The 121,052-nt window shown below is 37.8% G+C and overlaps 1 long non-coding RNA gene across 1 annotated transcript; it reads right to left on the bottom strand.

Annotated features, from left to right (window-relative positions):
- Positions 1–52,249: 52,249 nt before the first annotated feature.
- On the bottom strand, positions 52,250–120,741 carry LOC130541199 (uncharacterized). The gene is made up of 5 exons (XR_008955245.1): positions 120,583–120,741; positions 119,251–119,369; positions 63,675–63,738; positions 54,405–54,527; positions 52,250–52,327 (listed from the first exon to the last, which is right to left on the bottom strand). It is a non-coding gene; the product is annotated as an uncharacterized LOC130541199 (long non-coding RNA).
- Positions 120,742–121,052: the final 311 nt, after the last annotated feature.

The following is a 121,052-nucleotide window of genomic DNA, read 5'->3' as shown; positions in this document are numbered from 1 at the left end:
TCTATTTAATTTTCTTAATTTTTTTTCTATATTTATTCCTTAGACTTAATAGGTTCAGTTTCTCATCTTCAAGTTTACTGATTTGTCTTCTGCTTGTTTTAAACTGCTATTGAACTCCTGTAGTAAATTTTTTGTTGCACTTATTACAGTTTATAGATTTATAATTCCTTTTAGTTTCTTTTTACAATTTTGGTATCTATTGATATTTTCATTTTGTCATATATACAGAAATATGACTCTATATGGTCATATATATATATATATATATATAAAGCTGCTTTTACTTTATTGTCCATGTTGCCCTTAAACCCTTTGTGTATATTTAAAACAATTGTTCTAAAGCCTTTATCTAGTAAGTCCAATGTTTCCACTTCTTCAAGGACAATTTCTATTTATTTTGCTCCTTTGAATGAGCCATGATATCTTGTTTCTTTGCATGCCTTGTGACTTTTGGTTGGAAATTAGGCATTTTATGATTAGAATGCGATAACTCCAGAAATTAAATTTTCCCCCTCCACCCAAGGTTTGCTGTTTATTTTGATTATTAAAATTTGTAGTAGCCAAATTTCTAAGGCTTTTCCAAATTATTTTGCAAAGATTATTTCTTATTACATGTAACCACCAAAGTCTCCATGCCTTTAGCTCATCAGCTAGTACTTTGACAGAGGTTTATTTGAGTGACAAAATAGCAGGGAGGTAGGGAATATTCACCAGATTGTCTCTGTGCTGGTGTACTTCTTCACCACTTAGCTTTATCTACTCTGAGTCTGGCGATTATCCCTAAGTGAAAGTGTAAGGCCTTTGCAGAACGTTTATAAAAGCGTGTCTGTTTTTATCTTTGATGTTTCTGTGGGGAAATATGAACTTAGTGATTCCTAGTTCACAATTTCACTAATGTCATTCCTCAGTGTCTCATCAGTTATGGGATTCTGTGATTTTAGTTTTATTAGTCTCTAAATATTTTATAATTTACCTTGTGATTTCTTCTTTGATACATGTTTACTTATAAATGTGTTTAATTTTCACATATTTGGGTTTTTAAAAAGTTTTGTTCTGTTATTGATTTCTTTTTTTATTTCATTGTGATTAAAAATATATTTTGTGTGATTTCAATATTTAAAAGTTTAAGACTTATTTTGTGGCATGAAATATGTTCTATTCTGGGTAATGTTCCATGTGCACTTGAGAACTATGTGTATTCTGCTTTTGTTGGGTGAAAGTTCTGTATATGTCCATTTGGTTTAATTGTTGTACAGTGGTGTTGGAGTTCTGTTTCCTTGTTAATCTGGCTATTATATTTATTACTAAAGTGAGTTATTATTATTATAAATAATAATCTGCAATTATTATTTAGAACTGTCTATTTCTCCTTTTAATATTTTCAGTGTTTGCTTCCTTTATATATTTTGGGGCTTTGTTGTTTGGCACATGTAGGCTTACAACTGTTGTATATCCTTGGATAATTGAGTCTTTAAGTATATAATAATCTTTTTTGACTCTTATAGCAGTTACTGACTTGAAGTCTATTTTGTCTGATACTATAAACTCTCCATCTCTCTTTTGGTTACAATTTGTATGAAATGTCTTCCATCATTTTTGATTTATTGGTGTCTTTGTATCTAAATTGAATCTGTCATAAATAGCATACTGTCAGCTCATGTTTAAATTTACCAATCTCTTTATTTTATATGGTTTAATCTATTTATATTTAAACTAACCAGTAATATAGAATACTTACCTTTGCCATTTTGCTATTTGTTTCCCATTTGTTTAAGTCTTGTCTATTCCTCATTTTTTCCATTCTTCCCTTCATTTTGTTTATTTTTTTCTTATTTCCCTTTATGTACCTATTTTTAGTTTTCTTCTTAGTAGCTACACTGGGAATTACAATTAACATTCTAAATTTCTAATTATCTAGCTCAGGGGTGTCCGAGGGAGAGAACAGTCATGGGATCTTAGTTTCTATTTCTGGTTGGGCCAGTAAAGCCCCTTCCTCATTTCTCTTATCTGCTTATCACTAGAGACAGAAAGTAAAAATCATGGCTTTAGGCTGTTAAAAGGCTAAAACAAAACAACAACAAAATAAGACAGATCGAACAAGTTTGATCTAGTTCAAATTGATAAAACTTAGCTTTAATAACATGCAAAGACTCTGTTCCAATATAGTGTTTTCCCTGCCCCATATATTGTCATTGTCACAAATTTCATCTTCACACATTGTAACATGGATGTGTAATCATTTTCATGAATTTGTGTTTTAAATCCTATAGAAAATAAAAAATGGAGTTACAAACAAATCAAAGTTACTTTATCTTGGTACAACATCCACCTGTTTGCTATAAACCTTTGTTTTATAGAGTTCTGGCAGTTTTTTCTGTTTCTGCTTGTTTTTGAAATGTTTTTTGGAGTGACAGGATTTTGGAGATGTCTACTATACCATTTTGCTGATGTCCTTTATTTCTCTCCGCTCCACTCTGTCACAAGCAGACAGTTAATATGGATGAATTCATACTGCAATCTCTGTCTTCCCTGTGGAGGGAGGCAACTCTAATCTTAGCTTAGTTCTTTTGGCTTTTGATGGTCTTTTTGGAGTCTGCCTTATGCATGTGTGTTTCAGAAGTAATCATCTACAGATGTTGATGGAGTTTGTACACAATATGTAAGGCTCCCCATTTCCTCTTTTCCAGGATTTTCTGTCTCACTTTCCAGCAGGTGTGGTTGTCTGAACTTTGTGTTCTGATTTCTTAAAAGCAGAAATAAAGATGGTAGGTTTTTCTACTGTAGTATTTACTGCCTTGAATAGTATAAAATGGAACCTACCTTCAATCTTAAAGCCATAATAAATGAAACACTTGTCCTGTGCCATTTTTTCCTTTTAATTATTAACTTTTCTTCATACCTGCCTAGGTTTGATTTTTCTTCAGTACCTTCATTTACTTTTATTTTTTTGCCCAGAATTTATAGTTATCTGTGGGAGGATGTGTCTGATCCGAGTTTACTTGGCTAAAACAGAGGAAGAACCTGAGAAGTGTTTTGAACACCATCGTGATACCTTCTGCCATACACATGATCTTTCCACCACTTGCATGTTCTTATTTTCACTTTTCCACAGTGGGTCAAGAAGAGGACGCCAAGTTCTGGCTCTTTTTTCCCCCAGAATATAACACAGTCACCTTGCAAATGGTGAAATATAAGTGAGGCTTCTTTCTACAAGAAACCTTTCGCATTATGGCGTGACTGTCCAATATGTTTGTGGGAGCTCTGAGCAGAAGAAAAAACTACCATATTTCCTGAGTTATATTCCAACTCCCTAGGCTTTGACACATACCAAGGAGACATGATGCGTTTTGAATTGTCTGATCTGAAATCGCATTTGAGTTATATTAACATGAGCCACCATGGGAGGAATTACTCAGTAATAAATGTCTGGCCAAAGTTCTTAGAATAGTCAAGAGTGATCCAAAAAAATAAAATATAAATGCCAAATCTAAGGGAAGGACTGAAAAACAGGATAAAGTTTATCTCTCATGTGAGGAACAAGGTGAAATAAAACTGAAATGTGTTTTGGTCAGATCAGAAATGTTAAAAAGGCATGATCTGGGTAGCTAAAGAATAGGTGACCCTGACTTAAAGATGCAGGAAGTGCACTAAAATATGTAATTTCAATGTTCTAGAATTTTCTTTGTATTTTTTTGTTGAGAATAGATGAGATATTAGGCATGGGTAACCTGATCAACATAGAAATGTATGCTTCATAGGAAAATAGAAGCCAAATCACACATTTCCCCTCTCTTTGCTCCATTATTAACATCAATACTATATACTCAATTGCTTTTGGTATAAAGCATGACTGTTAGTGAACTATATTTAAAAAGAAATAATACATTAATTACATAGGATTATGCATCATACAGACCTTTTGTTTTCAAATCATTTTAACACTATTTGAGGTTTAGTTTGAGTCATGAAAATAGCTATTATATTTTGTTTTGACATTTTGCATTTCTATCAAATTTCTTACAGAATTTTATGTGGTAAGGAGACTTTTCTGTGAGCTTATTTTCAAGCAACAAATTAAAATTTACTCCCAGTTTCATGTTTGTTTTCCTTTAGGAAATAGTGACTACAATATTTTCCAAGAGAAAGCTGCCAAATGAAAGTGTATACAAGAGAGTGGGTTTTTACTAGAAGCAGAAGTTTAGGTTACTGTTAATCCCAGAAATCAATGTTGTCAATCTTTTATGTCTCTTTCATTTTGATGACTACTTATTGAGCTTCCAATTATAATAATGCCAAAATGTAATTTTAGACCTTTTTTGATCTCTCCCCCTACATATCCATGAGAAGTATATTATAATTAATGTATGCCTTTCATATTCTGGTCAATAGATGCATTGTAAAAGCTCATCACATTTTTGTATACATTTTGCCATTGGAAATGAATGTTAAATTACTTATGGATATAGATAAACCTAAGTAAACAAAATTCAAAAAGGATACAATTGTCTCATATGCAATTCATCATAAAACTGGAAATTTTATCTGCCATTAGTTATTCTTGAAAGCTTCTGGATTTAATACTGTATAAACTGGGCAGCAATATAGATAAGGCTCATTTAGTGGGCATACTAAAGCTCCAGGTGACACCCTTAGAATTATATAAGAAAATCTATTGAGAATGTTTAATAATCCCAGACAGATTGCTGTGATAAAATAGATTGCAAGAAAATCTGTTTTAATTCCATTAGAGAATCATTTTCTTTTTTTTTTCTTTTATTATTATACTTTAAGTTTTAGGGTACATGTGCACATTGTGCAGGTTAGTTACATATGTATACATGTGCCATGCTGGCGCGCTGCACCCACTAACTCGTCATCTAGCATTAGGTATATCTCCCAATGCTATCCCTCCCCCCTTCCCCCACCCCACAACAGGCCCCAGAGTGTGATGTTCCCCTTCCTGTGTCCATGTGATCTCATTGTTCAATTCCCACCTATGAGTGAGAACATGCGGTGTTTGGTTTTTTGTTCTTGCGATAGTTTACTGAGAATGATGATTTCCAATTTCATCCATGTCCCTACAAAGGACATGAACTCATCATTTTTTATGGCTGCATAGTATTCCATGGTGTATATGTGCCACATTTTCTTAATCCAGTCTATCATTGTTGGACATTTGGGTTGGTTCCAAGTCTTTGCTATTGTGAATAATGCTGCAATAAACATACGTGTGCATGTGTCTTTATAGCAGCATGATTTATAGTCCTTTGGGTATGTACCCAGTAATGGGATGGCTGGGTCAAATGGTATTTCTAGTTCTAGATCCCTGAGGAATTGCCACACTGACTTCCACAATGGTTGAACTACTTTACAGTCCCACCAACAGTGTAAAAGTGTTCCTATTTCTCCACATCCTCTCCAGCACCTGTTGTTTCCTGACTTTTTAATGAGAGCCATTCTAACTGGTGTGAGATGGTATCTCATTGTGGTTTTGATTTGCATTTCTCTGATGGCCAGTGATGGTGAGCATTTTTTCATGTGTTGTTTGGCTGCATAAATGTCTTCTTTTGAGAGGTGTCTGTTCATGTCCTTTGCCCACTTTTTGATGGGGTTGTTTGTTTTTTTCTTGTAAATTTGTTTGTGTTCATTGTAGATTCGGGATATTAGCCCTTTGTCAGATGAGTAGGTTGCAAAAATTTTCTCCCATTTTGTAGGTTGCCTGTTCACTCTGATGGTAGTTTCTTTTGCTGTACAGAAGCTCTTTAGTTTAATTAGATCCCATTTGTCAATTTTGTCTTTTGTTGCCATTGCTTTTGGTGTTTTAGACATGAAGTCCTTGCCCATGCCTATGTCCTGAATGGTATTGCCTAGGTTTTCTTCTAAGGTTTTTATGGTTTTAGGTCTAACGTTTAAGTCTTTAATCCATCTTGAATTGATTTTTGTATAAGGTGTAAGGAAGGGATCCAGTTTCAGTTTTCTACATATGGCTAGCCAGTTTTCCCAGCACCATTTATTAAATAGGGAATCCTTTCCCCATTGCTTGTTTTTCTCAGGTTTGTCAAAGATCAGATAGTTGTAGATATGCGGCGCTATTTCTGAGGGCTCTGTTCTGTTCCATTGATCTATATCTCTGTTTTGGTACCAGTACCATGCTGTTTTGGTTACTGCAGTCTTGTAGTATAGTTTGAAGTCAGGTAGTGTGATGCCTCCAGCTTTGTTCTTTTGGCTTAGGATTGACTTGATGATGTGGGCTCTTTTTTGGTTCCATATGAACTTTAAAGTAGTTTTTTCCAATTCTGTGAAGAAAGTCATTGGTAGCTTGATGGGGATGGCATTGAATCCGTAAATTACCTTGGGCAATATGGCCATTTTCATGATATTGATTCTTCCTACCCATGAGCTTGGAACATTCTTCCATTTGTTTGTATCCTCTTTTATTTCATTGAGCAGTGGTTTGTAGTTCTCCTTGAAGAGGTCCTTCACATCCCTTGTAAGTTGGATTCCTAGGTATTTTATTCTCTTTGAAGCAATTGTGAATGGGAGTTCACTCATGATTTGGCTCTCTGTTTGTCTGTTGTTGGTGTATAAGAATGCTTGTGATTTTTGTACATTGATTTTGTATCCTGAGACTTTGCTGAAGTTGCTTATCAGCTTAAGGAGATTTTGGGCTGAGACAATGGGTTTTCTAGATATACAATCATGTCGTCTGCAAAGAGGGACAATTTGACTTCCTCTTTTCCTAATTGAATACCCTTTATTTCCTTCTCCTGCCTGATTGCCCTGGCCAGAACTTCCAACACTATGTTGAATAGGAGTGGTGAGAGAGGGCATCCCTGTCTTGTGCCAGTTTTCAAAGGGAATGCTTCCAGTTTTTGCCCATTCAGTATGATATTGGCTGTGGGTTTGTCATAGATAGCTCTTATTATTTTGAGATACGTCCCATCAATACCTAATTTACTGAGAGTTTTTAGCATGAAGCATTGTTGAATTTTGTCAAAGGCCTTTTCTGCATCTATTGAGATAATCATGTGGTTTTTGTCTTTGGTTCTGTTTATATGCTGGATTACATTCCATGCTCATGGGTAGGAAGAATCAATATCATGAAAATGGTCATACTGCCCAAGGTAATTTAGAGATTCAATGCCATCTCCATCAAGCTACCAATGACTTTCTTCACAGAATTGGAAAAAACTACTTTAAAGTTCATATGGAACCAAAAAAGAGCCCACATCGCCAAGTCAATCCTAAGCCAAAAGAACAAAGCTGGAGGCATCACGCTACCTGACTTCAAATTATACTACAAGGCTACAGTAACCAAAACAGCATGGTACTGGTACCAAAACAGAGATATAGATCAATGGAACAGAGCAGAGCCCTCAGAAATAACGCTGCATATCTACAACTATCTGATCTTTGACAAACCTGAGAAAAACAAGCAATGGGGAAAGGATTCCCTATTTAATAAATGGTGCTGGGAAAACTGGCTAGCCATGTGTAGAAAGCTGAAAATAGATCCCTTCCTTACACCTTATACAAAGATTAATTCAAGATGAATTAAAGACTTAAACGTTAGACCTAAAACCATAAAAACCCTAGAAGAAAACCTAGGTATTACCATTCAGGACATAGGCATGGGCAAGGACTTCATGTCTAAAACACCAAAAGCAATGGCAACAAAAGACAAAATTGACAAATGGGATCTAATTAAACTAAAGAGCTTCTGCACAGCAAAAGAAACTACCATCAGAGTGAACAGGCAACCTACAAAATGGGAGAAAATTTCGCAACCTACTCATCTGACAAAGGGCTAATATCCAGAATCTATAATGAACTCAGACAAATTTACAAGAAAAAAACAAACAACTCCATCAAAAAGTGGGCAAAGGACATGAACAGACACTTCTCAAAAGAAGACATTTATGCAGCCAAACAACACATGAAAAAATGCTCATCATCACTGGCCATCAGAGAAATGCAAATCAAAACCACAATGAGATACCATCTCACACCAGTTAGAATGGCTCTCTTTAAAAAGTCAGGAAACAACAGGTGCTGGAGAGGATGTGGAGAAATAGGAACACTTTTACACTGTTGGTGGGACTGCAAACTAGTTCAACCATTGTGGAAGTCAGTGTGGCAATTCCTCAGGGATCTAGAACTAGAAATACCATTTGACCCAGCCATCCCATTACTGTGTATATACCCAAAGGACTATAAATCATGCTGCTATAAAGTCACATGCACATGTATGTTTCTTGTGGCACTATTCACAATAGCAAAGACTTGGAACCAATCGAAATGTCCAAAAAGGTTAGACTGGATTAAGAAAATGTGGCACATATACACCATGGAATACTATGCAGCCATAAAAAGCGATGAGTTCATGTCCTTTGTAGGGACATGGATGAAATTGGAAATCATCATTCTCAGTAAACTATCGCAAGGAGAAAAAAACCAAACACCGCATATTCTCACTCATAGGTGGGAATTGAACAATGAGGACACATGGACACAGGAAGGGGAACATCACACTCTGGGGCCTGTTGTGGGGTGGGGGGAGGGGGGAGGGATAGCATTAGGAGATATACCTTATGCTAAATGATGAGTTAATGGGTGCAGCACACCAGCATGGCACATGTATACATATGTAACAAACTTGCACAATGTGCACATGTACCCTAAAACTTAGAGTATAATAAAAAAAAAAAAAAAAAATTGGTCCATGTTATCTAGCTTATCAAATGTATGGTCATATAGTTATTTATAGCATTCCTTCATGATCATATTATGTCCATGGGATCTGTAGTGATGCCCACTCTGTCATTTCTGATATTTGTAATTTGTGTCCTTTCCCATTTTTGTTTGTTAACCTGCTTAAAGGCTTATTAATTTTATCGACCTTTTAAAGGAACCAGCTCTAATTTTGTTGATTTTTTCTATTGATTTTCTATTTTTGATTTTATTGTTTTTTGCTCTAACCTTCATCATTTCTTTTCTTCTACTTACTTTTTGGATTAAAATTGTTAACTTTTTCCATTTCCTAAGGTGAATGCTTAAATAATTAATTTTATTTTTAAAAATTTTCTAATATATGTGTTCAATTCTATAAATTTCTTTCTAAGCACTTCCTTTGCAATACCCCACAAATATCATTGTTATGCTTTTATTTTTATTTTGTTGAAAATATTTTCAAATCTCTCTTGAAATTTCTTCCAACACATGTGTTACTTGGAAGTGTGTTGTTTAATCTCCAACATTCATATTTTATTCAGATTTTCTTAGTTTTCATGTAATATGTTTTTGTGTGTGTGTGTGTACCAGGATCCCACTCAGGATAATAACATCGAGTCATCATATCACGTCAGTTTCCTCTGTACTATGAGGTGAATCAGATTTCCTTGTTGTTACTTTTTAATTATTTTGGATAGACATTAGTTGTTCATTAAGAGTAATCATCAGATATTTTGTTGACTGTACCTGAATTTTTGTGTGTTTAATATTTTTCTCATGATTAGGCTGTGGTCATGGGTTTGGGGGAAGAGAAATGGCTTACCACAGAGGTAAAATGCCATTCTTATCACATCATAGTAAGGGCACATGCCATCATATGATAAATTATATGACTTATCACTATTAATGTTGACATTGACCACCTGGCTGAAGTGGTATTTTTCAGGCTTTTCTATCATAAAATTATTTTCCCCACACTTCTTTCCACACTGTGCTCTTTGGAAGGAAGTCACTATTTGCAGCCAACATTAGGGGGTGAAGGATTATGTTCTACCTTCTTGGGAAGGGTTATTTATATAAATTACTTGAAATTCTTTTGTGTAGATACTTTGTCTATTCTTTCTTATTGTTTATGTGTTCATTCATTTACTCATATTCGTTTTATCTCATGGATATTTATTTTATACTCTGAGTTACAATCCAATACTACATTATTTACTTTGTTAACTAATTATTCCAGCTTAGGAATTAAGAGATTTTACAGTGGCTATTTGTGTCCCTTTCACCATTGTTGCGGGGGTGTTTTTGTTTAATTTTAGCATTTTCTTACCTCCTACCAGCACAATATGTTCTAAGTTCATCTTGTATATTTCCTGCTCCTGTTGTAGAGTAAGGCACTTTGCCAAGAAATCCTATTTCCTTTTTTGGAGAATAGGAGGAAGAAGTAAGACATGGGTTTTGGGTATTCTCATTGTTACTGGGATATCATTGCTTCTAGTTCCTTTCAGAAAAAAAGTTTGGAAATATGTGTGAATAATAACTACTATTTACACACACACATAGATACACTGTTAAGTCAACAGCTACTTCTTTAACTAATGAAATCCTCCAACACATACATATACACTTACATACACAAGTGTGCATTTATTTAAAAAAATATTTAAGTGTACTACAGGTACAAACTTAAATACATATGGGGTTCAGACGACAACCTAATAAGTGAGATGGGAATGGTAAAACAATTGCCCCCTTCTGCCTATCTTTTAATATATGTGTGTATATGTATATATGAAAAGATAGGGAGAATATATACATATATATGTGTGTGTGTATATATATATCCTTCTATACCTATTTTAAGCCAAAAATGGGTTCATACTGTTGTCTACAACTCTAATCCAGTATTACATGAATTATTCTAGCCTTCCCTCCTTGCTCATCTGTAACTCCCTACTCTAACAGTGAGAAACCTGGCTTCTACCATGTGCCATCTATTTACTTAATTATTCAATTTCAATATATTTGTATAGTGGTTTCAGGATTTAAACATCATATTTTTATGATGAAATCTTTTTATCCAAAGTCATTCTTGATTTCTGGATGTTTTTCTATGTACAATAGGTAAAGGGCTCTGTACCAAGTTCTCATAAGAAACATTTTATTCACTTAAGGAAATTAAAAATCCAATTAAGATAAATATTTGAGAGTAAACCTTAATTTTTTCCTCCTATTCAGATGAATTATTATTAGTATTTGTTACTTAAAAGTGAAGAGGTAATTAGAGAAAAATATGTAAATCACTTTTTTATCCAACAATCTTGTGGTCAGGAACAAATAAGGCTTTAGTTTACTGTTAGGTAAATTTAATATTGCAATGAAGAGGCTCAGCTTTAATCCAGCAGACATGAAGACTTTCTCCATAACTATGGAAGACAGTTATTTCATTCTCAGCCTTATCAACCAGTCTCAATATCATCCCATCTTCAGATATTATTTAGGATTATTATCTTTAAAATCATATAATCCTAAACTTTCAGAGCATGAGAATAATAAAAACTGAAGCTAACAGTATACCTGTTTTCTTTATTTTTCTATCAATTATCTTGATGTTTTAAAGATGAATAAGTCTATAAGCATTAACACTACATTTAATTCAATTTTATAGAAATACTGTCAATGTGAATCTAATGGGCCATTTGGTAAGTCTTCTCTAATCCATAGCAGTAGAGACATTAATCATTCCTTAGTCACATTGAGAATCATCTGGACTGGGCATCATGTGCTGCATACCGTAAATGATTATTGTCATCTGTTTAGTCTGTTCATGTAGAATGTAAATACATTCTACTAGTAAATGTTTTTGACATTAAACACTGCTGCTCACTAAGGAAGAGAATTGAAATAAATCTTATCTTTACCATTATTTAACCAGTGCTTCAAAACCTAAATAGGTGTAGATATACAGAAGATATTTGAAATAAAAATTAACAGAAATTAATACTAAAGCCATTTATACTGTGAATTAATTCCTTAAAATAAATCAATTTACTACAGGGTTTTCAAATTTTCTTAAAGACAAACATACTATATTCCTAATGCAAAATAGTTTTAGAGATATCCTACATTAATAAACATAAATTTATTTCATATGCAAAGGGTTCAACTTTGATCCAAATAGTACAGCTATTTGACCTAGAGTTTTTATTTGTTTTCAGTTATTTTAATCTTTCTATTCAGATTGATTTCTTTTAGCTGCAATAAGTCTATAATTAATGGCTTCTAGATGGTCATACAGATCCAAATATATGTTTGTATAATTTTAGTTATAGATGTCTTAGGCAAATATATAATCTTTTGTTGAACCTAGTAAGATAATCCAGTCAATATTTCAACAAAATATATACTGAGTGCTTACTATATCCCAGGCCTACATATGTAATCTTTTCTGTATTTGTTTTGCATTTGCCATGAAAGTTGAACAATAAAAGTAAAACTTTATTTAATGATATATGTAATTACACAATTGTGATCCTCTGGGAATAAGCACTTTTTCATTTTGTGCTGGTATTATGAGTAAGCAAAACGAAATAAACATTATTGTTTCTCTTACTATTTTCTTGCTGAACCAGAACACCTTACACCTTTATATATTGCAATATATACATATTTATTGCATATATATATATATATGCAGCCACATTAACTTCTTAATTCTTGGTTGAATACTTTTAACTGCAGTCTTTTAATTTACCTACTTAAGAAAGTACTTAAAATAAAAGTAAACACAGCATTATTATAGAAAGAGCAGTCTTTTATTTTGAAAAAATAAATAATTCAGTAACTCTGTCACTTACTATGTGTTGTTGGGCTGTGACCAAGGCAGTGTGAGCCTCAATTTTGGCCCATTTGTCTGTTCTCTTTTCTCCACATCTCTAAGGTATTATATCTTGGGAATATAATCCTGGGTGGAAGGATATCATTTTATTTTTATCTTAATAATTTATGCTAATTATGTGAGTGTAAATCTCTATTACAAATTAGAAAAATACACTATGATTTATCCTTGTTAGTATTGTTGGTAATGTACTTTGAGTGAGGCTTCAAATCCTATTTACTCGGTCCTCTGGCATTACCCAGATTTGAGATTGCTCTCTTGGCAGTAAAGTGATGTTTCATGAGACAGATTCCATCAGCAGCTCTGTTTTCTTTGAGTAACCGAGTTTTGGCATATATAAACATCTTAAAGTCAGATTTTACATAATCGTTCAGATTTCTCATGAAAGTTGAAAAGCTGGCCTATATGTTTATTGGTTTCCACAGGAGAATAATTGGAGGGGTTGAATAATCACTTGCTCCCTTTCAATGTGGAACCATAGACCTTATGATCTGTTCTCATTTTCCTGAGACTGACGGCAAGTATCACGGTCACTTTGCATTTACCTCAGATCTTTTTACTTTGCTTTTCTTAAAATAAGGGTTTGGAGAAAAGGAAAATTTTAATTGAATTAGTGTCTCATTCAAAAGTGGGAAAATAAAAGATGAGCAGACAGGGGCAATTGTTTTACCATTCCCATCTCACTTATTATTTTGTCTGCCTGAACCCCGTACATATTTAAGTTTGTGATCTCCAGTACACTTAACTATTTTTTGAAACAAATATGCACGTGTGTATGTATGTGTTATGTGTTAGGGGATTTCATTAGTTAAATTCAGAGAAGTGATCATTGACTTAACAAGGGGTAATGACTGTGTAACATGTGTTAGGAACTGAAGATAGAGAAATGAAGATAGAGAAATTCAGGAGACGTAATATTGTTATTATGGGGTGCATGGTCTAGGTAACTATAATGGAAGTCCCTAATAATTGTTTTCTAGTTCATTTTACATTTTTAAAAACATACTTGTTTTTATTATGTGCGTCATGATAATCCCTTTAATCCGAGCTGACTTCCCCATCTCATTAATTGGTAGTACAAAGATATACTAATTTTTTGATGTAGGCAAAAATTAAAACTTACAAATTCGAAGGTTTTAAGTCTAAGAAACAAATTTTCCAGTACTTTTATGTTTTTATTGATGAAGCAGTAGGAACATATGCAGTGCTTTTTAATACTGTACATTAAAAAATACCTTGATCACTGATGTGTTAAAGAGGATAAGATGATTTCTGTTTATGAAAAGGTAATTCTTGGTAAGAATTATACAGTTATACCTAGAGAAAAGGAAAAATTTTATCCAAGAAAAATAGATCTATTTCATTGTAGTTACTTCAATGTCACTCATAGTCCATAAGTTTTAGCATTGATAGATTTACAATACTGTTTGAAAGAGAAAATAAAAAAGATATGCAAACATCTATCATTTCAGGCAGGTTTTACCATCACTGACTTTCAACAGTTTCACTATACACACTGGAGATTCGCAAAATGATGGGTTTCTATTTCTTAATCCATCCACCTGAAGGAGCACGCAGGAGAGAAGTCAACTCATAAGTCACAATGGCAGCAGCTTTAGCTGTGGCTGTTACAATTTAAAGCCAGAAGTGATTGCTCCGTTGAGAGCTGGTAATCCTCGAGGTGAGTGTGGATTGGTTGATGTACTATTAAAGATGAGGCCAGAGACTCTCCATTACGAAAAAGAAGAATGGAGCTAGAGGAAAATTCCGTGGCTTAATTTGGAGGCTGTTAGGTAACAATAATGGAAGTTAGGAAAAGAAATTCTTCGGAAAGTTATCAGAAATTTGCCTTCTCTATAACACAGCTGTATTATTCTCTTTTCTTCTTTTCTCTTAAAGCTACTCTGGCTTGAAAATGATCAAAGAAAAACAACTGTGATAATTTAGGATCATATGAATAAAGCAAACATTTAATCTGATGTCTGTTGTGCCTCTGGAATTGAAATGAGACCTGTGATTCAATGCTTTTTCCTGCTGATAGCCTTTTTCTCTTTAGAATGCAAAATATGTTAATACTTTTTAAGATAGTATGTCTGAAATATCTCTTGTGTCAAAATTGGTAAATATTAAGAATCTCGTAAGATCTCATAATTTAGTGTATAAAACATATCCCCTGTATTGCCTCTAACTACACTGGGAAATGATTTCTTTGTACTGCTTTAAGAAAATGATCTTTGTAAGTTATTTCATTTATATTTCACTCATCTGTAAACTATCTTCATTTAATAGTAACATTAATAAAGTTATTATAGTTATGGGTAATGAGCTAAAAGTATCACCTGAATAAAGTGTTATATTAAAGGCTGAATGAGTAACTGCAATCAGAGATAATATTCCTTAATAAATTTACTCTATTCTCCCTGAGTAATATTACAAAACCCATTTAAGAGCAAATATCTTCTTGAGTATCTTTGTATTCCTTTTTGTAATCAGTGCTACTGGATTGGACAATGGTCTAATTGCCCAAAGGATATGAGGTAGCATATGTATTGAACTTTTTGCTATTGTTCAGTGCTCTGCATGACTAGGACAAAAGAGGAGGAAGGAATGAGAAGAAAGAAATGTATTATGTATCAAATGCTTTATATTCATTAATTTTTTTACCTTTCCAAATATTGAGTGATATGGTTTCGACCTGTGTGCATGCCCAAATCTCACGTCGAACTGTAATCCCCAAAGACGGAGGTGGGGTCTGGTGGGTGGGAGGTGATTGGATCACGGGAGCATTTTTCTCATGAATGGTTTAGCACCAGTGCTGTTCTCTTGATGGTGTGTGAGTTCTCATGAGATGTGTTTGTTTAAAAGTGTGTAGCACTTCCCACTTCTCTCTCTTGTTCCTTCTCTTGCTATGTAAGCTGCCTGCTCCTGCTCTGCCTTTGGCTATGAGTAAAAGCTCCCTGAGGCCAACCCGTAAGCAGATGCTGCCATACTTCTTGTACAACCTGCAGAAACTGTGAGCCAATTAAACCTCTTTTCTTTATAAATTGCCCAGTCTCAGGTATTTCTTTATAGGAATGCGAGAACAGCCTATTACAATGAGGTAGTGTCATTATTCTTATTCTACAGATAAGACAACAAAATTCCTCGTGAAATAAAATAATTTGCCTGAAACCATACCGCTGGTAAGCAAGCAGTGCAACTGGAATGCAATTCAAATGCAATTATCCATGACTCCAAAGTTCATGCTCTGTCTCTGTTCCTATAGTGCCTCTGAATGCACAGCATGGATCCTTTTCTCTTCCTTTCTTAGATCAGACTCAACTCCTCTGTAGATCCCTTCTCATTCACTAAAACAGGTTCTGGGTACCTGGGTGGCTACCACTAGCTATCTGGCCACCGTGTGGACGTCATATTCATGCCATTAGTCACATCCACAGGACGGAATCTTCCGTACAGCCTTAGTGGTGACAACCTTATACAATTTCTTCTAGGATAGGCATATCATGTAGAATACAATCATAACTGAACACACTAATAAAGCATCATTAATGAATAATAAATACAAGGACAGCAAAAAAGATAGTAACGGAGTTTTATTGATTTCTATTTGTTGAAGCCTGAGAATGAGAAGAAAATAAGGCTTATGCCAGTTTTCCTCAAATTGATCTGTATTATGATGAAAAAATAAAATTGTCCTATGGCTACTTCAGTTTGGAAGATGCAGGTCTAGGCATGAGTACATTTCTTTAAGGAAGAATATCAGAGAATCTTTGGTTAGCTAATATGACTGATTTTGAGGAAGCATTTCCTAAAATAGTTGACCATGTAACCTCAGGTTTTAATTTTTTCTTGAGAAAATTTTGAGAAACTGGTGCTCTCCAGTTACTCTTTGGTTTAAGCTAACGAAAAAAGAAACCATAAATGTTGTCCATCTTTTCCTTTGGTACGACATAATGTAGTTATTGAAAATGACATATTCCCCCTACTACTATCTTCCATTGGATTCCTATACACTTCATGACTCTGTTCTGAAACTCGTTCACTACTTCTTCTCACCAGAAGAAAGACCCTGGTGAGCCTCAACAAAAATCTTCCTAAATGAATAGGCTTTTGACTAATTGTAGAAGTTTTCATTTATTGGAGAGGCCCCAAAGGCTGGCAATGAAGCTGCTATTCTTCATATAGACTCTAATCATTGGCATCCCTCCTCTAATGACTGCTATAATCTTATGTGGATCAAATATGATCCAGGCTTATGTGAGGTGATAGAATATTTTTATTTGTTTAGTAAGGACTATTAGTGGCATAATGCCATTGAAATTAAGCTATTGAGGAAGCTGAAAAGCCTTCTCAGTATCATTTCACAATCTGTCCAATAGACCTCTGTGAAAATGGGTAGAAGCGTTTTTTTACTGATGAGAATAGATTTCTATATAAGAAACTCTGTCAACGTTAGAGACAGTTACAGTCAATACAAACTCTTCATTTATATTTTTTCCAAAAGGCTACACAGTAGGTTGAAAGATTTATCAGCATGTTTCAAGATACTTGATATTGCTTAGAAAAGAGGAATTTCCTTTGTTTCTGTAACTTAAATAAATAAATAAAATAAAATGCTACAGCATTAGTTGTATTACTACTATGATATTTGAATATACCTATTGGAATGCTTTAGAATTGTGATGAGGACATAAATGAGTCATAAAGCCATTTTTTCTCTGAAGGTTTTTTGTCATATGTATTTTACCCATAAGGATCACCTCCAATCATCAGTGTCTGAATAAGTAAGCATCATGGAAATGACTGTCTTTATAATTTATTCACATTACTACCTAAAGGGAGTCTCATATCAGAAATACAGGACAATAATCTTTCAATAGATGGACACTAGATTTTTGAAATACCTAATTGGAATTAGGAACTAAAGAGGCTTTATTTTCCCCTGCACTTCTACCCTAGGGGTGCTAGAAATATAATACAGTGTTGCTGTGAGCACTGGCTGACCACAAAATAGTGGAGATACATGCAAAGCCTCCAGCAACAAGAGGGATATTTAGAAACTGTCTCTGGGCTTCCCTATTAGTGGGGGTTATGCACGCCCTTTTGGTCTTTCTGCAGGTTCATATCAAATTAAGCAAACTACCAAAAAGTCTATTGAATAAAGATGGAATTAGTGAAGTAGCACAGATTATCCTGCTCCTTAAGAAAAACACTTTCTGTGTGAATTCTTAGATTTCCAGGGAAAGGGGTATAAACACTCAGAAGGCATCCTCATATCCCTATCTCTGTCTCAAGGGAATTGCGTGATTCAGGCCTTAGCAGTGTGATGTGCCTCTCTTTTAATCTAATTCCTCTATATGTAACTGCATACATACATGATCAAGGTGAAGATACCATAATAGTGCTGTTCTGGTTCAAGTGAGGGGGAAGAGTGTGGAGAGAGAGGGCATTGCTGAGTCCCAGTAGTTGGTTCTCTACCTTACCACCCCACCTTGGCTCACTCTCCATGACCCTGAATACTGAAACAAGATAGTTTCAAAACCCTGCAGCAAGGCTTTCCTCTAAGTATATTGTTGAGATTTTTCCAGGATTATACTCATATGTTTTGAAGTCTCCTCATGTCTAATGACTAATTGAAGGAATATGGAAAATATTCATAGAGTTTAATTTACAATGTTGAAGCCAATAGTGCATATTTTTAATTGTATATTTAGTCCTAAAAGTTTTAAATAAAAAATCCATTACCACCAACTTCTGAGAAAGCCAATTTCTCAATTGTCTTTGTCAACACTTGTAACGTCTGTCTTTTTGGTTATAGCCATTCTAGAGTGTGTGTAGTTGTATCTTACTGTGGTTTTAATTTTTATTTCTCTAATGACTAATGATGCTGAGAATCTTTTCATGTGTCTATCTGTCATTTCTATACCTTCTTTGGTCAAGAGCAGAACTCTTTTGCATGTTTTTTTTTAAGCTGCTCTTTGTCTTATTATTGAATTGCAAGAGTTATTTGCATATTCTGGATACAAGTCTTTAAACAGACATATGGTTTGCAAATATTTTCCTTCAGTCTATGCCTTGTCTTTTCTTTTTTTCTTTTTTTTTTAAAGAGAGGACTTTTTATCTGTTTTTAATTTTGATGAAGTCCAATGTATCATTTCTTTCTGTTATGAATTGTGCTTTTGGTGTCATATCTTTGTTTAACCCGAGGATGCAAAAATGTCTTCTATATTTTTTCTAGAAGATTTACAGTTTTCATTTTTACATTTAGGTCTATGATTCATTTGCATTAATTTTTGCGTGTGGTGTGAGGTGAAACTTACATTCATTATTTTGCTTGTGAAAATTCATTTGACCCAGAACCATTTGTTGAAAAGACTATCCTTTCCCCATTGACTTATAATGGGAGATTTGTTAGAAATTAGGTGACCAGAAATGTAAGGGTTTGTTTCTGGACTCTCAGGCCAATTCCATTGATCTATATGCCTGCTCTTATGCCAGTATCACACGGTGTAGATTATTGTACCTTTATGTTTTAATGTTGTGTAGTATGTGTATTTGAACATTGTTCTTCTCTTAAAAGTTGCTTTTGCTATTCAGGGCTTGCACTACCAAAAAAAGTTCAAATGCTAGCTTCAGTATTGATAAAGACTGTATTTAATCAATAGTTCAAATCAAAAAGAATTGGCATCTGGAATACCTTAAGTGTTCTAATGCATAAACACAGAACATCTCTCCATTTAGTTCATCTTTTTAATTCTCTCAGAAATGTTTTGTAGTTTTCTCTCAGTAATGTTTTATAGTAATGTTTTGTGTGCAAGTATACCTCTTTTGTTAAATTTGTTTTTAAATATTTTATTTCTTTTGGTGCTATTGAGAGTGAATTTTCTTAATTTTATTTCTGGATCTCTATTGATGAGTCATTTTTCTCTTGCCTTTGTCAAGATTTTTGCATAGTGTTTGATTTTTAAACGTTTCACTATGATATATCTAGGTTTGATTTTCTATGCAATTATCTAATAAGAGGATTATTGAACATTTTGGATGTGTAGATTGTTTTAATAAAATTAATGAATTATTTGGAAACTTTAGGACATTCTTTATTCAAATATATTTTTCTCCACCTTCTCTATTTGTCTCCGCCAAGGACTTTTATTACACATATATTGGTATGTTTAATATGGTCCTATGAATCTCTAAACTTCTTTAATTTTTCTTTTACCCTCTATTCTTTACTTGAGTATTCCTATTAATCTATCTTTAAATGACTATTTTTCTGCCATCCTTAATTTCCTATTGAGTTCTTCTAGTGAAGTTTTTTATTATAGTTATTATATGTTTCAACTCCAGAATTTCCATTTGATTCTTTTTATAATTTCTATTTCTTTATTGAGATAATTTATTTATTGAGACATTATTGTTACACTTTCCTTTAATTCTTTAAACATACTTTCCTTTTGGTATTTACACATATGTATAAACAGCTGCTTTGCAGTATTTTTTTCTGTTAAGTACAACATCTGAGCCACTCAAAGACTATATCAAGTGACTGTTTTTGTTTTCCAGAGTATGGCCCACATTTTCCTGTTCTTTGCATATCCTGCAATGTTTTATTGAAAGTTGAATATTTCAGATAATATACCATAGCAACTCTTGACTCCCTTTTTCTTCAATTTTGTTTTTCTTTTTTAATTTTTAAAAAAATAACCTGCCTAAATCACATCCTCTGTAGTGTCTCTACAGAGTAACTTCTTAAAATTCTTGTTTTTATTTTTAAGCCTGGCTTCTCAGGGTTTACCCTTGTAACTGCATGGCTTATTGGTCAGTCAGCGATTAGACATCTCAAGTCTAAAAATGTTACCCTCTGCAGCTGGAACTGTGTGTGATTTGGAGGGCTCATAAAGTTCAGGCAGTGTCTTGCATCTCTTTTTTGTGTGAACACAGCTCCATGTTCCCCAAAGGTATGTGGTTAGCTTGCATCTCATCTGTTCTCTCCTGCATGTGCACACAATCTTCCAGAAAGTCTGATATAAATGGACAGCTTATAAAGGCCTTCCATGCCTATCTCATTCTCTGGATCACCCAGTTAAATGTGTGGCTTATTTGCTGGTGTGTTTCTGCACTGACCTCAGGCTTACTGAGATGCTGACCATCCCTATTTGTTGGACATGGAGGTTACTGCTGTTACTAACAACATTGTTGGATGTGGTCATTTTTGTGTTGTGTGCCAAATCAATTGAGCCCTGTTTGGCTGCAAAACTTCTGGTGTCCGTGTCTTGTATCTCCTCATTAGAGCTAACACTCTGACTATTCTAGGGGATAGAAGGGAATAATGGGAGCAGTCTCAGGAAAGAACATCAAAGATTCCCTCTGTTCTTACCCAGTTTTATAACTGTTCATAATTAAAGACTGCTCACTTTAATGTATGACTTTGGCTGATTTCCAGAGCACTGCCAGAGGTTGTTTTGGGGGCCAATTTGGGTGTAGAAATAAATTTACTTTCTCTGGCATAACAGTAGTTCTGCATCTGTATTTTTAACATCTTTATGAAATATAATTTATATATCATACAACTTACAGTGTACTATTCAATAGTTTTTAGAAGATTGACATAATTATACAACCATCACGATAGTCAAATTTAGAGCATTTTTGTCACCTCAAAAATCCCCCAAAAGAAAACCTATACCCTTTAGCTATCACCCTCCTGCCCCACCACTACAGCCCCAGCCTCAACCCCCTTCCTCATCCCTAAGTAACCACTAGTCTTTCTGTCTCCATAGATTTCCCTATTCTGAATTTTCATATGAATGGAATCATATAGCACCTGGCTTTTTGTGACTGACTTCTTTCACTTAGCATGTTGTTGTAAGGGTTTATCCATGTTGTAGCATATGTATATATCAGTACATCATCCCTTTTTATGGCCAAATAGTATAACATTGTATGGACATGGCACGTTTTGTTTACCCATTCATCCATTCAGGGACACTTGAGTTTCCATATTTTGGCTGTAATGAATAATGCTACTATAAACGTTTGTGTACAAGTATTTGGGTTTGAGTTTCCCTACCTTATGCCTGTTCCTTAGGCCCTGTTGATCTCTCTTGTATAGCTATTGGTCTCAGTGGTTTCCAATAACAAACTCATAGGGATTGCAACTGCTCCCTGTTCTTGCTAGTACTGAGGGTGCTTTACCAAGTTTTGTTCGTTTCCCTTATCCCTGTTCACAAATTTGTAACTAGTCTTTTTATTAAACCTTCTTCAATTTTTCTATTTAAGTATACCATAAGTATGTTTTCTAGCTGACATATTCCTTTCTTATGATTGGAGGAAAGGGAACAAGCAATAACTACTTCTCGTTTTGGAAGACATTGTGATTTGAGGTGCTCAACTGCTTTTTCCAAAATACTTCTCAACCGATTTTCTCTTCCAAATCCTCACTCTCTTGACCTTTAATAATTCTTTTGTTGTTGTTGTTGTTGAGCTATCTGGGAAGAGATTTTATTTAACTATTATTTATTTAACTTTAAGTTTACTTCTATGATTTGGCTGTTATTGCACTCATGTGTCTTTTGTCCCTAGTTTTATTGAGGTATGATTGACAAAGATTGCACATATTTAGGTTATACTGTGTGATGTTTTGATATATGTGTACATTATGAAATAATTACCAAAGTGAAGCTAATTAATATATTGATATTACCCCACGCAGTTACCTCTGTGTGTGTGTTTATGTATGTGAGGTGAGAGCATTTAAGATCTACTCTTTTGACAAATTTCAAGTATGCAATTTTACATTATTATTAATACTGCATTATTACTGACTATAGACACCGTACTGCACTTTAGGTTTTCAGTACTCATTCATTTTATAGTTGAAAGTTTGTACTCTTTGACCCATATATATATGACCCATAAATATATAATATATATATTTGTATGTATTAACCATTATCTGGTTGAATATGTTAATTTAATAGGACAATAGTCTTGTTTTTGTATCCTTGATTAGTATTAAAGTTGATTTTAAAATAAATGTATTGTTCAATTTAAATTCTTCTTTTATGATTGGTCTTTTTATAACATTAGTTAACATATTATTGGTACCTTATATTTTCCTTCTGATTTGCTTAAAAATCTATCTGTATATGAAACATATCAACCATTTTTTTGTTTTATTTATGTCAAAATACTTTTTCCAGTTTTTTGTTGCATTATAATATTTTCACTTTAATTTCTTCTATTGTATTTATGATTGGAAAGCTGTTCTTCATGAGACTGATTAGATAAAAATTAAATGACTTTTTAGTTAAGATTTTAGTTTTTTACTATTATTTTTATTATTTAACTACTTAATCTAACAGAATGTGTAAAGTCTAAGAGTTGAAGAAAGTGGAAAGAAACACAAAAAGTGGCTCAACCATCAAAGACAGTTTTATTTTGGAGAATAAACCCAAGAGGGGCTTCTGGCCAATTTCAGTCAGGAGCGCTCTCTCTTACTGATTAAGAGTATTTATTGGTTTCAGGGTGAGAGAGCTTATCGCAGGCTTGGAATGTTTCTGTGTCAGGGAGAAGTTTATGGCGGGGTTGGAATGTCTCTGGTCGGAGGGGAGGTTATCTTGGGGCTGACATGTGTCTGGCTGGAGGGAAGGTTATCTCAGGGCTGGCACATCTCTGGTCAGGGAGGAGTTTGTCTGATGGTTGGAATGTTGCTGGTCAGAGATGTCATTTGTGATTTATGATCAAGCTGACGTCAGCCGTTAGGCTGATGCCCTTTGGATTTAGGCGGTTTTTGATCAAGGGGAACTGTAGAATGGTGGTGCTTGTCCAAGATGGCGATACTCCTACTCTGTCATGAAGGTATATAATATCAGGCAAACATTAGAAAATAACTTTATTTGCCAAATATCTGGCAATTTTTTTCACTGACATTGAGTAATCCATTCCTTTCTCATTTGATTTTTGGTGCTATTTGTGAATATATATTCCTCCCATTACCCTCTACCCTTCAACCTAGTGTTTGTTTCTGCCTCATATGCAGTGTTTTATTCACCTGTGTGTCTACTGTTTTTTATTGTCAAATACAGCCAACACCTTTTCATTATTGCTCCCTACCCAATTTTTCTTGACTATTCTTTATTTATTCTTTCAGATAAATCTTGAATTAAAATTTAATTTAAAATTAAAATTGTGAATTTGTGTAAGATTTTGCTAACCAAATTAAAGAAATATTGAAATCTCTACTATTTCTTCTCTTCCCTATTTTCATATATATATATATATATATATAGTAGAAAAATATATATAGAGAAAGAGAGACTATATATATATGTATATATTCTCACAGGTCTATTACTAGTACTTATAAGTTTTACTTATGAATAGAACTTTTTTATCTTCTAATTCAATGTTATGGCATTGTTAACATATAGAAAAGTTGCTACAATTTATAAAGTCCTATCCATACCATTTCAGTGGAAACACCAATATTTTAATAATATAGTGGCCCTTAGAAAGAAATATGTTCTCTTTCCAGGTATCTAAGGTTAGAATGAGTATTGAAACTGGAGGGGGGAATACATACCTGCTATTTATCTTTGTATCACTTACTAGATTGTAGAGCAGAAGTTCTTTATGTGCCACAAATTGGTTTTTAACCAATTGTGATAAATCTATCTTTAAGATTTATTAGTTATTTCTTCCTTTTACATACTTTCTATATCTGTCACACTATTTATTAATTAATTAATTTTTATTTGTATAAATTTATGGGGTATAAGTGTAATTTTGTTACATGGATATATTGCATAGTTCTGAAGTCAGAGATTTTACTGTATCCATCACTGGAATAACATACATTGTACCCATTAAGTAATTTCTCATCATCAAGACCCTGTTATCCACACATCCTTCTGAGTCTCCATGGTCTATTATTCCACATTCTACCTCCAGGTGTACACATTATTTAACTATCACTTATAAGTGAGAACGTGCAGCACTTGTCTTTCTGTCTCTGAGTTGTGTTCCTTAAGATAATGGCCTTTGGTTCTATCTATGTTGCAGCAAAACACAGGATTACATTATTTTTTAAGGTGGAATAGTATTCTATTGTGTATATATAACACATTGTCTTTAGCAAGTTGTCCATTGATGGACACTAGGTTGATTCCATATATTTGCTATTGTGTATAGTGCAGCAATAAACATGGGAGTGCAAGTATCTTCTTGATATAATTATTTCTTTTCGTTTTGGTAAATACCCAGTAGTGGGATTGCTAGATCAAAGAGTAGTTTTATTTTTAGTTCTTCAGTCTTCATATTGTCTTCCATAAAAATTGTCCTACTTTATATTCCCACCAATAGTGTATAAGCATTCCCTTTTCTCTGTATCCTCACAAATATCTCTTATTTTTTGTTTTTAAAGTGTCCTTTATCATCTTCCAAAATTTCATAAGAGGTTATTTTGAAATGAAGTGAAGATGTATGTTCTGTTGAATGAAATTTAATATCTGTTTCGTATCTGATATTTTATTTTCTCTCCAAGCTGCACTTTGGTTTCTAAAGAGATGAGTCAATTTTACGCCTCAATCTTAAATTACTCAGATGTTTGCCAAGATTCAAACATTTCCATATTTTATGTTCACATTTTGTAAGCTCTTACATTTTGAAAATAGGTATTTGCTAGCTATTAAAATGTAGGTAAAATAGGTAAACATATCTCCAGTGTCAAACATTGGTAAATGAAAGTGCTGAATAATAACAAATTTATCTTGTTAATACTTTAACAAAAGATTCTCATTCCATTTAATACAAAAGATAGAACATGATTTTTATAGCTGCTCAAAGAGAGAATATTGTACTTTTATCTCTGGCTTAAAATAAGCCTTTGCTATTCCTTTTGTTGTTTGTTTTCTTTTACTCCCTTTTGTTACTGAATATCTTACCAAAGTCTTTGTTCTGGGGAGCTAAGTAATATGAATAAGAGGTTAACCTTTTCAGGATGCTCCTTGAAAAGACTTAAGGCCAATCATTTTTCATCCTTGTGCCAGTTCATTAAAATTATAAAACCTCTGAATAGAGGTTCTAATTGATCTTGCTGGGCTCAAGCACCCATACCTGGGTAGAAAAAGGCAGGATATCATAATGGATGGGAGTTATACCAAAGCAGAATGAGATCATTCTCCATGGAAAATAGGGTATTCAAGTAACAAAAGAAAGGGGAAAGTTATAGCCTGAATATATGAATGTGTCTTCCCTTTCTTTCATATGTTGAAACTTAATTACTAAAGTGATAGTACTAACAGGTAGGGCCTTTAAGAGATGATTGGATCATGAGGGCTCCAAGCTTAGAAATGAGATTAGTCTCTTTATAAAAGAAGTTGAAGGGAGCTGTGTTGTTCTTCACCATGTGAGCACATAGCCTTCGCCTCTTACACGGTGTGAGACTGTGGCAAGATGCATTGTCTATAAAGCAGAGAGCAGCTCTCACCAGCCACAGAATCTGACAGTACCTTGACTTTAGACTTTCCAGCCTCCAGATCTGTGAGAAATAAATTTCTAAGATATTTTGTTATAACAGAACAAATTGACTATGATAGGGAAGGAATGCTGAATTACAAAGAAAAGTCACTACACTTCCAGTACTCAATGACTTTTGACTCATATTATAGATACATTGATGTTTTACCTCCTATTTTATTTATTTTTAGATCCTTACCAGACTAAGCACATCACACACACACACACACACACACACACAGTTGCTTAATGAATACAAAGATATATACATGTGACTTTTTTCTAGAAGACAGAGAAAAACTGAAAGAATGTCCTAAACAAATATTTCCAGTAACATGTGAAGTACAAAGTTAGACGAATTCCCCACCATGCTATGATATGAATGTTTGTGTCACCCCCAAATTCATATGTTGAAACCTAATCCCCTATTATGATGGTATTAGGAAGCAGAGTATTTGGAAAGTGATTAGGTCAGGAGAGGCAAGCCCTCCTTAATGGGATAATTGCCTTTATAAAAGAAGTGCTAGAGAGTGGCTTGGCTCTTTCCATCACATGAGGACACAGAGAGAAGGCATCAACTATGAAACAGGAAATGAGCTCTCACCAGACACAAAACCTGCTGTTGCCTTGGACTTCCCAGCCACCACATCTGTGAGAAATAAACTTCTGTTGCTTATAAGCGACCCAGTGTATGGTATGTTGTTGTAACAGCCTGAATGGACTAAGACACACCTTCACTTATATTCATATTACTCATTTCTTAAAATATTTTCATTTTTTGATTCTTCATCTTTATATTTATAGCTCTCAGTTCCTAGTGTGCATTTTTTTCTGTTCACAAAACACTTTTCTTCTTTAGGACTTACTTGAGGTTAAAAAGGAGCAGAGATCTTCCCCAGTATAAATATTTTATCCTCATTCTCCCATAGGCTGTGATGAATTGTTGGGAACAGGCCCCCAAATCTGGCTATAAACTGGCCCCAAAACTGGCCATAAACAAAATTTCTGCAGTACTGTGACATGTGCGTGATGGCCATGACGCCCACGCTGGAAGGTTATCAGTTTACTGGAATGAGTGGAAGGAACATCTGGCCCACCCAGAGTGGAAAACCACTTAAGGTGTTCTTAAACCACAAACAATAGCATGAGTGTTCTGTGCCTTAAGAACATGTTCCTGCTGCAGATAACTAGCCAGAACCCATCCCTTTGTTTTGGCCCATCCCTTTGTTTCCCATAAGGAATGCTTTTAGTTAATCTATAATCTATAGAAACAATGCTTATCACTGGCTTGCTGTCAATAAATATGTGGGTAAAACTCCATTTGTGGCTCTCAGCTCTGAAGGCTGTCAGCCTCCTGACTTTCCACTCCACACTCTATATTTCTGTGCGTATGTGTCTTTAATTCCTCTAGTGCCGCTGGGTTAGGGTCTCCATGACTGAGCTGGTCTCAGCAATAAATGACAATAAATTGGAAGAAAAGACTTATAACTTTTCGTTTAGATAATATATTTAGTGACTTTTGCCTCTGAAAAAAATGAGTTTATTCATTTGAAAAATTTTATTCATTCAGTGATTTTTAAAAAAACAATTAGTAAGCATTGCCTGTTAAAAAAAATTGAAGAACTTGAGTGGAAGGGCAAACTCCTTGCCTTCACTGAGCTTGCTGTCTGATAGAGAGCCAAATATCACATCAGGGCAAGAATTTCCATACCAAATTGGGAGGACTGTCTTTCAGGCAGGTACAAGGTACTGTGAGAGTGGATGGGCAGGCATATCAACCCAAACTAGGAATACGGAACAGGGGGGTGTCTTGAAGTTGTAGGTCAACATCAAGTAGAATCCTGAGGGTCATAAAGGTGTTCAAGTACAAGAGGAGAGAAAATTATAGGAAAAAAGGAGTTACATGGGCAAAAACAAGGGAACAGAAGAGAGCATGATATATTTAGAGAATTGCATATATCTGTTTTTGTTTTATCTTTATTTTATTTTGTTAACTTATATAGAACTACTGTGTATCTGGCTCTGTTCTGTGTTTTATAAGTTTTAATTCATCTAAGGTCATTTAATGTATATTTAGAACTGGAGTTGGCAAACTACTAGTGTACAGATCAAATCCAGCCCCCTGCATATGTTTGCAAATACAGTTTTACTGAAAACAGTGATGCTCATTTGTTTATGTATTACCTATAGCTGCTTTGATGTTACAACTGCAAAGGTGAGAAATTGCAACAGAGATCTATGGCCCACCAAGTCTAAGATATTTGCTATCTGATTCTTAACCTAAAAAATTTGCCAATCGGTAAAGTACAACTTAGCTTTAGAAGAGATACATGAGGCTTGAGGAAAGAAGGGGCAAGATTACAGAGGATGTCAGTTTAAGAAATGGAGCTTATTTACTTGTGCGTTCCAATAGTAAGGCAATTGCTCTTGAGTATAACTGTACCCAGCAACTCACATAATTAATAGTGGCCCATAAAGACTGCTCAGGGAGGGCTATTAATGTTTCCGTCAGACTACGGCAATATTGCGTAGTCTACCCAATTTCACAGAAAGTAAGCTACTTCACAGAAGATATGTGTTCATACCTACAACAGAGGTTTTTGTTGACTTCTGAGCTGAAGCAATAATGTCTGCCTTCACAATCTAATTTTACAATAGATAAAATGATGTTGAGACTGTAGGTATGTGTCTTCTTAACAAGAAGACAAATCTTAGATATGTCTCTAGCATCAATGATATTTAGTATCTTGTACATAGGTCCTATTCCCACTGACCAATGCCTTAACCTAGGGTACATTATTTAGTCTCTTTCAACCCCAGTTTCATCATCTTACTTCAAAATAATGTTTTGAAGATTGAATTAGATAGTAAACATATAGTCCTTAGTACAGAGGATGCTATGCAGTGGGAACTGAATGAATTATGTTTGTTATTATAGAAACCACAAAGCTTTAGAGACCTCTGTACACATCTTTTTAAAGCTGTTTTCTTGCAACCCAGTATTTTTTATTAAAGGAAAGCTTATAGTTGGAAGTCAAAAACGTCACACAATCAAAATGCTCAATGGAGTAAAGAGCTTGATTGGAGACACATTAAAAGCGCAAAAAATAACATTTAATGGATTTTTTTTCAAAATTTCTGGGCACAGGTCAGAAATCTCTCTGAGAAGAGGTCTGATTTCAATGAAGTTTGGGAATAGCATCAGGAAAAATTGATATGTTGTTTTTGTTTTCAATTTTCCAGATGCAATAAAAATGGTGAAGAATAGGGGTGTATGTGACCATCTTAATGCAGATAAAGACAAGAATCAAGGTGCCACAAAATACACCCCTCAGCCTCTCTCTTATTTTTCCCTCATCATAGTCTCCATGTGAGTTCCCAAGCAACCCACAGTGTGGCACATTCTCTGGGTCTCCAAGCTTACTCGTGTTTTCTTCCTGTGAGTCAACTGTCAAAATATTGGGAATTAGCCTTAGAAACCAAACATCAGAATTTAAAAAAGGTGTATTAAAGTTTCCATCCCTGATAATGAACAATTAGAATATGACACTAGCAGTGAGGGTACAAGACTGCTGGAAAAGAAGGAGGAGAATGCCACAACAGAGAATGCCACTGGCTCCTGCACTCTACACCGTGATCCAAATGTTGTAGCAAAAGCTCACTCATATCTAGAGTATGGGAAAGTCTTGGGAATTTTTCTCTTTCATGCTGTCATCTGCTTCTTAAAAATACTCAGAGAGTATATATATATCCCAGAGGCCTGGGAACCCGGGAAATGGCTGTGTCATATGCTTTTAACTGAGAAATATGAACCCAGTGGTTAATTCCATGGAGCTTTAACTGCAATTTTTTTTCTTCTTGTCTTTAACAGTACCTGACAAGATATTTGATGGTTCAAGAGCATGAGGTTCAAGAGCATCATACACTTATGCTGCTCCCAGGTCTCTGGGCTGAAGTTTGTACAGGGGTTCTTATAGTTTATTCATGGGAAAAGCTGCCCATACCTGTTGGTTGTGAATTAGGGTGAACTGCACTAAAACTTGACTGCAAGTCTACAGATGACTTGGTAAGGTTGTCTGGGGGTATCATTTGTTCATTCAACTTTCTCTGATGGCTGAAGCTGAAAGGACAATGGAGATCCTGAATAATGATGGGCAGGGTCTTACGAATCTCTTTTGTCACTTTCTCTGTAAAATTTGTCACTACATTCACAGAATACTCCTGATATAAGAAATCTGAAGCTAGAGAAGACAATTTACATTTGACAGAGAAACATGTCTAGCCCCACCAGGAAATAAATAGACAGTAGAAAAAATGTATTCACAATTTGAATAGAGCAACATAAAATCCATCTGCAAATGTTTAAATAGAACTTCAAGCTTTAGTTTTTACTGTGTCCCACCTGTAAAGTTTTGTGAGGATTATGAGTTTTGCATATAAGGCATGCACCAGAAACATCCTTATACGTTTAGAAATGCTGGCTTAAAATTATTAATATAACCATTTTTTTTCTCTGCTATAGTGATAAAATTGAATAGTTCTGGCTAATGAATTATGTTAGCTAGCATTGTCGGAATGGAAGTAAGTGGACTCTTATCTTGAAGAATAGCATACAACTATTTATAAGGATGTGATCAATAAAAACCCTCTGCCTAAGAACAACCTATAAATAAAGGGACTAGCAAAAACTATCCAGGGCCTTTTTGTTTATATCACGAAGTTCTCGTCATTGTCCCTGACCAATTTCGGTATTGAAATTGATAAATATCACTTTGTAGACAATTATTATACCCATCTTTATGCTTGAACACAAATGAATTTATTTAAACATGAAAAGCCCAATATATCACAAACCTACAAAGACTGAATTTCTGTTTTGGCCTGTCATGACTTTTTTTGCATCTTAATTTTGGTGAACAAAGAGTTTAAAAAAAACTTTAATTTATGTGTGTGTAACAAATAGATTTTTTTTTTTTTTTGGGACGGAGGCTCACTCAGCCGCCCACGCTCGGGTGCAGTGGCACCATCTTGGCTATGGCAACCGCCATCTCCTGGGTTCAATAGATTCTCCCTTCTCAGCCTCTCGAGTTGCTGGGATTACAGGCACCTGCCATCATGCCCAGCTAATTTTTGTGTTTTAGTAGAGACAGGGTTTCACCATGTTGGCCAGGGTGGTCTTGAACTCCTGACCTCAGATGATCCACCCGCCTCGGCCTCCCAAAGTGCTGGGATTATAGGCGTGACCCACTGCACCCGGCCACAAATAGATTTTTTTTTTTCTGGAATTGTACCTTAGTTCTATTTGAAGTCCCTTTTGCCTGCAGTGACAATAGCTTAACAATGAGAGGCCCTGCCCCATCCCCAGGGCTGTGTCGAAGCTGGGGAGATTTCTGAAGTGCCAAGATGAAGAGAAGAGGGAGATGTCAATCCCTTGCATCACTGGTCTCCACAGACATTCTGAGACGTTCTTTGTTCACTCTGGTGTTTGGGTTTCTGTCTTTTGTTTTTAGGCTTGAAGTTTGGGATATGTGTGGCTTCACTCACATGCCATATTGTAGAAATCTCTGTGAGGGGGCTTTTTTGCCTGGACATATTTGAAACATCACCTCAGAACTTGTTAGGAATGCAAATTCTAGGGCCTCCCCACCAACCTCCTAAATCAGAAATACTGACTAAAACACAATCAGCAGCAGACTGCAAATTCTCGAAGCCTCCATGCTGCAAAGGCTCTGCCCAGGAAGAGTGGGCAGGCACTACCAGTCTCTCCCTCCCTTGGAGGGAGAAGGAGGATATAGGAATCTCATTCTAGTTCCTCCTTTCTCTGTAGAGCAGTACTGGGTTTACAGAAAAATTAAGCAGATTGTAGAGAGCATTCCCATTTTCCCCTGTTATTAACTTGCCTTAGTGTGGTACATTTGTCTGAATTAATAAACTGATATTAATACATTATTAACTAAAGTCTACAAGTCACCTTAGGGTTTACTCTTTTTGTTGTACAGTTTTATGGGTTTTAGCGAAGGCATAATGTTAAATATCCATCAACACAACATCATATAGAACATAAAACTTTAATTAAAATTTGAAGACCACAACGTTTCCCTAAATAAAATAAATTAGACATATGAAGTTGTTAATCACCATTAAATGCCTTGAGAAACAAAATAGAGTTCAGGAAGTAAGATCATTTACAGATTTACAATAGTTTACTCTTCAAAGAGACAATACGAATACACACTGCATTCAAAAAGTTCAAATTTACCAATTAAACGTAGGCTGGAAGCAGATAAAATTTATGTAACTAATTTTCTTTGACCAAATATCAAACAAAATAATAGTCTTGGGTCTTCCAGCTTGATTGAAGATGAAACTCCCAGTTTTAGTCTGTGAAAAAAAAATCAGATCCTTTTCAAAAACAAGCTTTTTAATGTTAATTGTGAAACATTATGTGTAAGAATTTTCACATTAAATAATATGACCTTGCCATGCTAGCTCGAGTTTGTTAACTCACACAGTAGAAACATTCATGGAAACAGCTTCAAATTCCTACCAGCTCTCAGCAAGTCCTCCAGATCACCCAGTCTCATATCCTTACCCCAAAGAATGAACAAGTATACTCTGCTGACATTAAGAGAATCCCTAATTGCTCCTATGAATAGTGAATTATCAATAGGATGTAATCAAGGGGATTCTGATTTTCTAGCCACTTGTTTTAAATTGTTTGTTGCGGGGTGGGGGGCAAAAAAGAAAAAAGGTATCAGGGCGCCCTCTGCTGGTGAATCCGCATAATTAATGAAAACAGGTTAAGATTTGGGAAGGATAAAATATTTTACTACTGTTTACTAAATCAAAGGTCCTGGGTGGTTCCACTTAATTATGTGAAGATAAGTTTAAATCTTGACATAATTTTATTATATTCATTTTAAATTTTATTGCTTAGCTTTTGTATAGTCTATTTTTAATGAAAGCAAGGCCATCACAAACAACTACCCCAGGTTGGCATCGTTGGGTGTATAAAGGAAAAGAAGGTTTTTCCCATTCTGTCTCAGATCATGTGATCTGGCTTTGTAGATCAGCAAAGTCTTGAGCACTACTTAAAATTGACTTGAGAGACTCAGAGGTATGAAGAAAATACTTCAGCATCAACTGTCAGATAAGGCCACAAGCTCTCTTAGTAACAGCAACACAGTATGATTTTAGCAAATCACTTATTGTCTCTTGGTCTGTATTTTCTCATTTATAAAAAATGAGTTAGAAGGCCTAGCAGATCTCTAGGTTTTAAAAGATTGTAAATCCATAGTTTTTTATTTTATTTTATTTTTTTTGAGACGGAGTCTCGCTCTGTCGCCCAGGCTGGAGTGCAGTGGCGTGATCTCGGCTCACTGCAAGCTCCACCTCCCGGGTTCACACCATTCTCCTGCCTCAGCCTCCCGAGTAGCTGGGACTACAGGCGCCCGCCACCACGCCCGGCTACTTTTCTGTATTTTTAGTAGAAACGGGGTTTCACCGTGGTCTGGATCTCCTGACCTCATGATCCTCCCGCCTCGGCCTCCAAAAGTGCTGGGATTATAGGCATGAGCCACCGCACCTGGCCCATCGTTTTCTATTTTTAAAATTTTAAGTATACATTTAATGAAAAGCGTAAGCTCCCCCCCCACTTTTTTTTTTTTTTTTGGACGGAGTCTCGCTTTGTCACCAGGCTGGAGTGCAGTGGTGCGATCTCGACTCACCGCAACCTCTGCATCTCGGGCTCAAGAGATTTTCCTGCCTCAGCCTCCCGAGCAGCTGGGATTACAGGCGTGCACCACCACGCTCAGCTAATTTTCTTTTTTTTTTTCAGTAGAGATGGGATTTCACCATGTTAGCCAGGATGGTCTCGATCTCCTGGACCTCGTGATCAGCCCTCCTTGGCCTCCCAAAGTGCTGGGATTACAAGCATGACACACCGCGCCTGGCCAGCCCTCTCTTTTAAAGAACTGTTTCCCCTTTGCTCAGCCCCACTTGGAAACAGGTGGAGCAGCGTGTTCCCTTCATAAGCCACCAAGAAGACCGCAAGCTCAGACTCAGGGAGAGCAGAAGGAGGCCCATCCCGTGCTCTGGGAACAAACAGTGCTGTCAGAGGGTGGGTCCCATAGAATTTTGTGAATTTGCTGGTCTCTCCCCGGTCCTGTACAGACACATTTCCTTGTGTTACCAAATTGGCCTATAAGAAGCTGCCCACCTTCCTCATGTCAAACTTTAACTCTCTAATCATCCCTTTTGAATCAATTTTCAAAAAAAATACCAAAGGTCAGTAAAAGACACCACTATCCCTCCAGGTTATCTCCCAAATACCCAGGAATCAACTGAGAATTATTCTGTCTCTCATATCTGCACCATATTGCTCTTCTGTGACCTCACTTTCTCCATCTCTGTCATCTCTCTAGTCTAAGCCACCATTGTCTTTAGCCGGAGCTCCCAAGCGGCCTCAGATCCGGTCTCTGCTTTCACTCTTGCCCTCTCCTCCGACTGTCCATTCTCCACTTATCACCAGCCAGTGTGGCTGTCTTCAGAGGTAAATCAGGCTTTGTCGTCTCCTACTTATTAACTTCCTTCAGTCACTTCCACTGCACTTAAAATACACCCCAAACTCCTTATCGCCCTCTGGCCCTGCTTACTTTTCCAATCCCTCCTGATGCACCTCCCCACAATCCATGCATTCCACCCACTGACCTTCCTTCTCTCCTTCAGGCTCAGTACTTGTCCTGGCCATACCTTTTGCAGGGGATGCCTCCCGTCCCACCTCAGCTTTTTACTTGCCTGCTCCTTCTTCATGTTCAGTTCTGAACTCACGTATCAGTGCCTCAAAGAAGCTGTCTGTGACCAGCTTCTGAATGCTCCCCTCACCCTGTCCCTTTCACCTTTTAACATGTCGCCCTATTTTCTAGGGCTTATTGTAAGCCAAACTCCCTGGTCAGTAAGCCACTAGTTTGTTCCCTGTCTCCCAGCTGGAAGCTCCCGGAGGGTAATAACCTTGACTCTCCAGTTTTCCTGCTGTGTTCAAGAGACCTAAAATAGTTAAAAAAAAAAAAAAAAGTGCTCCGTGTAAGCACTCAATGAGATTTTACTTGATAAAGGAATGCAGAAACAATGGAAGATACTGATCTTAGCATCCTGTGAGATTCAGAACTATTGAACTTATAATTATTGCATTCTTGGAGGTTGACTTGGAGACTAGTCTACAAAGTCTCACTCATGTCTTCAGGTCTTTCCTGGGCACCTTAGGCAGATGGGTAGCTCATGTGTCCCTCATCTAGGGAAACTCCCTGTGTTTTTCCCCACTGTTCCCTCTCCACCTGTGTTTTCTCTTCTGTGTGTTTTCATATCCACTGTGTTTACTTTTTATCTTCTATCTTATTACATAGTATTGCTATTAATGAATTATATTTGTGACTTCTCTGCTAGACTGAATGTCTTGGTAGTAAAGGTCACTTCTAATTTGTTTCTGAAGGCTTAGGAAAGCCTCTGTACAATATATATGACAGATAAATGGTGCGTAAGTAAATGTGAAAGTGTACTAAAAATCAGAATCACGGTGTTTCTCAATGACAGTATGGCAGGACGTATAACATGGAATGCCCTTGAATAATTTGAAGACTATCACAGTTTATAAACAAAGTTAATGTGTAAAGCCATGGCATACGATAACTGTAATTAAATAACACTGAAATATTATTTGATGCTATCAGCCTCTCTACCCCTCGCAAGCTTTTCCGTCTCGTTTTGCTGGAGATCTCCAACCTTATCTCCATGATGCCACTGTAATCTCTGATTCTGTGCTGGGAAACCCATCCTTTTAAGGTGCTTATAATTGGGAGCTTGTAAACATGTCTTTAGCGAAGGCTTCCTAGTGTTATTTAAAGTGGACATTTTCACCCGTCCTCTCACTCACACACTTCACATGTAATATGAGTGCATAATGCAAGTGCTTTTCTGTTCCATTTTTCCTTTCTGTCAACTTGTAGCTCAGACATTTGATAGGAACTTGTTGAATGTGATTGGCATGTAGTGTAGCTTCTTCTGTTCTTGTAAGATTTGTCCTTATCTTGAGGAGCTTGGCAGAAAGCAGGGGCCACGATTTCCTGACATTGTATCGTCTCTTCTCTGCGTTCCCTTGATCTTTTAGAGGGGCATAGGCATCACGTTTCCTGCATTCCTAGGAAAAACCACCCAGTTCTGAAGAGCCAGCTCTGTCTCCGAAAAGCTTGACCAGTGCTGATCATAGTTGCTCTACTGTCGTATCTTGACTGGATATTCCCAATTTATTCTACACTACTTCTAAAGATCTCATTATTGGTATTCTAAAAAAAAAATGCACAAAACAGAAGATAAAGATAATGCCCAAACTAAGAGAAATATAGGATTGACGAGCAAGTTACCTTGCCATTTAGGGTGAGGATCCTAGAGTTCCCTGTTTTTTTTTCTTCTTCCAATTTAAACTTTTAGCCAAACCAGTTACTTGGGTTTCTTCTGCTTTGCTGCATTTGAATCAGTAGAGGGAGGCAGAGGAAAAGGTTTCAAAGAAACTAAGACAGAAATTACACAGAAAACTCAATATCTGTGTAGGTTAGTATTCTGTACCTTTTAAAAGACAACTTGAGCCCAAATGTCAAATCTAATGGTGAAGCAAATTAGAATGCTTGTTTTTCTAGACCCTCATCTTGAGGATAAATGTATTATGGATAATTTAGTAAATGCATTCATTGGCTAGGAGTTGATTGCTGATTGAATTTGATGTCTTCTGTTTTTGTGTCAATTAAAGACATTCACAAATAATTATTTTGTTTCTTCTCGTCTCCCTTCAACTGAGTTTTCACTGGAAATATCCCGAGAAAATCAATTCCTTACTGGTCTCCCAAATTTCCTCTTATGGACTGTAGAATAGCATTTTTAAAGTTTTGAAGTTGGCATTAAGCCATGAATATTGCTAGGAATCAAAGCATATCGTTCTGTTCATCTACCATATGAGCTAATGTGGCAATGTGCCAATTACATAGCCAAATCCTCCCCCTTATCCCTTTTAGGGAGTGGATGACTCAATCTTTATATTTTAAAAAGAAAGAGATCTTAATGCTTCTGGCCACAGAGTTGTGCCTGAGATTTGAGTTCCCTTCTGTTATTTCGCTGAGCCTGCCCATTCAACAGTCCCTACACCTCTGTCTCTCTGAAAAGGAATCTGAAAATGGTAGGGTGGCTCTGTTTCTCAAAAAATAAACAAATAAATAGCAATGACTGTACTTACTCTGAATGTAGTGACATGGTTGACTTTAGGCAAGATTCTGAGAAGGTGATATTTCTCTTCAATGTATCTCCTTTCTTTTCCTCTCCTAGGTACCCACAGAGAGAAATATCTCTCCCTCTCTCTCTCTCTCTCTCTCATCCTAATAGCTCTAGGTTTGCCCTCTGCAATCCAATATTCCAGTCTGCATTACTCTTGAATCATTTAGACATATTTATTTGATAGCCTGCATTGTAACAGGAAGGCCATTATGTATGAAATAAACGTATATTGAGTTGGTTCTAAAGTTTTACTCTGTGACCCCTTCAATCAGAGCTCCTTCCACCCCACATTCCTAGGGCCTGTGTCCCCAGTACGGATCTGTAAGTACTGGGATACCAGCCAATATATACTGTGATCACTGATTGTTCTTTTTGGAGTATTATTCCTTGCCCTGGATCTGTGTAAGTTTTCCCAGAAAGACTCATCTGTTCTGTAGCTCATTTCTCCTAAAACACAGCAAGCAGCCTTATATTAATACATGTCAAGGTATAAATGATTCATCAAGCCTTGACATATGACTTTTTAGGGGTTTTGTAGGTTTGTGGGATCTTTCTGGCTACATAGGCATTTTTACCCAGAGGGCTACATGTTGGACAGTTAAATTCTGAGCATGAGCAAGCCACAAAGCAATGTTCCTTGTTCTTTGCTTTGTTTCTCAGGCTTCTCCCTGTGCATCTCTTCCCTCTGTGTTCAAACTCAGGCAAAATGCATGATCTCAGTGTGTCTCTCTCTATGCGAATACAGAAATGAGTAGTCTGGATGAAATGTGCTCTTCTTTCTTTTCACACCCCGGCACTGCAAAGCCTTGCCCAGTTCTGTCTCAGATATAGGACAAAGCCTTCTACGAAAGTATACAAAACTGGCCCATAGATTAAAAAGTCCTCTGGGCCTCTTCTTTAATCTCCCTGGGGTAGTGAGGCAAACACATCTGGAATGGGCTTTAAATATCTGCAGAGAGGTCTGTTTAAAGAAAGACTGTGAGCAAGCGAACACGGTTCCTGCCCTCTGCCTCTCAGCTTTAAGAGGAAATGGAAAGAACTGAGGCAGAAGAAAATGGCAGGCCTCTCCCTCAGGCAAGAGTCACCACCTGGAAGCTGAATTGTGAAAAGCAAACCTGGTGTTTTCTCCTTTCCCTTTAATTACAGAACAACCAGCATTTCATTTCAGTGTGCAATGGAATACTGTTCCTCTTTCATTAAATATGTACGTTCCATCAAATATGGATAAGCAATGGGCCTTGCTAGGGAACAGTGAGTTACAGTTTTCCAGTCTGGCCTAAATTATTTATGTTGGTTTTATGATCTAGAAAGCAAATGCATGCATTCCTAATACTCTTTCTAGATGTTTTACATTTTCCAAGTAATATGTAACAAATCCTTTCATTTCAACCATGAAAAGCCTTAAGCCTATTTAGTACATTGCAGAAATGAGTAAGCCATTACTATAAATCAGAACCCATAGCCAGATCCACACAACTGTCCTCCATGTATCCCTTCATGTTTGACCCATTCTGGTTTGAATTTTCTGTTGACTCTACCACTGTGGCTTATTGGTTTGATATACTGTTATCTTTCTTAGGCACAGGAGGTGGAGTTCACTTAAAATACAAGTAAACTAATTGTGGCTTCTGTGCAGAAATGATAGATAGAAACTTTAAAACGTGTAGTCTTTAGTGAGAAAAAAAAGCAAGCAAAGAGAAACAGTAATTCATATAATCATAAAATGTGATTAAATCTAGCACTGTGAGTTAATTTAAAATACTACCCAGTGTAATCAATATTTTATTTTTATGATCTCATAGCGGAAAATGTGTTTTCTTTGCTAGAAGCTTTGTAGTTTTATTGGCTATGTCTAGGTTTATAAAAATGTGAAACGTATTTGAAAAAAAACCCTTTCCCCCATCCTAATAATCTAAAACTGAAATTTAAAATGTAGATGATTAAACATACTATCTCCTATATGGAATCATACCAAATCAAAAGTCATGTATCATTTCTGGGGTTACGGATGAGGAGGAATACTAGGGCATAGATTTCATTGCTTTTATTAAACTAATGAATATTTTATTCCTCAGAGTATTTACATTACACGTAGGATACATAATCTCTGCAGATGTATTTAGGTTATTCAATATTTAACAACATTCTTCTTTTTATGACTCCCTTCATGTGTATGTGTAACTAACATTTATATAAAGCTTTACATTTGTAAGACAGTTTCAAAATGCATTATCTCATTTCGTCTTTAGCATAGCTTTGAGGTAGGAATCACTAGCCACATTTTACAGATGAGGAAGCAGGGACTTGGAGAGATTAAATTTCCTTGCTAAGCTTACACAGGGTAGAAAGTGGCAGAGTGGGACACGAATCACAAATTCAGGTCCAAGTTTTGAGTCTGGTGCACTTCGGCCCCTGCAAATGCCATTGCCTTTTGAAGCTTTCTCATCTCAAGGATGATATGCAGATTTACAGGTAGCCCATGTATTCTTACTTTTTCCTCACTTCTATATCTAAAATTACCTATTTGTTATTGGGGCAAAATGTAAAATGAGTACAAAATTTCCATTTAAAAATTTTACCAAACTAGTTCCACACTCAGCCCACATTCTGCTCTTATTGAGATGGCTTTGCATCTGCTTGTCTCCTCTGCTGGCATGTGAATTCCTAGAATGCAGATGTATTATTATCTTAATCCTTGCTATGAGATCAGTGCTTCATATATGTATAGTTGATGTTCAAAAATGTTTGTCATTGATAATGCAGAAAAAGCTAAGATAAAGCTAATGTTCTCTGGATGCTAAGCTATATCTAGCTTACTTCCATTTGTTGAGTTGAAAATTTTATGCCAAACATACAAACAATTTGAAACCAATTAAACTAATTATTAAAACTAGACTCTTTTTTACTGTATCTTGGATTTAATAAAAATTTAAATGTTGATGAAATTACAGTTGAAAGAGGTCTTAAAGATCCATTTTGCTGATCTGTTTTCTGAGATTATTAGAAATTTGGATGTCTATATTTACAGAAGGGTTTACTAAACAGCAATCAATCACTACTGCACATAGCATCAGCCTGCTGCTTGCTATCTCCCTGGCTCTTTGAGATTTGGGAAACAATAAGGTGTTCTCGCCAGTCCACCCCTAGGGCAAGTTGGGCATTTTCTGAGAGTGAGTTTTGTGGAGTTTGCCCTTGTAAAGCTTGGATAGGAAATCTCTATTTAAGACACATTCTGTGTCCAGGAAAACTGGTGTTTAGGTTTGAACCGTTGCTCAGTAGTAACTGATAATTTGAAGACTGCACTTAAAAATTTCCCAAGTGGCTTATAATTATTAACCTGAATAAGGCTTATGTTTTCCAGGACTCATCAGTGACTGTTCCTGTGCCTCTTCCTAAATCTTAAATCTCTCTTTTTCTGTTATGAGTCCACAAACCAGTGACCCATGCTAAACATTTTAAAAACTCTTCCTTCAATCCTGTTGCCACCTCAGGCAACTACTCTAATTGCAGTCATTCCTGCACTTCCAGACTTTCTACAGGAATAGACTGCCTTCTTGGTCCTCACCTCCTCCCCAGCGTGTTCCTTCCATCCAGTGTGACCTGAGATGTGTGCCTACTACTACTGCAGAGAGACGTTTAATAAGGTAGCTAAGCTCTTTTAATTGCCCAACTTAATCAGGAGCTGAATTTTCTCACTTTAAATTTCTACTAAATTTTAATAACGACACATTGCATATTTCTAGACACATAGGAAGTACAGGAAGCATGCAACATAATATATCCACAAGTGAACCATCCAGAGTATAACTTGTGTGAATATTTTATCATATTTTCTTCAGTAATCCTCCGCTTAAGGAATAAAATGGTTCAGTACATCTAAATGCTGACCATGTGTTCCTTACTTTCAGTATCTTTCCTATTACACTTTCTGCAGTGTGTGCTGATGATCGATTCTCTCTTTAGAACATGCAGCTTCTCCTCAACGCTGCCATGTCTCCTGTATTCTCTTTCCGTACTTTCTAGCTGTTACTTTTCATTTGTGTTTGTTTGTTCTTCCTTCCTCACTTGCTCCTTAACAGTTGGGATCCTCATATGTTTTATCTTGGCTCTGATGTCTTGTTGCTTTACCATAATCTAGAGATGTGGTCCACCTGTCCCACTTTATTTCTGTGTGCCTCACATTTCCTCAATGTATGTTTCTAGCTTTGACTATTTTATTTGAGCACCATTTTCATGTGGCCACTAGACAGATTTCTGGGTATGGTACAGCCTCATCTAAATCTGACCTGCTAGTTTTTCATGACTTCATGTATTGTACCTTTTCCGTGGACCAAATATTTGTGTACCCCCAGATTTACATGGCGAAACCTAATCTCCAAGTTGATGGTATTAGGAGGTTGGGCCTTTGGGAGGTAATTAAATTATGGGGTCAGAGCCTTCAGAATAGGATCAGTGCCTTATAAAGGAGGCCCAGGTAGTTTGCTTATTTTCTCCGCCTTGTGAGGCTATGGGGAGAAGATGGCTTCCTGTGACCAGAAGGAAGGCCCTCCCCAGATATATAACCTGTTCGTGCCTTGATCCTGGACTTCTCAGCCTCCAGAACTTGAGAAATAAATTTATGTTGTTTATAAGCCACCCATTGTATGATATTCTTTGATAGCAGTCTGCATGGACTAAGACACCTGCTAAACGGCAACTTCAGTATCCTCCCAAGCTCTATTTTTCCTCATTCTTCATTAGTGACCAAATACTGCAAGTCTACCTCAGGAACTTTTCCTAAATTTAGCCTGCTATCCATTATAACTACTACTGCATTAATGATCTTCCTTATCATATAATCTCAGTTTAACCTACCATCTGCCTTCTAATTTGTTTTTCTCACTAGATGTTTTACACTCCTTATCATCAATTATCTTACAGACTGCCAGAATATCTTCAAAAATAATTCTGGCCATGCACTGCTAATACTTAAAAATTTCCACTGACCTCTGGTCCTACAAAGAAACAAAGGCATGAATTTTTTGTTGCCATGTGAAGACCTTCACACCTGCTTATTTTCCCTCTCACCGTCCCTGCTCTGCCTGTCTCACTCTTCGTGCACCTGGTCTCAATCTGCACTGAGGGCACCCTTCCCCACCAGGCAAAGTGGTGCTGGCCAGAGTCTCTGAGTCAACATGCCAGACTCGATTCTTGTGCAACACTGGCCTCCCACCTCCATTCTAAACATAGAGACGAGCTGCATAATTTATGACAGCAAAAAGTAATAAGCAAAATAAAAGCAAAATAAGAAGCATAGCTGAGCTGGAAGATAAGAAAAGAAAATCCCCAGGTGCCAGAAATTACCCATTACCTAAAAAAGACACTGGAATTTGACTTATGTCTTGAGGTGGAGTTTTCATATTCACTCTGTAGAAGAGTTAAGGCTGTATTCCCCGGATTCTAAATTAAATGTAACTGAGGCCCCTGAGTAAGAGGCAGCTGGAAAGAGGAGTCGTGGCCATGAAAGGAGGACTAAAACAAAACTGTTTTCACCAGTCCAGAGGTGCCATATGTAGCATGCTGCCAGCTTTGGACCACAGGTTTGGAAAGAGTGCCAACGGCAACAAAACCCAGACACTCAAATTTGTGTTCTGCATGATCTTAGGATTTAGTCTTTAATTTTGTACGGGGTGAGAGCACCATAAGCTGAGAAATTAACCTTAAATACTTGATTATTAAAACTGATTCAACTCACAGTGCCCAGTGAGAGGCAAAGCTTCCCTACTCAAATATCTTCATCACCAGACCCTAGCAAGACTCTGCAAAAAATAATTCACATGGAAGATAAGCTCAGAGTCAAAAATTAAAAGCAAAAATGCAACACCATCTGAATTCCTAACCAGTGAGCTCTAACTTCATAGCGATCTAAAAGCAATTTTAAAGAAATGTGCTTGAATTATTCAAAATGCTGAAAGTGGCGCTGGACTCTATAAGGAAAGACCAAAGCATTAAGAAGTAAATATCGCAGATAAACTGAAAGGGAACTTAAATATGCGAGAACTGCTGCTTAGGGCTTTGGGTTGGAATATTCCTTAGGGAAATGGAGAACTTAAGTATCCACAACATGCATGGGGAAAGAAAAACACACACACACAAACAAACAACAAAAACAATCTGTTCTGCCTCAAAAGGAAAAGCACAAATCTGCCCCTTAAGATTAAAGCTCACAATCTCATCACTACAAGAAGATCCCTGCTAGATCACCCACTGTGTAACCGTATCATCTGTACTGGCCCTGCAAATGAGAATATGCTCCCATTGTGCTTTCAGGTCAGACCACTCTTCCCACTGAAATTAAAACGGCAGTGCAGACGAAGTTCTACTGGGGAACACCTATAGAACAGTGGCTCTCCACTGGGGCAATATGCACAGGGACACTGGGCAGTGCCTGGAGATGTGCTTGGTTGTCACAGCTGGGAGGGTCCCTGAGCAGGGGCTAGGGACACTGCAAAATATCCTACAATGCACAACGCAGTCCCTGACAACAAATAATTATATGGTCCAAAATGCCAATAGTATTGAGGTGGAGAAACCCTCCTACCAATAAAATAAGACTTTGAATATTATTTTAGTAATGTTACATTATGCTTTTCATGCCTTGTTCTTGTGATTTTTCACTATATCCAAGTTGCAGCATCTGCCATATTGGTCTGATAGATTCTATTCACTTTCATGGCCTCTCTGGAGTAGAAGCAATGCTGTAGTTGACAGAAGAAAGCGAGAAAAGTAAAAGGACTTATGGTAGGAAAGAGTTGGAGAAGTGATTGTGAACAAACTTACTCAAAGATCAAGGATTCTGCCTAAATTTGATAAAACTCAAAAAATAAAAGTAAAAACTTTTCAATTTAGAAGATCAAATTATAATGATATAATAACAATTTTAAAAATGAGAAAAAATTGGGGGGAGGAGGTAATATAGGTATGCCAAACTACCACATGGTTAATTTTAGGTACCATCTTGACTGATGAAGAGATATGCAGACAGCTGGTAAAGCATTAGTTCCGGGTGTGTCTGCAAGGGGGCTTCTAGAAGTGACTGGCATATGAATCAGTGGACTAAGTACAGAAGACCCACCCTCACATCCGATCAGCTGAGGCTTGAATAGAACAGAAAGATAGAATAATGGCAAATTTGCTCTCTGTCTTTTCTATACCTGGAATACCCTTCTTTTCCTGCCCTTAAATATCAAAACTGGCCTTTGGACTCTGGAATTTGCTCCAGTGGGCTTCTCAGTTTCTTGGGCCTTCAACCTTGGACTGAGAGTTACACTATTGGCTTCCCTGGTTCCGAGGCCTTCAGAACTGTCCTGAGCCACACTACGAGCTTCCCTGATTTTCCACCTTGCAGACAGCCTGTTGTGCAACTTCTCAGTCTGACAATCAGGTAAGCCATTTCTCTAATAAATTGTCTCTCCTCTATCTATCTATCTATCTATCATCTATCCACCTATCTATGTATCTATCTCCCTTATCTATACATCTTATTGGTTCTGTATCTCTGGAGAATTCAACCGTGACTAATTCAGCTACTTTACTTATTTTATAGCACAGACATTAATAAAGACAATTGAAATTGAAATTTGATAAATCAGGAAATGGAGTTAAAAACATGTTACATAGATTTACAGTGTTAATCAGCAGATGCACTGAAAGCAGAATTTATCAAAATAATGGGACTCTAAATCAAATAATGGGACTCTAAATTTCTTAATCATATGCATATATTATTTCTAAATTTAAAATAAAATAATTCTAATACTAAGTGTTAGCAGGGGTGGGATTATAAATATAAATGGAACCATCTTTCTAGAGGGCATTTTGGCAATATGTATGAAAAGACCTAAAACATTTTAGATCATCTTACCCGGTAATTCTGTTTTGAATTATATATCCTAAGGAAATAGTTAGAGACACAAAACAAGATTTATATTCAAGAATATTTATTGACGTTATTTTATGCATTTATAGTAGTTGAAATTGTAATACTTAAGGTGTCATAGTAGAGATTAGCCAAATAAATTATGAAACATTAGACAAAGGAATACAAGCTGCCATTAAAATCCGTGTCATCAAATATCATCCAGAGACAGATACAAAGAATGATCACAATATAATGTTGCCTAACGGGGAGTCTATATCAAGAGTATCCTCCCATTTATCTTAAGTATATATGATTGTCAGGCAGACATTTCTACATCGTCTTCAACCCAACTACACTTTTCCCTAAGAGCAGAATAAGTTTAAGTATCAGATTCCTGGATATGAATTTTGCTTTAGGAAGAATTAGCATGGGAACTATGTTGATACTCCTAAAAGGCTTTACAGAACAGTGTTAAATAAAGAAAAATTAAATTATCCAAGAATATGTGGATTTTGGTAACTATGTGGAAAAAAAAACAAGTCCATTGCTTAAACAAAGCAAATTAGATCATGTAGGGAAAAATACATTTATCTGTAAAAAAAATACTTTAAAATACTAATGGAATATACCTCTGGGAATTGGGGGAGTAGATACTATTATGTTTCTTTCTTATTTGCATTCTAAATCTTTCATAGAAGAAAAAATAATGTATGAGCATCTGTTTCTTTTTCGTACCACCACCAATTCATTTGCTCACTTTCTGGTAACCATGCCTTTATTTTCCTGTGGAGAGCTACCCTGCTCGCCATTTTCAGACCGTGTGGCTTTAGTGAAGTCTCTAAGCCAAGAATCTAAGGGTGGAGCATGTGACATAGGACATTACATTTCCCTAGCCATAAAGATTAAGCCTGAGAGAGGTAATGAGACGACCACTGCCAAAGAGTTATAGGTTTTTGAAGAACACACTTTTTTGCTATCAGATATGAACTTAGGAAGATGTTAGTTCTAGAACTGCTGTTCAGAACCCGCAACTGCAGAAGGAGAAACCGTGAGACTGTGGAGCCAACCCACAGAGAAAGCAGAACATGAGACTTGCCCAAAGACTGTGCTACTCTGGACCTTACAGTTACTTGAGCTAAAACATACCCTTTATGCTTAAGCTAGTTGGGGCAGGGTTTTCAGTCATTCACAACCAAAATGATCACGATAGTTTTTACAAGTTATGATTTCACTTTATTTATGCATTTGATAGTAGTCTGTCATGACATTCATGGTCTTTTGTCATGAATCTCTGAAAAGAATCGTAAAAATTCATTTTGGATAATGATTTATTATATTAGAACAATTTCCTCCTTTAATTTGCATAGAAATCAAGATACTCCTTCATTCTTCTTATTATAAAATCCTTAAACTTGTGATGATTCATTATGTCTCTGTAGTACCCCCAAAATATATATTAATTGAGAAAACAAATGCACCATAAAAGCATTTTTTTTTCTCTCTCATTTAGTTCCAGGTCTTCACTCTCAAAGCAGTAGAAGAATGATGTGATTTTTCAATTAATTCAGGCAGAAAAAATGGTTAAGGCCATTTTTGAACACAAGTTTTTTTTTCCTTTAGGCTTTATGACAAAAAATGACAAAATAAACCAGGGAAATCTCTAGAACTACTACATCAAAAATTGACTTTCAGCCTAGGCAGGAGGATTGCTTAAGGCCAGGAGTTCCTTACCATCATAAGCAACATAGCAAGACCCCATCGCTACATGAAAATAAATAAATAAATAAATAAATAAATAAATAAATAAATAACCTTAACCAGGCTCCCCTGTAGTGCTAGCTTCTTGGTAGACTCAGGCAGGAGGATCACTTAAGCCAGAGAGTTCAAGGCTGCAGTGAGCTATGAGTGCACCACTGCACTCCAGCCTGGGTGATAGAGCAAGACCTCATTTTGTTTGTTTCTTTTGTTTTTTAAATAAGAACATTGACTTTCAGTAGTTTTTGTCAGGAAACAATGATGAAGGCTTTTGCTTCCTTAGGCCACAATATAGGACATTTGTCCTTCCATTCTTTTCTACATTCACATGGACAGAAGACAGGACCCCTGGTTAAGTCAGTGCGAGTCTGACAATTACATCAAGCTTAGCCAAGGTACAGTCAACTACAACACTGGTACCAATAAATGATCTCTTTTAGCATGAATTCTGAGGCCATCGGCCTGGTATAGTTGCATGAGGTTAATTAATGAGAGAAAGGCAGGAGGAACCAGTTCAAAAAAGTAGAGATCAGTTAGCTCTGCTATTTATCTATTTCCGACAATTCCAGAGGGTGATTTCCTGATGCCCCATCATTGTGGGTTTTGCTTTTTATGATTTTAATGAAAGAGGTTTTGATCCCCTGGAAACTTTACTTGCTTAATATCATCAGGATTCTCCAAGGTTAGTTAGTAAAGGTCATGTGACCCAGTATCTAGATTCCCTGTGCCTTTTCCTAGGGCAGCTCAGATCTTTCAAAGTGAATGAGCATTTTGTACATCAGCATGGTAAATGAGAGTACAGAGGGGTAGAATAAGAATTAGGCCTACTGAGTCTTCCTTGACTGGGCTGAGCTAGAATCTGAACCTGCTTTTAAAAAGAAGTTGGTCCTTTAGAACCTAATGGTCTTTCTTTTCATGCCTGAACAATATAGCTTGAAGGTTGGCTCCTTGGTGCAATGTGAAAGTGAGCGCCAGCTTTTAGCTGGTTCCAGATGTGTTTGTCCTTCACTTGATTTTTACCTCATGCCACATCATCACTCTTACTGATGGAACTATATTTTTCTTTCTTTCTGTTCAGTTTTAATGGTACCATATGTGATAATGCCAATTAGCAAGACTTCATCTCAAAAAAAAACAACCTAGGACATGATACATACAAATAAATAAAAATTAAGCCAAACTTGGCTCAGTCCCCAGAAAAATCAGGCACAATCACTTGTAACCAACATATATATGTGTGTGTATGTGTATATACATATAATAACTCAGAAAATATGTGTAATATTTTGTAATGTTTTAAAAAAATTAAAAACGTCACTGACCGTATGGAATTTTAGGCACTTTTGACAATGTAAGCACAACTGGTTGTATACACAATACCTAGCATGGGGCTGGCAGCAGCCGCTTTGCGTCCTGAATGTCATGACAGTGATGATAACAGTAATGATGATAACAGCAATGATGAAGTCTCACATTTAAAATTTTCAAGTCACTCATCACATCCCAAGTCACTCCCTTCATTACCTTTTATTTATACTGGAGTCATCCTGTGTGCCTCAGTCAGACCATTTTGTATGTACAATGACTGTAAGTAGATCAACCAAACTTTTTGGATGATGTCAACTATTTAAGGCTTTTTAAAAATATAAGATACTTGAGAATTCATTTTTTCCCCAGCTGGTGTAAGAGATAAATAATTTGAACTTGTCAGAACATCATATCATTTGAATAGGAGGCTTAAATTTTTAAAGGCCAGAAAAATGCTAATGAGATTAGACATGATCTATTTTTTTCTAGACACTGGCACCTTTTGCACTTCAATTAGATATCCAGACACGCCCATAACTTAGCAGTCATAGGTAATGTTGTCGGAAAAAGAGTATGAGGTGGGTTGGTTGTACAAGAAGAACAGGTTAGAATTTGCTTTCTTCTGAGCTTAGCTACTAAAGTAAAAAGCAGGTAGATTCATCATCAGGAAGAATGTAGGCAGCTAATCTGAGAAGTAAAAGACTATAAAAATAAGAGAAACAAATGAAAATTTAGCTTTAACTGGGAGCTGATGAACTTAGGAGACTCAACATTGCTTTGCTAAATAGTGATATTAAAATATTGCTAGACAAATTTTTCTTATGTGTAGGATTTAATTTGGAACGGAGTAGGAGCGATACTACAATATGACGTCATCAGTATTTGCCCTAATCCGTACCACAAAATGATGACTGTAAAGGAAGAACTCTTGAAATAACTGCCTGGCCCTGCAGTAATGCTTCCCTTTCAAATCGGTAACTTCCTCCGCCATGCATTACTTGGAAGATGCAGTAATTTTAATTACTGAAAGGACCATCTCAAATCATCTTTAGTCACAACAAACTGTAAACATTTATAGAGCAATATATTTGTAAAATGTATTTTATATTCGGGAAGTATGATACAATATAGAAATAATCATTGAAAGCAAGATACCATGACCAAGCAATTAACCATCAATTATTCAATTTTAATTTAATATATAATAGATCTGAGGCACTGCCTATAAAGTGGAAGATATAATTATAATACTACAGACGTCATTCCAGCTTTCCAGTTGCTTATGGTCCAGCAGGCAGGATGCACATGGGAAAAATAATGATAACTAATGACAAATGTGATGAGTCTTAACAAAGAAGAAGAGCATATTGCAAGGGAATGTAATTCACTCCAGGGTTAGTAAAGACATTATTAGGGAAATAATGTTTAAACAGAGACTTATGAGTGAGTATCACCCAATCAAAAATAAAAGACAGCTTTCTAGGCCAAGAACACAACATGTGAAAGGTTGTTGATAATGCAAGAGCACATGTGAAGCACAGAAAACATTCTGTGTGGCTAGAGAATAGAGAAGGCAGAGAAGTGCAGAGCAAAATGAGGCTGGAGAGGTGGGCTTTGAATTTGAGATTTTATCAGATTAACAAGGAACCACTGAAAGATTTTAAGCAAGGTTAGATTTAAGCATAGTTACATTAGCCTTTTTAAAAAATCTGGTTTTAGTTCAAATTCTGCAACAAATTTCCTCTGTCTATTTCAATGTATCCATTAGGACAATGAGATTTAACATGCAGTTTGCAGATCCTCCCTTCTCCGGGTCACCTGAAAATAAGCCACAAACAAAGGAATGAAATTGTTGATGAAAAGGGAAGAGGCAAGACTCCATATGAAGAATACCACTGACTCACCTGTCTGTACATGCCTCTCTGTGTGTGTTTTATATTGGTGCTGGTGAAGATAGTTCTTTATGCTGATGCTTAATAAGGTGAAATGTGTCTATTTTCTTCCATTGGCCCAGGCACAGATGCGATTATAATTGCTAAGATTATTTGCATATTGACTTTTAATGATGCATTTAAAAATATTCATCCCATTTACTGACTTATGCAGACAATGTACTTTTGTAAATGTGGGCCAGCATCATGCTTAAATTCCCAAACCACTATTTATTTAAAACTCATCACTTCAGTTTTTATACCCTTTCTCCCCCATAAGGGAAAAAATATGATTCTGACTGTGTAAGCACCAACTAAACAGAACACAAAACATGGCAGACGATAAAAACATATTTTCACAAATGAGACATGTCATTTTACCATCGAGGAGAGAAACAAAATAAGCTGGTTTTCAAGTTCCATATCTTGTGTGCTCCTTTCAGCTAAATGCCCTTACATCTGTAAGCCCTTGGGACAGGTTAAGGCTTTTATTATTATTTTAAAGTCTTCAGAACTACAACCTAGCATCCAAAGTGAAACAGATGCTATTGGATATGAGTAGCATATGCAATGGAAATATTGACATTGCCTTCCCGACAGTCATGAGGGATAGACCATAGGCTTTTTGGTAACCTATATTTTCTAGGCCCAAAGCAGGGAATGAGATGGCAGGGAAATTCAGGGTAAACTCCAAATTTACATAAAGTTATAGAAGAATATAGACCATGAGTAGTGGCTAGCACCTTCCTGACTTCCAGAAAATGGTGGTGCCGATACTGAACAACAGTTTGGAGAAAATGTAAAATGTTTACATTTACATTTACAGTTTAGTCTTTGAACAACAGTTTGGAGAAAATGTAAAATGAAAATTTGTTAACGAACTTGTTTTTAAAAAGCACCTAGACTCCATATAAGAGTACTTGTCCTATGTTATTTTCATAAACTACATTTGTGATTGTTTTGGTGAGTCTTTTACTTTGAATCCCATTTGCATAAATTTGTTAATAGGGAGATCATAGAATCACTGATTAATTGCATCATACAGAGTTGTATGATGTGGATTAGATTTTGCCTAATCTAACCTCTCTATCTTAGAGATGGAGGGGGGTGGAGTGGGAGTTGGCAACAGGTGGTTATAGAGCCTTCAAATTCCTTGATGAGTAGCTCCTGCTGTCTGAAATCTCCTTCTGGTCAAGGGGACAACTGATGTTCTATTTGGGTGACAGGATTTCTGAGTCTGAAGCTGAGAATGATCCAATGGATGCCACTTCAGGGCAAAACAAGTATCAATAACCAGGAAGATAATAAAACTAAAGAAGCAACCCAATGGCTTCTTCAGAGGCTGGCCCAGGTAAAGCATACAGGATGAAATATTAGGCTGTCAGAATAGACTGGGTGTGGAAGGCAGGGCTTGGCCCTTCTCTTCCTGGGGTAGAACTGTAACTAGCTCCAGGCACTATAATGGCAAGTCTGCATACTCAGCCCGAAGTGCAGAAAGAGCCTGGGTGGTTCAGAGTCCAACATAGACAACTGCAGAACAAATACAGGTCAGTGGGGCTGGAGGTAGCTTTGTGGAGTTCCGCAATAATGGATATTCAGAAGAGTCTATAGTATTGTAAAACTTGTGCTTCTTGGTAGAGCCAGCTACTCTGAATCTATTCTGAATCTATAAGAATCCTCCATTCCCATTCTCCACCATTTCCAACATCCACGGATACAGGAAGATTTAATAATCACTTGCACCAAGACTTACAGAGGCTTTTCTTGAACAGAGTTCTAACAATAATTTCGGCTTTGACCTTAGTTTATCCAGCAGGGTCTCTCCTTCATGCTTTCTCTAAGAACGTGATGTCATAAAAGAGACACTGCTGCTGGCTTTGGCTATTCTTTGGCAATCAGAGTCAATTATCTATATTTCCTTGGATTTCAAATGAGAAGGCTGTCAGAACAAGCTTCTGGGTAAGCAGGTATCTGCATAGTTCCAAGTGCCATGTTGTATAAAGTAGAAAAAAAAAAACCCAAAAAAAACAAAAAAAACCCAAAGCAATGATCAGATTTGGGAGAATTCCTGATGACCCAAAATCTAAGAATTCCTAAAGATATTTTGGTAAGATATTCACTAACAAAAGGGAGTAAAAGAAAACAAACCTAAAAGGAATAGCAAAGGCTTATTTTAAGCCAGAAATAAAAGTACAATATTCTCTCTTTGAGCAGCTATAACAGTCATGTTCTATCTTTTGTATTAAATGGAATGAGAATCTTTTGTTTAAGTATTAATAAGATAAATTTGTTATTCAGCCCTTTCCTTTACCAATTTTTGACGCTGGAGATATGTTTACCTATTTTACCTATATTTTAATAGCTAGCAAATACCTATTTTCACAATGTAAGAGCTTACAAAATGTGAACATAAAATATGGAAATGTTTGAATCTTTGCAAACATCTGAGTAATTTAAGATTGAGGCATAAAATGGACTCATCTCTTTAGAAACCAAAGTGCAGCTTGGAGAGAAAATAAATTACCAGATATGAAACAGATATTTAATTTCATTCAACAGAACATACATCTTCACTTTATTTCAAAATAACCTCTTACGAATATTCATTACATAGAAAGAACTCCCCCATCCCGGTAATTGTTTCAAAGTACAATACCAAGGTTTTTATGAAGTGACATATGGTGAGGTGGGCGTAATTTTTCTAGGTGGAAATTTATTCCCAGTATGTCTCGGGAAATTTATGTTTTTAAGAGTCCCTTATTCTGAAAAACAACAAGAAATTCGAAAAACAGGAAAGACCAGCATTATATCCTATGAGAAATAATGCTTGGCAACCAACATAGAGATATCAGTTCGTTAAGGGATCCATTGACACTGAGTTGGAAGTGGACACAGAGTTAAGGACAACATTTTAGGAAGGGGACAGAGGAAAATGACCCTGCTCCGATTGTCTTGTTCATAGCGCTTGATCCACTCTCAAGGTTGGACATTCTTAAAATAAAACAAGTATTAATAAGTTGATATGCACTGTAGACTTTATCCTACGAGTCGTATTACAATAAGTAAGTATTGAAAGCAAAGTACGTGCTTAAGTTGCCAATTCTGATTCTGAGTAGTGCTTGTCAACTTGGGTTTTATGTGGCTCTGTTTGCTGGTGTTTTGCAGTGTTTGAGCATTCCTCATGGGCACTAGTTATCTAACAGAGGAAATACATGCAGAAAGACTATTGTGGAATACTGCTATTTAAAATCAGAAGCTTATCTAAAATCTGAATTGGACAGAGCAATATCATTCTCAATGACAGAACCAAAACTAGGGCAAGAAAACAAAAATATTTTCATCTTTGAAAAATAAACGAATAAAACAAAATAGAAAACAAACCTCTTTTTGTTCTAGAATATTTATCACAAAGCAAGGTCAAAATTATTAGATAGAACAACTCAGGTTTTATTTTAAAACTTTATTTTAAGAATTACCTTTAAACAATGAATGTTTTTCTACTGTCTTTCAATTTTAAATGATTTTTATTGATATTTGTTTTGTGTTAATATTTTTTCTTTTAATGCTTTCTATTTTCAAATGTCTATGTAAAATTGAAGTTATTTTTACATGTTATCAGAATAAATGCTCTTGTCATAATGGTTCATAATAATGATAAACCATTTATTTTGATCACATCTTTATAATAGAAAAGCCACGAACATTTTAGTTTTAAAAATATTTGTTGTTTATTAATATTGTAAACAATTATCACTGTAAAAGATGGAAATAGTCTTATGAAAAATACAGTGCAAAATGATTTTAGAAGCTCCTGAACATTCCAGGGAATTCTGATGGCTTATTCCCAAATCCTGAAGATAAATATCTCTCAGATTAATATATTTTATGAATTTAGAAAACACTAGGTAAGAGGACTTTTTAAACTCTCAGTCTCATAATAAAGCATAAATTATTCTAGGATTCACATGAAAGAATAGCTATGAATTTAACTTAGTAGAATGAATTATAATTTCTTGAATTTAACAATTAAGGAAATATTCAAACTCACCAGATTGCCAAGTGCTTGCACACTCATTTCATTTAATACCTCATTTAAAAATAGTGTCTTCTCTGTGTCTGCATGACCTAGACTTGGGACTCAGGACTGAAACAAAGAGAAAATGTCCCTGACCTGAAAGAGAAAATTGACGATAAAACAAGCATATCTACAACTATCTGATCTTTGACAAATCTGACAGAAACAAGCAATGGGGAAAGGATTCTTCCCTATTTAATAAATGGTGCTGGGAAAACTGGCTAGCCACATGTAGAAAGCTGAAACTGGATCCCTTCCTTACACCTTATACAAAAATTAATTCAAGATGGATTAAAGACTTACATGTTAGACCTAAAACCATAAAAACCCTGGAAGAAAACCTAGGCAATACCATTCAGGACATAGGCATGGGCAAGGACATCATGTCTAAAACACCAAAAGCAAGGGCAACAAAAGCCAAAATTGACAAATGGGATCTAATTAAACTAAAGAGTTTCTACACAGCAAAAGAAACTACCATCAGAGTGAACAGGCAACCTACAAAATGGGAGAAAATAAGTAAGTATTGAAAGCATATGAACAGACACTTCTCAAAAGAAGACATTTATGCAGCCAAAAAACACATGAAAAAATGCTCATCATCACTGGCCATCAGAGAAATGCAAATCTAAACCACAATGAGATACCATCTCACACCAGTTAGAATGGCAATCATTAAAAAGTCAGGAAACAACAGGTGCTGGAGAGGATGTGGAGAAATAGGAACACTTTTACACTGTTGGTGGGACTGTAACCTGGTTCAAGCATTGTGGAAGTCAGTGTGGCGATTCCTCAGGGATCTAGAACTAGAAATACCATTTGACCCAGCCATCCCATTACCGGGTATATACCCAAAGGATTATGAATCATGCTGCTATAAAGACACATGCACACGTATGCTTATTGTGGCACTATTCACAGTAGCAAAGACTTGGAACCAACCCAAATGTCCATCAATGATAGACTGGATTAAGAAAATGTGGCACATATACACCATGGAATACTATGCAGACATAAAAAATGATGAATTCATGTCCTTTGTAGGGACATGGATGAAGATGGAAACCATCATTCTCAGCAAACTATCGCAAGGACGAAAAACCAAACACTGCATGTTCTCACTCATAGGTGGGAATTGAACAATGAGAACACATGGACACCGGAAGGGGAACATCACACTCTGGGGACTGTTGTGGGGTGGGGGGAGGGGGGAGGGATAGCATTGGGAGATATACCTAATGCTAAATGATGAGTTAATGGGTGCAGCACACCAGCATGGCACATGTATACATATGTAACAAACCTGCACATTGTGCACATGTACCCTAAAACTTAAAGTATAATAATAATAAAATTTAAAAAAAAAGCCTTAAGAAGTTCTGGGAGTTGTTGACATTTCAGAAGTCACAGTTTGTCTTAGTCCATTTTGTGTTGCTATAACAGAATATCTGAGGCTGGATAGTTTATGAAGACAAAAGGTTTATTTGGCTTGTGTTTCTGGTGGTTGAAAAGCCCAAATTGGGCAGCTGCATCTGCTGAGGGCCTCATACTGTTTCAACTCATGGAAGAAAGGAGAAGGAAGGAGGGAAGGAAGGAAGGAAGGAAGGAGGGAAGGAAGGAAGGAATGAAGGGTGTCCTAAAAGACCAAACATGAGAAGGAACAAACTGCTCTTGCAATAACTAATCCAGTCCCATGAGAGGGAAAACTTACTCACTCCCCTGGAAGGGCACTAATCTATTCATGAAGGATCCACTCTAATGACCCAAACACCTCCCACAAGGCCCCACTTCCCAACACTGCCACATTGGGAATCACATTTCAACATGAGTTTCAGAGGGGATGAACTTGACCCACAGCACTGTGGCTGTCATTATTGTTCAGCTCTTGCCACCTTTGGTGCATAACACACTGACTTATAACCATTCATTTCATATGACGCCTTTGATAAAATCTATTCATAGATCTCTTGGTTCAGAGACTTATATAGTAGCTTATTTTGGTAAAGGTTCTAGGTTATATGGAGTTGGGGGCCACTAACTCAACCTTGATTTGAGCTTAGATTGCAAATATTCCCAAGCATAATCTGGTATACTGTAAAATATGGCCAGATATTTCCCCAGACACTGTATTATAATGAGCCATTCTTGCACCTCCCAACAAAGGAGGGTCTCTTTTTCCTCCCCCTGGAACCTAGGCCAAGTTTGTGATTTACCTTGCTAAAAGAATGCAAAAAAAGTGACGTTGGAAGGCTTGAAGTTTCCATTTTGCCCTCTTGGAACCCAGCTGCCATGTGAGAAAGCCTAGTCTGCTGTAAAGGCCATGGAAAAGAGGACAGAGGCACTTCTGTTCACAGCCTAGCCAGCTGTCAGACATGTAAGCGAGGCTCTCTTCTAAGAACTAACCCTCGGCAGGATTGCCAACTGACTCCACGTGCATGAAAGAGAACCCCAACCGTGGCTCAGCTGGGCCCAAACTGCAAATCTGAGAGTTTTGGAGGAAACAAATGGTTGTTGTTTTAAACATCCTAAGTTCTGGGGTGGTCGATACATAGCAAAAAATAATGATTACAAAATTTAGTACCTAGAAGTAGAATGTTAATGAATCAAAAATTGAAAACATGTGGCCTTTGCTTTGGGAATGAGTGGTAGCCAAAACTGGAGAAGCAGTGGGGAAATTTTTGACCAATAAAAAATGAAACAAAATGGCAAAATGTTAGTGTAAGCTGAAAGAAATCATGAGTAAATTGTTATTGAAGGCTAAAACCAGGCAACCCATGCTATTTAGTTGTGAAATGATTGTGTTCTGAGATAACTTGGATGACAGAAAAGGTCCCCAATAAAATATATGGATCTAGCTAAGGAGATTTCTAGGCAGAATATTGGAAAGGTCAATTCAGTTCTTCTAGCTTCATTATATGTTACTGCACGAGAGAGAAACTAAAGCAGAAACTTTTCAGCTTATGAACAAAATTTAGAGAAAACCTAGCATCTCTAAGACTGGCTGAATGGAAAATTAAATTATTTTTCATCCTTAGTTTCTCTATTCTGCAAATGATTCCCATTTTAAGAAGTGGCCTTTGGCTGAGGATCAAGTCAAGAGCTCAGACTCTTTGGTAAAATATACAACAGAGGCTCACAAACCTTAGCATCCATAAGAATTATCTGAAGGGCTTATTAAAACAGAAGATCCTTTCCCTCTCCTGAGAAGTTCTGATTTGGTAGTTTTCTTAATGGGGTGCAAAAGTTGCATTTCTAGAAAGTTCTCAGGTGATGCTGCTGGATTGGAGACCATGTACTGTGAAACACTGACATAGGAAGATTTAAGTTTATGACAATTAGACCTGCTAAACTAGTGCGATTGGCCTTATGGGGTCTCTGAGATGACAGGAACAGTTTGCCAAGAGAAGTAACATGAATAATTTCGGACAAATGGCAGATAATAGTAGATTGCAAAATATGACACAAAGTTCCTCTGATCCCTATGATGTAATGTTTCTGTTCTTCCCATGATCAAGTGAAGTTGAAATTGCTATTACCTTTTGTGAGGTCACCATTCTTCCCACCTAGAAGTGAAGTCTGTTTCTCTACCCCTTGGATCTGAGCTGACCTTGCGATTTGCTTGACTCAGTGGAATGCAGCAGAGACATGTTGCAGGCCTTCCAAGCTCAGACTCAAGAGGCCACAGCCTCCTCTTTTGACCTCTTGGAAGGTAAATACCATGAGAAAAAGTCTGAGCTAACCAGCGAGAAACCTCCTGGGGGGAAATCCAGGCATTTCAAATTATTTTTGAAGGCTAGAAAAAGAAAGTGACTTACATTGTGGCAGAACAACTTCTCCTCTATTTGATATGGATGCCAGCAATTGAATTTTGAAGTAGTTTGGTACATAGACATAGATAAGCTGAGATATATCAAGTCTCTGCATTATAAATAAAAGATACATAACTTCCAAGGTCAGAATATCTCCCATTACACATAGTTTTCTGAAATTCTATCTAGAAAATAAAGGATATATTTTAAAAGTCAACAGAGTTTTATTAAAAATAAACTTTCCCTGCCTTGGAGACAGATGGTGTGTTATGGACGGTATCATGTAGCACGGTGTCAATATACACACTTGACTATACTTCCAATCTGGTATAAGTGTATAGAAAGTAAAAAGAAGTAACTTTTCCATTTTTCATTCACAGTTCCTTTTCATTCAGCAAGTATCTTTTCATAACCTACTATGTGCAAGATCCTGTACTGGGTGCTATGAATGTAAACAAAACAAAAGAAAAATGCCTGTTTTGAAGGAGTTTAGACTTGGTGGGGGAAAAAGGATAATGAGTAACATAATAAGTAAAATGAATATGTTGAAAAGTGGTAAGTGATAAGGAGAAAAACAATAGGAAAGGAGCATAGAAAATGTTTGGAAGTTCTGGTTAAATTAAAGCTACGAGACTACTAAAGGGAAAATGGCACGCCAAGGCCTCAGATGTGAGTGTGCTTGGAGCATTGGAATAACAGCCTGGGGCAGAGTGACTGGAGCACGTGGAGCAAAGATGATGCCTGGTTGAGATCAGAAAGATGGTGGGAGTGGGGTAGACTTCAACCCATAGTCAGGATTTTGGTTTTTCCTCTAAATGAGGTGGAAAGCCATTGAAGAAATCTGAAAATAGGAGTTACATGATCTGACTTATAATTTTTCCCACGATCACTGTGGCTGTTGTGTTGGGAATAGACTGAAAGGTCATAGGGAATAACCCAGGTGAGAGGTGGTTGAGGATAGTAATACCACAGTGAGAGTGAGGATGCGGTGCTGAAAGGTCAGGCTCTCGATACAGTATGAAGTCAGAGCCTGTGGGACTTACGGACCAATCCAATGCAGAGCCTGAGCAAATGGGAAGGGTGAGGATGATTCCAAGGTTTTTGGTTTGATCAAATGAAAGCCTGCAAGTAGCATTAACTAAGAGAGCAAAGAATGAAAGTTTGAAATGGCAAATCTTAGGAACTCATGTTAAGTGTGAGGTGCCTAACAGACATCCAAGTGAAGGTGTCAAGTGGACAGTAATTCACCTAGCACTTGGGGCTGATGTCTGAGTTGAGAATAAATATTTGAGAGCCCTGTGCTCTATTAGCTTACCAAAACAAAGTACCAGAAACTGGGTGGCTCAAATAACAGAAATTTATTTTCCCACGATTCTGCAGGTCACAAGTTAGAGATAAGGGTGGCAACAGGATGGATTTCTTCTGAGGCCTCTCTCCTTGGCTTGTAGACAGCTGTCTTCTCCTTGTGTCTTCACATGGTCTCTCTATGCCTCATGAGGTACCTCATGGTACACTCATGACCTCATTTTAACTTAGTAACCTCTTTAAAAACCCAATCTCTAAATGTAATTACATTCTGAGGGACTAGGAGTTAGGAATTTAAAATATGGTTATTTGGGGATGGGACAATTTGGCTATAACATCAACATATGTGATATTTAACATATGACCCTGGATAAAACCATGTAGGATGGTTTTAAATAAAAATAGCAAACATGCGAGGATGAGTTTTGAAGCCCTAGAATACTTAGAGGTTGGAGAGATGCAAACCCGAAAAGAACATTGAAAATGAGAGTTCAGAGATGCAGGAGAAAGTCAGGAAGACGAAATGTCCTGAAAGGCAAGTGGACAAAGTCTACAAGGAGGAGAGCATGGACAACTCTGCCAATTGCTGCTGAGAGGCAAGTGAGCTGCCTTGTCATAATACGGCCGGGCATGGTGGCTCACACCTGTGAGACCAAGGCGGGCGGATCACGAGGTCAGGAGATCGAGACCATGCTGGCTAACATGGTGAAACCCCGTCTCTACTAAAAAAATACAAAAAAAATACAAAAAAAATTAGCTGGGGTGTGGTGGTGGGCGCCTGTAGTCCCAGCTACTCGGGAGGCTAAGCAGGAGAATGGTGTGAACCAGGGAGGCGGAGCTTGCAGTGAGCCGAGATTGCGCCACTGCACTCCAGCCTGGGCGACAGAGCAAGACTCCGTCTCAAAAAAAAAAAAAAAAAAAAGTCATAATACTAATAATAACATTGACACCAATAACAATAACAGTGGCAAAGCATCAACAAGTATAGCTTTTACTGAGTGCTCACTACTTGCTAGGTGCTTTCCTACCATATGTTTCTTCAAATAGTATTTGTGAATGAGTACTAATGCTCAGAGAGATTAGGTAGCTCACCCAGTCAGGACCTTCTACATAATTTGCAGAGCTCAGTGAAAAATGAAAAATGAGGTCCTTTCTTCAAAACATTAAGAATTTCAACTTGGCAATAACAGAGACTTAGACCAAGCCCAGGGTCCTTCTAATGTAGATCTTAAGCACGGGTCACACATCCACAAATCTGGCCCACTCATGGCATCCTCAGTCAGTACTAGAGATGCATTAGGGCCTAGGTAGGCTAACTTCAATCCTAACTTCGCCTCGTCTAAATAATCCCTTATCAAAAATGGGAAGTGCTTCATAATATGCCAATAGTTACACCTAACAGAGCCTCAAGAGATATTTCCTGGGACTCTATCATTACTCACAAGGCTTCAAAAATCCAGCTTTCTTTTGGTTGAACTTAAATGTTGCTTAGGTCATCTGAGTGGGGTGAGCATAGGAAGCTAGGATGACTGTCTATTGGAAACACTTCATTTGAAAACGAATTAAGAACTCCGTGACTTTTAGCTGTGACTGTGAAATCCAGCCTTCTATGCATGAAGCAGGAATGTGAGAAAAGTTAGATTGTATCCAAGTTTGATACTTATTTGAGTTGACACCGTCTGCCACGGGTGCTAATTTTGAGCCCTTCTCAGTGTTTATTGCTGGTGCACCTTTTAAGCCTCCGATAGGTCTTACACCTGTCAAAACAGTTGTTGATTGACATAAAACTTGGCATTAAAAACAGTAGAATTAAACACTGCTTTCTCACACCTGCATTTATCGAGCCTCATTTTCATGAAATAACAATTTTTTTCTTACCTTTTTTCTTTTTCTTTTTTAAAAATTTTTTTGGTCAGTTTTCATGTGAAGCACCACTGTGCCACTGTTACAGCATTTTAAATTAGTTTCACCACGGTCATCAGCTTTGTGATTATCTCTGCTTCTTGAACACCTGGTCTGACTTTGGGAATTATTTGCCATCTGGCTAAATACTGAGTAATTATAACAACTTAATGGCAGGATAAAATACTGTTTGATCAGAGGCTTGATAGTCTTTTCAAAGAGTTTGGTAGCATTAAATAAAGCTCTGTCATTAACTTAATAAATGTATTCTCTTTACAGACTTTAAAGGTGCTACTTTTAGGGACATCCTGGGGGGATTTCCTTGGTGTTAGTTTCTCCAGACATCGTGTTGCTAAAAGCTCTGAGGATCACTTTTCAGGTTCACTTATATTACGCTTACTCAATACATTGCCATCATATATTAAAGCAAGAAGTGATATATAGCTTTTATCTGACCAAAAAAAACCTGAAATGACACTAAGTTCACCATTTATTATTAGTGTCACCCACTTGCCTGAAATACTCTCTCCTTTCAGAATGGAACATTCGAGAGTGTGGGTTTTGTTCATATGCAGCATTTTGCCATGAAGAGAAAGAGGACGCATTGGAAGGAAGGATGCATTTTAACACCAATATGTATTTTGAGATTGGACGCTGGATGATTCCATAAAAGAGGCGGCTGTGAAGATAAAGAGGACGCATTGGAAGGAAGGATGTGTTTTAACACCAGTAAGTATTTTGAGATTGAACACTGGGTGATTCCGTAAGAGAGGCGGCCTAATGTAATGCTTAAGAGCTTGTATCCTGAAATCACACTTCCTGGCATGGTCCTGGATCTGCCACTTACTAGCTCTGTGTTCTTGGCTGAGATATGACTTAAATCTGCTTCCTTAACTGTAAAGAGTGGATAATAATAGTCATTACCTGATAGAGTTATGATGAAGAATACATAAGATAATATTTATTAAGTTCTCTAAACACTGCCTGATATATAAAATATGTGCTACTTAAGTGTTGCTAAATAAATGTGACTATGGAAAACTATACATACACAAAACATAAAAACAAACAGTCATTCTTTATTAAGAATTGGCTAAGATTGCCTAAGACTCAAATGGATAAAAAGGCTCCTTGTCTAGGACAAAACAAGACAGGTAATCCATGCTCCCAAGCCCTCTGTGCATCTGAGGTCAGCCTTCCCTTTAATATGCAAACAGATTCCATACCATCTGCATCACATACACAACATTTGGAGAGTCATGGCAGATTAAGCCATGCTGGATTATTGCTTGCTATTGTCTGCCTGCAATCCCAATATGCTCTTATTCTACTTTTGGCTTTTCTCTGTCCTGTTTATTTTTGAATTTACTCATTTGGCAAGTATGTATGAGCATGAAATGCAGCTCTGCTGACACAGAGGTAAGCAATGTAGAAAACAGCACATACATACATAAATTCCAGGTAATGACAGGTGGTGACAACAACAGAAGATGGTGACATGGGGGCATGACATGGTGTGGGCTCTTTGACATCAGGTGGCTCAAGGAGGCTCTTGGGAAAGGTGACATAGAAGAGAAGACCTGGGTGACAAAAGGGCCCAGGAAATGGCAACAGCCCTGAGCCGGGAAACCTCATTGTGTTTGAGAGGCCAAGGGAAGGCCAGGAACTGGAGCAGCTGGGGAGGGAGAGAGAGGCAGGGAGGAGATCGGGAGGGAGCACAGTTTGCAGCCTGTGGCCATGGCATACACTGGCTATTCTGTGCAGTTCCCAGTAAGACGGAACATGTGCCTTTTCTTCATTCTCCCACAGCTCTGTCACTACATGGCTATTGTGATAGTGAACTATTTGCAAAAGTTTGGAAAGTGCAGAGAGGGAAGAACTTACAGTGGAAAGCTGGTACTGTCATTCTGGAACATTCTTCCCCCATCCTCACCCAGCATTTCTCCTTGGCTTCTTTTCATCTTCTGTCCCTGGTTTCCTCTGTGTTACTAGATCACCTCCCCACTTCTCCTATTTCTCCATCAGACAGTGTCTTGCGACACTCATGGTCCCCCTACCTTCTTATGCAAAACTGTTCTCCCTTCTCCACTCCCAGGGGTAGCTGCTGGGCCTACTTTGTATGTCTGAATATATAAGGCCTCTGCTAAATAAGGAGCTGTCCACTCTTAGCTATGTAAAAAAACTAAATGAAGTGTTCAAATTATTTAAAAATTTAATAATTACTTACATTATTTTGTTTTTTTTTTTAAATTCTTAAATGTATTCAGAATCAAATTGTTCTAATTCTGCTCCTGTAAACGGAAGAGAAGAATACATTTTCTGATTATCTAGAACAGACATTCAGGACTCATGCTTTTTATCGGCTTTCTCTCAGATTTATATTTAGAGCCAGATACATTCAGAGCAACCTAGATGTGACATTACCCGTAGAAAAATTAAACAAACTGTTTACTTTTAAAAGCCTCCCCTAGGAAGACCCTGTAAAAGTTAGGCTCCACTGTAGAAGGTAGTTCTTCTCTCCAGAAGTAAACAATATGGCATCCTCACAGAGAAAGAATCATAGTGAAAGAAATTCAGGTAGAGATACTAGGGTTCTGTTTGTGGCACAGAAAACTTGGAGTCAGCGACCACGTGCAAGTTGCGGATAGCTCGGAAGGCTCCTCCTTTTTTGACAAACTATACAGAGCAAGGGAGCATTTCCTAAGATCTGGAGGCTACCTGTGACGGCAACGTTTTCGGGGGCAGTGGGCAAGGGATTCAACAGTTGATATCCTGGCCCACCCAAACTTTACTGCATACCAGTTTGTATGAGCAGCTTAAGGACTGTTTACCTGAGCTCTGGTGAGCTGCACAAAGCATGCTATTCTGCCCGGGGCCAGGTGCAGCCTCATCCCAGAGCCCATGAACAAGATTGAGCACTGCCCTCCAAATGCCACTCACAGGGCCCTTGAGACAGCCCTCCTACCTGCAGCTGCTCTCAACTAGGCTAACACCGTTAAACAGAGTTTCTGCAGTACCATTCTGTCTTGGTCAGGTTCTTTGCACACAAGGACAGCTGTGAGCCCACAGAAATCTCTCCCTGATCTAAGGCTCTGGTGTATTCTCCAGAAAGCAAGCAAAATGCCCTTCTCACACTCCATGTTTCTGTGTCAAGTATTTACATTTCATATTGGAGTCTAGATGCCAGGAACTCTTGTGAAAACATAATTATTTATGTATTATGTGGAAACCGAAGCTTCATTATTTCAAGAAGCTTCAAGCCTGAAAATTGTATTTAAAGTAATTCACACTAACAAGCCATGTCTTTGTCCATATCTTTTTTGAGAAGTTTTATGGTGCTCAGGATGAATTATACCCATCCCTGAGCTGGCCTTACTTTTTTCAAATGTATCAGTGAGGCCACTTGGCCACCTATATCTGGAAAATGGTACAATTTACTTAACATTAACAGGGGAATTTCCTTGCAGTGACTGGCATAACCAACTTATGACCCTTTCTTCATAAGGACCCCTCTAAATATTAAACTAGGAACCGTGCATCAGAAGATCAATAAGCCCAGTGTTTTGAATAAAATGAATGGTGTGTTGTAAATGACACTGTGTAAAACAAGTGGCCTATAATTAGCCAAATAGATAGTGAGTATTCACCAGTCATCACACATCAGTTGTAAGTGCTGGACTGTTACGACAGCAGCGAGCCTAATGGAGTATGGCTGCATTAAACAGTGCCAAGGGGTACATGAGGTCACAGTTCAGCTGCCAGGCACATTGACCACGCAACCGATCCCTGGGCTGAGCAGTGAAGCTCATGCAGATTTTCTGCTGAAAGGCAGAGGGCATGAATGAATCCGATTCCATTTTATTGCCAAGTTGCTGCCTCATGGAATCTGCTACGTTGTCTTACACACTTAGAGACTGTTAATACCAAGTGAATAGAACATTCGACTGTCAGATTGCTGTATTTAAAGACAACACATGCTGTATTTGCTGAATTTCTACATTAGCAAATGCTTTCCAATGTGAGCTTTACTTTAATTATCATAGAACCAGCGTTTCGATTTTTTTTTTTTTTTTGACATCCTTCCATTTTGAAAAGCCAAACTCAGGATTGGCATGGACTGACAGGCTAGGAATGAATTCCTAAGAAGGGGACTAAAACAAACAGTTAATAAAGCGGCATTGTTAGAAAAGACATCATGACCTCATAATGTAAACACAGACTCAAAAGGGTTGTGCTAAAAATATTACCTGGCAGCAGCGGCTGCTAATAAAACTCGACTCTGGGCCGGGCGCGGTGTCTCAGGCCTGTAATCCCAGCACTTTGGGAGGCCAAGGTGGGTGGATCACCTGTGGTCAGGAGTTCGAGACCAGCCTGGCCAACATGGTGAAACCCCATCTCTACTAAAAATACAAAAATTAGCCAGGCGTGGTGGTGGATGCCTGTAATCCTAGCTACTCGAGAGGCTGAGGCAGGAGAACCACTTGAACCCAAGATGTGGAAGTTGCAGTGAGCTGAGATCGTGCCACTGGACTCCAGCCTGGGCGACAAGAGCAAGACTCCATCTGAAAAAAAACAAAACAAAACAAAACAAAAACGTCTACTCTGTGGCTACGTACAACTTCTTTATGAGATGTAAACACATTAGTGTTTTCTCCAAAGAGTTCCATGGCATCACATTTTACAGTCAGTCTCCTTATCAAATGTCATAGAGTGGAGTCACTTGACAGGTTTCAGAATAATCACTATCGACGCACTAATATGCTCCAATAACTTCCCATAGCAAACATTACAGCTTTCCTGAGGAAGAGGCACTAAACACTGGCCATTTAAATGACCATCTGACCATCCACAGGCCACAGATGGAACATGCAGACATGAGGCTCCTGGCAGGGATAGTGCCCACAGCTTTTGGTGGCACAGTCTGTCAGTACAGCTGATGTGAACACCCCAAATTTAATGTCCTTGGTGCTGGCCATACTGTATCCTTGGCACACACAGCTCATGGGGATATGGAATTATCAGACAAAGATCATGGAAAAGTGCCGCTTTTGGAAAAGTTTCCACGCAGAGTATCATAGTGTGTGATGCTGTTTTTAATGAAAACAAAGTCTCCCTTCACAGACACTGTGTTTGCCCCTTTGGAAATAGCAGTAGGCAAGACAGATATGGCTCAGTTGTTGTCTCCATGGACCTCACTGTTTAGGAATAATTCCAGGGAATTTATCTTGAATCCTCACTTTTGAAAAATGTGTAACAGACAGACTGTACTGTATTAGCTGTTAGAAATATCAGTAGATAGGTTCCTCTTTTGCTTTCACCTTCCATTTTTTCCATTATAAACTCTTGTACATGACAGAGAATATAATTAGTGAAACAAACAACAGAAATATGAAGATAATTAGTTTGTATGTAGTAATGGCAACATTAAGGTTTTTATATTAGTTGGGACCATAGGAATAGTGGTTAAGGTTGTGTGTCCGGGAGCAACGCCACATGGGTTCAAGCACTGGTTCTACTATTTACAAGAGGTGCATCTGACCCTTTTCTTACCCATTCTGTGCTTCTGTTTGCTTGTTAGGAAAATGACAACAATAATAGTATTTCCTTCCTGTGGTGGTTATAATCTTTGAATGGGGTAAGATATATAAAGCACAGTACCTGGAACACAATAAGTACTCAATAAATGTTGGCCTTTATTACTTCCTTATATTTTATTTATGTCTTATCACGGCACCTAATGGGAAAATAATTGTGCTGGAGAAAGCGTGCTGCCACTTTGAGATACAGGCCACTCATAATGAGCTCTTGAATCGATCACACCAACATTTGGAGACCCTACTCTGCACAGATCACAGATGGGCTCCACTTGACTTATATATAGCAGTGCTGTGAAATAGGGCGGGAAGGATATCTGCTGGTGATAATGATGGCAATTAAAATGGCAGGTAATGTGCTAACTAGTTGCAGTGCTGTTAGCGCTGCTAAGACAGGAAAAAAAAAACAGTGAGAAAGATTTATTCTTTGAGGCAAATAGGAAAGAAATATTTTGAAAAGAATATTCAGTGTAAGTCCTGGCAGTAGCAATTTACAATTCCCAAGATTTGCACATTCCCCTTCCTCACTCAGGCCTCCACCATCATCTACTTCACCGACACCTTATGATAAAACTATAATAGAAGGTAGGAAATGTAACAATTAGGAGTGCAACCCTTTGCATCTGAAAGACATAAGTCTTGCTCCTGCCCCGTACCATGTTTTAACTTTGGGCAAGTTAATCTGACACTTCTTAGATTGCTGCTAAAGATTTCACATTGGCTAATTCCCTGTGATAAAGAATCTGGCTGGCCTTTGTCTCCTATTCCAGCTAGGTATCCTCTAAAGCCTTGAGATTTCATGAGTGGGAAGAGTGCCTTTGTTACTCATGTGGGACCTGAGAGTTTATGCTAAGGAGATGGAAGATGACTTAGGATACGGCTTCCCCTGCTGGAAAGATCAATCATGGAATTAGAGAATCAGGGTTTTGTGCCAAATGATATTGGCCTAAACTCAGGGGAGGCGAGGAGGCTGTAGAGTGACAGAGTTCATTCATGTGACCAGTGATTCAACCATTCATGACTACATATTGAAATCCCAATTAAAACACAGGACACTGAGGCTTGGTGAGCTTCCCAGGTGAGTATTCACAGTACTCTGTGTGTATTGTTACACATCGATGTGTTGGCAGGGTGATGCAACCTGACCACTTGGGGAAAGAACACCAGAAGCCTCATATTTGGGATCCCCCAGACCTCACCTTATGTGACCCTTCTTTTGGGTGTCTTGATCTGCATCCTTTTTCCCACAATAAAACTGTAAACATAGTATGGCACTTTCCTGTTTTCCACATATCAGTTTAGTGAATAATTAAACAAGAGGGGGTGCGGGAACCATTTGTATCCAGTTGGTTAGGAAGTAAAGGTGGCCCTGGGACCCCCCAAGCTTGCAGCAGGTGTATGAAGTGAGGGTGACCTTGTGGGAGACTCTGAACTCAACCTGTAAAATTTGGCCCAATTGGCCGGGTGCGGTGGCTGTAATCCCAGCACTTTGGGAGGCCAAGGCGGGCAGATCATGAGGTGAAGAGATTGAGAACATCCTGGCTAACACGGTGAAACCCCATCTCTACTGAAAATACAAAAAAATTAGCCGGGAGTGGTGGCAGGCACCTGTAGTCCCAGTCACTCAGGAGGCTGAGGCAGGAGAATGGCGTGAACCCGGGAGGTGGAGCTTGCAGTGAGCAGAGATTGCGCCACTGCACTCCAGCCTGGGTGACAGAGCGAGACTCCGTCTCAAAAAAAAAAAAAAAAAACATTTGGCCCAGTTCCCGGTATTATCAGTATCAGCAGTCATTTCAGACTAGAATTCAAAAAACATCAAAAAAATCTGATAAGCCCTGTACTCTAGGGCAATGGTTCCCAAAGTGGGATTGCTGGAGGAGTGGCATCTAAGCTGCCTGGGAACTGATTAGAAACAAAATCTGAGTGCCAGCCAGAGTTCCTACATCAGAAACTGTGGGCCTGGGCCTGGCACTTTGTGCTTTCACAAACCCTCCAGGTGGTCCAGCTGCACTCTTTGGTTTGAGAACAACACTCCTCTCTCTAACTGAACAACTCTCCAGTTAGAGAGAGAATCCAGAGCTGGGCAGACTGTGTTTGAATGCCTGTGTCACCACGTGTTATCTCAGTAATCTTGAACAAGTTGCTTAACCGCCCTGGGCCTTGGTTTCTCTTCTGCAAAGATGGAGATGGTAATGTTAATAGAATACCTCTCTCCCCATCTGCCATGGGGGTCTTGTGAGGGATAAACGACTTAGTACATACAAAGCATTTTGAGTAAGACCTGGAACATGAGGGCTTTGCAAGTGTTCGCTGTCATCATCTATGAAACAGGAATGCTGCTACTTGTCCTGTGGTGAAGATGAAATGGGATAGCATATATAATATACTTCCTGGTGCATATTGCGTGATCCGTTAATGATCACTGGTTTTAGTATCTACAACTTCAACTCATTTTAGGCACATAGCAAATATAATTGTTTTCCTGAAAAGCAAGTAGAGGTTACTCATGATCAAGCTGCTTGGAATTTTCATAAGAAGAATAATCCCATTCCTGACTCCTTGCCAAGCCAAGGGGATCTCTATAATATATTACTAAGTGTGTAATTACATTAGATATTAGCAATTATGGCAGAAATACCCTCATGGGTACTGACTTCAAGCTACTACTGAGAAGAAAACTGAAATTTGTTCCTCATCAAAACTCAGCTGCCTGTTCAAGATGAAGAAACATATTTGTTTCTACTTTAATCACCATTTATTGAACTGTTTGTGACATTTTATGATTAAGACAAGAAGTGCTCTGGCTAATTTACTGATATTTGTCAATGAAAATTTATTTTTATTTTATTATTTTTTTGCATGTACAAATGTAGTGTATCTCAAAGACTGTTCCATGGATACATCTGCGTTAAAATCCCCTGGGTTTCCTATGGTTAAAAACAAAACAAAACAAAACAATTTATCAGTTTACATGAATGAAAACCTCGAGCATGCATGCTGAAGTTTGAGAACCATTGTTTTAGAAATAACAGGATATTAGGATATTAGAAAACAAAACAAAACATAAAAATGAGACTCCAAAAGGTGTTTCAAGACTAGAAAGAATTATGTTGAACAATGACTGTCCCACCATTTATTGTCGCTGTAACCTTGGGCAGACTGCTTAACTTCTCTGGGCCTTGGTTCCTCCTCTGACATTGATTCAGAAGAGAGACATGAGAACTAGGATGAAGTGGAATGGAAACGTATTAAAGAGTCTATCGGCCGGGCGCGGTGGCTCACGCCTGTAATCCCAGCATTCTGGGAGGCCAAGGCAGGCGGATCACAAGGTCGGGAGATCGAGTCCATCCTGGTTAACACGGTGAAACTCCGTCTCTACTAAAAATACAAAAAATTAGTTGGGTGTGGTTGCAGGCACCTATAGTCCCAGCTACTAGGGAGGCTGAGGCAGGAGAATGGAGTGAACCTGGGAGGCGGAGTTTGCAGTGAGCCGAGATTGCGCCACTGCACTCCAGCCTGGGCGACAGAGCCAGACTCCGTCTCAAAAAAAAAAAAGAGTCTATCAAGCCTGGACCAGCCATTCTGGAGATGACACAGGCTGCCTTTTGTGAACCAAATTACATACCAAAACAGTTTCAGCTCTTGTGGCTGAGACAAGTTGACTTTTGTCTGTCCTTCCGCAGCACAAACCTCGATAACCCTCTGAGTATATCTGTGCAGAGCAGGCCCATCAGGATCCCAGATCACCACTCTTGAGGGTAATATTCATCTTTTAATGATCTGTTCTCAGTGCAAGCACATGCCATGTGCCCTGCCTGCCATTTTTCCCCGAGTTGCTTTAGAAATAGAGTACAAAGAAATTCCCTTGTTTCTACAAGTCTCCTAAAGGCCAGGCATGTCTGTACAATCCAGAGATAAAAATTGCTCTCCCTCTCTTCAATGCATAAAAAAGCAAAGATAATCTGCTGCTATTCTCATGGGTCTGGTAATGAGAATTTTTCCCCCCTTGGACAGGTGCAGTGAACAAAACGTACATAGACACACACAGACACAGACACACACACACACACACACACTGAGAGGCTTATCTAAACTTGAAACTTAGTGAGTTCTAAATAATTCATAGATAAAAATAGGAAAACAGATGACTTGATCTTCAGATAGTTCACAAAGCTCCTGTTAGAGTTTTGCTACTGTGAAACCTTTTTACTAGTCCTGTTAAAATGGAACTTGTCAATGCTTATCTAATTCTCTCCCCTGCTCTTCACCAGGGGAGGTACAAACGAGCTATAAAATGGGAGTGGATACAGAAAAAGGAACTGTCTGGTCGGTCATTGAATAAATGAGAATTATGTCTGGGATACTTTACCATCAGAAATCACTGAGTAAAAATGAGGCAGTAGGGGTTGTGTGTGTGTGTGTGTGTGTGTGTGTGTGTGTTGATGGGGTGGGTGAGGGTAGTGAGGTCAGAGATGGTAGGGCTATTGTATACAGCAAGTTGGCCCATTAGGTGATCTGAAACCTTTTTGCTACTGACACCTAGAAATGTCAGGTAAAATGTAACAAATATACTTTTAAATCCAGACTGAAGCTTGTAAGAAAGTAAGGGAAATTCCCAAGGGCCAAAAACAAAGAGAAAATTACAAACAACAGTGGTCAGTGGGCACCAAACAACAGCTGCTCTGGGAATTCTTCCAAGCTCAATAGCCAAGATGCACACATTTAAGGAACATAAAAAGGTAAATCATGTACCCAATCAAGATGAAAGATTAGAACCAGAAGTGAGGGAAGGGATAACCCTCAAAGGAAGCCTTAAATAAAAAGAAACTGTGCATTGATAAAGGGAGAGAATGTGGAAGCTTACCTCTCATGGTAAGCTTGGTGGGGAAAAAAAAATCAATAACCTCCCAGAAAATTTGGATTCACAAGTCTTCCATAGAGATGGATTAAAAGTTTGAATTTACATTGTTTTAATGATCCCAAACCCTCCAAATGTAAAAGTAACATAAAAGGCTGAAAACCCCACTGAGATGTTTACACAAGCAAATGCACAATGTATTTGGAGCCAGGTGGTATATATTCCCATTTTACAACCCTACTGAACATGTGCTCACAATCCAAAATTATAAAACAGATGAGGATACAGGCCACAATGAGCAAGAATGAACACAAACAACAAACAACGGGTCACCCCAGGGGCTTTCGATAATAAAAATAATATGAACGTCAAATATAAAACAAGTATATTTCAAAATAACAAGAAATAAAAATAAATAACATTATGAGAAATGAATCAGATACTATCCAAGCCTAGGCATAATTGAGGATAAAATTGTAAAGAGGAAGACAGCTTGGTTTTTGGGATTCCTTTGAGATTTAGTAATAGAGGTGTCTTTAGCTAAGTTATTTAATCTGTTTCTATATAAACAGACTGATCCTAAGATCTGATCTTTACCCTCTTGGTTTTCCTGTCTCCAGGCAGAAACTATCATATCACATTCTTACTACTCTGACAAGGCCAATGATACCACTGTGTTTGGTACCTGCCTCTCTCACGGAAAGAATTGACAAAGAAGGCAGCTGTGGGGCTGGCAGCAGTGGGAGCCAGGTGAAGATAGCTCAAACTGTCTGATTCATCCCTTTGATCAACACCAGCTTGCAGTTTGATGGGTTACTGGGAATCCTAGCTGGGGTGATAACAACCACGGGCCAAGGCCAGCAAGCTCACACTTTGCTTACTCATTCATTATCCTTTGTTACACAAATATTTCCACTTTCAGAATGCAGATTTCATTTGTATAGGTTAGAGTTGTTTGTTATACATATATAATTAAAAATTAATACAATTAAGGAATTGAACTCTGTTTATCATTAACCATTAACTTCAGTGCAGATGAGAGTCAAAGTGGGGGCAGGTATAAGTGATAGGCACAGTTCACAAGCAGACAAAACTATGACACTTGCAGATATGTAGACCATGCTATGTCCGCAGATGCTTACATCCAGGAATTTCTCTCTAAAGGAAGTGCTGAAACCAAAGCAAATCCAAGCAATTTTCATAGGGGTAGAAATTAACCTGCAGTAATCCTGTAGACATCCACTTAATTCCAGACCTTTTACTGTACTAATCATTCTGGTAAAAAGAAACAAGAAAATCATGTCCTTTCACTATCTGTCTGTAATTAAAGTATTTATAATAAAATGTGATGGGGAGCAGCCGCTATTAGTAGATTTGAAAGAAAGGCTGTTAAATCACTTCTCAGATAGAAAGCTCATGTTAGATGACAGAATACCTTTTTCTTGCCTGAGAAAATGACACCTCCCAGAAATGTGCAAAGACATGAATTGTCACAGGGAGTTACTTCCCTAGCAATTGCTGTCTTTGTAAGAGGTCAGTCTGAACAACTTTTAATAGCCTCAGTCTGATGAGAGGAGATGGGGCCAAGAGGATTCTATCTAAGTCAATGTGGTATTTTATATTTTTTTTAATTTTTATTTATTTTTATTGTTTTATTATTATACTTTTAGTTTTAGGGTACATGTGCACATTGTGCAGGTCAGTTACATACGTATACATGTGCCATGCTGGTGTGCTGCACCCACTAACTCGTCATCTAGCATTAGGTATATCTCCCAATGCTATCCCTCCCCCCTCCCCCCACCCCACAACAGTCCCCAGAGTGTGATGTTCCCCTTCCTGTGTCCATGTGTTCTCATTGTTCAGTTCCCATCTATGAGTGAGAATATGTAGTGTTTGGTTTTTTGTTCTTGCGATAGTTTACTGAGAATGATGGTTTCCAGTTTCATCCATGTCCCTACAAAGGACATGAATTCATCATTTTTTATGGCTGCATAGTATTCCATGGTGTATATGTGCCACATTTTCTTAATCCAGTCTATCATTGTTGGACATTTGGGTTGGTTCCAAGTCTTTGCTATTGTGAATAATGCCACAATAAACATACGTGTGCATGTGTCTTTATAGCAGCATGATTTATAGTCCTTTGGGTATATACCCAGTAATGGGATGGCTGGGTCAAATGGTATTTCTAGTTCTAGATCCCTGAGGAATCGCCACACTGACTTCCACAATGGTTGAACTAGTTTACAGTCCCACCAACAGTGTAAAAGTGTTCCTATTTCTCCACATCCTCTCCAGCACCTGTTGTTTCCTGACATTTTAATGATTGCCATTCTAACTGGTGTGAGATGGTATCTCATTGTGGTTTTGATTTGCATTTCTCTGATGGCCAGTGATGGTGAGCATTTTTTCATGTGTTTTTTGGCTGCATAAATGTCTTCTGAGAAGTGTCTGTTCATGTCCTTCGCCCACTTTTTGATGGGATTGTTTGTTTTTTTCTTGTAAATTTGTTTGAGTTCATTGTAGATTCTGGATATTAGCCCTTTGTCAGATGAGTAGGTTGCGAAAATTTTCTCCCATTTTGTAGGTTGCCTGTTCACTCTGATGGTAGTTTCTTTTGCTGTGCAGAAGCTCTTTAGTTTAATTAGATCCCATTTGTCAATTTTGTCTTTTGTTGCCATTGCTTTTGGTGTTTTAGACATGAAGTCCTCGCCCATGCCTATGTCCTGATTGGTAATGCCTAGGTTTTCTTCTAGGGTTTTTATGGTTTTAGGTCTAACGTTTAAGTCTTTAATCCATCTTGAATTGATTTTTGTATAAGGTGTAAGGAAGGGATCCAGTTTCAGCTTTCTACATATGGCTAGCCAGTTTTCCCAGCACCATTTATTAAATAGGGAATCCTTTCCCCATTGCTTGTTTTTCTCAGGTTTGTCAAAGATCAGATAGTTGTAGATATGTGGCGCTATTTCTGAGGGCTCTGTTCTGTTCCATTGATCTATATCTCTGTTTTGGTACCAGTACCATGCTGTTTTGATTACTGTAGCCTTGTAGTATAGTTTGAAGTCAGGTAGTGTGATGCCTCCAGCTTTGTTTTTTTGGCTTAGGATTGACTTGGCGATGAATGTGGTATTTTATAAAGGGTATTCATTGTGGGATTTTCAACAGTGAATTTCTGATTTGCATTAGCTAAGCTCAAAATAAAAGTGTATTATGAAAGAACACAGAGGATAAGGTGAGAAAATTTTTTTCTTATTCTTTGTTTGTATAGATGTCATTGGAAACTGCTTGGGAGAGTGTTGCTATTTTTTTAAGATGTTGCATAACTCTTTAAACCCAGTCATACTTTTTTTTTTTTTTTTAGACAGAGTCTCGCTCTGTTGCCCAGGCTGGAGTGCAGTGGCAGCAGTGGCATGATCTCGGCTCACTGCAACCTCCACCTCCCAGGTTCACGTCATTCTCCTGCCTCAGCCTTCTGAGTAGCTGGGACTATAGGCACCTGCCACCAAGCCTGGCTAATAAACCCAGTTATACTTCTTAACTTCGAATTTTATGCAGCCTTCAGCACATCTTACCATTACTCAGACAAGATACCAAGTTTCAATAACAACAAATATTCTTGTGCTAGTATTCATACTTCTACACCTCTGTGAATTAGGTTTATAATTATTGATATTGTTCAATATTTATTGAACATCAAACTCTTAAATAGTAATCAGTAATATCAATTCTGTGAGTACAGAAAAGAAGTCTCGGTCTTTGCCTTTGGGGAAAGTTGCAATGAGGGTGGGTGCCAGTGGTCGTCAAGCTGGCTGATCTCAACCTGCTGAATGAAGACGCTTGGTGATCTGCATAACAAACTACTCTAGCAGATTTAACAAAGTCCTTTCCCACTTATCTAGCTTTGTTCTTAGAATGTTGCTTTGTTAACTCAGTGGCCCTGTGCTGTCTTTAATGGTGATGAGTTTTCATAGCCTGTGCCTCCTTCTGCCCCTGCAGCTTGAGGTGCTACCATGGTGGTCATGCCCAGCTGGAGATTCTACTTCTACATGCTCCACAGGAAACCAGCCTTCAGGAAGTTACTGAAGTTCCCTATGCCCCAGTGTAATTAGCTGTTAAACTAGAAACAACATATACTCAGTTATCTTACAGGTGAGGCTATCCTTTTGTGAGGATAAAGTGAAATGGTGCATAATACTTCCCTTGGGAACCTCAGGGTTCTAGACAAGCAAAGCCACGGCAGCATCTTTTCTTTCCTTCTCCCGTAGCAACTGATCACAAACTCCTTCCACCGAGGAGAAGGGAGTGTGAGCTCTGCTTCTGGTCTGCCAGCTGGGAGCAAATGGTCCAGCCTGCCTTTCTGAGTGGGCCAACTAACGTCAGCCTCACAAAGTAACCCTGATTTCCTCATTTTAAAGATGAGATAATGCTATTTTCACTGGGTTTTTATAAAAAGTAAGAAGATAAAATGTGTGAAGAGCCACTCATGTATAGCTACTTTCAGGTCTGGGGCATGGGGGTTTTAGATGGAAAATATCATCAGAGCATCTTTTCTTCAATGAAGCCCTGTGGATTGCTTCTTATAATTCATGACCACCAAACACTATTCACAGTAGAGGTGCATTAAGAATCACAGCTCACTCTACTACCTTTCCATGAAAGCCATAACATGTTGCAAGTGTTCTGGACCTAGGGGCCATGCCCTCCCCCTGAGCCATGGATGACGTTACTAGGGTTTAGACTGTTTTACTCCAGGAGGGAGAAGGCCTCTGTGCTGCCTCCTTCCCTGGCAGCCCACTCCCATTCCCTGTACATGGTCAGATCTTGGTCCGTCTCGCAAGCCCACCTGCAGGCTGAGCAGGTCAGGTGTATGAAGGGCGAGACTTGCCCTTAGCCCAAATAGATCCCTTTAATGATCCATAGAAAGTAGGCTCCTGGGCCAAGGAGATACATTACTCCCTCTCTGTCTTGCATAAAGCCAAGGAGGGTTTCCATCTGTAACTCCTGAGATCTTGCTCCTGGCCACTGTCCAGGGCCTGAGGGAGTTAACTCAAAAAGACTGAACCTGACAGAGAGGCTTGGTGTGTGGGCTTTGCTGTCCCCCAGCTGAGGCCAGCCCACCAGCGCCTATCATGTCTTCATCATGCATCCATGTCTTCAAGGTCCAGGGAGGGAACACTGCCTACCAGCTTCCTTCATCCTCCCCATCTCTCTCACTCGCCTCATCACCTGGGAAGCCTGATGCTTGCAATGATGCTAGGACACTGTTTGGGCTTCACTTAACCATGGGTACAGTCCCCATTTGTCGAGCATTCCACCACATTGTCCATGCTCATCCTTTGTCTTCTGCCACCCAGGAGGTCAAGGCCAAAGCTGACCCAGATTATTTTCCTCACTGGAAGGAGGCCAAGCCATTTTTTTTCCTTATTTGCACACATCCCTGAACTCTCCTGTAAGTCGACTTCTGCCTGCTCAGGACATTTATTAGATTCCTATATTCAGGGTAGGGCCCAGTTGTGTGGGTGCTGTTTAAGGCTTGTGAGGAGTGGCCCTGATGTCCTGCCTCCCTCATGGGCTGGAGGATCCCCTGCACTGAGGGACAGGGCCAGGGCCCTCTGATGCCTTTGCTTCCTGCCTGTTATCCTTTTTGGACACGTACATTTCCCTCAGGAACTCACCATGAGGTGGAATTGTGGGCTAAACTAGGATTTTATATTCTTGGATCTCCTAATCATGCTTTCATTTTAACTCTAAGAAAATGTCAGATAACTCTTAACAAGTTATTCAATTTTCTATGTCTGAATGTCCCATTTTTAAAATGGGAAGAAAATTGACATAATTGTGTTTAAAAAAAGGATCAAATGAGGTCTAATGTGTGAAGAGTCAGCCACAGGAAGCCACTTTTAGTTTTGTAGTTTTTTCTGAGACAGTCTGTTCTGTTGCTCAGGCTGGAGTGCAGTGGTGCAATCTCAGCTCACCGTCTCCTGGGTTCAAGTGATTCTCATGCCTCAGCCTCCCAAGTAGCTGAGATTACAGGCAAGCACCATCATGCCCAGCTAATTTTTGTATTTTCAATAGAAATGGGGTTTCCCCATGTTGGCCAGGCTGGTCTGAAACTGCTGACCTCAAGTGATCCACCTGCCTCAGCCTCCCAAAGTGCTGGGATTACAGGTGGAACCACTGGGCTTGGCCGACTTTTGCTTATTAAACAATGCTTACTCCAGGCCTGAGGAAGCTTCACAGTAACCCTGGTTGCTACATAAAAAGTCATCAGCAGGTATTGAAGTTTCTGTTCCTGAACATCATGTTGATCTTTATATCACAGACCATTTTTCTGCAATCTTGCCTTCTACTTGTGAAGAGCTAGAATTAATATGGAATTTTTGTATTTAGTTCTATATTTTATGCATCATTTTAATTTTTCTTGCTGGTGTTTTATTTATTTATTTATATTTTTTACTTTTTTTGAGACGGAGTCTCACTCTGTAGCCCAGGCTGGAGTGCAGTGGCGCGATCTTGGCTCATTGCAACCACCGCTTCCCAGATCCCGGTTCAAGCAATTCTCCTGCCTCAACCTCCTGAGTAGCTGGGGATTACAGGAACGTGCCACCATGCCCAGGTAATTTTTGTATTTTTAGTAGAGACAGGGTTTCACCATGTTGGTCAGGCTGGTCTTGAACTCCTGACCTCGTGATCTGCCCACCTCGGCCTCCCAAAGTGCTGGAATTACAGGTGTGAGCCACCGCGCCCGGCCATAAGACTAAGTTTGCAGTATTTATGTCACTGCCAGATATCTGATACTTTTATTTGGCTGCTAAACTTGAGCTTCCGTTTGGAACCCTGAGCCCCTGTTTTATTTGACTGTCATGGCTCCTAGGTTTTCTACTTACTGCCTATTTCTTTCAGGCTTCCAAGCACCTGCTGGCATGTTAGGCACTGGCTTTCATGCTTTTCAGGCAGTTTCTGGGGATCTACCAGAAAGCAAATAAACTAAAGCCAGTGAGTTATTGCCCCTCTCTGGTGTCTGACAGTATTTCATCTCTTCCTACCAGGGTAAATTGCACTGTTTATGAATCCGTTTTTAAAGCTGTTTTTTGGGATGAAGACTTAAACACTCAAACACATAGGGCCTATTATGGACAAAAATACAATAGAATAATATTCCAAAGTAAAAAAGGAAGGAAATGCTGACACATGCTACAACACGGATGGACCTTGTGGACATTGTGCTAAGAGGAGTAAGCCCGTCACAAAAGGACAAATACTGTATATTCCACTTACATGAGGTGCCTAGAGTAGTCAGATTCATAGAAATAGAAAGTGAAGTGTTGGTTCCAGGGGCTGGGAGGTGGGGCAAACTGAGAGTGTTGTTTAATGAGGACAGTTTTATTCTGGGATGATGAAAGAGTTCTGGAGAGGGAGGGTGTGATTGTCGCACAGCAACGTGAATGTACTTAATGCCACTGAGTCATACACTTAAAAACGGGAAAATGATACATTTTATATTATGTATCTTTTACCATAATTTTAAAAATGTGGGACCCATTAATGTAAGCTTTCCTTTTTTATTTAAAACTTTCCTTTGAGATTATAAATTCACAGAAAGTTGGAAGAAATAAGAGAACCTCTGCCCCCTTTATTTCTTATGCAAATATCTTGCACAATTATAGTAAAACATCACAACCAGAACATTCTATTATGGCAAGGATCACTCATGTTATTCTTTTTTTTTTTTTCCCATAATCTTGACTCACTGCAGCCTCCCAGGTTCAAGTGATTCTCCTGCCTCAGCCTCCCGAGTAGCTGGGATTACTGCGGAGATTACAGGCGCATGACACCACGCCCGGATGATTTTTCTATTTTTAGTACAGACAGACTTAAACCATATTGGCCAGGCTAGTCTCGAGCTCCTGATCTCAGATGATCCGCCTGCTTTGGCCTCCCAGAGTGCTGGGATTACAGGACATACCACCCTGAACATGCCCAATCTCCTCTGATGTTATTATTTTATAGCTAAATCCACTCCCTCCTCATCCCACTTTCCCACCATTGGCAACGTGATTCTGTTTCCTATGTCCATAATGTTGTCATTTCAAACTTGTTATAAAAATAAAATGATACATAGGTGGCCTTTGAGGATTGGCTTTTTCCACTTAGTATAATTTTCTGGAGATGAATAGTGTGTTTCCTGTTATTGCTGAGTAGCGTTTCATGGTATGGATGTCCCATAGGTGTTTTAACCTTTTACCTATTGAAGAACATCTGGGTCGTTTACCTTCTTTTGCTGTTAAAACTAAAGCTGTAATGAACATGCATATAATGATTTTGTGTAAATATAAATTTTCATTTCTCTAGGATATCTGCCCAAAATTGTAATTTCTGGGACATGTGGTAATTGGATGTTTAGTTTTATAAGAAACTGATAAACATTTTTCAGAGTGACTCTACCATTTTGTAATCCCACCAGTGATTGTGTAAATGATTCAACTTTTCCACATTCTCACCAGACTTTGGTGTTTTCACTGTTTTATTATTATTTTTTATTTTAGCCATTCTGATAGCAGTGTGTAGTGATATGTCATTTTATTTCCTTAGTGGCCAGTGATATTGAACATTTTTTTATGTACGTATGTACCCTCTGCATATCTTCTTTGGTGAAATGCGTACCCATGTCTTTTGCCCATTTTCTAATCATATTGTTTGTTTATTGTTGCTGAGTTTGTGTTTGTTAGATAATCTCCATACAAGTCTTTCTCAAATATGTGGTCTATAAATATTTCCCCTACATCTGTAGCTTGTCTTTTCATCTTCCCCACAGTCTTTGCCGAGCAAAGTTTTAACTTTTGATAAGGTTCAATTTATTAATATTTTCTATTAAGGACAGTGCTTTTAGTGCCAAGTTTATCAACTCTTTGTCTTGCCCTAGCTCCCAAGGATTTTCATATATATGAAAATTTTTATTTTTATAAGATGTAAAGTTTATTTGTATAAAGTTTTGGTTGAGTTTCATTATTTTTTCCTGCTTATGGATGTCCAATTATTCTAGCTCCTTACCCTTGGGACTGTTTTAGTACTTTTGTCAAAAAAAAGAGCTGGGCATATTTTTGTGGGTGTACTTCTTAGCTTTCTACTCTGTTCCATTGATTTATGTGTCTATGTGTCCACTAATACCACATTGTTTTGTTTATGATAACTACATAATAGACATTAGTATTGAGGAGAGTGATTCCTTCCATTTTACTCTACTTTTAAGATTGTTCTGGCTATTCTAAAGCCTGTGCCTTTCTATGTAATTTTTTAAGAACTGTTTTTCACTCTCTGTTGTGTCTTGCTTATTTCTTCTCCTAGATCTCCAATGATATGGAAGTTAGCTCTCCTGCTATTGTCATAGGTTCATGATTTTCACTGTATTTCTCTCTGTTGTTCAGACTGAGTAAATTCTATTGATCTCTCCTCAAGTTTACTGACTCTGTTCTCTCTCGTCTCTGCTCTACTATTGAGCCCATCCAGTGAGCTATTGCCTTTTCAGTTTTTCAAATTATACGTTTTAGTTTTAGAATTTACATTTGGTTTATTTTATTATTATGGTGGAAACATGCAACACAAAATTTACCATTAAGTAAAATCTAGTTTCTTAAGGTTTAAAGCTTGGTTATAATTTGAGAATTTGAAATACGTTGTCTTTTCCCCAAGCAGTTTAATTTCATTTTTAATTGTGATAAAAATAAAACATATAACATAAAATTTACCATGCTAAATATTTCTTTTTTCGTTCTTTCTTTCTTTTTTTCTTTTTTCTTTTCTTTTTTTTTTTGAGACAGAGTTTCGCTCTTCTCACCCAGGCTGGAGTGCAATGTCGCGATCTTGGCTCACTGCAACCTCCGCCTCCCGGGTTCATCCGATTCTCCTGCCTCAGCCTCTTGAGTAGCTGGGACTACAGGCGGGTGCCACCATGCCCGGCTAATTTTTGTATTTTTAACAGAGATGGGGTTTCTCCTTGTTGACCAGGCTAGTCTCAAACTCCTGACCTCAGGTGATCCACCTGCCTCAGCCTCCCAAAATGCTGGGATTACAGGCATGAGCCACCGCGCCTGGCCCATGCTAATTATTCTAAGTGTATAGTTCAGTAGTTTCAAGTTTATTCACATTGTTGTGTGACCAATCCCCAGAGTATGTTCATCTTGAAAAACTGAAACTCCATATCCATTAAACAACTCTATTTTCTCATCTCAGTGTCTGGCCACCTCCATTCTATTTTCTGTTTCTATAAATTTAACTCCTCTAGGTACCCTATATAAGTGGAATTACACAGTATTTGTCTCTTTGTGACTGGTTTATTTCACTTAGCATAATGACCTTGGAGTTCACCGATGCCGTAGCATGTGTCAGAATTTCATTCTTTCTTTTTTAAGACTGGAGAATATTCCATTGTGTGTATATACTATATTTTACTTACCCATTCATCCATTGATGGACATTCACCTTTGGCTATTTTGAATAATGCTGCAGTGAACATGGGTGTGCAAATGTTTTTTCCAGAGCCTGCTTTGAATTATTTTGGATATATACCCAGAAGTAGGGTTGATGGATCTTATAGTTATTCTATTCTTAATTTTTTTAGTAACTAACATCCTATTTTCTAGAGTGATGTGGTGGCACCATTTTATATGTCCACTAACAGTGTACACGTTTTTCTATTTCCCCACATTTTAGTCAACATTTGTTATTTTCTCTTCATTGTCAGTTTTTGGTAGTGGCCATTCTAATTAGTGCGAGCTTGTTTCTCATTCTGGTTGTTATTTGCAGTTTCCTAATGATCAGTGATATTGAGCATCTTTTTACATGCTTATTGGCCATAGTATATTCTCTTTGTAGTAATATCTGTTCAAGTTTTTTGCTCATTTTAAAATAAGATTATTTGTTTTGTTGTTGTTGTTGAATTGTAGTAGTTATTAATATATTCTGGATATTAATCCCTTGTCAAATATATATTTGCAAATATTTTCTCCCATTTTGTAGGTTGCCTCTTCACTCTTGATTATTTCCTTTGCTGCACTGAAGTTATTAATTTTGATGTAGTCCAATTTTTCTATTTTTACTTTTGTTCTCTGTTCTTTTGGTGTCATATACAATAAATTATTGTAATGTACAATGTCATACAGCTTTTCCCCTATGTTTTCTTTTAGGAGTTTTACAGTTTTGGGTCTTTAATTTAGGCCTTTGATCCATTTTGAGTTAATTTGTGTATAAGATATAGTGTGGTATAAGGTAGGAGGAATTCACCTTCATTCTTTTGTGGATATCCAGTCTTCCCAACCCCATTTCTTAAAGGCACTGTCCTTTCTCAGCAGGATGGTCTTGGCACACCTGTTGCAAATCATTTGGCTATATATGTGAGGGTGTATTTCTTTATGTGTATAATTATGTGCCTCTGCCAGCACCATACTGTTTTGATGACCATACCTTCATAATAAGTTTTGAAATCAGGAAATGTGAAACCTCCAACTTAGTTCCTTTCATTTTTAAAGTTAGTTTTGGCTATTTAAGGTCCCTTGGGATTCCATACAAATCTTAGGGCAGATTTTTCTATTTTTGCAAAAACTGCTGTTGGAATATTGATAGAGATTGCATTACATCTGTAGATTGCTTTGGATAATATTGACATTTCAATAATATTAAGTCTTCTAGCCTATAACTGGGCATGTATTTTCATTTGTTTGTAGCATCTTTAAGTTCTTTCAGCAACACTTTGTTGTTTTCTGTTTACAAGTCTTTTATCTCCTTGGTTAAGTTTATTCCTGGGTATTTCATTTATGCTGATGTTATTTTAAATTGAAGTAAGTTAAAATTTCTTAATTTCCTTTTTTGGTTGGCTATTGATTGTATGGAAAACACAACTGATTTTTGCATGTTGATTTTCTACCCCAAAACTTTGCTGAATGTGTTTATTAGTTCTAATAGGTGTGTGTGTGTGTGTGTGTGTGTGAATTCTTTATGGTTTTGTACATATAAGATAATGTCATCTGCAAACAGAGATAATTTTACTCATCCCTTTCCAATTGGGATGTCTTTTTTCTTGTCTAAATACTCTAAGTAAAACCTTCACGTGAGAACTAGTAAAAACAGGCATCCTTGTCTTTTTCCTGATCTTAGATAATTTTAGTCTTATACCACTTAGTATAATGTTAGTTGTGAGCTTGATATGGTTTGTCTCTGTTCCACACCCAAATCTCATCTTGAATTGTAATCTTCACGTGTCAAGGAAGGGACTTGGTGGGAAGTGATTTTATCCTGGGGGTGGTTGCTGTTCTCCTGATGGTGAGTTCTCACGAGATCTGATGGTTTTATGTGTTTGGCAGTTCCCCCTTCACACACTTTTTCTCTCACCTGCCACCCTGTAAGATATACTTTGCTTCCCCCTTGCCTTCCGCCATGATTGTCAGTTTCCAGAGGCCTCACCAGCCATGTGGAACTGTGAGTCAATCAAACCTCTTTTCTTTATAAATTACCCAGTCTCACGTATGTCTTCATACCAATGTGAGTACAGACTAATATAGGGCTGTTTACATATGACCTTTGTTATATTTAGGTAGTTTCCTGATATTCCTAGTTTGTTGAGTGATTTTATCATGAGCGTATGTTGATTATTATCTAATGACTTTCCTGCATCTATTCAGATAATCATGTGGTTTTTTTCTCCTAATTCTGTTAATTTGGTGTGCTGTATTGATTGATATTTATATGTTGAAATATTGCATTTCAGGAATGAATCACACTTGTTTATGGTGTATCCTTTCAATGTGCTGTTGAATTCTATTTGTGAGTATTTTGTTGAGAATATTTGCTTCAATATTTATCAGGGAGATTGATCTATAGTTTTCTTTTCTTGTAATGTTTTTGTCTGGCTTTAGTATTGCAGTAATGATGTCCTCATAGAATAGGTTTGGCAGTGCTCTCTCTTTGTTAAATTTTTTGAAAGAGTTTGAAGATGATTGTTGTTAGTTCTTTTTTAAGTGTTTGGTAGAATTCACCAGTGAAACCATCTGGTCCTGGGCTTTTCTTTGTTGGGAGGTTTTTGATGAGTGATTCAATCTCCTTACTTTATTTATAAGTCTGTTCATATTTTCTATTTCAGTCTTGGTAGGTTGTATGTTTCTGGGAATGTATCCATTTCATGAAGATTATCAAATTTGCTGGCATATACTTGCTTATAGTATTCCTTATAGTCTTTCTATTTCTGTAAAATCAGTTGTATCATCTTTTTAAATGCAACCATTTACATTTATAAATTACCTTCTGAGCAATGCTTTCACTGCATCTTATTAATTTCAGTATATTCTCTTTCTTTCACTCATCTCAAAGTATTTTATAATTTCCCTTGTGATTTCTTCTGTGATGTATTGGTTGTTTAATATTCTGTTGTACATTTCCCATATTTTTGTGAATTTCCCAATTTTCTCACTGTTATTATTTCTATCTTTATTCCATTATCTTTGGAGATTTTTTTATGGCTGCAATCTTTTAACATTTTTTGAGACTGGTTTTACGATCTCTATTAGAGAATGTTCCATATGTACTGGAGAAGAATGTGCACTCTGTTCTTGTAGATAGGAGGAGTACTTCAGTAGCACACAGGGCTTTGGTTCTTACTGAAGCTTTTTTATCATGGCTGCATTAACATCCTTGTCATAATCCCAACATCTGATTCAGCTGATTGTCTTATCTCATTCATATTTTAATTTTTATGATTCTTAGTATGAGTGAATTTCCAAGATAATAGTATTTTTTACTGTTGAGGTTTGAGAGATTTTTATACAATCTAAATACTAGTCTTTATCATATATAAGTGATTTGGACACTTTAGATATTTAATATTATATTGTATGAATCCAGACCTTACTTAATACTCTTTTCTCGTCAGGCACTCCCCTGTTGAAGTGTGGTGTGGTGGTCAGCGGGCGTGTATGCTCAGCTGCCCACCCTGCCTTGCCAGCACCACTCCAGCACCGTTGGAGAACTGATTTCCACTGCCTTCCTTTAGATGGACAGGGTGGGCATTCAGCTCCTTACTCATCTTTGCTGACATCTTCCTGGTAAATGCAGGCTACTAAATAGCTACACTGTTTGCTCCAAAAGGAGATATAAGAACAACTCTCCCTGGGTCTTGCTTCTACCAAGAATCGGGAAGCTCTCATTACCCACACCACTTTGCTGGTGTAGGTTTGGGGCAGAAGCTCAACTCCCACTGAAGCTGGCTGACAGTGGAGGATGGGGAGTGAAACCAGTGGTAATTCACCTGATTAAATCCTGCTACTGGGTGGAAGCAGATATTCAGCTCATTACTATACTCTGCTGATACTATCTTTTCTGGGGAATCAGTGCACTATTGTTTCTTAAAACCAGGATAGAGCAGCTCCACACACAGACCCACACCACCACTGGGCACTGGGATTCAGTGCCCTACTTTGTCCAGTGGATAGGGAGGAAGATTACTTCTCGCTGAGTCCTGCTAAAACCAGGGGGGAAGGGTATGGTTTTTCTTTGGGTTTTCGGCTGCAGTAGGGCAGATATTGCCAAAAAGGGTTTCTATTGTTAGGCCACCCTTTTCCAGTCTTTTAGATGGGAGAACAGGCTTTTCTTGGAGCCTTTTGTTCTGTTCAGAAAATACAACTGGCATTTTGTGTTGGTGGTTCTGCAGAGCTTTGTCTCGGGGAACTCATCTTTGTGTTGCTCCAGAAGTTCTCAGGTCCCTAGGATGTCTATCCTTTTTTTTACCACCCCCCCATTTTTCAGTCCTTCTATGCTTATTTGTTGCGTATGTCCACAATTTTTTTTTTTTTTTTTTGGAGACAATGTCTCACTCTGTTGCCCAGGCTGGAGTGCAGTGACACGATCTCAGCACACTGCAACCTCCGCCTCCCAGGTTCAAGCGATTCTTGTGTCTCAGCCTCACAAGTAGCTGGGATTACAGGCATGTACCACCATGCCCAGCTAATTTTTTTGGTTTTAGTAGAAAACAGGGTTTTGCCACGTTTGCCAGGCTGGTCTTGAACTTCTGTCCTCAAGTGATCTGCCCTCCTTGGCCTCCCAAAGTGCTGGAATTATAGGCATGAGTCACTGCACTGGCCATATGTCCACAATTTTTAGTAGAGGAAGGACCTAAAAGAAATAGGGTTACTCCATCTTGGTAGAACTTGAAGTCTAAGCTATGGTTTGATGAGAAAATAAACATTTTAAAAGTGCCCAAGAAATTAGAAAATTCTGCTCTTAAAAATACTAATAAGGTAACTTTTAACATATGAAAGTACTATGCAATTTAGAAATGCTAACACATTGAAAAATAGGTTAGGTTCATAAAAGCTGCTAGTAAATTAATTTCATTTCTTTCCACTTCCAAAGTGACCCTACAGAAATGACCCCTAATGTCATGTGTTCATGGTGGGCAGGACAGATGTCATTTTGCTTCTATTCATTCTTTCTTGTCTATGGAAGTATGTGATGCAACCCTTTACTGGCAAGGTACATCGGTTATAGGTATTTATCACCCAGACTTTCCTCACTGAGTAATACCTTGAATATGGTTGACTACTCACTTCTCCTTTCATCACATTCCTGGTTTTCTTTCTAACTCAAAAGATTCTCCTTCGAAGCCTCCTTTGCCAGATCCTTTTCCTGTACCCAGCACCTACATGCAGGAGTTCCCATGGTTTGTTGCTTTCCTTGTTCTCATCTCTACATGTACTCTGTATTTATTCCTAGGCTCAACGTGTGCCCACGTATGCTGGCCATTCCCTGATGTGTGTCTTCATCTCAGGCTTCCCTTCTGAGATCTGGATGTTATAGCAAGCCTCTCAAGCTCATGCCTTGTCTCCATAAACTCACCCATCATCTCCTAGTACTACTACTCAGACAATAAAATAGATCATCATCTTCCAAATTTCTCAAACCCTAAATCTGAGAATCCTTCCCCTTTTATCATTTTGTATATTACATACACAAGTTCTACTATTTCTACCTCTAAAATATCTCTTAATTCTAACAATTTTCTTCATCTCTATTGCCACTACCCTAATCAAAGTCATCATGGATGGACCGTTATCAGTCAAGTATGATTTCCTCCTAGTAGATTTTCTTACCTCCACTCCATGCCCAGTTCTGAATCCATTCTCCATAAAGCAGCTAGAAATGGCCTCCTTAAAACATATATCTTACCAAATAACTTTCACCCTCACTTTCATCAAGGAACTTGTATGAGGGTCGAGTCCATAAAAGATCCTATATGCAGGGATTATGTCTTGGAGGATATTTGCATCATTAATTTTCTCTCTCCAATTGTCTTTTCACAAAAGACAAGAAAGCATTCTCTTGCCTGACATTGGAAACAATCTCTTGTATTTTTAATTAGATTACAAATCTTGAAGCTTTGAGATACTTTATAATTCCTTGCAAAGTAACTATGCCTCTGTATTGAGACGAATCAAATGCGTCAATATTTGAAGGAAATTTAGGCATTAGACACTCATTTCACATGCGGCAGCAACTCCTTTGTATCTCCTTGTACACCATATGAAAGAAGAGTACATGTTAGATGCTTTCTCACTATAAATCAGCAAAAGGGGTTTGTAAATAAATGAGGAAAGACTACTGTGCCTCAGAATACTCCTAATTTATTTTAGCAAAGGCACAGATATATATTAAGAAATATAGAATATAATGATGCTCAAAGATTCCTTCCCACTTGGTTCCATAAATATTTTAAGTTTTGTGCTTATTTTCCAAGACCTGTAACTTCCAGAACTTTTTCTGTGATACCGTGGAGATGCTTCTAGGTAATGATTATAGGATACTCAAAGCAAAATGAATTATAATAAGTAAGCTTGGGCTTTTATTATGTATTATACAAGTAAATCAAGAATGAGGAAATTATTCTTTTAAAGGTGAAACACTTTCCTATAGCCAGCTATAGTGTTGCCTCTAACATAAGTTTTATAGTTAACTTTAAGACTGTGATTTCCTGAGCCTGTGGTGAGAAATTCAAGGCATCACGGAAATTCTCTAATACCAACTTCTACTGACTCATCTTCCAACGGAAATTGCATACATGGAAGATAATAGCTCCTGTTCTCTGGCAAGTAAGCAGCAATAAATGGTGCCTCCATGTTATTCCACACCAATGGAAGGGCAAAGGAAGTTGACTAGGCAGTATACCCTGGGAAGAGAGGATAGAGTTTAAAATTCCCTCTACAAAACCAAACTTCAAAAAGCTTAAGTAGTAGATATCATTGTCTTTCCTTGTCTAAACTATCCCACTGTCAACACTTTATATTTAGAGTCCATCCACATAGTACTTTTGACCTTCCTTGTCCATTTTTTCGACTTCTCTTGGTTTCATCTGTGTCAAAGCAATAATAAGCAGAAAATGTCACAGTTGAAAATTGTGGTATTTTTATGATTTTCTGCAATATATATTTAATCTGTTACTTGAGATGAATTGAATGAGTAACTGGTATATTTATTTAATTGTAATATTGTGAGGTGTGTGACTGAAAAATTTTTGACACTGTACTTGCATCTTGGGTCATATTGCATTCAGATCTATAACATAAAATATCTATGAATTAGATGAAAAGCATACTCCAGAATGTACATTTCTTGGACTTTTCTCTACTTTATGATTCTTTAAGAAATTTATCTAATTAGAAACTGGTAAAATTTGGGCAAAAATTCCTTAGTATTTATACAAACTTTACACATTTGAAAATGCTTTCTTCTGTATTAATTTAACGTTAGTCCTCATAGCAATGGTGTCAATGTTGACTTAAAGGCACTGAAATATTGCCCCTCCAAGTGGTACAAGCTCTTCACAATTTTTAAAAACTTAAAATAAATGCTATCTGAAATAGAATCACTTTGAAATAAGAACCATATTAAGGATGAAGGAAGCTTATAGATTATCATTTTGACAGTGTTGTTTTTTTCTCTCTGTTCAGGGGACTGAGATCAAAGGAGGTAAACTGACTTGCTGACTTGGTCAAGGTTGTGCAGCTAGTTAAGCTTTGTGAACTTCTTTCCAGTTTATCGTCTACTTTGTGCTAGAGTTCAGACAAAGCTTTTATGAAGGGTATGGGAAGGACAGAGGATTCACTGCACAAGCACTGCTATATGCCCTTGGTTTTGTATATTAACTTTTCAGTGGACCGTTAATTCTTTGCTTTTCAATGAAGGACATTTGTCATCAACCTCACTAATATAGTTCCCCCAAATTTTTTACATCATGCACTGTGTATGTAACATTGTATTAGCATAGGTCCTTATCTGAGGATGTAAGATGTCCTCAGAGAGGAAATATCATTCTAATCAGAATAGTTCTTAATATAGACTTATGAGAAAGATGTCCAACCCTTAATTTAAAGCAATTTTACAATCAGGACCAATTTGAATGAATTGTGGATAGTTTTTGTAGGTAACTAGCAATAATAATAGCTGGAGATCTGTGATCAGCACTGGCCAAACATCTTTCTCGATTCTCGATAGCTGTGTGGAGTACAGATGTCTGCTAATCCCAACTGGTGGAATTATCTTCTTTCCTAAAGAAGATTATTAGTGATGTCACCTAAAGACTCAAATAGATAGATAGATGATAGATAGATAGATAGATAGATAGATAGATAGATAGATAGATAATCATGCATATTGGGAAAATTTGCAAGGTGTTAATTTGTGAGATAATGTTGATTCTGGCAATGCAGTAACTGTGAGGGGATGTATCACTGAGGGTGAAACATAATGTAGAAAAGGGAAGATAGAAGACTCATGCTGAAGAAGACTAGAATGCCACAGAAGAGGGGATTGATAGCTATCAGGTCTTGACTTAAAAATACAATCCTTTCCACTGATTGCATACTTACCATTTGCCAGCACTGAAGTAGTCGCTTTATATACATTATTTCTCTTAATGTCAACAAAGTACTATTTACTTTCTTTTGCAAACCGAGATTGGTGCTTGGAAAGGTGCCTGATTGGTATCTCTTTTTGGAGAAAACAGGCATTTGAACCCTCATCTACCTGACTCCAGAGGCTGTGCTCGTCCTCGCCACCCCTTCCTTAGTTGTTTCCTGGCATTGAGTGAGTGTCTCCTAACCCTGTGTCACACCACCCTTGTGAATGCCCCATCTGAGAATCCAGCCTCCCCATTTCCTCTGCTTTCTGTCCCAAGTGGCCTACACCTCTACCCTTCTTTGGTTATCCGCAGATTGGACCTTGACTTTGCCTGGAACTGCCCCACTTCTGGAATACCTCATCTAGGAATCTTAGTCTCTGACGCCACCCTACAGTTGCACGTGTTTACTTTTCAACTCCTTTACTCCTCTAGAGCCTCTGGGCCCTGTGACCTGTCTCCCATTGTCTCTCCATTCACAGCAGCTCAATTTGATCTTTACCTCCTTCTCTGACTCTGTAGCATTTTATGGCCCTTCACTCCCACTCTCTTGTATCAATATTTTTAATTCCCTTGCCTGGTAGTGCTTTCATCTTACTGGTCTCGAACATCCCTGTCTAGATGAGTCCTGCTGCTTGGAATCACTCTGCCTGTGATTGGAAGGCTGAGAGCTGCTAGAGGACATCACAAAATTGCTCAGTCGAGGCTGTTACAGACCCACAGTTTCCACCAATCCCATTGGAGGTTGGTGCTGCTTACACATTTCCCCTTCTCCATAGCTCATTTTTTATTTTTTCTAGACTTTCTTTAACTTTTCTGCTTCCTGAGAAAACTGAAGCACTAAATGGAAACTCAGCTACCAACCTGTGGATGAACCATTGCTGAACTCATCTATTTTTTCCCTTCTGGGTGACAAAAGAGCTCTCACTTTACCTGTGTAAACCTGACTCCTCAAGTTGTCTTCCAGGTCCTATCACTTCCTGCCCTCTGAAGAACCTCAAACTACCAATCCCTCCACTTTCCCGTGTCTTTACATTCTCCTTTTCTACTGGTCTTCTTATCAACATTATAAAATCAATGTTAATACTACTGTTCTTTGACTACAACCCCCAAGTTTGCAAGTTTATTCCCACTACAGCTCCCACAAAGCTGGGTGGCGTGATTAGTTCTGTGTGGGCTACTCCAGACCTCTTTCTCTGAGTTATCGCTTCTCATACGCAGGGACCCAGGGAATAAATATGGTGCTTTATGTGCATGCCTGTGTGTATAAATCTACATTTTACATGAACAATATCATATCCTATCACTTTCTATCTTTGCACATATAGGTATATTTGTTTCATTTTAACCATAGCATGAGATTTAATAGTTGGAATAGACCACCATTTGTTTAGTTATTTCACCAATGATAGGTATTTGAAACACCAATTTATTCTACAATTCTGCCATGAACATCCGGAACATACTTATTTTTACATACACGAGACTGTTTCTTTGGGAGAGGTAACAAGTAGAGAAACTTCTGAGTCATAGTGTATGTACTTTAATAGATTCAGAAGCTGAATTGCCATGTGGTGTGGCTGCAACAAACTTACAACCACCATAGTTTATAAGGCAATCTGTTTGTGTATATCCTCAGCACTCCTGAGAATACCAAAATTTTAAATTTTACCAATGTAACCAGTCAACAGCATTGTCCTATTGTTCTTAATATTTTTCTTGATTATAATGAGGTTTAATATCTTTCATATGCTTAGAAAAAAGCATTTTAATATTCCCTTTTGTGACTTACACATTCCTGCCTTGCTCACTTCTCTACTGGGATTTTTGTCTTTCTTTGTGAATTTGTAAAGTTGTTTATATTGTTGATATTACTCCTTTGTTATATATTATACAAATCTGTTCTATCAATCTGTATCATCTTTTAGTTTATCATCTATTTAGATTTCTGATTTATGTCCTTTAATCCTATAATAAGTAAATTAACATAATAGATTTTTAAAGTTGAAATATTCTTCCATTACTAGGATAAACTTTCTGGCTTTCCAAGACCTTTTATCACTATTCCTGTCTGGTTCACATCTCACTCTGTGGCCTGTGCCTATTTTAAGTTGAATCCAGAAACTCACCCTCTTCACCTTGTGGCAGCTAGGACACAGGCCTGTGAGCTACACTCAGCTGATCACGGGACCCAAGGAAGACACAGTCACAAGAGAATGGTAACAGGAAGGGCTATGGGAGAGTCCACTCTGCAGCGCATGGCAAAGCCAGCTTTTAGGGACAGTAGGGGCCATCCTAGAGCAGGGACTTATTCCCTGGGTTGTTGGTGTTGGTGGCAGTTTGCATGTTCAGGAGTGGTGGAAGAATTCCAGGGGAACATTCCAGGCTGTTAACTTAAAAACTGTTCCTGATGGTATGGACACCAAATTTGATTCTGGGGGCTACTGAGCATTTTTTTTTTTTTTTTCAGACAGAGTCTCGCTCTGTCACCAGGCTGGAGTACAGTGGTGTGATCTCCGCTCACTGCAACCTCTGCCTCCCGGGTTCAAGTGATTCTCCTGCCTCAGCCTCCTGAGTAGCTGGGATTACAGGCGCCCGCAACCACGCCCAGCTAATTTTTGTATTTTTAGTAGAGATGGGGTTTTACCATGTTGGCCAGGAAGGTCTCGATCTCTTGACCTTGTGATCCGCCTGCCTTGCCCTCCCAAAGTGCTGGGATTACAGGCTTGAGGCACCATGCCTGTAATCTTTATTAAATTTCTTTTCAGCCTTAATTAATTGGCTTAAGTCTCTCATTTGCTATAAAAACTGATACAGTCATAGTGTTCTATCATTTTAAAGTACAGCTTGATTTGTTTTGATATTGTTTTGCTTCCCTCCTTTCCTCCCTCCTTCTCTCCCTGCATTTCTTCCTTTCTATGTTCTTATATTAGCCAGTACGTTTTGTTTTTTCTTTTCTTGTGCTGCATTGGTTTTTTATCAGGCTGTGTCTAGCTATACCTATCTTTTAAATGAGAAGATGTGCCTTGCCTTCTTCTAAAACAATTTTTATAAGGTGAGAACAATCAATTCTTTGAGAATTTTGTAGAAATATCTCTTAGAATTCTTTGGAATAGTTCCTTTAGGATGGTAATGGTAAGTCTTTGATTAGCATTTTAATTTTCCCTATGTTATTGATCTATTTAGTTTTCTCACTACCTAACATTTTAGTTTAATTTAATATTTTAAATTTACTGGTATTAAGTTGAACATAGACATTTCTAATCAATTCTTAAGTCTCTATTATATCGGTAGCAGTTGCCCAACTTCCTGATTTTTTTTCTTCATTTATAGATTCTATATATGTTTTATTTTCTGATCACACTTGCCAAAGCATTTCGAATATATTAATCTTTTTACTAGCCATATGATCTTGGGAGACTCACTTAAATTCTACATGCCACAGTTTTCTCATTTAAAAATTGGTATAATAATGTATCCGTTTTGTGCATATTTTGTAGAACAATTAAAAGATTAATATATAATGCTTGGAACAGTACCTGGGAAAATAGTAAGCCCTATATAAATGGTAACAATGGTTACTGCTTTAAGGAATCACATTTTGCAACAACGTAGATGGAACTGGAGGACATTCTGTTAAATGAAATAAGCCAGACACAGAAAGACAAATGCTGCATGTTCTCACTCATATGTGGGAGCTAAGAAAATTGATCTCACAGAAGTAGAGTGGAATGATGGTTAGCAGAGGCTGGGAAGGGTAATGGGGAGGGCAAAGGGATAAAGAGGAGATGATTAATGGGTAAAAAACAAAGTTCAGTAGGAGAAATAAGATCTAGTGAGTGGTAGCACAATATGGTGATTATGGTTAACAATATTCTATTGTGTATTTCAAACCGATAAGTATGAACAACTATTATGTGCCCATAAACATTAAAAATGGTCACATTTTGCTTTGAATAACTATTTCTACTTTGGGGAAAAATTTCTATTTAACTGCCTGATTTTCTCTTTTTAAATTATTTTAATTGTGTTTAATTAATTTATTTTTAGAGACAGGGACCTTGTTACATTGCCCAGGCTGGACTGGAACTCCTAGGCTCAGGGGCCTCTCACCTACCCTGGCCCCCTGCCCCCAGTGGAGCAGCTAGGACTACAGGTGCACACCATAGCACCCAGCTAAAATTAATCTTTTTTTCTTTTTAAATTATAGTATTTTTTCCTACTAAACTGTTAAATTTAAAATTTTGTTAAATTCATCAACCTGACCTGTTTCCTAATGAATCCACTGAAGATTCTGTCTTTTTCTTTCAGTGTCACTCGGCTATATAGCAATTTTTTATGCATTGGGATCTGATTATTTTTCAGGTCTAAAAAGTCTGTACTGAGGTTTGTTTCCTCATCTCCCATTACACTTTCTCCTCTTCACTGCACAAGTCAATTGAAGAGCAAGCCTGGCTGGTTCCATCTCCCGCAGACCTCTCATAGCTTCCTCCTCACTACCCACTCAAGGCCATTGCTTTCCTTCCTGCTTGCAGCATCTTTTTCCCTGCAGTATCTCACTGGTCTCATAAAGCCCACCCGGCCTCCAATTCTCCAGTTTTGTCTTCTCCATTTCATCACCCATGCATCACCATCCATGGTGAGTCTTATAAAAATATAAATTTGATCATATTCTCAGCTGCCTAAAAGGCATCATGGTTTCCACCTTGCCACAAGAAAGTGCTTGTGCATTCTATACAAAGCTTCTCACTATTTAGGCTCCCGCTCTTCATCATCAGACTTGATTACTATTTTTTTTTTTGTCACTGACCTCTATAAACTCACTATATTTTAGTTGGGTAAAATCAATTGCTGGTCCCGGAAATAAAGTCCATGCTTTCACATTTATCTATTTTTGCATGGTACTTCTTCTTTTTCTGGAGAATTTCAAGTTTGACCTGAAGTCTCAGGTCTAAGGTTACCCCTTTAGTGATGTTTTCACTGACTATTGACTGTTTTCCCTCATTTAGAGGTACGTGTCCCTCTTAGTCCATTTAGACTACCATGACAAAATTCCATAAGCTGGGTAGCTTATAAGCAACCAAAGTTAATTTTCATTCTCACCAGGAAGTTTAAGATCAAGGCCACAGCAGATTCAGTGTCTGATGAGGGCCTGCTTCCTAGTTCATAGACAGCTGTCTTCTCACTGAGTGCTCACATGCTGGAAGGAATGAGGCAGCTCTCTGACACCTGTTTTATAAGAGCACTAACCCGATTCATGAGGGCTTGCAATCTAATCACCTTCCAAAGGCCCCACCTTCTAATACTATCACCTTGAGTGTGAGGATTTTTAATATGTGAACCTGGGGGTGTGAGGGACATATTCAGTCCATTGCAGTACCTTTTCATGCCCTCTTGTTTATTAATTACAGCATGTCTCAGTGTACAATTTATTCTTCATATGTTTTTCTCCCCCACAAGTTTGTGAGCTCCTTGTGGGTAGAGACTGGGTCTGATTATTTATTTCTGTAGCTTCAGCACCTAGTATAATGTCCAGACACACAGTAGATGCTAATAAATGTTGAAAAATTAGTAAGTCATGAACAAATGAGTGCCGCATGGGTTAGGATAACAAATTTGATCTTTTGGCTGAGTTAGGCTGTGTCTGTCTTGATGAGGGAGTCAAGGTCTCACGCATAAACAAAATGTATTGAATTGTGACTTAGAATAAATTACTGTATTGCCAGATAAGTCTCGTGTGTGTTTATAAATATAAGGGTATTTGGCATCATCCATTTACATCATTCTCTATGATGATATTGAGTAAATCTACTAAATCTTGGGTGGGAATGGGTTACAGAATTGGATATTCTTCCTGCTTTCTTAGCGTTACCAGAAGTAGGGCTTTAATTAAAGGAATATAGACTTCACTCCTGGCCTTTCCATGATCAGTGGAAGATCTTTTGATTACTGTCACCTGGACCTGAGTCATGAGAGCCCTGCCTGGATTTGCTCATCCATACCGATTACCATAGCTCATCACATTTATGACGCCTGCCTCTCTGAACCACCCCTTTGAAGAAGTAACACATTTCATGCCTGTTTCCTTTTAACTTTCATTATTTTCCTTTAAAAGCTTTATATGCAGGAAAATACCTGAAATATACATCCATTGAAACAATCCATAACATATCTTCCTGTTGGAGGATGCCACACTGTGTTTTGCTCTTTATGGTATGTCTCTACGCATTTCTCTACTATATGTTGTTAACCTATCATTCTTTCAGGAAACCCTAGCATAGGTGATTTTGTCATCTTTTCTTAATGACAATTGTCTTATGAGAATATGCTTTCTCATTCTTCTCTTACTATCCATGGTCAAAGTATTTTAGTCTTCTGTTCGAGAGAGCATGTTCATTATGATAAGGAACATTCTAATAGGTAGAATTGTTACATGAACTCAAAAACTTGCATAAGGAACACTCTGTGCAGTTAAAAGACTTAAAAGCCTCAGGCAAAAAATAAAGCAATGCAGCTTCCTAACCCAGCGTCTGGGACACAGTAGGGATGTAATAGTATTTTAGAACCATATATATGAAGATGCAATCGCTTAGCTTGAATGAAAAACTCTTTCTCAAAATACAGCTGCTTATTCTCTGCAGGGATAAATATGTCTTTAAAATAGAAAAAAGAGGACCCATAACTAAAAAGAGTCATATTTCTCCCTCTCCTGACTCCTCAAGGACCTTCTTCTGCACACATGTGACATTTCTTGGTCACAGAGCTGATGGTGGGCTGACAGATTTGCTGTCAGACTTGAGGTTGGAAGGTCTCCCTCTAGGCTATTATAAAATGTCAGAATTGACACATCTGCAGGGAAAATTTTGAAGCAAATGCAGAAATCTATTTTTCAGCCATACAGTTTTAAAAATTCATGAGTTCTTGAATGTATACTGTTTTGCAATTTCGAGATTAAAATGGTTCATTATGAAATATTATTTAGAATATTATTTGGTCAGAATATTTCATACCAATGTTGTTTCTAAAAATTAAATAATTAATCAACTGATTAAATTTTTAATTTAAAATTCTCCTGAATATTCTTCTGCCTTCAAACCCTTAGGAATTCTTTAGGCAAAAAGAATTCATACCCTTTGGGAGTATAAAGGGAGTAACTCAAAAAGACTTTTTTTAAAAATAAGAAATTATTTTGAAATCTCGTTTTTCACCTTAAAAATTGAGTTGAATATAATAGTGTTTTCCCATACTCCATGTTTCTCATAGTAGTAATTATTTAAAATACTTGCCACTAAATAAAATTTTGACTTTCATAATAAGTCAGATTTCTCGTGTAGTTTCATGTTTGGCAGCCCTTTGCTGCCAGCACATATCTGAGTAGTACAGAAGTGTGCATACCCCAGATAATAAACAGAAAAGAGTGTGAATAGCAGACTAGTATACAGAACAATATGTTTTACAAAGTGCAAGAAATTACTCCTTACATTTACATCTACCTCCTGGCCTCTCCAATGTCTGCTGTCTGGCCAAAGGAACCCAAAGCAAAGCCCTGTTCTCAGAGTGTGCGCAGACTGCTACCTTGTCATTTAGTCCTTTTGTCTCCCACACTACCAGACTGCTCAGACTGTCTATTGGATAACAAGCTGTCATTCATTTCTGCTGAGGAGGAAAAATCATTGCATTTGGAGTCTGTGATGGCTTAGACTTTGTCCTGCCACGACCTCACGGTAAAACATTGAGAAAATCACTTGCTTCTTTGGATTCCATGTTTCATTTTTGTAAAATTAGAGGATGAATTGAGATTAATATCTCAGATCCATTCCAGATATTCTTTTATATGGTTCTCTGTGTTTGGCTACTGATGCTCTCGCCTTACAAATGTCTACAAGCCAGAGTGATCAGCTAGGGCTCTCAAGTATGGCAAGGGGAAGATTGGGCTTAATAAGTGTAATTACGGAGAACTGAACGAGTGCATATTTATTAGGTTTACTAGTTGAATGGAAACAAATAATATAAATATTGGAAAGAATAGCCTCTCTCCAAGGCAAAGCATAAGTCCATAGGACATGCTTTCTAACAACACTAGTTCCATTTCCATTTCCACCTTGGCATGAATGGTAATTTTATGTCATCAACTTGGAAGGTGTCCAGGATAAATTTCAAGAAATAGGAAATTCACCTGATGAGTAAACAAGAATATGTTTCTAGGGACTATGGATATGTACTGGCTGGATTACTTGGCAGAAGCTGCCAGTGCAGGTTGCTGAATGTGTGTGTGTCTCTAAAGAGATAGGAGGGAGAGAGAGGAGGAAGCAAACAGCATTCCAAAACTAAAGTCATCATACCATTTCTCTGCTGGGCATGTGCTATTTAACTCAGTGGCATGATCTAATCTCAAATTATATCACATTACTGAAAGTTTTAAAAATTATTTATGGGAAAAATGATATAGAAATTAACATACTGTTTAATTTGCCACTGAAGTCTTGACCAGAATCAAAAGATACTGAATATCCCTTTTTTTTTTGCCTGCTGTTCTTTTTCCTCCACTCCTCATGCCTCTTATTTGGGGTCTTGAGAAGATGAGAGGAAGGAAAATGAAATCTTCTCCCCTGTTGTCTCATCTTCCACTGTGGATCTAACTGCTCATTGCTGCCGCTCCCTTGAAGCATTGCAAACGGACCCTGAGACGTGCGGTGGCCTCTCTTTCGCCTCCAATTCCTGTTTGTCCTTTGGCTTACCATCACACTGGTTTCCCATGAGCTCACTGACAATGGCCTTTGCAGTTGTTATTTCTTCAGCTGGAAATCCCAACCCACCATGTCCTTGCTGCTTACACTTTCCCCGGGCCCTTCTCATCTTTCAGGTCCCAACTCAAAGGTCATTTTCTCAGTGGGACTGTCTTGGCAACCCAGCAAATGCAGCCCCTGTTGCTTTCTATCACAATTCCCAGTTTTATTTGATTGTTAGCATTGATCCTTGTCTGGAATCAGCACATTTATTTATTTTATTTTCCCTCACTATCTGTCACTGGAAGAGAAATCTCTGACGCTGTTGATTTTGTCCTGATCGACAATACACCTCCAGGCCAAGGTTATCCAGCACATAGTAGGCAGTGAGTACAGACTCACTGACTTTCTGACTGGTCATCTAGTTGCACTCCCAAACAAAGCCTTTGGTAATTTTCCACCAGTTATAGGGGATTCTAGTATGAAATTCAGAATGCATCCTGACCCAGCCACGGTCTAGGATTCTTGTCTAGCAGGTTCCCACCAGCCTAGCCCTCTGTGTTAGCCTGGCAGGGATACTTTCCACTAAAGTAACAGACTCCACAGTGCTTGTGTCTGGGCCATTGTTCTTAGTACAACATTTTTCTGGGGAAAAAAAAAAAGAAAAAAAAAAAAAAGAAAAAGTTTAACCCCAAAAATTCATGAGAAAAAAATCAAGCTTAATCATAACATCTGATTTTTTTTAGTGTTTACTATGTCCCAAAAACCATACTAAGTGTTTTACACTCATTGTTTCAATCCACCAGCACTCTAATAAGGCAGATAATATATACCCACTTTGCATCTAAAGAAACAGAAATTTTGAGTAGTTATTTCTTTTTCTTGAATGTCACAGAGTAAGACAGTGGCCAATGGAAGTGGAAGCTACCTGGATCTAATGTCCATGCTTTTAACCATTATCATTATATGTTTAGCATATTTTAGAGAATAAATTATTTTAAGTATCTACTTACTATTACTAATAAATTAATTACTCATTTAATGCAACTCCTGAATTTCTACCATGAATAAAACACTGCGCTTAGAAATAGGGAATAAATGGACACAGAAGACAGAGTCTTTGCCCTTTCCTGGAAACTACAGAGGAAAACAAAGTAGTCAGATGACTGATTCTGCAAAGTGTATCGGGATTCTTTGGAGGTGTGCCAGATGCCAGTGGGGCACAGAAAGGAGCCACTTTGGCCTATGTGTGTCTGGAAATTCATTGTGAGGAAGATTCCACTTAACCAGAACCTCACTAAAATGGAGACAGGAGAGACACAGAGCTAGAGATACTTGATAGATCGATTGATCGATCGATCGATAGAGAAAAATGGTAGTTCAGAAAACGGAAGAGCTGTAGAATTAGATACATGTGGGCTTGTACATTGGCAATGTTGTATTCATATTAACACTGGAGAGGAATATGGGAGCCAAATCACGCAGTGCTTGGTGGAATAAAAACCCTGAAATATGGATTGACAGGTGGATGGACGGAGGGAAGGAGGTGATGAATGGGTAAATGAGTAGATAAATAGGTATAAAGGTGCATTGGTAAATGAATGAATATATGGATATTTGAATTATATATTAATTCATGCATTATTTACGTGTTTGTGGGGATGGACAGCCTTGAACTAGAGATCAACATATCTGAGTTATATTTGAAACTCTTACACTAAGTGTACGATCTTGGTCAAATCCTTAACCTCTCTGAGCATCAGATACTTTAAAGTGAGGAAACTACCATCTATTTATCTTACAAGTTGATTGTGAAAATTAAGTGAGAAACTAAATATGTATGAAAACGCTTTGGAAAATGAAACAGTTCTCAAAAATAAGGGAGGATGATGATGATGGTGATTATGCAGCATCACCACACAGCTGATCTCAGTCACAAATTCAAATCCGTTTTCCAGGTGCGTTCTGGTGATACTGTTGAGGCTTAGCAGGCACACAGGCCTAGAACCCTGGTGCCAGAAATGATTCACACAGGGATAGCTCCATAGGAATTTGAGCATGCTCGTTTTTCCTCCAGTCACCATAGGCTCTTTGAGGACAGGCTTTGATATGCCTGGACCCCGATTTGGGATTGTCAGGATCTGTGTAACCTGGATATTAATAACACAGTTCAGTAAATGCATCTGTCTGTCAGTGTTGATGCAGCCTCTGACTTTCCCTGATCCTGGCCCTGATTTTGGCTTGTTGGACAGGCCTCTGCCTGCCCGTCCAGCTCTGAGCTTTCCTAAGTCAGCCAGGCTCTCTTGATGAAGAATTAGCAATGAGCTCTTGCCCACCACTCTTTACCTGAGCAAAGCTCCACCTGGCTCCTTGAATTGGATTACTTGGCCTTCTGCACATGCCTCCTTTATGTATCCCGAGCCCACCTGCACGGAGGTCCCACTTATAGCTGAGTCCCGGACTCAGGCTTCATCAGGGTAGATTTATTCCACCTCCCTAGGCAGTGGGTGTCAAGGATGACTTGTAAACTTGTAATGGATGAGGACAACTATAGCTCAAATTCATCCTTTTCTCAGAGACTTGGATTTCTTTAAACGTGATATTATATGTGGCCTCAAAACAAAATCAGATCTGAAAAGTCAGTAAAACTCCACCCCTGGTCCAGAAGAGGTTAGGTAAGGGCAGAACAGCTCCCCACTTAGGCAGCACATAAGGGCTGTTCTGCTTTCAGACAGAAAGTGTTACAGAATTCTAAAACATCCCAGTGATTAATTAGTCATCATTTCATCCACAGCTCTTAAACCAGTAGAGCCGGTATAGCGCCCTGGCTTCTTCTCAGTGAAATATAGTCTGTCACATTGATTACAAACATTAATGGTAATTTACCCCTCATTAATCAGAGCAGTCAGCTACAGTACTTTTCAATCATGCATAGTACTTACTTTACTAGTTGGCTGGAATATTTTATTCATCCATTAGTCTCAGAGGCTCTGCAAACAGCTTGTAAATTTAGACAGGGCCTCGCATCCTGAACAGTGTAGCGCCCTTTTTATGGCTAATTTATGGCCCGTGTTTACATTTGTGCCAGGACTCAGGCTTTCTTACTGATCAAGGTTTGAAATATGTGGCCATAAACCCTATTTTTGTATTGGTCCACAATATGAGGAGGAACGTATCATGTTTTTCCCAGCACCGCTCTTTGTGATGTTCATATTCATAGCTAACGGTGATCATGTCTAAAAGCAGTACCAGCATTAACCTCCCTGGAATCAGTCATTCAATTTAATATGCTACAAGAAGACTTTTCTGTATAGTTTATTTGTTAATTATATTTCTAGTTAAAAATGTAACAGGCATTTATAAAGAAATTGAACACTTTTAAATTTCGTATCATCGCTAATGCATGAAAATTTATTTTCTTCATAAACTCGTTTTCTTATGCACATATCCTTATGAGCTTACAGATTTAAAAATCAAACAACCAAAAATTTAAAATTTCTCTATATAGCCATAGGTAGAAAATTATTAAGAAAAACTAAATACTGTATTATAGAGGACAGAACTAACTGGGCCGAGCAGGGTTGCATTTATTGTCACCATCTTATATTCTGATACATGCAGAATTGTTCACTTACTGTAATTTAGATTTTTGATTTTGTAGAATTTTAAATTATTCTGGGTCCTTGCCAGTCACTCTAATTTAATGTGTATTAAATTCTGTTTCAGCACAATCCCAGTTTGCCGAAATGCAAACTAAAATAATTTAGTTTGGTTATGTTGCTCTCCTGATTAGCTCATTTGAATTCCCATTTTGCTATTTGGAATTTAAATCAGAGTAGAGCCTTGAATCCAAGAAAATTCCAAAAGTGAGTAAGGATCAGTGATAAGACCTGTACTAATGAAAAAGAATTAAGGAAACCCTCTTCTACTTAATGCAATGTAACTCTAGCTTTTTTTGCAATAGCATTATACAACAGTCTTGGTAAAACAGCTTGGGAAGGGGAGGACTCTTTTTGTTCATAAGAACGTGAGGCATCTTGGAGATTAGTGGCACACAGTGTGCTATATGATGTGTAGGGGAAATCATATGTGTCGTATTTTCCTCTAGGAGTTTCAAAGTTCACATTAATATATGTGAACTTAGCAGGTGTTTGTCAACAAACTTTGTCTTTCTCTTTTTTTCCCTTCCCTTGCTTCCTCCCTCCATCCCTCCCTCCCTGCCTTCCTGTTTTCCTCCCACATTTCTTTTTTCTTTTTCCATTTTTCTTTTTGGCACTGCATCCATTATATTATTTCACAGAACTCAAGTGAGGAAATGCCAACTCAAGTGAAAGGGTTGAGAAGTGTTACCCCTTCTCTAGGAAAATGTAACAATTAATTAACTTTCTGACTCTTCTCCCAGCATCCTGAGAAAAGATGGATCTTCCACTATGCTATATGCAATATTTCTTGTGGTAAAAATGACCCCTGGTTGGCAAATTGCAGTTGAACAATGAACACCTCATGGGAAATCACAGCTTTGCACTTCCCTGCCGCTGGTGACTGCTTCCACTGGGCATGTCTCTTGCAGAGACGCTGTTAGTTAGGCCCATAGAATTGTTACCAAAGGTTTTGGTTCTTGTGGCTCATGAATCTTCTAAGCTTGGGAAGTCTTTGCACTCTGTCCATGTCTTTTCCTTCACATGTGAGCCCTCACCTGGCGAGCCAGAGAAAACAGGGTCCAGATGGCTGAGAAGACTCTCATGATGACAACTCCCACAGAAGAGGGGGCCTCAGGACTGATGTTCTCATGAATGAGCTCAGGTTCCTGTCCTGTATCCCTCAGAGTGGAGAGGGGACAATTGTTGCCAGTAATAGTCTTGGGAGTCCCAAGGGTTTGTTAAACTTAAAAGGCCCCATTGGGTGCTACAGCTGGACTAAAAACCTGATGATCTTATCAACATGAAGAAATGAATTTCAATTCTGACAGCAAAGGATTTTTTTCAAAGAAAATATTTTTCCAAATCACCTCGGACTGAGTCTCTGTTAATATTTTGGACTCTTTCTACTAACCTATCTCTCTGTTCTGTGATCAGCCTTGATTTTTACAACAATGCTAGGCAAGGATGTTTTCAAATCCTGGCTGTGTCATTTAACCTCCAGCAGCCTTCTTTGCATTGATGCCCTTTTTGATTCTTTGGCTACATTCTGCATTCAGAGAGAAGGCCTTTAATGAATGGCTTATTTTGATGGTATGAGATATGCAGAGTCAGTTCTTTGACATATCCTGCTATTTTATGAGTAAATTCAACAGCTATAACATGAAAAATGAAAATTTGCGTGGGACTGGTGAAAAATGCCACTTGAGCTCCTGTATTGTAAGTTGGAAAATAGAACTTTTTCTTGATGAATTTGGGTGGCATATTATGGAACCTTCAAGAGAGATATTCTCTAGGCCTGTGGGAGGGAGTAGCAGAAATTTCAAGGCCTCACCTTGAGTTACCTCAAGTTGCGTATCTCTCATCCAAAATGCTTTGGACCAGAAGTGTTTCCAATTTGGGTAGTTTTTTTTTTGGGGGGATTTGAGAATATTTGCATATAAATCATGAGATATTTTGGGGATGGGACCCAAGTCTAAACATGAAATTTGTTTGTGTTTTAAATACACTTTATATGCATAGCCTGAAGGTAATTTTATATAATTTTAAAAATAATTTTGTGCATAAAGCCAAGTTCTTGTACATTGAGCCATCAGAAAGCAAAGGTGTCACTGTCTCAGCCATGCATGTGGACCACCTGTGGTTGTTTATCACCACCATCCTTCTTGGCTCTGGATTTACATGCTACCCATAAGCAATCATGTTCTTATACTTATTCACATGTAAGTACTTAACAGTAAATAATATGCCAGAAAATAAAACAGTAAAAACTAACGTGTCCAAGGTAACTAGGAAGCACAGTAGCCTCATCGGACACCTGTATCAGCTCTTAAGCAACAGCAACAGCAAACCATGGCAGCTTTCAGTCTCCACCTATGGTGCTGTGTTTTGATTAAAAGGTTACTGTACACTGAATTTTTTTAAGTAAGAAGAAACATCAGAAGTGGTGGAGGGACCCAGGAAACGGGTCTTCTACGGATGAGGAGGCACCTTCCTCACGAGGATGCTGGATAAACGGTATGTTGTGTGTCTGTGTGCTGACTGTGACCCATCACCTGAGGAAAAGTGTAACATTTTCTACTTGTGTCATCATGACAGCGCTCAAAATGTTTGGATTTGGGAGCATTTGGAATTTTGGGTTTTCTGATTAGGGATGCTCAAACTGTACTGTCTCATCTCTTCAGAAAATACAGAATCTTAAACCCTCACGAACATATGATTTTCCTTCCTCACAAAATAGAGATGCAATTTCAAGTGTTTTAAGATAAGAAGCTGTACACAGAAATTCTGAGCAGAAGACATGGAGATATGATATGAGTTTGACTAGTTCCCCTAAAGAAAACAAATCATGTAACAAGACACAAAAGACTTCATAAAAGAATATTCTAGGTTCAGTGAGATTGCTCCCATTCCCTTAGGTGCCTTACAGCCTTTTAACACCCTTATTTAAGAAAGACTGGAGTTTGTGCAAATGCAGAACACTATTGAAGAAATGACCTGTAATAAATCTCCATGTCACCCTCCATTTTGCTGTCAGAAATTTTATTGATATTTAATTATCATGTTCCTCCAGAATAATATTTACTGAACATTTCCAGTGTTGTAGGAATTCATGGATTATCCTCCAATAGCCACAGAGCTGGATTTTTGATTCCTTGGAATTTTGGACTAGTTTATTATATTCCTGTTTGTTATGTAAATTACGAAAGCGTATATAAACAAAAGTCTAAACATTTTGCATGACATACTGAGCTGAAATTCTTTCAGAGCTTGCTTCATAATAAAACCTTCCATGTGGCTCAGGAGCAAGTAAATTAATCTTACTGTTAAATCCAGACTTGAGATTAGCTCAGGTTTTGTGCATTTGCTCTCCCAAGTGAAATAAGCACAAGGCTCTTTAATTGCTGTTGACAACACTTTCTTAAGGAACTGGAAAAAAGCAAAAATATATTCATGATGGCATTAATAACTGTAGAATAACTCTGTATTTATAGCTTTTGACAGTAAGGCATATAAAATATATTTTTACCAGAAATATTATTATTTGGATATTTCAAAGACATTTTGGTTCTGCCCAGCATCAGTCTGAGTCCTGTCATTGAAGTGTATCGCTATTCCCAAGGGTTTCACATTCTTTCAGTTTTAAACCAGACATGCTGTCTTAAGGTATAATATTCTTAAAAAGGTGGGGCGGGGGAAGAAATAGAAACCCTTGGAATTCCTATATTAATAACCTGTGTTGTATATTTTCTGAAAAAGTCTCTTATGCCATGTTTTTGTTACTACTATTAATTGCGCTGATATGTCTGTGTTCCCCTCACCAATTTGTTATAATCTATATTCAGCACTGTCTCTGACTCTGTGGATGGAAAGATGTAATTGCATAGATGAATTATTTATTTAACAAAACAACTAAAAGTCATTCCTGATTTACTCTCAATCCTTATCTTCTTCCCTTTGAGGAATATCAATTCATATATTTCCAAGCCTCCAGAAATGAAGTGGAAGATATGATAATATCATTTACCAGTGTGCATCAGCTTACAATCCTAAAATTCTAAAAATTACTGGTAATTAAGATCATGTGTATTATAATTTTTTTTTTTTTAATGAGACAGAGTCTCACTCTGTCACCCAGTCTGTAGTGCGATGGTGCGATTTTGGCTCAGTGCAACCTCTGTCTCCTGGGTTCAAGCTACTCTCCCACCTCAGCCTACCAAGTAGCTGGAATTACAGGCGTGCGCCACAATGTCCAGCTAATTTTTGTATTTTTAGTAGAGGCAGGGTTTCACCATGTTGGCCAGGCTGTTCTTGAACCCCTGACCTCAGGTGGTCCGCCCACCTTGGCCTCCCTAAGTGCTAGCATTACAGGCGTGAGCCACCGTGCCTGGCCTCAGGCATACTATAATTTTAACTATGCTTCTTTTGTTTCAAAAAAGTCCAGCTTTATCCTTATTCAATATGTTTTCTAATCATCAACTTCTATCCTTTTTCTCCAGGAAGCCACTGTCACTTCCATCTCATCCCAATTTCATGCTCCTGGGTATCCTGTGGTGGTTCTCTGTTCCCCTCTTTCCTGGCCTCCAGTGTTCCATTGCCATTTCCATGCCATGTATTACTGAAGCCAGTGATGACATAAATCATGGCTTCTCTTGGAGATATTTTTATTTTCCACTGCTTTAGCCCTAAATGAATAGTTTTATCACTTGTTAAGAATTCATGAACTAATATATCATTCAGTGGTCAAATATTTATTAAATTTTATTCTTGAGCTCAGTACTTTGCTAGAATGTTACAAGTGTTTAACAATATTTTGTCTTCCCTATTCTATTTACTTTTCTACCTCCTGGTGCTATTTGTTATTTTTGCATTTTAAAAGCGCTTACAATTCTATAGGTTATATACTAAAATATAGTGGTATACACTTTACCCTTAACTCTAAGCTTTACAGCTTTCTAAATCTTCTAAGTTTTTCTTTCTACATGTGCAGTTGTTGCTATTACAGACATTCCCCATTCTCTTTTGTTTTCCGGCCACATTCAAAATATCATTTTCTCTCATTTCTATCTGCATGTGAACTTTGGTCTTTGACCATTAATCATCTTCTGTTTGGAACTTCTAAAACACTCCTTTTTTGACAACGTTGTTGCTTTACAACTTGATTCCATGTCCAATTATCCTCTTCTAATTGTTCCTATACTTGTACTGCTGTCACACTTGAAATGGAATTGGAAGAATTAGGCAAGAAATAAAATGTGTGCGTGTGTGTGTGTATCTGTGCAAGTGTGTGACAGAGTGGAAACTAATGTCAGTGTGATCTAATTTGGCCAATGTTGGCCATTCCTTAGAGACTCCAGATGTGTATGTCTGTGGTTTAGTCAAAATTTTTGCATTTATACACAATTTAAGAATTATTTATTGAGAACAGACTACGTATATGCTAAGAACTCTATCAGGCACTCCTCGCGATAATCATTTAAATCCTATCACTGCTTAGTAACAGGGAACAACTTCGCATGTGTGTAAAATAAATTTCCAAAGGAACCTTTGTGAACCTTCAAATGCATTTTGGTATTTAATGATATATGATGGTAAAATTCATGTACAATTTGTCATTTTAGCCATTTTAAGTGGAAAATTCAGGAGCATTAATGACATTTATAATGTTGTACATCCATTACCACTATTCCCAAAACTTTTTCATCATCTCCAACAAAATCTCTGTATACATTACATGAAAATTTCTATCTTTTTACTAACAATGTCATTTTTCATATATAATTTCCTGATCTTTTCTTATTTGTTTGTCCATGTTTTCAATTAGCTCTTTAATGATATTTAGTAAGTCTCATGTCTGGGCTTCCTCAGGGATGGTTTCTGTAATTTATTGGAATAATAAATAACAATTTATTGTGTTCCTTTGAAGGAACGATGGCTTTGTTTCTTTGTATGTTTCCTGATATTTTGTTGAAAGCTGGACTTTTGAATATCATAATGTAGTAACCTTGTAAATCATATACTCTCCCTTCCTTTGGTTTTGCTATTTTTTTCTGATTGTCGACAGCAGTAGTAGTTCACACGTTTAGTAACTTTTAAAAATTATTTTTGAAAGATTGTGTTCTTTATCATGTGTGGTCACTGTAATCTCTGTTCCCTAACTGCTGTTCAGCTAGTTTTAGCAGATTTCCTTCAACAGGAGAGAGACAGAGAGAGAAATAAAGAGAGAGAGAGAGAGACTGAGAGAGCACAAAACAGAACACACACACAAGAAACAAACAAACAAACATCACTCTCAATCTTTGCAGATCATCCCTGTGCTAGAGAATTCTTTCAACACTTAGGAGTTGTGCATTGAGCTGAGGGATGAGTGTGATCTGAAAGCTGAGGTTCTTCTCAGGGCATCTCTGAGCATGTGCATGGCTTTCTAAAGTTTCTCTTATACAACCTGCTTTTGAATGTACAAATTTTTCAAAGAAACTCTACCTCACTGTTCCTTCAGGGCCTTACATGGCCTATTGCATGTCTCCACCTAATCTTTTGCTCCATGCATCTGTGGGTTGCTAGTGTTTTTTGAGCAATGCCTACAGCTTTTCAGGCCTCAGTAAATTCCAGATTATGTGACACACAGAGGAGCACCTTGCATCTGTCCTTCAGGTAGCTCCTGGGCAAGTTAGAACGGGCATACACAATAATTTGCTAATAAACTCTGCTCTGCTCTACTCTTTCCAGAATCAGGCACCAATGGCCCTCACTGGGAACCTGGGCTTCTGTTTTCCTGAATGCTGCCAAGTCAAGAAAGGGAGTGGAACAAGGACAAGTAAAAATGTCATAGAGCTTTCCTACCATTTTTAAGTGGTCTTTTTGTTGGCTCAGCATCCCCTTGGTTGCTATAAGCCTTTGTATGTTTTCTAGAGTTCTTTGAAAGCTTTTCCTGACCAGTTCTGTTTGCTATTTGATGTTTGATGTTTCCGTGGGTGGACAGGAGCTTGGAGCTGCCTGTCTGACAATTTGCTGATGCCATTCCTTTCACTCCTGTCCCTGGGTTATATTTTTTTTACATACTGAGGTATAGATACCATCTTCAGAAAATTAGATTCTATTGGTTTGAAAGTTAAGGTGGTCTTAAGTGTTACAACAAATAGGGCCCCTAAATTTTATGATTTATTAAAAGAAAATCTTTCTTAGTCATATAACAGTCCAAGGGTCTAGATCAGAAGGTGGATCTCTACACATGGAGATTCAAGCAGATGCAGGCTCTTTCCTGTATCATCCTGGGGGCTACTTCACCCTCTGGGGCAGTGCTGCCCAAGAGAACTTTCTGCAGTTATGGAAAGTCTATCTCCATGCTGTCCAATACGATAGCCACTCATCACAGATGGCACTTGAGTGATTGAAGAATGGCTAGTGTGATTGAGGAACCAAATTTGTCCTTTGATTTAAATTTAATTCACTTAAATTTACACAGCCACATGTGGCCAGTAGTTACTGTTTTGGGCCTTTAAATCACCAGCATGGTCAAGGCTCGATTGCCATGTCTAGGTTCTAATAAGGTAAGAGGTAGATTGCTTCGTGGAGTCATCGGGCATGTGCAGTTTGAGAGCTGACACACATCACTTCTGCTCAGGTTCCACTAACTCGCTTGGCTCACCAAGTTGCAAAGGAGGCTGGGAAATATTTTCCCTGGCTGTTCATCCATATCTCCACTATAACGACTCTGGAAATAGAGCAGGAGGGAACTTTTTGCACAACTAGCAGAGCAGGCTTGATCACAGTTGCTCTGGTATAAGGCCCAACCATAATTTTTTTTTAAATCTTCCAAAATGATTCAGATATTCAGTTGTGTGAACTAATGTGCCCTTGTTTATTATCTGTTAAATTGGGATAATGACACCTACCTCATGGGGTTCTTGCAAGGAATTGCCGTTACAGAAGTCACATACTGAACTGGCAGCTATTCAACAAATTACAGCTATTAATTGCCCATTATTGTTGTTACTGATTGTAGTTTCTCAAAAATGGACAGCTTCTTCCTCTATTTCTCTGTTAGGCATTAATATACTTTTAAAAATCACATATTTTCTAGATGCTGCAGTTTTCCAAATTTTTCTTCACATATTCTGATCCTTCTCTCTTTTTACTTTATTATTATTTTAAAGATGGGGTCTTAGTCTGTCACCCAGGCTGGAGTGCAGGGGTATGATTATGGCTCATGGCAGCCTCAAAATTCTTGGCTCCTATGATCTTCCTGCTTCAGCCTCCCAAATAGCTGAGACTACAGGTGACTACAGGCACATGCTATCATGACTGGCTTTTTCTTTTCTTTCTTTCTTTCTTTTTTTTTTTTTTTGGTAGATATGGGTGTCTCACTGTCTTTCCCAGACTAGCTCCAACTTCTGGCCTCAAGCAATCCTGCCTCAGCCTCCCAAAATGCTGGGATTACAGGTGTAAGCCACTACACCTGCCTCTTTTTACTTTATTTATTCCCCAATTAAAATGAAATAAAAGACAAAACAGAGAACTCTACTGTATCTAAATATTGAGAAGGCAAAATCCAGTATCTCTGGACTCTGGGAATGCCTACATGAAGAATATATGTTTTTTCTCTAAGTGATACATAGTCCTAAATGGAGAGCTTGACATTGTCTGATAACCATGCCACAAAATGATGGTGCTATATTTAATGTATGTGCAAAGGACTGTAGGTGGATAGGACTGGGGGGAGAACATTGCTTTCCTGGGTTGATTGACTTTACAAAGGAGGTGACATTTGAGTAGTATTCAGATGGATGAAAAGTCTTGCCAGGCAGAGAAATAAAAGAGAAAAAGACATTTGAATTCCTACAGCTCTCAGTAGAGTAGCACGCTCTGCTTGTAGTAGATGCTTAAAATTATCTCTTGATAATTAGTGAAGGGATTTCAAAATATCATATATAACGAGCTGCTTAACAACCTAGGCTCTAAAACACATGTGATCCCTAGTCAGACTCCCAGAAAAAAAGCCTCTGTGACACTAGCGAGGCCTCATTTTAGCACTTCTGAATATTCTCTCTCAGCAGCTTCTAAACATGTCTCCCTCCAACTGGATGCTGAAAGAATGTCACCTCTCAGCAGAATGAAGTTGCCACTAGGTAGAGCTACAGACGCCTAGTCACTTTATACCTCTGGACTGGCAACAAAGAACAATAACTGGAGAGCAGAATTCCAAAATCCAATAGAATGACATTAAAGGCCCTGCTTTAGACTCCAACCTATTTTCTGCAAGCCAAATAACAACACAGTTGAGCGATGGTTTCTGGAAGTCTGCTGGTGTAACAGCTAGGTTAGGCTGTATCACAGAAAACAACTCAATACAACTTATATAAATGGATTTTCTTCAAAACTAGAGGTTTTTTTTTCTCTCTCTTTTCAACTTTCCTCTCTAGTTGCTCAAACAAAATCCAAGAATGAGCACTGTTGACCTTTATTTTCTAAAAGCACTTCTTTTTATCAAAGGGAATATTAGACCTCCTAGCTTTTTTGCATTGGGGCTTTTGTTTTGTTTTCTTTTTGTTTTTACTCTTTAAAGTTTATCTTTTTCCATTCTGGAGATATAGTTCACACGCTTAACCATCATCTTAACCATTTACTGTTAAACATCTACACATAGTATATGCATATATGCTATATATAGCATGTAAGTATTACATCTCTAATTTTAATAAGACATGTCTATATTTCCACCTGTAGCTCATAAATAGTATGTTCATTTTTCCTTAAGTGCTTTGCAAAGCTGAAATTATGATTTGGCTTTATAATTGAGAGCACCTGAATCTTATGTTTTATCAAGGTTAATCTGCAAACACTGATAATTTCCTTTTCCACTAGACTCACAAGTATTTTGGGGGCTGACACGCTTTCTCCTTTGTTTCCCTGAGATCATCAGCTCAGGAATCAAACTGCTTGGGTTTGATTCCTGCTCTACCAGTTCCTAGCTTCAAAACTTTGGATAATTTCTTCAGCCATTTTGTGCATCTTTTTAAAAATAAAATGGCAGCAACTATTATAGGGCTTTTGTGGGAATTAAAATCAATTAACGAATACACGATATTTAATATAACCCCTGATACCTAGTAAGCACTCAATATTAGCTGTTGTTTTCTGACTATTCTGAGACTTCTAAATTCTCATCACCATAATCCAGGGAGGTGGGTTTTTCGGTAAAAATTGACAATCATATTGCGACTACTACTTACGGTATCCTCTGTTTCTAATGACTGAAGTCAGTACACAAATACTCAGTTATAAGCTTTTTAACCTCTATCATTAAAGGCATGTGATATAGTTAATTTTATGTATCAACTTGGCTGGACTGTGGTGCCGAGTTGTTTGGTCATATACCAGTCTGGATGTTCTATGAAGGAATGTGTTGAATGTGATTCTTTTTAAATCAGCAGACTTTCAGTAAAGCAGATTACTCTCCATAATATGGATGAGTTTCATCCAATCACTTGAAGGCCTTAAGAGCAATGACTAAGGTTTCTCAAAGAAGAAACCACTCTGCCTAATGATTGTAACCCTGTCTGAGTCTCCAGTCTGTCTGGCTTTCCATGTGAATTTCAGAATCAACATTGCAACATAAACTCTCATCTAAATTTCCAGCCTGCCAGTTTGCCCTATAGATTTAGCATTTACAAGGCCCTCAAATCACATAAGCCACACATGAACCAATATGCAAATGCTCATATATGTTATATTATATGTATGCAGATATAGGAATACGTGTGTGTGTATATACGTATATTCATTGTATTGGGTCTAGTTTTCTGGAGAATGCTGATTAATCAGATTTTGGTACTGAAAGTTATTCTGGGAGAATGGAAACTTAAAGGCGATTTCTCTAAATTACTTTCAGGGTTTTAGGAATTAGTAGTAAAAAAAGCATTGATAATCCATAGCATGACGTGGCAGCAAATATACACAAAATATCACCATTGGATGCTCCTAATTAAACACTTATAAGAACCCAGGTGTGGCCTGGTGTGGTGGCTCACACCTGTAATCCCAACACTTTGGGAGGCTGAGGCAGGCAGATCACGAGGTCAGGAGATCGAGACCATCCTGGCTAACACACTGAAACCGTGTCTCTACTAAAAATACAAAAAAATTAGCCAGGCGTGTTTGCAGGCATCTGTAGTCCCAGCTACTCGGGAGGCTGAGGCAGAAGAATGGCATGAACTCAGGAGATGGAGCTTGCAGTGAGCCAAGATCACACCACTGCACTCCAGCCTGGATGACAGAGTGAGACTCTGTCTCAAAAAAAACACACAAAAAACCCAAAAACCAAAAAAACAAAAAACCCAGGTCTTGGTGATTGGTGATCATGTATTTGATATCTCAGAACATTTTTGTCAAACTAATAAGCGTGATGAGTGAGATTGGCTGGTTGCCCTAATGTCAATGGACAAAGTGGAGAAACGAAAGGATAAGCTCAGGGACATAAATTCTCAGATCAAGAGCTGCATAAAAGATTTGAAAGTCTCCATGTTTGCCCTTAAAAAAACTTTTATGTTCTGTAGCAGCAGAGCTGAAATTGCTGCTGAAAACCAAACCAGAGTCTTTTCCTCCAAGTGGTTGACTTACAACACTAAATGAATTTCCCAACCATGTCGGGTGTCTGCTTTAAAGTGAAGGCATTAATTGGGAAGAAACAAGACCCTGAAATTTGGAATAGAGACATATGAGAAGATTCTGATTAAGGTGAGGACACTGAACCCCTAAAATTCAAGTGAAAGTTTTTTTCCTGGTAGAAGCAGCCCTTCCACCCTGTCTGGAGATGCTCACCCTGCTTTACCCAAGAAAACTGTAATGGTTTCCCCTGAGGTATTTGCCTTTCAAAATACTACCGATTCTTTTCACAACCCTACTTCTGCTTCCCTTCTTTACTTCTAGACCCATAACTAGACTCAAGTACAAAGTATGAACTATGAATAGATATGCAACACTCCAAAAGAACTACATGATTGTTCAGTTTATACAGACAAAAATCCATAGAATATATGTAAGCATGGATATAAGGGTGTGGTATAATGGAAGAAACATAAATTAGACCAGGCCTAATGTATTGACATGGGCCTACCAAGCAGAAATTTTAGATTCAACCTTGTAGCTCATGGGGTTAGAAAAGGTTCCAACTGTTTGATTAGTTGGCTGAAACACAAACGAAAAGGTGGCCTGCATTAAATAAAGCTGAATGCCAGAGAGGCCTTGGTATACCATAGAGGAAGGTACCCAAAGGCTTAGGGAGACTGGAATGTTAGAGAGAGGATTTATTGTGTGAGACCTGCTCACCCACCCTAGGAGAGGCGGCAGGGTACACCCTTTCCCAGGGCTGTAACAGCTACACTTGGAAGGAGATCCTCAGTGTCCTTAAAGGACCCCATGCACCTTCTCTGATCCCTTTGGTTCTATTTTTCTGTAGGCCCTTGACTAATGCAACACATGATTAAACTTTAGTCCTAATGCCAATGAACTCAAGATAAAAGATCTGGAGACAAAGATTTGTGTTTCGGGCCCAGTTTTGCCAATACTGACTGTGTGACCCTCAATCGGTCCTCCTTACTGTGCTCCAGATGTGTTCTCATCTGAACATTGAAGATGAAAATGTATGACTAGTATGATTCTATGGAGCAAATGGAAAAGATATGCTAAGTAACCTGAGAAGTGCTCTTAATGAACGCAGTTAAGTTCAGGAAAACTACCTGTTTCACCTTACTTGAACATTGGTATCTAATTCTCATTTCATGATGTTCATGTTGGGTCATTCCAATAGGTTTTTGAGGCACTTTATGGATTTATAATTCAATAAATGTATATTGGGCAATTGTTTAAATAAATAGAGTCATGGTCTAGGCCAACACTGTACAAGAGAAATATAATGAGAGCTACATTTAAAAAGTGAAAAGAAACTGCTGAAATTAGTTATAACAATATAGCTTACTTAACCCAATGTCTCCAAAATATTATCAATTCAAAGCTAATAATATAAGATGGTATTGAAGAGATACTTTACATCATTTTTTATAAGATCTCCACAAAATACAGTGCTTATTTTTATTTACAGCAGATCTTAATTTGGATGAGCCTCATTTCATATGCTCAATAGCTACATGTGGCTGTTGGCTCCTGTATTGGCCAACAGTTAGGTGTGGGCTATTCCAGTGGAAAATCCCATTGTCCCTTACTCTGCACCAGTGTACCCCACCTGTCATTTAGGCAAATAAGATATAAATGTGGTTCCAAATTTCACAGAAAATTACTAATTGTTTGTCCTATCACGAGGGACGATAAGGGACTATACTCAAATATTACTGTTGTTTTTATCACTTCTGAGTTATAAGGAAAGAGAGACACATTTCTCTCCTTTTCTTTCTTCTCTAAATTACATATTGGACTTAATCCTCTACATCACTTGCCTAAATAATTGTGTCACTCCTTTTTAAAAATGCTGCAATTACTATGAAATAGTCGATTAAACTGTAATTTGATTTTAGATTTAACATACAGCCTAGAGAATAATTCTTGGTAATGGCCTCTTTTTCTGATCATATGCTTTCAGTTACAAAAAACAGCTATGCAATATCTGTACCATCATACAAAAGTGACTCTAGTAACTGTTGATGGGGGTGTTGAAGTTCATCAGATAGAAAAGTAATCTTTGCATGTCCAATTTTAGCAAAGAACTGTTTCTGGAGAATGATGCAACATTAGGACAGTGCAGAAACTATCAATAAAGAACTTTCCCCCAGGCCTTGATAATTGAAATGAGGTAGCTGACAGTGTCCTCATTGTTTCTGAGCTTTCTTAAAGAGTTCAAGGCCATAGCCAAAGGATACCTAAGTGTAGGATTTTTTTTTTTTAGCTTTATTCATGATTTGGAACTAAGGGGACAAAGGTAGTAAACATGGTGCTAGGACTTAACCGGAAAGAACCAAAGGGAAACCAGCCATTTCATAATTCACTGGTTTACTTACCAGGTGTTTTGATAGGTATTTACTGTGTGTAAGCCAGTATTCCACAAAGGGAAAATGGAAGTTAGAAAATATGGTGTAGTAACATTGTTCATGGAACCTAAAATCTCATAAGGTTAAAAAGAATTGACACAAATAACTACAGTGCAAAGCACTACAAGAACCGTGTCAATAAGAACTAGGTTGTTCAGAGGAAGAAAAGATCACTGCATGACGTCATAACCAGAGGGGACTTCAAAAAGGAGGGGCCATGTGAAATGGGTTGTTTAAGAACAGCAGAAGTGAAGAGGAGGAAGAACGATATGGGAAATTGAACGTGAGGAAGAGTTGGAGGAGAGGTTTCAACTATTCTAATTTTCAGGAAGTCTTAACACTCTTGTTGTTATTATTATTACTATTATTATTATTATTATTATTATTATTATTATTTTGAGACAGGCTCTCACTGTCACCCAGGATGGAGTGCAGTGGCCTGATCATGGCTCACTGTAGCCTCAACCTTCCCAGGCTCGGGTGATTCTCCCACCTTAGCTTCCTGAGTAGCTGGGATCACAGGTGTGCACCACACCCAACTTTTTTTTTGGTAGAGACAGGGTTTTGACATATTGCCAAGCCTGGTCTCAAACTCCTGGGCTTGAAGGATCTGCCTGCCTTGGCCTCCCAAAAAGTGCTGGGATTACAGAAACAAGCCACCAGGCCCAGCCACCAATCTTGAATAAAATGCTTTTCATAACTGTTTGACATGTATCGAATTTATGGCATAGAACATATTTTATTCTTTTAAAGAAAACCTTGGCTCCTTTCCATAAAAAACATAAATAATAAAAAAGGGGGGCAAAAATTGGAAAATGGAAGTTTCTCTTTGAGTAATGGGTTTACCTAGAAGAGCAGGCTTATAAGCAAATTAAAAGATAGAGTGGGATGTTTGAATACCAGGCTAGGAGATTTGAGCCTCATGTGGCTAAGTGAGACTGTGACTCCAGGCAGGTAGGTGGCTTTGGGAGGCTTGTTTTATGCCACAATCAAAGATTGATTTAGGAAAATTGTACCTAGTAGTGGCATTTATAATGAAGAAGACTACTGGCAGCAAGATTATTAAGAGTTTACTTCAGTGGACTAAGAATAAATAAATAGGGACCTGGACTAAGTTGGTAACAATAGGAAGAGAGGAAACAAGGGCAGGTGAGAAGGACTGTGCGAGGAAAATGTGACTGTGTGTAAATGCAAGCACTGAGAGAGAGGTGACTGAGGTTTCAAGCCAGGAGATTGAAACACCAATACTAGAAATACAAAAGTCTTCAAATCAGTCATGTATAGTCATCCCTCGGTATCCCTAGGGCATTGGTTTCAGGAGCCCCCTGCTAATACCAAAATCCAAGGATGCTCAAGTGCCTGATATGAAATGGTATAGTATTTGTATATGATGTACACATGTCCTTTCGTATACTTTATCTTTAGATTACTTATAAAACCTAGTACAGCATTCATGCTAAGTAAATAGTTGTTGCGCTACATTGTTTAGGAAATGATAACAGGAAAAAAAAGTCTGAACAGGCTCAGTACAAACACAACCATCCATTTAAAAAAAAATTTCGATCCATAGTTGGTTGAATTCACAAACACAGAACCCATGGAAACAGAAGGTCCACTATGTATTGAAATTAGGATGCTCAAAACTACCCGGAGGGAAGGCTATTAGGTTAAAAAATGCCCCCCTCCCAAAAGATATTCACATCTTAATGTGAACGTGGGTGTTAGCTTATGTGGAAAAAAAAAAAAAGAAAAAGAAAAGAAAAAAAGAAAAGAAAATGTTTGCGAATGTGATTAAGTTAAAAATTTTGATCCAGAGGCTTATCCTGGATGATCGGCATGGGCCCTTATGTATCCTTATAAGACAGAGGCAGAGGCAGATGGCACACAAACAGAAGAGAGGAGTGGGGGAGACCCCCTCAGCAGACAGAGAGCCATTTAAAGATCCTTTACTGCTGGCCAAGAAGATGGAAGAAGGGGCCATGAGACCAAAATACAGGCAGCCACTGCTCACCGTAACAGGAATGCAAGGCTGCTCTTGACGCTGGAAAAGCCAAAGCTAGGGATTTTCCTCCGGTGTCTTCAGAAGGAGGCTTGGCCCAGAGAAGCAGACCAGGCTTCTGGACTCTAGAACTGCAACAGAATACATTTGCAATTTTTTTTAAGCTACCAAATTACTGGTAATTTTTTCAGGAGTCCTAGGAAATGAACACTATAAAACATCCCCAGAGTGCTGGAAATGTGGAGCTGGAGCCGAGAAGAGAAGCTGAGGTTAAAGAAAGAGTGGAAGGTGTGGAGTTGGAGAGAGCTGTGGCAAGTGGCCTGCAGGAATAAAGAGAGGAGAGAAGAAAAAAAGAAAAAGCTTTACATGCTGTCCACATTAGGGATCAGCAGAATATAAAAGAGAGCCCAGCAAAGGAGACAAGAAGTAGATGTTGGAGACAAGAGGAAAAGACAAGAGGAAGGTGAGATTTTAATGAAGGGCGAGATTATAAGGTTTCAAAACAAGACAAAGGAAAAAAACAGAAAAACTTTTAAAGAATTCCAGACAGGGAAAATGGAGCAGTGTACATTCCTAGGAGAGTTAACACAGTACCCTTCCTAATAGCTAAAGCTAGTGAGACCATCTCCACTTTTGGGAAGAACCAATGCCCAATCACTACTGCCTGGATGTGAGTAACAGCCTCAAAAGGCTACAGAGCACTCTGCTCCTTTTAGCTGCCAAATATCAGAACGCTTGACACAGATTCATCAACACAAGAAGCGAAATTTTTAAGTAAAATTCTTGCTATGCTGGCAATCAATATTTAATGAATCTGAGCTCACTTTCAGTGTGTTTATAAAAGTGGAATTTGGCAAATGAAACAGATTCAGTACACCTAAATGTTTTTCCTTATTTATTCCCTAACTGTTCCATGTTAAATTTTTCACTCTATAAATTTTTGGAATGTGCAACAGCCAACTTTATATCTAGCTAAAGGTAATCCAAAAATGACATGTATATGTAATTTGTTTTAAACAAGGAATTTGTGTTCTCTTAATCTGTGAACATATTACTATGATGATGATTAGGGTACCCAAACTGGCATTCCCAAATCTCAGAATAGATATTATAAGATGAAACAACATTGATGTTAGCTCATGGCTGGGTTCCTGTGAGCACTGAGCCCTAAACTTAAATCTCTCTGATCCTTGATGGAAACTCTATAAGCTCTAAGCTCAGTCCACTTCTAGACCTTAGAGGATAAAGGAGTTGATTCAGAAGCATGCAAAACACCCACTGAAAAATGTCAAGTTCTAAGAGAGAAAATCTTGTAATAAATGTATCAAATATGTGGGAACTCACAGGGTCTCTGGCTGCAGTGATTTCACTGATAATCTGGAGCAGGCTACAGGGCAACAGAACAGCTGATGGGCAGGCTATTGAGAGGTGAAGCCAGCTGGACTTTCTGGTTCGAGTGGGGACTTGGAGAACTTTTCTGTCTAGCTAGAGGATTGTAAACGCACCAATCAGCACTCTGTGTTTAGCTAAAGGATTGTAAACGCACCAATCAGCACTCTGTAAAAACGTACCAATCAGCACTCTGTAAAAAGGACCAATCTGTGCTCTGTAAAATGGACCAATCAGCCAGATGTGGGTGGGGCCAAATAAGGGAATAAAAGTTTGCCATCTGAGCCAGCAGCGGCAACCCCTTGGGTCCGTTTCCATGCTGTGGAAGCTTTCTTGTTTCACTCTTCACAATAAATCTTGCTGCTGCTCACTCTTTGGGTCTGCACTACCTTTATGAGCTGGGACACTTACCACGATGGTCTGTG

The sequence above is a fragment of the Pan paniscus genome, chromosome 12, assembly GCF_029289425.2.
Source record: "Pan paniscus chromosome 12, NHGRI_mPanPan1-v2.0_pri, whole genome shotgun sequence".
Classification (NCBI taxonomy): domain Eukaryota; kingdom Metazoa; phylum Chordata; class Mammalia; order Primates; family Hominidae; genus Pan; species Pan paniscus.
The sequence above is the reverse complement of the archived record's forward strand: the minus strand, read 5'-3'. Positions and strand labels throughout refer to the sequence as shown.